Here is a 144,179-nt window from a genome sequence, read left to right as displayed (position 1 = left end):
AACTATAACTGATCTAGGATATTTTTTGTTAGAGTTAGTATTAGCTATAGATCTATGTGCTCTTTCGATACCAAAAGAGAATGCTTCTGGTAAGTCTAAAGTTTTAGGGAGCCATGTTGTTAAAAAAGAAGTAATATTGTTACCTTCAATATTTTCTGGCAGTCCAAAATCCTAATGTTATTGTGCCTAGATCTATTTTCCAGGTCATCCAGCTTTGTTTGTAAATGTGTATTTTGTTTCAGCAGAAACTCAATGTTGATTTCCTCTTCTTGGATTCTATTTTCCATGTCATTCACAGCTTCTTCTATGCCTGTCATCTGGATCTTCTGTTGTTGCAGGTCTATATGTAACAAGTCTATTTGTTTTGTAGTTTTTTCTATGAAGGTGTCTATTTTAGTATCCATTTTATCCATCTTAGCAGTAAGTTGCTGGATTATAATTATCAGAGACTGAAGTTCTTTCTTGATGCTGGAGTCTTGAGAATTTGTCTTACTGGAACTCATTTCAGACTGATAAACTGACAGGAAAATTTCCAAAGTGATTTCTGACAGGAATATTGTTAAGATTTCCTTTCTTTTTTAGATATAGTTCAAGAACTATATAAAACAAACATATTTAGAAAGAAAATTACTTCAAAAATTAATTTTTTAAGTAATTAATTTCTGTCAGTGTAATGAAATTGGTGGAGCTGAAGAAATCTGCTGCTATCCTGTGTTCATCCTTGGCCACGCCCCCTGGCTGGCCTCTTTTGACAACAATTTAGTCGGAGGACTTTTTCATATAAGAAGAACTGTTTAGGTTTCTTCCCCGTACGGTTTCAGCCACCTGGCCGTCTGATCCGAAGTGAAGAGAGGGTTCCAGATCGAGGGACCAATCTGTAAAAGGAAAAACTTCAAAGATCAATACACGTTAGGTTCAAGCAAGGCACCCTTTATTACTTGCAGCAAGGAGATAAAGCATGTAGGTACAAGATTTGTCTAACTTTCTGGTGGTGAGTATATTATTCTTATACAGATCTCTTCATGTCACATAGAAAATGTTACTAATTTACTGCTGATGTAGTTGGACACAGCTTTCTGTATGTTACACAGAAAATGTTACCAGGCTTATTGCTGACATGGTCAAATTATTGCTGTCTTGCAAAAACATTTGAGAAAAACAACCTGGCCTTGGGCTTATTTTAGCCCACCTTGTCTCTTCAATTCTTCCATTGTACAATTCTAATACATGCGATACATTTTGTCTAGATTCAAGGTACATTTCTAGCTTTGGTACAAGTAGTGCTGACTATAGTTTAAGCTTTCAAACATCTATTGTTTTTTTTATCAAGACTTCTAGCAGCTGCACATTTTCTCATGGCATAAGCAGAAATAGAATGTCTCTTATTAGGTTTCTGGTAGCTGCACATATTTTCATTCAATAAGCAGAATAAAGTGTCTTTTATCAAGTTTCTAATAGCTGTGCAGATTCATGCAGTATGATCAGAATAAATGTATTAACCCTTTTAAGCCTTTAATGTACTAAGCATGCGCATTGCTATTATGCATTTTCCTAACAATTTCACAACTCACAAAACGAGTGTGAGTGGTTTACCTGGACTTGCCTCAAATCACACATATGGAGCCATGAATATTACATTATCAATAGGAGTTGCTTACAATGATTCCCTTGTCTGTATAGGTAAATGTGGTAGGCATAGGATGAGTAGGCCATCTCCTCTGTTTAAAGCCATAATGAAGGCAAATGCATGTTGTCAACTACACCTAATAAGCTATCACTTGGCCAGGCACATCAGCATAATGCCTGCCACCAGAAATGTTCTAAGTAATTAGCTCATCACCCAGTAATGCCAACAGTCATGTTTTTTGTAGTGGGCTATCATCTGTGGATCACATCTCTAAGTCCAAGGAAATGCAATCTTTTGCATATATAGTTACACGTTTGTCAGTATGCACTAGCAGGCCAGTATGGTATGGCTGTATTACGCAAATTCATTCAGATTAAACAGCGCTTACTCTGACAGCTTATTTGTCAAATTTACCAATTTCCCCATTAAACAGCATGACTCTGTATATTTGTACAAGAAATAAATTAATGTATATAGGAGATAAGTTCACCTTTCTTTGTTAACATACAGCAACAGTGTCAATCTCCCTACATATTGGCATTTCAGAAAGTTAATCACATGAAGTCAGTACACAGCCACTGTTCCCCTACATCTCATGTGCATTGCTGTTGTTTTTACTATATATTTCCTCCTACTTTCTACAGAAGAGTCAGTACTGCTGCTCCTATCAGTAACTGATGTTCTAGATTGTTCTCTGCTGAGTACATATGCCTATACTAAAGCTTCTCAAGTAGCAAAATTACAGTATAGTTACAACTGCCTCCCAAAAACAGTTAGTCTGTTGTGCTGCCATAGCATGGCCTTGAGTATTGGTGCATGTTATCCTACCTCTTACAGTAGTTCATACAACTGCATAATATTTATTGGACTGTAGCAGTGCCTGCATTCCACTCATATTATGTGCAACATAGATCACATAAGCAACTGTTTGCTTTGATGCATTGTACCTTCTTCCTGTATTAACTATAGAAAGCAGCATTTTGACAACAGATTCAGTCCAGTTGTACTGGGAGATGAGGTGACATGTCTGTGAAGCAAACATACATTGCACTATACACAATGGTGTAAATGTGAAAGCACAGCATCACAGTTTGCACTGTAGCAGCCCATTACACTGTTGTTATGTTACTATGGTGCTCTTCAAGCCACACAAAACTCTATAGAGTTAAGCAGATTAATAAATGATGACAATGTATATACTTAAAAAAATGCAGGTGTGAGCAGCAAAATAAATAATCCATAATTAGCAAGGCACACACTTTTTAATACCACCACCTCCATTCATCCACCCATGGATCCATTCTGCTATAAGTTTTCTGTACCCATGTACCTACAATTTAATAGTGTGGATGTCAGGTCTATCCATATGAGCAATGGGTGCAAGACCTGCTCTTGATGGGATGCCAGTCCATAAGGGGAATCATAAATTCACACATCCAGACAAACACTTACTGCCACCAAATAAATGATCTTCTTATCTAGAAAGTGAAAGTAAATTGTGGAATTCATAATAAACCCACAAGAACATGGATCATATAGCAAATTCCAAACTGAAAGCTCTTCATGAAATAAACCCAGGGTGAAAGAGTTGTAAGTAAGCAACACTGACCACCATGTCACTGATGTACCCACTTCCCCTCCAGACATGCGGCAGCAAATATGTCATCACAATAGAGTATTTACTGCAAAGAATGCTGTTCATGTCATCCATATATAGGGAAACTCATTATATCCAAAGCTCTATGCATCACATAATTATTTTCTTAAGTGTTACTTCATTCAAAGCAATGATTCATTAGTGACAGCATAAATGTCACACTACAGTCAACATTTGTACACTACGAGTACCGCAACTTTGTTGTAAATAAATGAGCAGTATGAACTTTTTACCTGATGAGCCAAAGAGCTGAAAAAATGTACGCTTGAGAGTGCTTGAATGAATAATTAGAAATGAAAATACTAAAGCTAAATGAGTGTCTTATGAGAACCTACACTTATGTAAACTTACTTCTTAACATTTATTAACTAATTTTCCAGATCAGAGAACATAATTATTTTTCTGTGAAACACTGACGGAACTACTATACTTCAAAAAATTGGCATGTGTATATCTTGAAACACAATGTCAGTTGTAGTACTGGGTCAGGATGTTTACTAATTATAAGTCCATGTAGAGGCAGGAAGCTAATAGGAGCATCTCTTCTCTATCACATAGGTTAATGGAATGATTATATGGCACAGACAAAGATGCTGGAATTGATATACACAATGCATTGATTTTACTCTTGTGGCCCAGAGCATGGCTAAAAAATGTCCTCAAACCAGTTCACTTACCTGGTAAACAAATGAAAATAAATATTCAATAATTTGTACATCATATTGATTAACAGAGAGAAAACAAGTGAATGTTACATATCTCCTGTCTAGAATGGAATGGTTTGGAAAGTAATGTTAGTAGCAAATATGGACTAAAGTCTGTTCTGTAACTGAAGACTTACCTTACTGTCTTCAAATTTTCTAAAATTTATGTTTTCAATAAATGACTTTGTGAGTGAGTACACGGGACGATAAACAAGAAACATGACTTTTGTTTGTATCTTAAGAATACAGTTCTCAAACTGATGTTATTTTCTAAATAGTCCCTCATTTTGCTTCATAACAATTCCCAGATCTACAATGAAATGTGTGGCATGTATTCAGGCTGTGATTCACAGTCAGGTTGCATAGTATTCAGTATGTCATTACATTGAAAGTGGCCACAAGTAGACAGGTTGAGATTTATAGTTTCAGGCAACAAAACTGAGCAGCAAAGAAAACAGTGCAAAAATTGTATATGTAAATGAAAATGCAATGACATGTATGAGAAGTTGCACAGACAGCGCATAATGAGACTCAAATGTGCACCTCTGAAAGCAGGCAGAATTCGTAGTCATAAGATGCATTAGGTATAAGTGCCACTATAGGAGCAAACAACATGTGACAGCTTTCAGTGGTGCAGCAAGCAAGGATGCTGTGTGCAGCCGCATCTGTGACCAACAGCTTGTGACTGAAAAAACACTATATTACATCTGGTGGCATGACATGGTAGCAGAAGTTATGACTGAAAATGGTACAGGTAATGGACTACATTCTATCAGGTAAGTGACTAGCAGGTGTCAGATAGAGTTTGTGTTGGCAGACACATCACAAGGGCACTGGTTGGCACCAGCAATAAAAGGAATGCTTGGACTTTGTATACCAGTGGCCAGTAAGATATACTTCTACATGAACATTACAGAGCCAAACATGGCAGACAGTATAGGTATATCACAGATGCTGTCCTGCAGAATTGCACAGCATGCTACTTTTACATGTGGATAAATATATTAGTTTCTCTAGCAGACCAATAGGGAAAGCCACTTTCATACATAGGCACTGTGACATCATCCACCTCCACGGAGTACTGGCTTTTATAGATTGCAAGTATGTGGATATTAATACCCAGCCTAGTGTCTAGAGACAATTGTATGTCAATAGGAAGGGCTACAATTCCACTAACTATCAAGTAGTGTGTAGCACATAGGGATTGATTACCAATGTGACAGCACCCACAATTCCCATATATGGCATACAATTCTTCTGTATAATCACTTCCTGCATAGGGAAATCCCCACAGAGTCACCAATTTACTATGTGAAGGCATTATATGAAGCATTGTTTTCAAAGACTCAAAGACAGTGTACAAACAGGTCTCAACTAACACTCAGTATGTCCCTTATGTGTTTTAGGTGATGCAAGATATCCACAGGAGCCCTGGTAATGACACCTACAGCATTGTCAACCATCAGCATATCATTGCTCAAATGCATCACTAGTCATGTGTTTGGCTTGTTAATGGTGTGGTTCCCTTGGCTTGCTATGTCTGCAGGATGTTTTGCTTTATGCTCCTGCATAAATTTGCAAGATATCTATAGCATGCTGCATGCTGCATAACACGATTACCAGGAAGGAAATGGACCAGCCATCTGTCTATAGAACCTCTACCTCCACTGCAGTCTCAATGTTACAGCCAGCTCACCAACATTATTCAGTGAAGAAATGAAACTGAGACACTGCATCCAGCAGCTACACCACACAGTGACACTGAGGTGTAACACAGTGAAAACATTATTCATGCAGAGTTAGCTGAAAGCTATGCTGAGCAGTGCATTGTCAAGTCATAGTGTACATCTGATATCTTGTATACCACAATGGAAGGATGATACAGTAGGCAGTCATCACCAATAGCAAAGCTGACAAAGGCTACAATGATGCATGTTTGATATGACAAGCTTTTACAAGTGATGCAGAAAAGGGTCTTGTGGCTAAGGGCATGCTATTTTGTATACAATGTCTGGAAGGGGAGACACTAAAGAAACATGACTAAGATGGAGTAGCTTGATATGGCTTTATGTAAAAGGTAACACTGTATGCCTTTGATCTGGGATCGCTGGACTAGCCTGTTGTGGTGGTGCTAAAAGCTCTTGTGACAGAGATATTGAACTGATAAGGGACTAGAACCTATATGAATGCTACTCAGATGGTGATCTTCCACTAGAAACTGGCAGTTGTTATACTCCATGACATGGGGTGGGAGAGTGAGATACCTGTAATCCTATAGGCGCAGACTATGCACCCTGCAATGACATCTTACTATGAACACTTGATTTACATGCCTGCCCCTGACCAGAGACAACATTGTTGGACAGGGCAGTTATGCTGGCAATTGCTATCCTGCACATTGAAGTTAAAATGGTATTAATGTTTACCAAAATGGCCTTCAAGTGACCCATCATGGCAGCTTCCCTGGTAACATTCTGTATATTGCAACCCCAGGCTGAACCTGAAAATACTGTTGAATTGGAAATTGAAAACTCTCTTGTTTGTACACATTAATTCTTGAAATAGTCAAGACAGTTTGCCGATGCCACTGGTGCATCTAGGATGTTTAAGTATGGATGGAGAGTGAGCCATGCAAAACTTTCTGAAATGTTTTAATCAGTCCCCTGCTGACGACCAGGTGTCCCTCCCAGCTATCCAATTGATCTATTCCTTCCCCTTTATGTGAGTTTTATGGCTCATTTATTCCTTTGAGGTAAATATTTGGTGTACTAAGAGTAGGATTATCACATGTGCATCTGAATGGATTTTCTCCTTATGCCAAATCTTTCTCACTCTGTATATCTGGGACACCTATAAGAGGTTGTCATGCACTGGACTTTGTGACTGCTGAACAAACCTTCAGAGATGTTATAATCAAACCCAGACCCCTTGGAAGTAAACCTTCACTGCTAGTCCTGGCCCTCACCAGGACATTAAACACTGAAAGTGTTTACAGACACATATTCCATGCACTCATTCCATGAGGGTTGGGAACAGGTTCTGCCCCTTAATTCCTCTCTGATGTACCTATCTCTTCCAGCATTGCAGCCACTGATTAAACCCTAGTCATTTGGGTCATAGTCTGGGTTCTTTCTCTCCATGTCATACAGCTGGTTTCTGGATGAATGCAAGGTGATATGAATGCAAGAGGATTGCCTAAGTGTCAAGAGGCGTTACCATGGCTTGCAATGTAATAGGCTTCAAGTAGTCCCATTTAAAGAATTAGGTAAATGAATACAATAAATAGTGCATGATTTTATTTGTTGAGGCTCATTTTCAGTGGGATGTTTTTGAATAACTATTCTGGTTGGTTGGTGTTGAGGTCCTGGTGTGACATACTATCTCTATGTTTTGTGTTCTGTGTTTCAGGTATCAATATCTACTTGATTCTTGTTCCTGGTTAATAAAACATTGCTTTTGTGAATAAACAGTTAACATGATGGAGATTTACTTTCCTTCTGACAGCTCACTGGTCCATACTGATGAAACAGCTATGCAGTGTATAAAGAGACAGTCATGTCATTTTAGTAAACTATGTTATTTAGGGAATGGGTGCTACAGTTTTCACAGAATAGATTGAATATGAATTATTTTATTAATATATGTGAAAACATAAAACTACATGTCATCATCTTAAAGGTGTAGGTAAAGTCCTTAATTTATGGCACTAGAAAAGAAATGCAGATGACTGACTGACTTAATATGTACAGAACAAGTTGAAGGGATGGATTTATGCATGTATACATGTGATTTGTTTCTAAATTAAATAAATGTTGTAAACACATCTAAATGAACTATTAATTGTTTCAGTCATGTTGTTGGTTGGAGCCTTTGAATGCATCCTCATTCTCTCATAAAATGCTTGATGAATGGGATATAGGTGCATTCTTATATTATACATACATGTTTTGATATTTTGTACAATTGTCCTATTACAAATATGAAGCTTTTCTCACTGGGCCTCCGCTGAAAAAGAAACTGTACCCAGTCGGACTTTCCAGGTAAACTAATGTAAAATAAAAATAAATAAATAAATATAAATACGCATTTATTTACTATGTACTCTGTGGCTAGACAATATATTATTAGATACAGATTCACAAATGAAAATTATTGGTTAAATATAATTGGAAGGAGAGGAGGGACACCCAATTAGTACCGTATTTCTCCGAAAATAAGACCGGGTCTTATACTCTTTCCCCCGCCAAAATACACATTAGGGCTTATTATCAGGGGATGCCTTATTTACCCCCCCCCCTTTACAACAATCTACACTTATTCATGTATGCAAACAAATGAACATTTATTCATGTACAGAAATCGACATTTATTCATGTACACAAATTGCCATTTATTTGGTTCTTTTCTGTTATTGGGCAACAGTTCTAAGTAACGCGTTAACAGTTGTTCTACATAAACAGTGCAACAAACATTTCACCTTCAGAATATCTACACCTTGGCTTTCACAGTGGAATATTTCATGCTTAACAGAAAGTGCAGAAAAATCTCAATACATGTGTATAGGAGGAGGGGAATAAAACTGAAAGCAGAAGCAATCCATTCTGCTGCCCCGATAATGGAAGTTATTCAGATACAGTCATGTCATCTTCTTCTGGAACATTGTCATAAGTCTCTAACCTCTGAATTCCAGCCTGAATTTCTTGTGACTCCATTTCCTATGGAACCATTGGCCCCAATCTGTCATGCCTAGAAATAGAGCTCTCCTTAAATGAGCACTGCTTGTCCAAGTAGCCTGCTCGTAGTTCATTGGCAACACAGCTGTCAGTGATTTTATCCCATTAATTTTTCACCCAAGTCACAACCCCTTGCAGGCTAGGTTTTATAGAGTTTCCATGTTGATTTCTCTCCATTCTATTTTCAATGTAGTCTTTGAGTTCCATGCGCAAATGGTCCGTGAATGGCTTGTTTATTGCAATATCAAAAGTCTGAAGATAAGCAGTCATTCCTGTGGGAATCATTATTTGATCTATTCTTCTCCGTGCAAGGAATTTCTTCATATCTTTAGCGCGGTGAGTGCTGGCTGAATACCAGACTAGCAGAACTTTTGCGCCACCTTGCAAAACAAGTGGCAGCATTACATCGACCCACTTCCTTATAACTGTTTGTGTGCACTAGGCTTTTTCGGTTGCAAGAATGTAAATGCCTGAAACACATTCAATCTTATCTTTCTTGCCCTTACTAATGATTTGAGGTGGGGTTTTCTTTCCATCTAGATGAATTGCCAAAATACAGGTAACAAGTACACTCTCATATCCAGTGGAGTGAATGTAGATTGATGAGGCACCCCTCTGATCAATTGTTGTTTGAGTTCCTTGACCCATAAACACTGCAGTTCCATCCATAGCAATCATGTTGGAGAGTTGGTATTTAGAAAAGTCGGTGCCATTGCAAGAGCAAATGCTTCAATATCAGCCCTGTGCACAACCAAAGCCTTTGCTCTCCTGTTAGAAATCCATTCACAGATGATGTCTTCCAGCTCAGGAAATAATGATTGCAGACCTGATCCACACTTACACTTCTTAGCATTTCCCTCATTGGCCTGTTAACTGAGGATATTGTATGCTTCACGCCATTTTCAGACCATTCAGAGATCTAACTTCTCTTTGCAGAAAGCAGTCAGATTCTTTACCCTGGAGTCCTCCATGATTCCTTTCTTGTACTTGATGGAATAGCTTTTTTGTTTTGCACTCATCTTGTCCAGTGGGGGGGGGGGGGTTAATTGAAGACTTATAAGACCGGAGTGGCAACACAAAATGGCGACAGTTAAGAAGACACAACCACAGCTGTTTGTTATCAAGTGCGCGTGCTTTATGCGAGTTGTCTGTACTTTGACCGATCAAAGTACACCTGCCAGTGTTTATGGGCCAAGGATCTCAACCATCAAGTGTGAGTAATGATTAGGGGTACAATAAGAATTGTGGAGGACTCCTAGGGAAAGAATCTGATGACTTTCTGCAAGGAGAAGAAGTTGGATGTCCAAATGGTCTGAAAATGGTTCGTAGAGTATGATAACCTCAGTCAACAGGTGTCAGTAATATTATTTTATAATTCAACACGTCCGTCGTGTGTTGTTGATGATCTTAACTGGGGCTTATTTTTGGGGTAGGGCTTATATCATGACCACCCTGGAAAACCATGCTAGGCCTTATTCTCTGGTTAGGTCTTATTTATGAAGAAATATAGTATTTTTTCTCTTATTTAACAGAGTAGCAATCAATACAATTTGAGATGCTAGAATCTCTTTAGAACATGAAAGCTAAAATGTGTGACCCTCCCTTTATCTAAAGTATAAGTATAATATAATACTGTCTGTGTAGTTCTGTGCATGCGATGAAAGTTGTTTTCTTTCTTTCTTGAGGATGTTATATCTGTGAGAATGCAATAAATTAGATGTTGGCGGTAATGGCTGTTATTAGTAAAGTTCTCATTTGAGTGGTCTTCTGGAGGTATACAGAAATTAAACGAGTATCTGTTGCAACAATTAAACATCTTATTTTGGTCCCCTTAATCTGAGACTATATGCTTTTCTATTTAACTTTTGACTCACTTTAAACTGACTAGCACTGGTACATGGTAAATTGAATAATTTTAATTGTATGAAGTCATCTGTGTGGGAGAGGTATATTTACTGTGGTTGTCTTCATCAAAATGTTTTGTACAACAGTTCAGATAAACTAATTGTAACAGTTCACAGAAACTGAGTTTTGAACTGTTTCTGTTGATATAAATGAGTTTTGATTTTAAAAGTTGTTTATATTTGTGGAATTAGGGTTAGTCATGATGGTGAGTGGTGTAATATGCATATAGCAGTATATGTAGACAGCTATGATTAGTGGCATACTTTCCTTCAAATACATTAGACATTTCATTACATATATAATATCCACTGATATTTGTTATAAAGGTTCTTAATACAAAAGATATTTCATAAGTTTATAATTAAATGTTTTGATTTACATTTATTTAATATATATTAATTTGCCTTCGAATGAGACATTAAACTGAGGTCCCATCTTCTTGAGTTGGTGGTTGCTCAGGTGAATGTAAAAGATCTCATGGCACCTACTGAAAAGAGTAGGGGTTCTTTCTTTAAAACATATTATGTGCAATATTATTTGCAAACTTACATATTTACAGATTTATACAGTAAACAAATTTCCATACATTTCTGTTATTGTCATACAATAATAGATAACCTATTTTTCATTATCACTGCATGTTAAACATCTATCACGATTAGTTTATTTAATCCCCACTCCTTTTTCCACAACAGTCATCTAATTTTTCCTAAAATTACTGCATTTACTGTTAAATATAATTTAATTTAGCCTTTCATTCCAAATGGTCCACACAACATAAAATACTCTTTTATTTATTTTACTAACATATTTCTTAACTTTATGGTTATAATATCCATACATAATCATATCCATATTTATTTAATTTACATCCTTTATGCTTTCAAAGAAATGTTCTTAACAAAATTTTCCCATAATTTTGCAAGCCTTATACATAGCAAGAAAACATGTTTGGCAGTTTCTTTTTTACCACAATATATACAGACTCTTTCACTAATTTTTATATGGCATATTATCCTTTTATTGGTAATTTATTAATCATTAGTCTCCATAAAAACTCTTGCCATTCTGCCTGCTTATTGCACCATCCCTGGCATTCAGCAAGCTCTGCACACTGTGCAGGAATAGTGCAAGAGCTGCTGCATGCATTATGGGGGAGGAGCAATCCAAGAATGAGCTCCCGGGACGTGCACGAGCGCTCCAACAATATTCCTGAACAGACACAGGTCCTGTATGCTAATTATCCTATTTGCAGGTGAAAAACATGCAAATAAGGTGAATTAGCAATCCAGGAAGCATGCAGACATCTGTGCAGTTATAATGTAACCTGCAGAAATGTATTTGGTTACTAACCGAATACATTTCTGCAAATTACAAAAAGGAGGCATGACAGCTCCAAAGAAAGCATGTATTCAATGTAGTAGGCATGCTAATGGCCAAATATATGGCCATTGGCATGGGAAATAGTTGCACAATTATAAAAAAATAACTTCAGCTGTTTAAGCATAGGGCAGCGGTGCGCAAACGGGATCGGCCCAAAAAAAAAAAAAAAGCTGGAAATAAGCTTTTAAACCAAAATCAGCATTCTGCCATAACAGTCAATGGCATGCAGAAGACAACAATACCATTGAATAGTGGTTGCTAAGGGGAAAGGCTGAGTGACAGTCTTGTAACCATGCATTAGCAGTCAGTTTTATGCAAATGAGGGGACTGATACTGAATAACAGATTTCCCCTCAGTGTTAGCTAGCACCCAACCGTGTAAGTGCAGTAATACCATGGTGCAAGCCTAAGAGGTAGCTGACTTCATAACGGTGTGTGTCATGCATGCTGTAAGCTTATTGGAGCTATGTGGCCCATGTTTGCCTTACCTAAGCACAGCTAAGGAAGGGGCATGTGTCTGAGGATGCCTAGCAGTATTTACATTGCCTAAACGGGTGTGCGTGCCGCGCACCAGATTTAAAAAAAAAAAACAGGAAATAGCAGCTCTGTTCACATCCGAGCACTGGGTATGTGCGGCACACCTCGAGGATTAAACAGGAAGGCAATGGGAAGGGAAAACAGCAGTAAGAAGGCAATCAAGGAGAACTAGCATAGCTGGCAGGTGAAATGTATCAGAATCAGCCAATTACACAGGCAGCAGCCCAGCCCAGCACACTACTATAAACTATGCAAACACCTTTCACTCTGTTTTTTCCCACAAACTCTACACCACCAGTGTACACAGACGGGGAAATTTTACCAGACAAAACTAACAAAATGATAGGGGCTGCTATTGCTCTCATACATCAAAATGTGGAAGAGGCTGAGGGTGGTGAGGATGAGAATGCTGACGACCAACCCACAGTGAGGAGAAGGAGAAGAGTGTAGAGACCCAGGGTAACCTACCAGGGGCTACATAAACTGGAGACAGTGGAGGGCTATAGGGTGGATAGGGACATCCTACAGCAAATTGTTGAGTGGTGCTGGCCACACCTCACACAGAGAACCAACAGAGGGGAACCCATTTCAGTGGATACCAAGGTCTGTGTAGGCTTATGAATGCTAGCCATAGGTACCTTCCAAAGGGCAACTGGGGATATCATGGGGATCTCACAGGCATCAGCATCCAGGGTACTCCACCATTTCCTGGATGTCATGTCAGCACATGCCAGTGAGCACATTTATTTCCTCAACACCCGTGAGGTGTTGACCAGCAATATGCATCACTTCCACCAAATAGCAGAATACCCTGAGGTAGTGGGTGCTATAGACTGCACACACATACACATCAAAGCACCCCCTGTTGAGCAGGGTAGGGTCTACATAAACTGCAAGGGCTTCCCCTCCATCAACTGCCAGGTTGTGTGCGATGCCCAGGGCATTATAATGAATGTGTGCTGGAGCTCTGAAAGCTATCATGACTCCCACATCTGGCATATGACACAGCTGTACCAGACATTTGCCAGTGGGGACATCCCATATGGCCACCTAGTTGGGGATGCTGGTTATGCACTGGAGCCATGGCTGATGACACCCATCAGAAATGCGCTCACTCCCAAACAAGAACTCCATAATGAGGCACACGCACAAACGAGAATCATAATAGAGCATGTGTTTGGGATGCTCAAGTCATGGTTCCTGTGACTGGACATATACGGTGGAGCCTTGCAGTACTCTCCAGTTACATGTACCCAAATTTTCATTGTATGTGCCATGCTACATAATATGATCCTGCAGAAACAGCTGCAGCAGGAACAGCACGGGGCAGGACCACAAAGCCCCCCACCATTGAAAGGCCAGCACAGGCACAGAGTGACTCGAAGGAGGAACAACCTGAATCTGCCCATGTAGGCAGAAGAGGCGTGCCCAGTATGCCCAGGGTTTGGCAAAGAGGCAACACATAGCACATACACTGACATGGTAGGAACCCAAGGAATGACACCTATCTTTGACTTGCACATACAGTAAAAGGGATGCCAAACATGACACTACCAGTGCTTTCCCATGTATAGGGCGTGTACTATGTGCATCCGACATAGTCAGCCCTCTAGCACCATCCTCAATACTGGCACAGACACAAGTAACTCACTCTTCCTATCAATTGCTGAATGAAGTAGTATGTTCTGCTAGTCATAGCTATAATATGGATGTGAGCATGCAAGGGAATCGGGTGGCAGAATGGGAAGGCAGCAGATAGTGGACACCTATATGGGAAGCATGGAATCCATAACAAATACTGGTGTCAACAAAGTAGGAAGTACTAGACAAGTTAACAAATCCTACTGCAGTACATGTGGCAGCCCAAATGTGTGTCCATAGGACACACACATGCATGTCAGTGAGCTTCACATACCAAATAACAGCCTCAGCCAGCAGGACAGGTGTAGATGACCATAAAGAAAGGCTGTGCTAAGGCCTTCAATTCATGGCAATGGATAACAGCCCCCCTCCAGACATACACAGACATACTACAACAGATCAGGCTGTTGTATGTTAGCTCTGCAGGGTATGAAGTCTGAAACTGAAATGTAGGTCAATAAAACCTAAGATCTGTGCTCTTCTGATATGCCTCTAGTCTGTATGATAGGTCAGAATACAAAATGAAATGGAAGCCAACAGAGTACCTGAAATACCAGTACAGTCCTAGCAAATGTTTACAGTTGTCAGGTGTGCCCCCCCCCCCCAGTCTAATGGAGAAATGCAGTAACATGTACGTGTGGGGTTAATAACAGTGGAGCACAGATTACCTGAGCTGGCCCAATTTACAAGATAGATTGTTGCATGTGTACAATATGCAGGGCTCTGTGTGTTAGGTTGTTGTGTGTTGTACATTGTGTGGAAGTGGTCAGCATGTAGGCATGGAGGGTTGTGTCCCAGTGGCCAATGGCCACTACTGTTGATGACAGGGCCATGTTCTGACAACTGCAGTGCCAACCACAATGCATCCCGGCAAGACCTAATCCAGCAGTCATCCATACTCATTGTTCAGATGTCAATATCTGTCACCATCTGAAAGATGGACATGCCATGAATGTGGGCTCAAGCATACACACAGTGCACAGGTGGAAGTACCCTAGACAGAGTACATAAAATTTAATTGTCAACTGCACACACCTTTGGAATTGTACATACAGGTTAGCAGCACATTAGTTGTCTGTGTAGTGTGGAATATTGATGTAGTCTGGCCAATCACTGGCAGATGACAAAAGGAACAGTTATGAAGTAATGGGAGACTGCCTATGTCCCTGCACAAGGCAGCATAAGGGGAATGTCCCAGGTATATCTGTGAGTCGGCTGCAAGAAGCCTCCATATCACATATGCACTCAGCTCACCCCACCATCATCCACAGGTTTATCACAGGTCATATCTCTGCTGCTGGGAATGAGCACAGCATGACCCCCACATCTGCATGGGAATACCCACAGAATGCAGCATGCTGAAGAAGTGTTCTATGCAGGTGTGCCCCTACCCTAGCTGTAAGCAGCACCCTGCCAGCATCCAGTCCAATGGATTAATATGGACAGGAACTATTGCCATTAACACCTCCCACACTTACCCCTGTCACCCCAGGGGAATCCAGTGGCTTGCAGCCTGGGACTGTAGGCATGACAGAATATGCTGACCTGCTACAGATGGCCTGCATCACTACCAAATGCCTTACAGTCCTCTGTCAAAGGCCTGTGCCTCACCCGTACTGGCAGTGTATGTTCAATGTATGTTATCTCATGGCATGCCATATAACAACATAACACAGTCCACAGAACAGAAATGCAAGGCCATGTTGACAAATCCCAGTAGCATGCCCACCATGTCCTACTGCATGAATGGTGGACCAACCCCTAAATAACACTGGGATGAAGGAACAACTATAGGGACACTTCCAGATATCACTCACATTATGTTAGGAAGAAGATAGAATAACAGAGTGGGGGGGTGTAGAAGCATGGACACCATAGAGTGTGTGAAGTTTGAAACTCTGATGTGTGCCCATACTACCCCTGCCTGCAAAGTAATGGGTGGCTACAAACCCGCTCGTAAACCAAAATGTGAAGGGGAACTGACCAGATATATGAGCCCTGCCTCTGGGTAACCTGGGTGAATCTGTACAGCTGTGAGTTATGGCCACAGCAGGATATGGCCATGTTATGTTGATACATGTACAAGCAGGGGATCCTCAGCCACCACAGTAGCAAGGTGATGGACCATTTACACAGATCCATCAGCAAGTGTCTGCAGCTACCCCCCCCCCCAGAATGGCATGAGTGTGCAAGAATATGTAGGCTGTAGACCACAATACTGGATACAGCTTCATTCATCTTGTATTTCCCTGGAAATAACTGTGAGCAAATAAGTATATCTGTTGGTAGTTGATGACATAATACATCACAGAGTTAAACAGTACATGTCTGACTATCTCTGCTAACACCAACCATGTAACACAAGCAGCACAGACAGCAATAGTTACAGTATCCCACTATCTGTTGCCCATTGTGACTCCATAGTGTCAACCTATCTACAGATATCCTGCAGAAACAGGTTGCTAGCTGTAGGTGTAGAACACAAAATCCTACACTGGAGGATTCACACACTCAATACAGAAGGTTATACTGGGCATGCTCCTACACTTAGAGAAATGAAGCTCATGTCTGGCAACAACAGTGGACTATACATATCTGTCAGTCACAGATGTCTGTGCACACACACCACATTGCACACCATTCATGCTTTGCACACACATTGGAGAGGAATACTCACTCATATCCAATGCCAGCACACTATAATAGGTCAAACATACACACATAGAGATGTGGGGAAGACAGAGGCAGACAGTGACAAAGAGATTGCCATCATGAGGCATGTCCCACCTACCACACATCCAAGTGGCCAATATTACATGATGTGCCAATGTCAGTCACTGTACACATTTGATTTTGGTAGCCCTCAGTCCTATAATGTCTGTGGTGCTTGTGATAGCTGTGTAAAATGATAGTACAAATCAGTATTCATCTAGCATTTGTGTACCCAGTCCTGTCAAATGTAAAGTTGTGTGTGACTGAGTGTTGTGTGTATGTTCCCAGAGGAATGATTTATTGCCCATTCACACATAGTACACTTCCCATAGCTCATGTTAGCAGTCATGCTGATGTCAGTCACCTTGAAATAACCCTCTGGCCAATTATCAGCTCCATAATCTCCATGGTGCGTGTGATAACTGCATAATGCTGTAATGTAACATACTAGTTAGGTAGGAGTTTTAATCCCAGACATGACAACTGTGTGTGTGTAGAGATTAATGATTTTGAGGCCATTCACAGTCACTACACCTCCCATTGCCCTACTTTAGCAAGCCTGCTGATGTCATTCACCTTGAACTACACCTTTGGACAAAGGCTAGCCCTATAAGCTCTGTGGCATGTGCGATAACTGCATAATGTTGCAGTGTAACATACTAGTTAGGTAGGAGCTCTAATCCCAGACATGGCAACTGTGAAACTCTGTGTGTGTGTGTGTGTATGTGTGTGTGTGTATAGAGATTCATGATTTTGAGGCCATTCAAAACCACTACACCTCCCATTGCTCTACTTTAGCAAGCCTACTGTCATTCACCTTGAAACACACCTTTGGAAAAGGGCTAACCCTATAAACTCTGTGGCACATGCAATAACTGCTTAATGCTATAGTGTGACATACTAGTGAGGTAGGAGTTCTAATCCCAGAAATGGAAACTGTGTGGGTGTGTGTGTGTGTGTGCGTGTGTGCGCGTGTTTACGTGTGTGCATGTGAGTGTGTGTGTGTGTGTGTGTGTGTGTGTGTGTATGTGTGTGTGTAGAGATTAATTATTTTGAGGCCATTCACAGTCACTGCACCTCCCATTGCCCTACTTTAGCAAGCCTGCTGATGTCATTCACCTTGGAATACCCCTTTGGAGAAAAGCTAGTCTATAAGCTCCATGGTGCATGCCATAAATGTGGAACAATGTAGTAGCAGTAGCTGCACAACTATGGGTTTAAATCTCATCTGTGGCAAGTGTTTGTGTGCATACCTCTAAGATTTTGGCCCCATTTACAGCCAGTACACATCTCAAAACCTGACTTTAGCAGTTTTAGCAGTCTTGCAGATATCATCCACCTTACAAGTACCTGTTGCAAAGCCTAAACCATGTCAGGTCAGTTGTGCATGTCGTAAATGCTTAACATAATGGTTTGTAAAGATTGCCAGACAGAGGCTTGAACCTCACCCCTGGCAAATGTAAATGTGTGATTAGGGCAAACTTATTTTTGGGATCTCTCACCCACTACATCACCCAATGCCAGTATTCACAAGGGCTGGTGATGTTCCTCACCTTAGAAGTACCTTGAGACAACATCCATGCAATAAGCTCTATGGTGTGTGTGATAAATGTGGTACACTGTAGTAGCAATACATAGTTAGGTAGGGGGTTGAATCTCAGTACTGGCAAGTGTTTCTGTCATCAGTATCCTGTGTGGAGGTTGCTGTGAGTGTGTAATGACAGGATGCATTGTGGGGTGGGTTTTGCTAAATTATTATATTGAGGATCTACTATATGTCACAATGTCTACCTTACAAGGACAACAGATGTCAAACAGCAGAGACACTGGTGTAGACAATCCATAGCCCTACATGTGACATTATGGATGAGTGAACAATATAGGCAACCCTTGTATTACTCAGAGAGCACTCTTGACCCATGTCTCATACACAAACACACATGGCTAGGCAACAACCATTATATTGGTAGTTCCCTGCATATTGCCCACAGATAGTAACCACGGTGTGATGGCAGTGGACTACATGCCTGTTGACCACAACACTGCCACTGACATCAGAAAGTACTGTGATGTGTAACATCTCCTGAGTGTGGGCTATCCAGCAAGTAAAAGGAAATGGCACCCTGTCCCATCCCTACAATAAGCAAATAAATGCTTACAGTGGTCCTTTTGCTATGTTCCCCACTGGATGCCTGCAACAACTGTAGAGTCTGCAAATGTAACCCACAAAGGGAATAACATGCTTTATACACATGTCCTGTATGGACAGACACCACTAACTCCACTGAATACCTGTATCATACTATCAATGTAGGTGCAAGCACAACCTCAGTTCCATAGCCAGGTCTCCCCAATTGAGGTCAGGAATGTTACATCAGAAGATAGCAATCTGTGCACACAACCTGCACCAGAGAACTCAAGTACACATCCACATGTCAAAGAACATGCGTGTGGGACATGTGCACATCCCAGACACTGTCCATGTTATGGAATATAGCTCACATACATGGGAAGCAGTGCACATCACAGGCCACCCACAATAGTAACCCAGATGAGTGGATGGTGAATACAATACCCACCTGTGGGGACCACTCCAGGGACTACACCCCTGAGCCACACTGGAGACCATTGTCATGTGGCCTGATGCCAAGGTATTCCCTTTGCCTAGCCTTGTACAACTGTTAGGCCCATCTATCTACTACACACATGTGAAGCAATGAACCTATGCATCTCAGTACTGGCAAGTGTGTGTGTGTGTGTGTGTGTGTGTGTGTGTGTGTGTGTGTGAAGATTAATGATTTTGAAGCCATTCACAATCACTACACCTCCCATTGGCCTATTTTAGCACACCTGCTGATGTCATTCACCTTGACATAAATCTTTGGCCATGTATCAGCTATATAAGTTCTGTGGCACTTGTGATAATTGCATAATACTGTAGTGTAACAAACTAGTTAGGTAGGAGTTTTAATCTTGATCCTGCCAGCTGTGATGATGTATGTGCTTCCCTGACAAAGTGTGTGTGTGTGTGTGTGTGTGTGTGTGTGTGTGTGTGTGTGTGTGTGTGTGTGTGTGTGTGTGTGTGTGTGTGTGTGTGTGTGTGTGTGTGTGTGTCTCCATTAACACCTGCTTTTGTGGACATTCACATGTACTACACTTTCCTTATCCCTTCTTTAGCACTGTCGCTGATGTCACTCACCTTCAAAGATACCTTTGGACAGCACTCCCACATGTAAGCTCTGTGGCACATGCAATAACTGCTTAACACTATAATAGCAATACATAATCAGGTAGGGGTTTGAAACTCAGTACTGGTAAGTGTGTGTCATCAGTATATTGTGTGGGTGTTGGGGTGAGTGTGTACTGACAGGATCCATTGTAGTGTAAGTTTTACTACATTATATTGAGGTTCTATATGTCCTATTTCTACATTACAAGGCCAACAGGTTTCAAACACTGTAGAGGTTGTTGTACACAATCCTCAGCCATAAATGTGTACAGCCATGTGCAATTACTATGTGACAGTATGGAGTAGTAAACAATATAGGCAACTGTTATAATACCAAGATACAACTCTCCATCCACAGATCATGCACAAACACAATTGGCTCTTGCTGTCTTACACCCTTCCTTTCTTACTTTGTCTCTGTCTCTGTCTCTGTCTCTGTCTCTCTCTCTCTCTCTCTCTCTCCCTCTCTGGTGGATGTGGAAAAGTACATCTGTTTTGCATAGGCAGCAGTTTGAGTTTTGTAAGGAATGCTCATAATCAGCTGATGGCCTGTGCAGGAATTGCAGTCTCCCATTTGCTAATTGCATGTTGAACATCTGTGGTATCATTCCTATAGCCAATTGCATGGAAACACACTCCTATGTCTAAGCACTTCATGTGGATTTTGGCCCTTTTCCTTCACTGTGAGCAGGACTTCATGTGGGTGTTAGACAAACAGCAACACAGAGGGTAGTTAGAAATACCTCTTATAACATACACCTTGGAGACAGGCCAACAAACAGGAGGGGAAGTTCCAGACATGGGGATAGAATGTAAGTATTGCTGTTCTACATTTGAAGTAATGTTGGTTTAATAGGGTTTGTGTGGATATGGCTGTTGTACATGATTTAAAGTCTGGCATGACAGCGTTATATGGTTGAGAAAACTCTCACCTGTAGGGCTATCTGCAGACTGTTCAGAGTTTGGAGTCTTCCATGTGTTGTGTTACTCATACATTTACCATCTTTAGATATGCAGTAGCATACTCTGATGATTGCAGTCAGTACATGGTGACATCCATGAGAGTTACTAACTTCATATCCCTCAGAAGAGATATGTCACAACAAACCCTGTTACACCAGGAAATTCCTCAGATTATCACAGCAATATGTCAATACAGGCGCTGTGTTTGTGCCTCTGTCCCCCAAGTCTGTCACCCTTTGTCCATATGTCATGCAGTAAGAGGTGCATATTACACTACATCATTATTTATTGACATCATACCTGGTAACAAGCCAGTGAGATATCAGAGTGCTAGACATGTTATGTATGGTAGGCCTCATATTTGAGAACAAAACCTGGACATTCTGTTGTGATGTGTACAGTAGTGAGGTCTGTGTTCTTATGGTGATTGTTGACAGAGTGTGTATTGTGAATATGTTACTTGGACTGTGTACAGACTGGTAGATGTCATTGTCCTTTGCCCTGTTCTATCTGATGTTGCACGCTGCTCCACTTTATGGTACCCCATCAGCATACATGTTTGTAGGGCCAGACTGACACATGTCCCATACCACAGTCAGGCATCAGACTACACTGTGTATTGGCCCAGTTTATGCAGGGTTACTGTGTGAGTGGCTCATATGAGGGTGGTGTTGTTCACACAGTACATATACTGTAGTATTACTTAGGCTTACCATAATGTGACTGTGAATGTGTTCAGATTGGTTGTGGGTATGCACTTTCACACTGGTGTCTGTTACTCTGTGTTGTTACATGCCTGTAGTGCCTGGTATATTTGCAAGTACATGTGTTGTGACTTTGGTCAGTGTTGTGGCAGTCTGCCTGTAGTTTGCACAGTGCTTTCTTACATGCCTAGAAGCTCAGTGTATTTAACTAGTGTGATGTTATGTGCAGATATTTGTCAGATGAACTGTTGCCTGGCCACCATTACTCTTGTATATGTCCGAAAAAGCAGTGGGATGGTGTAAAGATGTATGTCACTAAGTAGTGTGAAGTATGTGGGCTTGGGACCTCTGCTCCTCCGATTAATATGTGTTAGGACAGACAGGAGTGTGTGAATGCATCAGCTGTGTGAGCTTATCTGTTCCAGTATTTTTGTGATATCTACATTTACATGGCTGTAAACATCCACTTTGTCAGGCTTGGTCCACACATCTTGCACTAAGGTGTTCAGTGTATACCTCTGCACTGACCAGATTGTGTCAGACTGTCCACATTTATTGGTCATATCTCTGCTGTATTCCACATGATTATTACTGTGATTTGTGTAGTACTTCACTATGCTGATCTTATGATGTCTGTCAGAAACTGATGGCATACATCCCAGTATCAGAAGTGACTTCCCACACAACATGTCTGTTAACACAACTCCTGTTACTGTAGCAACATCCCACATTTATACCTGCAATAATTACATGACATCCCCTTGCACTACCAGGTTGTGACTATTGGTGCTGAGGTATGAGTCCAGTACAATGTTATGGGCATATGTTTTATATATATATATATATATATATATATATATATATATATATATATATATATATATATATATATATATATATATATATATATATATATATATATACACATATAGCATAAAGTAAACATGAAGGAGGAAGGCCTGTGCTAGTTTCTGCCTAGAGTCAGGGGCTAGGTATTTTTTATGTCTGTAGAGTAGGCCAGGTTTTTGATTGGTCTTTTTATTTCAGTGCTGAATATGGGTATCAAATTTTAATTCATTATCAATAATAACACCAAGAACTTTTGTATGTGGGTCAGGTTGTACGATGATATTGTCGAGAGAAGAAATGGTGAAGGCTGTTTTGAGGTTAGAGAGGATTTTTGGAAAAAAGAGTAGTAGCTTTGTTTTTTGGGGATTTAGAATTAGTTGGTTGTTGGTTAGCCACTTTTCTACAGATAGGAAGCTATGTTGAGTAGTAGAGATGAGGATAAATAAACTGTCATAACAGGTAATAAGGGTAGAGTCGTCCGCATATTGTATCAGGGAGGATGCTGTACAGGAAGAATGCAATCGGTTTGTGAAAATATTGAAGATTAAAGAGCCAAGAATCGAGCTTTGAATCAACCCAGTTTGGATTGGTAAGTAAAGGGAGCAGGTAGCCTGCCATCTTACGGATTGTTGTCTATTAGTGATATAGCTAGTGAGATATTTAATAGTAGAGGGAGATAAGTTGAGTAGTGATAGTTTATTGAGAAGTTTGTTGGAGTGTGATACGGTATCAAATGTTTTAGAAATGTCAAAAAAGAAGCAAGAAACCATTAAATTGTTGTCCATGGCTTTGGTAATGGTTTGAGTAAAGGACAGTACGGCAGTAGATGTACTATGATGGGGTATGAAGCCATGTTGCATAGCAGTAAGGAGGTTATTATCTAAAAGTTACTTAATAAGCTGCCTGTGAATGGATTTTTCAAGGAGTTTAGATAGTGGAGAGAGGATAGCAATAGTTCTGTAGCTGGAAGGTTCATTGTTGTTGCCTCCCTTATATAATGGAGTGATAAAGAATGATTTCTGTATATATCTGGGATGGTGGATTTTTAAATAGATCTATTGATCAGGATAGAGATGGGGTAGTTATTGAGTGAGCAGATAGTTTAAAAAAGGGGGAAGACTGTCAGAAGAGGGGGAACATGGCTTCAGCTTATGCAGGAGAGATTTGAAGAAAGTTGTTGGGATGTGGTCGAGTGTGAAAGAGAGAGTATTGGTGAAATGTGGACTAGGTGCATATGTTTATTTTTATGACCATTGTGGGTGAGTTTATGAATAGATTCAATGTAGTATGAATTTAGAAGAGTGGCAGTTTCATCGGGGGGTTGTTGGTGTACAGGTTGGGGGTAGAAGGGTTGCCTGGGTGTAGGATCTTATTCATAGAATGCCAGAAGTTTTTTGGGATGGGTGAGTTGGGCATTGGAGTAGAATTATTTCTTATCTGTATTGATGTGTTTTTTAGACAGATTATGTAGTTGTTTACAGGTTTGGAGAAGAGAAGTTGACACAGTTTTATTCCATTGTTTCCAGGTGCTGTCTCTTTTTTTCATAAGAGTGAGTGTATCTTTTGAGATCCTGGGGGGGGGGTTGTTTTGATTCTTACTTTTCTAAGAGGTGCTAGGGAGTCAAGGATGGAGAGAAAAGTGCAATTGAAATGAAGTACAGCATCATTTAGAGGGATGTGTTTCAGAACTGACCAGTCTATAGAGTTTAGCATGTGATTAATGGTCTCACTGTTAAAAGTGAAGAAATTGTGACAATTGTTATAGAAATGGAGTGGAAATGGTATTTAGGTACATCAACAGTGTGCCTAAGAACTCAGATGAGAAGGTGGTCACTAAGGGAGTCTGGTTGGGTAGTAGGGTTTTCATACACATTGTGGTCAGTTGTTAGGATGCAGTGAAGAGTGGAGATACTATTAATATTATTATTACTATTATTTTTTTTATTGAATCTAGTAGGTGTAATAAGTTGCTGATGAAAGCTGTGTAGGTTGATGGGCTGGTTGTAGATAGTTTTAACCAGTTGATGTTAACATCTCCTAACAGAATGGTTTCATCGCTGATATTAAGTGATAGCTATGGAGAGTTTGGATTTGATTTGGACTGGTACTTGTAGTGGTCGTGACATAAGTATTTTAGCTTTAGCTGAGGTGGTAAGGGAGTGTGTGCTAAGACGTTGTGTTTGTGAGGTTGGGATACGGGAGATATTGAATAGAGATGGTGAGACAGAGCATGTGTAAATGATTCTTTTAGTTGAATGGAGAGTGTAATAGTAGTTGGAGGTTGGAAGTGGTGGGGTTGTGATTGGTAGGAAGTGAGTGAAATGAGGAGGTAAAGTAAAGTGGTTAGGAGGTAGATTAAAGCCATGGTATAAGTTAGAGATTTAAGAAGTAGCAGTAATCTAGTTAGACATAGCATAAAAGGAAAAAGGTGGGCTGTATGAGGTTGGGGAGCAGGGATAGGGTAATTGGATGAGGTGGGTTGGGTTTTGTATTTCAGTAGATATTAAAGGCTAAATGAAAGTGGGGGTGGGTGAGAATGGGGTTATGGTAGGGGAGTGGATGAGCCTGAGTGCAACAAGGGTGAATAGAGCATGATTACATCATGTTTGAGGATTGGAAAGTTCCCTTATTGAAAACAATCAGTAAGAGTACACCACAGGTAGAAGTTTTATGCTGCTTACTAGTTTGCAATGGAAGCTTTTATTCTTTTTTACATTTGTACTGCCCTTTGCTCTGTGCTTGCTGCACACTATGTAGCTAAATATAAAATTAGCTTGAGATGTTGCACTTTCATTTGGGTTTAATTAGTGAGGAATACGTATTGAGGGGTAGGGACTCAAGGATATGTCTGTATTGAAAGTGGCTCAATACCCTAACATAATAGAGCAAATAAGTAAAGCAAAATGTATCAACAGTGAAACAGTTGAAAAGGGTGGGAAGCTAAGAGGAAGATTTACAGCTGTCATCCATCGGGTATGCTATCGAGTTGATTGTAACAGATTTTAACAAGGTATAACAGTATTCACAAAAGCAGGCACCTACACTGCCTTTAAGTGCTATCTTCCATAGTACTTTTCATTTTACTTTCCATTCTCTTCTGAATTATTTTCATAAAAATCTTATAATCTGTACTGTTTGATATTATAAGTCTTCAATTTTCAATTTTATTTTTATCTTCCTTTTTCATGGAAATGTAAGTATTCCACTTAATAAATATTTATACATAAAACCTTCATTTAACCACTCATTCATAACTTTTAAGAAGTATTTTTCTGACAATCTGTAAAACTCTTATAAAATTGGTATCCTATTCCATCTTATTCTGAAACTGAATCTAAGTCATTTATGTAATTCATATAAGGACATTTGTTTTCCAATTCATTGTTTTCTTGTTCTCTCAATTTTTTAACATGCCATTCTTTTTGTATTTTCTATCTTCAAACATTTTCTTTACGTAATTTGTTACCTCTCCTCTATCATTTTCATTTCTCGCATTTTTCTAGTATTTTCTTTAACTATGCTACTCAAATAAGTGGATGCCTCTTCTTTTTTACCTTGAAAATAATACCTTTGCTTAAATAATAATTCCTTAATTTTCTCTTGATTCTTTTCATAAAATGTCAATTCTATCACATAATATTTTCTATTCTTACTTTCCAAACCATTTAAAGCATCGGTATACATTGTTTTATAACTTGTTTCCACTTTTCCTACAACTGACTGCTAGTCTAAAAAAATTGTATTTTTCTTTCAAAATTAACCACAACTCAAACTAATTTTTATAACGCACTCTATTGGAAATGTAATCTTTCCATAAACACATACTTAGTTTTTTCTCTTTTTATTCCTCTTCTCAATCTGATATACTCCTTATTTTCTTCTATTTCTATCAATATGGCTGAGTGATCTGAAAATCCTGTTACAAGAGTCTCTCCCTTAGCTATATTTAAATCTTGTGATATAATAAAATAATCTATTTTTGCTTTATATATATATATATATATATATATATATATATATATATATATATATATATTGACTATATATCTGCAAATTATTATTCCAAATCTTTAAATCGCCAGAGTTTATAACTTCAAAAAATGTATTAACATTGTTTCCTCTCTTTTTATTTTTCCTCTCAAATCAAAATTTAAATCTCCAGTTATTGCTATATTCATATTAATTACTACATAATCTAAATTTTTATGAAATAAATTTTCCCTTTCTTTACTTGTAACATAGGCATACAGTGTGATAGTTCTATATACCTGATTATTCCATCTGAAATCTACAATAGTTAATCTTCCAATAATTGCCAATGTTATTTTCAATATTTCCGTTGACTTGCTGCAAATTACAACTATGCTTCTATATAGTTCCTTTCCTGCATTCCATGTTGTGTTCTCCCTAAAGTTTCTTTGTAATCAACTTCTTGTGTCAAAAATCTCATATCTTCCAATATTATTATGTCAGCATCACATTTACTACAGCAATTCAGGATGTCTATTCTTCTACTTATATTTTTGATACTATTTACATTAACTGAGAGCACTCCAAAAGTTGTCATTATGTCTATCTTGTAGCTTATCAGAAACTGTGTAAATTTGAAGTATGTATCTCATTTGCATTATCCATTTCCTTTATTTTTCTCTTTTGCACTTATCCCTTTAAACTTTCATCATCTGCATCTTATTATTTTGCCAATAGAATTCTTTTTACATTTCATTATTTTCCAGTTTGTATCCTCCTCATCACTCATTTCAGAACTTATTCTATATTATCTTCTGTTTCACTTTTCTCTTTATCCTTATCTTTATTTTTATCTCGCCCTTGCTTCTCTACCTCGTCTTTATCTTTTAATGGGATTGTTTCTTTTCTTTGTATTCTGTCCTCACTTTTATTTTCTTATTATTCATAATTTTTCTCTAGATTACAATCCATACATAAATGACCAGTTTTGTTATATTTATGACATTTTAATTCACATTTTTTTGCATCATGACATGTTTCCCCACAAATATAACATTTCCTCTTATCACAGTTTCTTATCAAATGATCATCTTTTCCACAGAAAAGAAAATATGTATTCAGTTGTCCCTGGTATTTTACAACACCCCTTTTACCCTCTACATTTGTCATACTAGGGATATGAACAATTTTTTTTCTTTCTCCATTTTCAGTATAATACCCCAAGTCCTTAATTGTCTGTTATTATAGACTTTGCTAATGTCCATAACTTCTTTACAAAGTTTGCTTAAGTGTCTTTTTCAAGTCTCTTATTCACCTTCATTTCAAAATTTAACACATATTTTCTTTTATTGTCTTTCTGTGAAATGCTTTAACCACATAAGAATTTCATGGATTACAGTTATTTTTCTTCTCATATTCACCCCAAAAACTTTCCTATACAGAGCAAGTCTTAAAAATAATGCCAGAAAATGTCTGTTTATGAATAAGAATAAAAGCTCTTATTTCCTGAACCATCACTCAAAATTTGACCATTAAATTAACACAAATTTCATACCTGCCCATTTCTTTTTCTTCTTTGTTCTGAATTCTCGCCATACATTTCCTTTGATTGTTAACTTTGCTTTGCTCTGGTCATCCCACTTCACTTTCACTGCAGCTTCTTTAACAGTCTTGGCATATGATTTATTTTATTTTCCTTTGTCTGGCAACCTACTTTCAAAATAGCTTCTAATTCTTTCAATTGAATTTTGTCTATAATTTCACTTCACAAAACATCTTTGCACACTCTATGGCTCACTCTGCAAAACAATTCACATAAAATATCATCCTGCAACCCTTTCAACTGGAGGGTTGTAATAACATGTTCATCATTGTTTTGAGCATTTGCTTCTGATGAAACAAACAAATTCTGCTAAAACAGCTCCTCAGAACCCTGTAAAGCTTCAAACACTGCACTCATGCCTCTGCACTATCCGCATCTTGGATCTCCTTGACTGCTGTTCTACCAGGTGTCACTGCACGAGGAATGGAAGAAGCACCTCCCTAATGATACAAATATATAAATACACACATCTGTTCACACATATTCATAAGTTCCTATACAGTCATGCTAAATTTTCATCCTTATTATACACCCATGCATTTTTGCATATCCACCATCTGATTTTAATTATTTTTGCTATTAAAATCCATTTACTATTAAATATAATTTCATTTATTATTTCATTCCATATAACCCATATAATATAAAATAACATCTATTCTTTAAACATATTATTTACTTCTATTCTTAAATCCATATTTAATCGTATACATGTTTATTTTATCCACCACTTCTTTTATATCTTCAAAAAAATCTTCTTTACATAGCTTCTCCCATAATTATTTTACTCTTATACATCTGTAGTTTCTTCTTCTTGACAATGTAAATATATTCTTTTTATATGGCATATTTCTTTTTACTGGCAATTTATCTATTGCCAGTTTCCACAAAAAAGTCTTTACAGTCTACTTTCTGATTGCACAGTTTGCTTCTCATTTTTATAGCTTTAATTTTTTCACCTGTAAGATTTTCCCATGGTTTTGCATAATAATGATTTATGATTACATTCTCATACCATACTTTTTTCTCTTTTTCTATATTATCAATTTTTATTTTCCGCAAAATTATTTTTTTCTTTGTAACATTTTATTTCTTCATTTATACATTTTTTCTCTTTTACTCTTTTTGCCATACCCCAAAATGTATCATACTTATATTTATACAGTTTTACTAATAATCTCTCATCTTTTTCATTTATCCACTTTAACACTTCATACAAATTTAATGAAGCAGCATATACCACTGGGTGTATTAATCCTAAAGCTGTTTCTTATTTATTTACATCCAAAACTCCTCTTTTGACTGGGTTTAATTTAGAACCACATATAAATAAAAAAATGTAATAATTCCTTTTTAAGTACTGCTGCTATTTTCCCATAAGTACTGAATTTCTCCTGTTTGATTCTCTGCTGGAGTGCCTTCTGTGTGGAGTCTGCATGCCCTCCCCGCGGTCGAGTGGCGTTCGAAAGACACGCATGAATGGGCATGCCTTCTTTGAAGGTTGGGCGTCAGGCTGGCAACTCGGCACCATAAAAATCTACTGCCAATCATTAGCGTACTGGAGTTCTGCTGTGGCGACCCCTAACCAGGAAAAAGCTGAAAAGACAAACAACAACAACAAAACAACAACTGAATTTATCAAATAATCATTTTTTTTCTGAATGATAACTTATATGTTCTCCTGAAAAGACATGCTTGCTTTATTTCTTCCATTGTTTTTCCCATTGAATTCTGCTTACATCTTTATTACCAAATTTTATACCTAACACAGAAAATTTATTTTATTTTAAAATATATATACCCCTGATCTTTACTACATCACCTTAATCTTTACTTTTCCCTTTAATAAAGACATCCTTATCATTTCTCAACACTCATTTGTACAAATTACTACTTCTTTTTCCAAATTGTGTTTTCTGCAATTATTATAATTTCATCTGCATATGTTAACATAGGTGGAATTCTTAACCCTTCAGGTATTATATACCCACCTCCTTCATTTTGTAATTTATTTCACATGCTTTCACATTCATAACTAATGCAAAGAGTATATAACTCATTGGACATCCCTGTCTTACATCACTTTTCATATGTACCTCTTGGCTAAACCAGTCTCTAACAAGTGTTTGTACTTTATTATTACTATATGCTGACATACATAATTTCCTAATTTTTCTCACTTATATTATATTTTTCATTATTACGCATAAGATTTCATGTCCAGTTATGTGAAATGCCTTATTAAGGTCCCCATCTCTATCTCCATCATGATTTTTGCTTCTACCTTTCTGTTCATACACAATTTCTTTAACTATCATTAATAATTCTTGGCAACCCTTCTCCTTTATAGTACATATGCTATCTTCCATAATATTTCCTATTTTAGTTTCAAATATCTTTTGTATTATTTTCATAAAGATCTTATAATCATTATTATTCAATACTATTGGTCTCCAGTTTTTAATCAACTTCTATCTTACTTCTTCCATATGAATTTAAGAATTCCACTACTTAATTATTTATACATAAAACCTTCATTTAACCATTCATTCAAAACCTTTAAAAATATTTTTTGCCACTCCCTTAAATTTGTATACATTTCATACCTTATTCCACCTGGGCCTGCATCCAAATCTATATTTACTTGTCCTAATAGTTTATCTAGCTCATTTAAAGAAATCTCCTTTTCCAACTCTTTATTCTCTTTTTCTGTTAACTTTTTTACTTTGCATATTTTTTTCACTAACTTCTTTTTTCTTTAAACATATCTTGTACATATTGTCCTATACTATTCATAATCTTTTCCTGAGTTCTTTCTATTTCTCCTTTTACATTTTTCTCTCATTACACTACCACCTTCCTTTACTAATTTGCTTAAGTAACTCAATAGTTCTGCTCTTTTTCCTTGTAAAATATCTTGCTTATATAACAATTCTTGTATTTTTCTTGATTTCTTTCATATAATTCTTTTATATTTTTCTTTCTCTAATTTTCTCACATCATACTGCCACTGTAAAAAACATTCTTTGCATTTTTCATTAAATATCACACACCATTTAGAACATTTTTTTTATAAAATGTTCTCATAGTAATATGATCTTTCCATAACTGTATTACTAATCTCTTTCCTTCTTCATTCCATGCTTCCTCATTTATCCTTTTCATTCCTTTGCCTATTTTTATATAATCCTTGTTTACTTTTATCTCTATCCATATTACAAGATAATCAGAAAATTCTGTTTCAACTATCTCCACTTTTTCTATAACTAAACCTTCTGATGCTATAAAATAATCTATTTCAGGTCTATATATACCCCTTTTGTAAGTCCATGAATTTTTGTCTCAAAGTTTTAACTTACCATATTTTATAACCTCTAACATTTTTATATCATTTCCTTTCTTTTTATCCTTGCCTCTTAAATCACAATTAAAGTCTTCTGTTATTATAATATTCATATTCATCAATACATAGTCTACAACCTGATGAAATAAGCTTTCACTTTCTTTACAGTTAGTGTAAACATACAATGTTATACATCTGTAACTTGTTCTTTCCGTTTTAAATCTACAATGATTAATCTTCCCATTTTTGCTAAAGTTACATTTTATATCTTTACTGCATTTGTACAGAATACTGCTATTCCAGAACATCTCTCATTTCCCAAATTCCAGATTATCTTTCCTCCCCATAGTTTCTCTGTTTGTAATCTTTCTTAATTTGTTAAAAATCTTGTGTCTTCCATATAATTACATTTATGTCACATATATTACACCACTCCAAAATTCCCATTCTTCTTACTATATTGTTAATACTATTTACTCCAAAATGTTCATTCTCCCCTTTCCTTAGATTCATGGTTTTATAAATTCATAACTAATTACTGGGATGGCTTTCTTAACATGTCATAAACAGTTTCTTTCCCAAATGTGAGACTCAAACAGTGTACCTTGTGTCTGTGAGTCAAGCACCTTAAGTATTACACCACACCTCAGTCTTAAGCTGTATATATTCTTTTTCATCCATTTTCTTTCTTTTTTCTTTAGCACTTATGTCTTTAAATTTTCTTTTTCTGTCTTTTACCCTGCTGCCAATAGCATTATTTTTTTCATATTTGTTTATATATTCGTCATCAATTATTCCAGAACATTCTTCTATGTCCTCTTTATTATTTTTCTCATCCAATTTTTCTTCTACTTCTACTACTAAAATTTCTTCTCTTTGTTCTTTTTCTTCTCCTTCTTTTTCCTTTTCATTACTGTTATTTTCATTTTTCCAACCCCATCCATAAATGTCCAATTTTGTTACATTTATAACATTTCAATTCACATGTTTTGTATCATGTCCCAGTTCCCCCCAAATATAACATTTTCTTTTGTCACAGTTACTTATCAAATGGCCTTATTATCCAGATGTTTTGGTTTGTCCCCTGTATTCTACAAGACCCCTATTCCCCTCCACATTGATCATGCTTGGCATATGTATACTTTTTTCTCTTTCTATTTTTAACACATTACAATCCCAGCCACCAGCCCATAAACCCCTTTGTCATAAACTTTTGCAATGTCCAGTACTTATTTACATAAAGCTTTCAAATGTCCTTTCAAAGTCTATATTTCTACCTCTGTTTAAACTTGTACATGAATCTTCTTTTTTGTTTCCTGTTAGATGCTTTTAGCACTTAAAGATTCCATGGCAACAGTCTTTCTTTTCCATTGAAAAAAACAGTCTCAGATATAATGTCATAACATTTCTCCTTGTTAATAAGAATACCTCATGTGCTTTTACACCAAAATGAGCTATTAAATTGTCCCACACTTCATGCATGTTGATTTATTTGCCTTCTTTACTTTTAATCCTTGCCACATACTTCAGTTTTTCATTTTCCTCTGCCTTCATTTCTGTTAATCCATGTTTGCCTTCTTTTAGTTTCTCTGAATATGTTTTCTTTTCCATCTCACCACTATTCCTCAGGATTGTCTCTGCAGCCTCCTCTTGTATTTTCTCCATAATGCCCCCCCCCCCCAGGAAACATCTCCTTCATTTCCTGGCTCACTCTACACCAACATTTCTTTAAGTAAATCATCCCACAACCCTCCTGATTGGAGGGTTGTAATTATACATTCATCATTTGCTGAGTCATCTCAACCAAACAGGTTTCTTTGAAACATTTCCTCAGAATTCTGCACACATTCTTTGGTCTCAATATTTGCTTTCTCTGTCAATTCAATCACCACTCCATCATTTCTTTCTCTCTCTACCTGCCTTCCTATTTGTCTGGGACATCTCTGTGCCTGGAATGGAAACAGGAATTGCTCCTCCAAAATTAGTCTCAGTTATAACAATGACAAGTAGGGGGTATTCTCCAATACTCTGGCCACATTTCCCATAGTAGTAAAAATACCACCTCAGTTAACCCCTGAAAAATGGTTACCAGTCTATTGTGACTAGCCCAGTCAGCAAAGGATAAATAAAATACACACATTAAATAAATAAATAGAAGAAAGTTTAACTTAATATTATGTTATGTGAGAATTAATAATACAGTAATAATTATTTCATTTTTGAATCTGAAAGGTAATATTATAATAAACACTTATATTAACAAAGATAGACAAAGGTATGGCAGATACTGGAGAAGATTGGGAAATATAATTCATATTGCTTGAGGGTAAATAAATGTATTTATACATTCATTATTATTTATAAATATACGCATCTCTAACCTATCCTATCTCAATCCTTTTATATAGTATTTTCATATATAATACTGAAGTCATATTTCTACCTTTTTAAATGAGTTCATTTTTCAAACAGGAAATATCAGATGCTGAGGTACACATGTTCCCTAGTAATTTGTAAAATAATCCAAGAAGAGCAAAAAAGTACTCTATTGTGAAAGGATCCCAAGAATAAAAAGAATAATACCAAAAGCAACAAATTCTTATAAGGAACCGGCCATAGCAACAGGAAAGCAATAAAATAGCAATCTTTTATTAAATGGTGAGCACTTTCATGGCCGGATGAGCACTTCTTCAGACCAATAAAATCAAATACAACTAACAACTATTATATACAAAAAAGGAAATGACATCACTTATTTAACTAATACACAGATGAACAGCTACTATTTAAATAATTTACGAGCTTTTAAAATAGGTTTTAAGGGGACATGACCATTTAACCCTGGATGCTTATCAGCCTGAAACCTTATAATCCAATTTATTTCATGTTGTTCTGTAATATTCTTAACATCACCAAGGCGCTTTCCAAAACTTAAGCATTCTAGAGCCTTAAACTTATACATGTGTGCATCATCTCTATCAATTATATGTTTTGCTAGGGCATTTCTAGTGTCTCTATTCCTGATTGCCAGGAGGTGTTCTCTTATCCTGTCCTTCAACATCCTATTAGTTTTTCCTAAGTAGAAACAAGAGCATGCTTGACAGCATGCTAAGTAAACTATGTTGGGAGTCGAACAAGTGGAGCAGGTCTTAAGCTCAAACTCTTGACCAGTTATTGGATGTCTAAAGATTATATTCTTATTTATGTATTTGCAAAAATTACAATTCCCGAATGGTACTGTTCCTGTAAACTTGGTCCTGTTAACCTTCTCCCCATAGTCTTTTTAAATACTTTTTATTCTTAAAAACAAAGTGCGGATGATCCCCTACAACATCTCCAGTCTCACTGATCGATAGTAAAACGGGCCAGTTTTTCTTGATTATATCACAGAAGACATTTGTATCGTTGGTATAGTGCATTAAAAAAATTAACCCTTTTTCTGCTCTCACTGACACTCATCTGATTCACCTCTTCATCCAGAATACCTCTAGAAAAATACAGTTGAGCTGGACCATGCCTAGATGCTTTTACGGTCCTAGCCATGCTGCAAATGTCTGAGTCCCTATAGCCTTGATCCTTAAATTCAGACACAAGCTTGCTCAGGTTAGACTCAAATGTATTCTCCTTTTCTCATGCCTTGCCCTTTTACCACATTCTTTAAAATCCTAGATGGATGCATGCTGTCTCTCCTAAGAGTAGTATTCATGCAGCATGGCTTCTTGTTAAACCTAATGGCAATGGTGTTGTTTTCCATTCTATAAACCTCAACATCTAGAAAATCTATAACAGATCTTGAGCATTTGAAAATGAATTTTAAAAAAGAGGTGGTGCCATTTAGATACTTAATGAATTCTGGGACATCACCTTCACTGCCTTTCCACAAAATAAAAATGTCATCCACAAATCTCTTAAAAAACTTTATGTGCTCACTGAACTGTTTTCCATGCAGAACATACGTATTCTCCCAGTGGGACATGACTAAATTGGAATAACTGTTTGTGCAGGGGGTGACCGTGGCTATCCCCTGCTTCTGCCAATAATAAGTATCATTAAATAAAAACACATTATTCACTAGTATCAGGCTGATAAGAGAGCAAATCAGTGCTATCTTAGTATCACTGAAGTTACTATGTTCCTTCAAATAAATTTGCAAATAATTAAGGCCTTTATCATTCGGTATAGAAGTAAAAAGTGATTGTACATCCAAGGTCAAAAAATACACATCTCCTATATTGTCAAGGCCATTAATACATGTATATAAATCATTTAAGAACTGCTCGATGTCTTTTAAAATAGTGATAGAGAGATCTAGTAATGCCCTTAGCTCTTTTTCAACAAAAGTGTTTCAGTCACCCACCCCATTCCAGACACAATAGGTCACATGAGGGGGTTTATCTAAACTTTTATGTATTTTAGGTAAACCATTTAAGGTGGGTACAACAGGCAAGTTTATTCTAAAATAATTATACAAATCCAAAGTTATCATACAGGCTGCTAAACTATTCCTTAATTCTTGATGTACTTCAGTAATAAGAGCATGCGCTCTCTGAACATCTATTGCTTCATAAACATTGGCATCATTAAGCATTTCATGCATCAATTCAATATAAAAATCTCTATCTAATATAACCAAAGAGCCGCCTTTATCAGCAGGGCATAGCATTATGGTATCATCTAATTGTAATTCAGAAATGGCTCTACTTTCAGTGTAATGCAGGTTGTAAAACCTGTTGTATGAAGATTCATTCAAAAAAGCCTGCCTAACATGGCTTTCACACATTCGGCAAAAAATCTCTACTGTCTGATCAATCATAGATATATAACTGCTAGGTTTTTTATATAAATTACCTTTAATCTGATCTTTAAACATAGTACCTAACATAACATTCCTAGCAAACAATTTAATGTCCATGATAATGTCTGTTAATAGCATACCTGTAGAAGGAATAAAAGTTAACCCTTTTTGTAATAAGGAACACTGTGCTTCCATTAAAACTTTCGAAGACAAATTAAAAATCAGCTGGTCATTCGGTCTTGCTACATCTTCATCGTGTTGTTCATATCCGAACCTGAAAATTGTAGCTGCTGCTTTCAACTCTGACTGCATGTATGGTGTCGAGCTGGAGAGTCTATTTTCCTGATGGGAAGTGGTAAAGTGGGAAAAAACATCTTCTGTTGCTTCTGCATTGCCATCTTACTCCTCACAACTGAATTCTGTTGTTCATGCAACATGGGAGATGTAGTGTGATGAACGTCTGCAACTACAGTCACTACTGATGCTCTAGAGCTATCACTGGGACTTGGAGCTGGTGTACTGACATCTAGGTCAACCAATCGCTGCTCCCGTGTGGAAGCAGTAACTCCGGAGGCAAACTTTGAATCAACTTCATTAACTGCAAAATGATTTTGGGTCTTCAGCCATGAAAAAAACATTGCCATTCCTGAAGTTGTGAATGTCCCTGTCCAGCTTCTTTTTTTTTTGGTCAATCAATCGCCTCTGATAAGCCAAAACACTATCTGTAACTTCTTCCATGGCTTTGCTATAACTATCCATTGGACCTAAATCATGCAGTCATTTTTGTCTCATGTTTATATCGTGAACTAGAGACTGTTCCATAGGTCTGAAAAAGTTAATCAAAAGCTTGATGTAATTAAAGCTGAGCTCAAGAATTAACTGCTGCCAGTCCCTTGGCAAATTACTAAACGTATCACCATAGGTGGCATTTTTAATATCCAGAGTCCCCTAGGGAATACCTTGTAATGTAAGCAAGCTTCAAAATGCAAATGTTGATACTGTAGGCATTTAAGTTTGAATAAATCATTCTCAAGAGTCTTTAGCTCTTTATAAAAAAGCTCTTTATCAAAGTTATCAGCTATACATTCAGTATCTTCACTATCAACATGGAAGTCCAATAATGGATTGCTATTGATTTTAATAAGTTTCTCTAGACAGGCAGAGTCCAATGTCACACTTAATGGTGGTGGTCCAATTCAATATTAATTCTTTCTGCCATGGTCCACAGGTGTACCAACAAATAAAATAATCCAAGAAGAACAAAATACTCCACTGTGAAAGGATCCCAAGAATAACAAAAGTAATACCAAAAACAGCAAATTATTGTAAGGAACCAGCCACGGCAACAGGAAAGCAATAAAATAGCAATCTTTTATTAAATGGTGAGTGCTTTCATGCCCAACGGAGCACTTCTTCAGACCAATAAAACCAAATACAACTAACAACTATTATATACAAAAAAGGAAATTACATCACTTAATTAACTAGTGCACAGATGAATAGTTACTATTTAAATAATTTACGAGCTTTTAAAATAGGTTTTAAGGGGACATGACCATTTAACCCTGGATGCTTATCAGCCTGAAATCTTATAATCCAATTTATTTCATGTTGTTCTGTAATATTCTTAACATCACCAAGACACTTTCCAAAACGTAAGCATCCTAGAGCCCTAAATTTATACATGTGTGTATGATCTCTATCAATTATATGTTTTGCTAGGGCATTTCTAGTGTCTCTATTCCTGATTGCCAGGAGGTGCTCTCTTATCCTCTCCTTCAACATCCTATTAGTTTATCATACATAGAAACAAGAGCATGCTTGACAGCATGCTAAGTAAACCACTTTTTACTTCTATACAGAATAATGAAGGCCTTCATTTTTTTGCAAATTTATTTGAAGGAACATAGCAACTTCAGTGATACAAAGATAGCACTGACTTGCTGATACTGATACTAGCGAATAATGTGTTTTTGTTTAATGATACTTATTATTGGAAGAAGCAGGGGGTAGCCATGGGCACCCCCTGCACAAACAGTTATGCCAATTTAGTTATGTCCCACTGGAGACTACATATGTTCTGCATGGAAACCAGTTCAGTGAGCACATAAAGTTTTTTAAGAGATTTGTGGATGACATTTTTATTTTGTGGGAAGGCTGTGAAGGTGATATCCAAGAATTCTTTAAGTATCTACATGGCACCACCTCTTTTTTTAAATTCATATTCAAATGCTCAAGATCTGTTATAGAGTTTCTAGATGTCGAGGTTTATAGAATGGAAGACAACACCATCCCTACTAGGCTTTACAGGTAGCCATGCCGCATGAATACTACTCTTAGGAAAGACAGCCCCTCCGGATTTATGAAGCCCGTTATAGTGTGCAGGAATAGTTTAAGAGCTATTCTTGGCAATATGGCTGACATGTGATACAGAAACGAGATCCCGGGATGTGCATGTGAGTTCTTAGGCTAATACTGCATGGAGCGAGCTCCTGTATGCAAATTACCCTCATTTGCAGGTGAAAACCATGCAAATGAGGGCAATTTGCGATACGGGAAGGAGGCAGCAGTCAGTGCAGGATGAGTGCAGTGTGCAGAAATGTAATCAGTTAGTAACCGAGTACATTTCTGCAACCTACAAAATGGAGCTATGACAGCACCAAATAATGGCTGCATATCATTGATGAAGCATGCCAATGGCCAAGTAGAGGGCCATTGGCATTACAAAATGTGTAAAAAATAAAAAAAAAAATTTTTTTTTTGTCGCCGATCTTGCCTGTTTAAGCATAGGGCAGCGGCGCACAAACAGGATGGGGGGAAAATAATAAAACAAACCTAAAATAAGCAGTCTAACTAAAAGCAGTATTCAGCCATGCAAGTCAATGGCAGGCATAAGACAACCTCGCCAGTGAGTAATGGTTGCTAAGGGGGGAGGCTCAGTGTGGGACATGTAACTATGCATTAGCAGGCAATCCTATGCAAATGAGGGGAAGGATAGTGAATCCCAGATTTCCCCAGGGTGTGAGGCAGGTCCCAAGAATGTAAGAGTAGAAATAGCTGGGTGCAAGACTAGGAGATAGGTGACATCATGGGGGGGTGTCAGGAATACTGTAAGTGGATTGGAGCCCTGTGGCACAGGACTGCTCCTAGCTTAGCACAGCTAAGCTAGATGTGTGTCCAAGCTGCCTAGCACTCCTGACAAAATGTAAGCGGGTGTGCGCACTGCGCACCAAGTTTCACAGGAAGAAAAAGGAAGTTCAACCAGGAAATAGCAGCTCTGTGCACATTTAAGCACTCTGTGCGGCACGCACCCAGACTTAAACAGGGAGGCAATGGGAAGGGAAAACAGCAGTAGGAAGGTAATCAAGGAGAACTAGCTGAGCTGACAGGTGAAATGTATCAGACATATCCAATCACACAGGCAGCAGCCCAGCCCAGCACACTACTATAAACTATCCAAACACCTTTACTCCTTGTTATTCGCAATAACTCTGCACCACCAGTGTATACAAACGGGGAAATTTTAGACAACGAAAGCAAGAGAAATAATGCTAGGGGCTGTTTTTGCTATCATAAACCAGCATGTGCAAGAGGCTGAGAGTGGTGAGGATGTGAATGCTGCTGAGCAACACACTGTTAGGAGATGGAAAAGAGTATACAGACCCAGGGTAATCTATCAAGGGCTACAGTGGAGGGCTATAGGTTGGACAGAGACCTCCTACAGCAGTTTGTTGAGCTGTGCTGGCCATGCCTCACACACAGAACTAACAGAGGGGAACCCATCACTGTGGATACCAAGGTATGTGTAGGCCTACATATACTAGCTACAGGTACCTTCCAAAGGACAACTGGGGATATGATGGGGATATCACAGGCATCAGCATCCAGGGTACTCCACCAGTTCCTGGATGCCATGTCAGCACATGTCGGTGAGCACGTATACCTCCCCATCACCTGTGAGGCAATGGCCAGCAATATGTGTCTTTTCCATCAAATAGCAGAATACCCCGAGGTAGTGGGTGCAATAGACTGCACGCACATACGCATCAAAGCACAACCCGGTGAGTGGGGTAGGGTCTACATCAACCGCAAGGGCTTCCCCTCCATCAATTGCCAGGTCATGTGCGATGCCCAGGGCATAATAACGAATGTGTGTGCTGTCTGCCCAGGAAGCTACCATGATTTCCACATCTGGCATCTGACGCAGCTGTACCACAGATTTGCCAATGGGGACATCCCACACGGTTATCTAGTGGGGGATGCTGGGTACGGACTGGAGCCATGGCTGATGACACCCATCAGAAATGCACACACACCCGAACAAGAACTCCATAATGAGGCACACGCACAAACATGAATCATAATAGAGTGTATGTTTGGGACGCTGAAGTCACGGTTCCAGTGTCTGGACACATCTGGTGGAGCCTTGCAGTACTCGCCAACTACATGTATCCAAATTGTCCTTGTATGTGCCATGCTAGACAATATGATCCTGCGGAAACAGCTGCAGCAGAAACAGCATGGGGCAGGGCCACAAAGCTCCCCACCATTGCCAAGGTCTGCACAGGCACAGAGTGACTCAGAGGAGGAACAACCTGAGTCTGCCCCAGTAGGCAGAAGGAGGTGTGCCCAGTATGCCCTGGCCCTGACAAAGAAGCAATGTATAGCACATGCACTGACACAGTAGGGACCCAGGGAATGTCACCTCTCTCCGACTCGCACATACAGTAAAAGGGATGCCAAACATGACACTACCTGTGCTCAACCATGCATAGGGAGTGTACTCTGTGCATCTGACATAGGCATCCCTGCAGCACCACCCTCAATACATGGACACATACAAGGTAAGTGACTAACACATGCCAGTTGGGGAGGGTCACATACACAATAACTGTTACAGTCAGCAGGATAGGTGTAGACAAACACAAACAAATGTTGCACTATGGCCAATGAATGAGCCCTATGTGTAACCCCCCCCCCAGGCCTACACAGACAGACTACAGCAGGCCAGGCAGTTGGATGGAAGATGTGAAGGCAAGGAAGTCTGAAACTAATATGTAAGCAGTAAAAGCTAGGATCTGTAGTACACTGGTATGCCTCTAGCCAGCAGGATAGGCAAGACTACTGACTGAAATGGAGTACCTGACATACCAGTACAGTCCTAGCAAATGTGTAGAAGTGTCAGGTATGCCCCCTCATCCTACATACACTAATAGTAACAGTCAGGTGTGCCCCCCCACTCCTGTGTAGGAATGTAGAAACAGTCAGGTGCCCCCTCGCTATGCAGAAATGTAGCAACAGTACATGCCAAATAACCGATGGATACCCTGCAGATACAGCATGCTACCTGTCGGTGTACAACACAAAGGTCAGCACCACAGTACAACCTGGACATGCTCCACACATGCAATACAGATGGCCATACTGGGCATGCTCACAGACTTAGAGGAATGAAGACAATGTCAGTCAACAACATACTGAAAGGTCATACTGGGCATGCCCACACATGTAAACACATGAAGGCCATGTCTGCAAACACCAGTGGACCAGACATATCTGCCAGTTGCAGTCCTTAGTGCAGATACATGTCAGTATGCACCACTCCTGCCTTGTACACACAGTGGATAGGAATACAGACATATATGTAAGGACACCACACTATAATAAGCCAAAGGTAGATGGACACAGATGTGTGGAAGAGGGTCACCATGACAAGGACTCATCCAGGACTGTCCCACCCAGCACACAGCCAAAGGCCCACAGCCACATGAGGTGCAGATGCACTCACTGCAGATACTAGCCATCAGCATCTGTCAGCATGACAGACTATATGGTGCTCGTGCCAGCTGTGCAACATGACTGTACAAGGAAGTAGTCATCTAGTAGCTATATACACGTACCTGTGACATATGACCCCGTGTGTGCCTGCATGTGGCATGTCAACCCCTACATGAATGGGTTATGGCCCATGCAGACATTGCCCACCCCATAGTAGTAGTATGACAAGCCTGCTGAGGTCATCCAATGTGAAATACACCTTTGTGAGAGCTGTAGCTCAGGAATCACCATGGCACATCCCATAACTGCATACTGCTGTAGTGATAAACCAGTTAGGTAGTAGTTCAAACCCCACACTTGGCAACTGTGTGAGTGTGTTTGTGTGTGTGTGTGTCTGTCTGTCTCTGACTGTCTAGAAAGCAATGCTTTTTAGGATACTCAAGGTCCATACAATTCATATACTGAACTTTGGCGAGGCCGCTGATGTTACTCACCTAGGAATACACCTCTGGGAAAGTCATAGCCCAGTCATCTCTAGCGCGTCCTGTAACTGTGTACTGCTGTAGTGTAATAAAGTATTTAGGTAGGTGTTTTAACCCCAGACCTGGCAACTGTGTGTGTGTCTGACTGAGTAGAGAGCAATGCTTTTAGGCTACTCACACTCTGTACAGTTCATATACTCAGCTTTGGCAGGGCTGCTGATGTCACTCACCTAGAAATAAACCTCTGGGAAAGTCAGAGTCCAGTAATTGCCATAGCGCGTCCTGTAACTGCGCACTGCTGTAGTGGGATAAAGTAGTTAGGTAGGTGTTCTAACCCCAGACCTCACAACTGTGTGTGAATCCATGTATGTGTGTCTGATGGAGTAGAGATCAATGCTTTTTAAGCTACTCACACTCTGTACAATACAAATACTCACCTTTGTCAAGCCTGCTGATGTCACTCATCTAGAAATACACCTCTGGGAATATCACACCTAGTGATCTCTGTAGCACATCCTGTAACTGCAAACTGCTGTAGTGTGATAATGTAGGTAGGTAGGTGTTCAAACCCCAAACCTGGTAACTGTGTGTGTGAATCTGAATGAGTAAAGAGCACTGCTTTTTAGGCTACTCACACTCTGTACAATACATATACTCAACTTTGGCAGGGCTGCTGAAGTCACTCACCTAGAAATACACCTTTGGGAAAATTATAACCCGGTAATCTCTGTGGGGTGCCCTGTAACTGCATACCACTGTAGTGTGATAACATAGGTAGGTAGGTGTTCTAACCCCAGACCTGGCAATTGTGTGTGTCTGACTGAGTAGAGAGCAATGCTTTTTAAGGCTACTCACACTCCGTACAATTCATATACCCAACCTTGGCAAGGCTGCTGATGTCACTCACCTAGACATATACCTCTGGAAAGAGTGTAGCCCAGTAATCTCTGTAGCCTGTCCTGTAACCGCGTACTGCTGTAGTGTGATTTAGAACAGTGGTAGGGTTCCATGGCAGTCCTGGATGTTTTGTATGTGTTTCAATGTGTGTGTATGGAGCAATGCATTATAGACTACTCAGTCACAGTATATTTCAAATGCCCTACTGTGGCACTCCTGCTGATGTCATCCATTGTGAAATACAACTTTGGGGATACTGCTCTTCTGTAACCCCTGTGGTGTGTCCTATAACAGCCCCATGCTGTAGTGTGAAATAGACCTCAGTCAGGGGCTCTATACCCACACATGTCAGTTGTGGATGTTTTGTGTGTGTCTCACTGTCTGTGTAGAGAGCAATGCGTTTTAGGCTAGTCACTAACTGTACAGTCGAAATGCCCTACTTTGGTAAACCTGCTAATGTCATACATTGTGAAATACACCTTTGGGGAAGAAATACTCCAGTAATGTCCATAGTGCGTACTATAACTGCATAGTGCTGTAGTGTGATAAACTAGTTAGGTAGGGGTTCTACTCCCAGACATAACAGGTGTGTGTGTAACACATATCCTGTGTAGAGGTGGCTGTGAGTGTGTGACACCTATGGCCAGTGTGAAGGGGGTTTTGCTCAGTTATTTTATGGTGGTCTTAATATATATCACCATGTCAACCATACAGGGATACCAGATGTAAATTAGCTGAGAGTAAGGTATGCAAAACCATACCCAGACATGTGACATCAAGGCCAGCCAATCACAGTAAGCAACCCCACTATTACCCAGAGGACACACACTTGCCTAGGCAACAGCCAATTTGTGGGTAGTATACTGCATATTGGCCACTGATAGTAACTCTGCAGTGATAGCAATGGGCTACAGAGGGCATGTCACTCTGGCCATCTGTCCAATATGCACATACATGCAGACAGTGCACCTCCACCATGTTCCCAAATGGACACCTGCACCACCCGTGATGCCTTCACATGCGACTCCCAATGGACATACCATGCCTGATAAAATGCCCTGTATGGACAGATGACACTGACATCAGGAAATGCTGTTAGCATGCTATCAATGTAGGTGCAGGGTAAACCTGCATCCCATTACCAGTTCCTGCCACAGGTGGGCAAGACTGGCACATCAAATGATAATCTGTGTTCACAACATGGGCCAGACACCCCAGGTACAGTTCCACATGTCACTGTACATCCATGTGGGAGGTGTGCACATCCCAGACACCATCCATGTCATGGAGTAAGGAACATATACATCGCAAGTGATGCACAGCATTGGCCACACATAATAGTCATGCAAGTGACTGGATGGTGGATGCAATACCCACCTGTGTGGGCAGATGCAGAAACCACAGGCCTGAGGCACAATGCAGACCATCATCATGTGGCCTGATGCCAAGGTATACCCATCCCCTACCCTTGTACAGCCTGCTGGCACAGTTGACCACCACACACCCATGCAGACATGCACCCATGCATGTCAGGACTGGCACCCTGTGTGTCCATGTGTGTGTTGTATGGTGCATCTGACCACTTCCACACTCACTACAACCCCCCTGGGCATACTGAAGCATTCTGTTTGATATCTGACACCTCATTATGCTCATTGCCCATACAACCTCCATATGACCCATGTGGAACATGTGATACCTGCACGTCGATGTGTTGTGGCAATCACATCAGTGATGAGTTGACCTCCTGGCCCTGCCAAGTGTGTCAATGTGTGTGCGTCCCTATGTGAGTGTGCCTGTGTTGATGCTGGCAGCTGTTCATGCAGACAGGCACGTGTACGTCACCTACCGCATATCTACCGTATCCCTGTTGCAGATGTCACTCATCATCACAAATATGCTCTGAGTGCTCCACAGCAAGTAACCCACGTGGCACAACCAATAATTGTATCGAACTGTGATAGCACTACATAGTTGTTGGGGGTCTGATACCCTGTTCTGATAGGTGTGTGACACAAACATGCTTCTGTTTTACTCCATCACCCCTCCCTGACATGTATTTGCCTCTGTCTACCTCCCCCACTCCCTCTCCAGTGGATTTGGAGACCCACACCTGCTAGGCTTGGCCAGCAGCATGTGTAATGTAAATGATGCTCATGATCAGATGATGGCCTCTGCATGAATTGTAGCCCTCCCCTAGCTGATTGCATGTGGAACGGCTTTGGTAAATGGCCCATAGCCAATTGCATGGAAACAAACTCCAATACCTAGGAATAACATGGTGGTGCTGGCCCTTTACAGTCACTGTGAGCAGGAACTTGATCTGTTGTTTGGCAAACAGCATCTCAGATAGATTGGGGAGTTACCTCTAACAACATACACTGTGGAAAGAGGGCAACAAACAGGAAGGGGATGTGCCTGACCTGACTACAGACTGTAAGTGTTGCTATACTGCATGTGGAGTCCTGCTGGTTTAACAGTGTTTGTCTGGATATGCCTGTCATACATGTCACAATACCTGCCATGTCGGTCCCATGTATATGAGGGGTCCTCATCCGCAGGGTCATCTGCAGACTGGGCAGTGTTGTGCCTTTGGTTTCATGTGTCAGCTACAGGGCACCTATCTGTGGAATGCAGAAGGTAGTGTGAGGATAGCAGACAGTAGATGGTGACAGCCGGGAGAGTTACCAATGTCACATCCGTCATAGGACATATGGTGCAACAAACCCAGTTACAACAGTATATGTATGAGGGTATTACAGCGACATGTCAATATTGGCCCTGTGTTTGTGCCTCCAGCCACAACTCTGTCAACCTTTGTACATATGTCATGCAGTAGGGGGTGCATATGCCCTGTACTCCATAGTCATTGACAGCATATCTGACAACAAGTCAGTGAGATATCAGACTGCTATACATGTTATGTATAGTAGGGGTTATAATTGAGGACATAGCCTAGCCATTATGTGGTCGTGTGTACAGTACTGAGGTATGGGTAAGTCTGGTAATTGTCGACAGTGTGTGTATAGTGAATATGTACCTTGGCCTGTGTAGAGACTGTTGAATATGTCATTGTTCCAGGTCCTGTCCTATCTGATGTTACATGCTGCTCCACTGTATGTCACCCTAACAGCTTACATGTTTGTAAGGATGAACACACACATGTCCCATACCACAGACAGGCATCGGACCACACTGTCTAGTGGCACAGTATATGTAGGGTTGTTGTGTGAGTGGCTCATATGAGGATGGTGTATGTCAGATAGTCCATGTACTGTAATAGTACGCTAGCTTACCATATGTGGCTGTGTTCACATTGGTTGTGGTTATGCACTTTCACACAGGTGTCTGTTACTCTGTGATGTGACATGCCTGTAGAGCCTGCTATCTATGCAGGTACATGCGTATCCCCACATGGGAGATGTAGCCCAGTGTTGGGTCAGTATGCCTGTAGCTAGCACTGTGCTTTGTTACATGCCTAGCACATTACTGTACTTATCCAGTGAGATGATATATCCAGATACTTGCCAGATGTAATTCGGCTGGGCCACCATGACAGTCATGTATGTCAGACAAAGCAGTGGGATGCCTTTCAGATGTATGTCACTAACTAGTGGGTAGTATGTGGCCATGGCACCTCTGTACCAGCAGTTATTATATGTCAGGACAGACAGGGGTGTATGAATGTATAACCTATGGGGGCAAATGTATACAAGTATTTACATGTGATACCCATCTACATGGCTGTTAACATCCACATTGACAGGCCTGGTCCACATGTCTTGCATGAAGGGGTTCTGTGCATACCCCTGGACTGACCAGCGTGTGTCAGACTATCCACATATATTGTCTATATTGCAGCTGTAGTCCACAGGAGTGTTACTGTGCTAGCAGTGGCACTGTACTATGATGACCTTAGGATGTCACTCAGTAGCCAATGGCACACATGCCCACAGCAGATGTGGCCTCCCACACACACCATATCTGTGAAGACACTCCCTATTACAGTAGCAATAGTCTACAAATATACCTGCAATACATACATGACATCCCCTTGCACTGAGAGGTTGGGACTATTGGGACTGAGGTAGGACTCCACCCTATATGCAGGACATATGGCAAGCATATATGTACATATCATTATACATATATCCATATAGATATTTACACATTTACATAACCTGCTTACTGTATGACAACAGTTGTATGCATATGTGCCTGTGTTCCAGACTCTGCCCTCCACCTACATACCTGGCTTAGCACAGGTGACATGCTGTCAGGGTTTGTTATGTAGTGGGCTGTGTGTATGTTATGCTGTCATTCCTGCCATCCCTCCATTGCTGTTGTGTCCCCCACACATACTGGGAGGTTGGGGCCATATATGTGTGGGCTCCACCTACACAATACATATGTGCCCTAATGCACTGCAGATATCAATACATTGTACCTGTTTAGACATTAATATATTTACTCACACACATACATCTATATGTTGCAATACATTCCCTGTATTGTTGAATGAGTGTGCTGGATGATATGTTTGTGGAAACATCAGGGCTATATACATCTGCCATGGTTTAGTGGGAAATCACTTTATTTATGGTGTGCAGTGTCCTGGGTATGAGCCTTGCAGAGGTGGTTTATTTTGTTGCTGGCCAGAACACTCCCGCTTACCCCCACCCTAACCTCTTTAAAAGTAATGAAAAAACGTGTTGTTAGGAAAGTGGTGAAAAAGGGGCACTAAGAGGGTAATACAGTAGGGGAAATAGCTAGGCATGTGCAGAAAGGGTGTAGGAAAGGTCCTTAGCTGCCCATTTCTGCTACAGCAACAGCTGTGCATAAACACTGCAGTTGGAGGTGGATGTGGACCCTCAAATCCTTGGGAGAGGGGTGAGGACAACAAAAAATGCATTGTGATGTCACTTAGACCAGATTATATGTGTCCAGTGGACACGTGTGAAGAATGGACAGCCATGTATGGGGCGGAATTGTTTTGTGGGAACATATTGCCCTTCCATTATCTTTTCAGGTGGGAGTGGGATGTTGGGGAAGGGCTGTAGGTATATTTGGGGAGGGAGGATGGGAAGATTACCAGACATGACACACAAGACACATACAGGGCCGGTATATGACACATGTGGGGGTGAACACCTTGATGGGGAGGGGTGTTGGTATATCGGAAGCCCATAAGCCCACTAGTGGTGACAGTGGGACTGAGGTTACCACCCGTGGGTGGTCACCATGGTGTCACCACAGTGCCATACTCTTGTGAAATATGACTGCAGACCATCCTCCTGCTGGCACATGTACACCTGCAACACAAATCGATAACATTATGGAGATAACAATCACTGTTACTGACAGCTGAAATGCATCATAGTTGCATGGCTACACTAACTGACATGTATCCCTTACACATTACCCCTGACAACATCTCACACTGCAGTACATTACAGCACTCTATAACAGTCACAGTGTGCATCAGAACCACGGTAGCCTGTCCCTGCATCGATGTTATGGATGACAGGGAAGTGGCACAGGTATCATCATATGCACAGGGTGTGTTGCTGGTTTTTCAGAGGCCAAGGGTGGTCCATACATGTGTCACTATGAGTGTGGGTGAGGGGTTTTGTTCAATGATTGGGGCATGGTGATGTGGTGTATGTAGGTATGGGGTCACCCTAGGTGTGGTTGCATAGTGTGTGGGTATGTATGCACACAGTCCTGCCATGTGGCCGCCCTATACAGGTGTTGTTGGACAGCTGCAGACCATACCTGGCAGGGTGTGCAGTTCAGTGCCTCTGGCCACAGACATGCTGACTGTGCCTGCCAGGGGTTCCACAGGCATGTGCAGGAACAGACCTTGAGGTGCTACTCTCCCTTGATGATGATAGGTGTCCACTGGAACCTTGTCCCGCCTGGGACTGGCTAGGGCCATGTGCACGAGGCCTGCTTTGGTGTGGTGTGGACATCACCTCCAGTGGTGTGCTGGGGCTGGTACTGCCACTACAGAAGTGGCTTGGTGTCATGGCACATCCACATTGACCACCTGCTGCTGGTGTTTCTGGCCTACGTCCACACGGATGTCGCACCGCTCCCACCACTCATTCAATCACGGACATTCCACCATCAAAGAGGCCCACCATCTCACCCCACCATCTATCCATGACCTCGGTATGCTCACGGAGGGCAGCAGCAATGTCATGGAGGTTGCCACTTACATTTGAGAAAGAAGCCCTCTGCAGCCTCAGGCCCTGTCTGGTGTGCATGTCCATATGTGCCTGTGCCTCTATTGCAGCCTGAAACATGCTCCTGGTGGTACCGGTTGCGGTGCCTCTGCCAGGGGCATGATGACCAGTGGCCCTCCCAAGAGCACCACTGTACATCTGCCGATGTGGTGGCCTGCCAGACATCTGGCTATGCCGACTGTGACCTGACACAGTTGGCATGAACACCACACCTTCCTGGTCACTGACACCAATCGCAAACTGTCCCTTTGCTATGGCCACATGTGATGAGGTTTGTAGGGGCATTGTAACTGTGTGTGGGCTTGGGGTGGCTAGGAGGGTGATGACACCTGAAGGCGCAGTGTCGGCCTCTGACAACCTCACCTGTGCCTCACCAGTACCACCATCACCTACCTCAGTTTGCATGCAGGAGGGAACCTGACCCACCTCACCACCTGTGGGGGAAACAAACACACACATTAAGACTTGTACAGCATTGCATAACAGTATGCACACTCATACACACACTCACACACACATACCCACACACACACAGACACACAGTCACACACACACACACACACACACACACACACACACACACACACACACACAGACCACACAAACACAGACACACATGCACAGACACACACACATGTACACCCACAAACACTGACAGTCCACCTTACTACCTCCCTTACCCTGGGTTTACAGACAGTCCCACATTCAGTTACAGATGTTCCCCATCCTGCATGGCACTTGCTAACATACACTCATTAATACTACCCATTAACATATCAGACCTTTCCATGCCTACACGTGTGATCACAACACATGACCTGTTACTCCATCACCTCCCTGACTTTGGTGGCGTAGGTAATGCATGGCTTCACTGCTGTCATCCAGTAATACCCTGTGTATGTCCAGACATGGTGTACATGGCCCCTAAATGGTTGGGGCTGCTGCATTCACTACATATGTCACACACCAGAGCCCCATACTACAGTCTTGATCAGTCCATGCCACATCTGCTACACAATCAACCCATCATGTATACACCAGTAATACCTGGATACACTCACTGATGTGGTCTGGTAATTCCCATTGCATTAGTAGTGCTGCATACGTGGGTAGACGGTTATCCATCTGCTGCTGGCATTATGATGTGTATACCTGGTATGTACTTTCCCTCCCAATGCATGTTTTGTGCTACAGACCTTGTTATGCTATCAGCTGTCCTGTGTTCACATATCAGACAAGCTGTCCAGGTGTCTCATGTGTCACTACATCTACAGCACAATCCCAAGGAGAAGTACTGCCATGTGATCAATCCCACTATCACCTGTGCATACATGGACACCTGCACAAATAGACACACATGTACACACACGTGAGACATGCATCGACCACACTCCACCAGATTGCACTTACACACACTTTCACACACACCCCACGCACACACACCTACATGTGGGGTTGCACAACTTTTGTACACACAGTCCTTCCATTATCCTTTTGTTAGCATGCATTACATCTGGTGCTCAACAGCATGCAGTTCAACCAAAGTGACCTCATCACAGCAGCAGTATACATGTGCATGATGCATGGGCTGTGTTGGTAGGTGATGGCCTTTCCCCTTGTTAGCACTGCACCCATGTATGAAGTGTTACTGTTGACCCTTTCTGCACCCTGCCTTGTGCTGTGCACCATACCACACACGTGTATAAACCATTGCTGCTTATGTAGTACTGTGTCTGTTATGTCAGCTCCAATGCTCACAGCCCCTGTGTGTTACAGCACCTCTTATCTGGGATGATGTGTGAATGGATATATTTTGTGAATGCCTGACATCTGTTTTACAGATCACAGCATCAGCAGTGCATGTATGACCAGTACAAAACTATTACACTGACACCCACCAGACCTTATCATGGCTGTGGGGGGTACCCTACACATGTCCCAGAACTATGCATGGTTTCAAGGTCTACTCATGTGCACATCCCTTGGAGTGCACACACTGCTGTTACTATTGCTGTGGGGTCAGGGTTACATCTGCCACAGTTACATAACCTGATTGTGTGCAACCTGCTGTGTAGTACTTCAGATAACCACTGTCATAGCAACCCAGTACTATAAAATACTGCCTAATGTGAGCGTTATCCTTTAACCTTTCCAGTATGGAGGACAACCTTCCTGTATGTGGGCAGCAGTGTTATAGACAGCAGTTTGCAATACCTCTTACAGCAGGAATTGCAGAGAGCAATTACACATACTTATGGGGTTCCAGACCTACAGACAGAGTGAGTAGTGTTCATATGTGCATTGTATATTGTTGGTCTTGCAGTATTTGTGTGTACATAGTTGTTTAGGATGAAATGCAGTCTGTCTGCATAGCTCTCAAGTGTGGGCCTATCCACATAATGGTCAGTGGATTGTTTGGTTGGTTTGGTCTGTGTACTACACAGGTCTTGCCCTACATATATCACTGGCAGTCTGTCTGTTGTGTACTATCAGTACATAGCTACATCCATTTGTGTTTCTGATGTCATATTCCTGCATAAGGGTATGTTGCCACAAATCCTGTAACATCAGCAATATCCAGGATATGTAACAGCAATATTGCAAGTATGGCCCTGTGTGCCTGCCTCTGGCCTCCACATATATGACCGGCTTTGCCCTGCTGTGATGCAGTTAGGGGTTGTTGGGTAATGGCCTATCATTATTTCCTGCTAGCATTCCTGCTACCATCCCAGTCATATTGTGGACTCCCACAAAATATATTGGTCAGGGTCCATACATGTGACCAATACACTGACATTACCACAACTATTACATTCACCCCTAGGGCTTGACTACAGGGTGTAATTGGAGGCTGCTGAAATACATCAGTAATTGTTGATTGTTACCTATCTTGAAGGCAAATCCTTTGTCTACTGTTGTACTAATTAAAGGCCTTGGCCTGGACAGCATAGTATGTTATATATCCACATTGCTTGCATCTACTGTTTTGTGTGGGCCCTGCATTCATCACTGATTACATATGTCAGACTTCATGTGCTGTAAGTAAGGGCATACATTATTGTATAGTACACAAATAAAGGTTTGCTGTGTATCATACCTGTGTGTCGTGTCATCTCCTTTGAATTGTGAGTGGGTATATGTTTAATGTAAGTATTCTCATTTGTGGGACAGTTTGCCACACTGCACATTTCACAGGTACCAGTTACAGGGCTTGTGGCTGAGCGATATATTTTGCACCCAGTACTTCCACACTACTCCTACATATGTATGGCTACTAATACCCATTGTCTGTGTATCTGTATATGTACCTATATCTATCTATCTATATATATATATATATATATATATATATATATATATATATATATATATATATATATATATATATATATATCATATATCTATATATATCCCGATATATATATATTATATATATATATATATATATTTGTATATACCTGAACATATTTGTCAATATATAGATGTGTGTGCATATCTGAACCATTGTGATGTATACCCCTTCCACAGTGTACATTCCCTATGTTAGTATGACTTTTCTGCATGTTATGTTACAGATATCACCCTGACATTTACAGTTGAATTGGCTTACTGTGAAAGCATTGTGGCTGTGTCGTGGAGGGTTGTGTAGCCAAAATATGCATGAGCTGGGTATTGGATTGCACAGCATATCCGTTAGGGCTGTGGGGGGGTAACATAGCACTAATTACCAGGTATCCCTCATTTGAGCCCCCACCCCCATTAACAGTGCATATGGTCTGTTATGTTGTAGTGAGTGGTTCAGGTGTTTGTTCCCATGTAGTAATGCTGTACACAGTTCTATCTGTATCTATATTTGTATACATCTATAGAATTTTTTATATGTACATACCTATACATATATATATATATATATATATATATATATATATATATATATATATATATATATATATATATATATATATATATATGTATATATATATATATATATATATATATATATATATATATATATATATATATATATATATATACATATATCTATATAGATATATATATATATATATGCATATATATATATATATATATATATATATATATATATATATATACATATCGCTGTCTATCTGTTTACATTTCCAGATATTTATCTGTCCATATGTCCATGCATGTTCGGATCATATTTTTGGCCTGTACCTCCATCTGTTGGCAATTGACATGGATGATCACATTTGGGCCATGATTTTGTTCTGGGAACAGATTGCCCTTGTTTTATTTTTCAGATGAGAGTGGGATGTTGGGGAGGGGTAGTAGGTATATTTGGGGAGGGAGGTTGGGTAGGTTAACAGACAAGACACACAAGACACATACATGGCCGGTATATGACACATGTGGGGGGTAAACACCTTGTACGGGAAGGGGTGTGTGTAAGTCCCAAGCCCATGAGCCCCCAACTGGAAACAGTGGGACTGATGTCCCCACCTATGGCCAGTAACCACTGCACCTTCAGGGCCCTGAAGGTGGCTGTACTGGGGGCTGTGTAGGAGGGGCAGGCTCACCCTCTATTAGCACCACTCGTCCCTCAAGCTGGCCTAGCCGCTCTCAGTACTCCAGATCGAGCTCCCTATTCACCACGGCCCAGACCTGTTGACGGGTGACAGGTTCCCCTCTGCGCCCACTCCGAGGGGGGAAGACCCATCCCCTGCAACAGTTCCTCCCAAAGGTGGCACAGGTATCATTGATGGCAACAGGCCACCATTATGGGTGTATTATAACATGGCATATGCATAGAAACAAATGTGAGTATGTATAACCCATTAGGACATATGTCCCAACAAATGTTTGGAGCGTACACATACCAGTTGAGGAGTGTCATTGGGCTATTTCGCACATATGGTAGGGGTGAGAGAGTGTTCAATTAACAACTGACATATCCTTGTAGTTTTCACAACATTCCTAGTCACTGCAGTGATATTTCCCTCACAAGTATTATTGCACTACCCAATGGCTTTATATTGTACACTGGTATGTTTATAGATTATTATATACGTGACCTGTGTCTTACATACAGCCGTGATAAGATTCAGGTGTCCCCATTCCCTGCAGCAGTTCCTCCAGAAGGTGGCACAGTGCCCACGGAGGAAGAGGTCCCAGGCTGGGCCCCAGATGTGCTGGTGCCCGGTGCCATGGCCAGCTGGGGTGGGACAGTTGGGTCCGCTAGGACCGGCCTTCCCATACGAGCTGTGTTGTCACCGGTTTATGGCAGATATGGTTTAGTAACAGTCAACAGCATTTAGGATTAGTTATAACAGCATGCATAGGTATTCCCATTAACCCGACATGCAGGATTTAACACAGTTGCAGAGCAAGCAGCACACATGCATATATGGAACAACAGTGGCCATTACAAGAGCACGCAGGTATCATTGATGGCAGCAGGCCACCATTATGGGTGTATTATAACATGGCACATGCATAGAAACAAATGTGAGTATGTATAACCCATTAGGACATATGTCCCAACAAATGTTTGGAATGTACACATACCAGCTGAGGAGTGTCATTGGGCTATTTCGCACATATGGTAGGGGTGAGAGATTGTTCAATTAACAACTGACATATCCTTGTAGTTCTCACAACATTCCTAGTCACTGCAGTAATATTTCCCTCACAAGTATTATTGCACTACCCAATGGCCTTATATTGTACACTGGTATGTTTATAGATTATTATATACGTGACCTGTGTCTTACATACAGCCATGATAAGATGCAGGTGTTAATCCAACATATGTTGTGTATTGCTGTCATACACTTTGGGTGAGGTGCTACAATGACAGGTATGTTTTTCCTACACATTGTATGACTATGTACATGTTTGACTTGCTATTATATGTCATTAAAAGCTGCCTACATTTCTGGGTTCCTTACACTGCTTTTTCAGGGGGACCAGGTACCAGGCTGGTGATATGGCCATTTATCTGTACATGCTGGACAGACTGGGACAGTTGTGGGGTATGAATATGCATACAACTGTCTATCTGAACACTCTAGCAAATTCTATACAGTTGTTGGGTGTAATTATACATACAGCTTTCTATTTGAACATTGTAACAAAATCCTAACAGTTGTGGGGTACGATTATGCATACAGCTTACTAGCACTCCCGGGATTCAAACCCCTGCTGTGTGTGACAACAAAATTATAGTTACAATCATAGTACACTGTGCCATCAGGGAACTGATGTGAAGCTTTTTATTGTCTCTATCTATGTCTCCCTCACTTGTACAATATGACTGACCTCTTGGCACTTCCAACATTGTTATACAGACCTTCATACACATTTTATCTGCATACCACAGCATGGGTAACACTGCTTAATACAGCAGTACTATTTATAGTATGCAACAGTTCAACTACATATGACAGAAGAGTACTCAGAAGCACTTCAGGGATTATACCATTATTCATAGAATATTACACATGTATTCCTACTAGTACAACATTTTCTAATGCTCTTATATGTATTTGTTATGACAGTACATGCAGAGGAATACTAACCTGCCTCTCAACACAGCCTTTCCAACCTAGCATCATGGGCTTGCTGTTTTACAGCCCCCTCATCTGCAGATGGCGGAGGTATACAGAGATATGTATCCATACCTATCCATAGTATACACAAGCTAGGCAATTTTAACTACTTAGTGGAATGAGTAGTTATTCAGTACTGGGGTATTAGCCATCTGCCGAGACTGCTGGATCCACTGTTCCAGTACATCCCCCCTCCACTGCTTCAGGTCAGCATGGTGATGCCTGACCTGCTCACCAGCCTGGGGGATACCTGTGGCACTGGTGAGGCCACGGGTGAGACTGACCCAGGCCTCCGTTTTATACTGTGAGCCCTGGTACTAGCCCTGCAGTGGTCTCTCCTCATGGTGTTGTATCAGGAGCCATACCATGAGTTATGACTCCTGGATGCACCAGCGCTGCGCTCTAACATGACTGCCTTCACCCACACCAGCCATTCTGCCTGCAGTAGGAAGCTACGACCACTTATGGAACATATTCCCACCTGTGTGGTTTATATATGGCCATTTACCGGCACTTTCCCGTGATAAGCCAGGTTTGAAGAGGCTAAGCTAGGGGCACACCTGCTTACCTAAGGTTGGTAGTGCTTATAGGGGTATACCGGTAGGTAGATTGGATTGGCTCCCCTATACATTGCTTACTCTTACTAAGTTGAGCTGTGCTGCGGTTAGTATTGCTTAATAGTTAATTTGCACTATATTTGCCTTCTGGCAGTAATATATTCTTCATTACAGGTTTTATGTGTCTGATATCCGTGATTCATGTGTACATATACTGTATAGGGACCTGGGGACTTCTACATTTATTACAATAACACCTCACATCTATAATTACTGCAGTAGTCCAGTTCACATATTTATGTTATGTAGCAAGGTAGACCACCTCACACTGTACATAGATTCAGTTCACATCTTTGTTTTGATTTACCTGTGGTGAGGATTAGTTTGCTGATACCTCATTTTATGCATTGCTATGATGGTTTAGTGGGTGACTTCTATGACTATAGTATACAGGGTCCTAGGTTCGAGCTCTTGCAGAGTCAGTTTGTTTTGTTGCTGGGCAGGACATGCTGGTTTGCACGGGTTTGTGCGATGGTAAGCACTGCTAACCTCCGATTACAGTTTCTTGAACCTGTTTGCTTCTACTTTGCTTAATCTGAGTACCAGCCCCACACAGACATACTCCCGCTTGCTGCCGCATACCCCTGCACTACTTCATGTACATGTAGGTTTTATACATGCTTAAGTCAGGTGTACATGTCAGGTATGACTGTTCATGAAGATCAGTGTAAGGTTAAGTGGAATTCTGGTTTAGCATTTCTGGTTAGGCTACACTCAGGTATTCGGGTTAGGTTTACATATGCCATACCTGTGTTGTAGAGTAGATGTGAATAGTGGATGTGTAGGCAGGTAGGTGGAGGGGGGGTCATTTTAACTGTATAGTAGGCCATTCGACTGATTGGTGGGGGTGCAGTAGTGCAGGTTTGCAGGGTGTTGGGATATGTATGCGAGGCAGGACAGGAGGTGTCAGTGTCAGTAGTTGGTGTAGGGGTCTGGAGTGTTGGGTGGTGGCGGACTTTGCCAGGTGGTGATCCAAGTGTGCTTGGGTTTTCCCTTCATGTATTTTTACATGTGCAGTCTGGGACAGCTGTGGTAATACACCTAGGTTGGGGATTGCAGATTCTGCCAATATAGTTGTGTGGAGGGTGTCACCTACTTGTGACTGTGGACATTACTACGAATGCAACAGGGGTCGATAGGTATGTGGTGTTACTGGGCCACACAGAGGGGCTTATAGAAGGAGACATGTCCAGGGATGTGCAGGATGGCTGATGGAAAGGTCCACAGCTGGGCATTTCTTCTACAGCAACAGCTGTGTATATACCCTGCATTTGGGGGTAGGTCTGGACAATCACACCCCTGGGTGGGGGTGAGGACAGCAACATAGCTCTCAACCGATCAGAGGAAACCTCAACAGAATCAGGGACGACTCCTCACATAATCAGGGACAATCAGGGACATTTTCTATATATTTGTAGTATTAACCTGAAACATTTGCAAAATAAGGGAATGTGGAGTTATATAGGATTTCTGACGTGAAATGTCTATAACTCTGTATTACTATCATTATTTATTAAGGGCAATTCACCATCTTTTCTTCAGCACTCACCAGTTTTCTGGGGGATTGAGAGGGACAGACCTAATATTGGAGTGTATAGCAGGGACAGTTGTGAGGTCTGGACAGCAATACTACCTTGTGATGCCAATTAGTCTGGCTTACATGCCTAAAGTGGGGTTTTGCGACCAAGTGTTCTTTGGTGTAATTTAGTGGGTTTGCAACAACACATCTGGTTATACTGTCCTTTGCCATGTAAACTTGACTTTGCTGCAGTGGGACACATACCAGGCTTGGCTGCTGGTTGGGCAACGGCTCTGCCCAATTCGCACTATTGCTTACATCCTTGGGGCGGTCCACATAGAACCACTCCAGCAAACACCTGCACAGCTAGTCCCATAATTACATACCCATAGCTCCCATACTGCACATCCTCTTCGGCACTCTTCCTTCCTCTGGGTGCAGGTCGAGTCTGGCCAAACCAGTACACACTACCCACTCCCCACTTCTCGAGACCAATCATGTATGTTGTCTCGCCCCATGGATCATCAGGCTTCCCCTACCTTGTAGACTGGGTACATGCATGGTCTGCCATTGGACATCAGTGTAATAGCTGGAAACCCGAAAATCATTGAATTTTTGGGTGTCCCATAAGGGATATTCATGTCTTTGTTTCAAGTTTAGACTTGGCGGATCTCTACCACTGACAGTATCCTGCCTGTAGTCTGGGAAGCAGTGGAGTGTTTACTTGTATCGTGTGTTTGTATGTTTCACCGGTCTAGTTTGGGGGGGGGGGGGTTGATGCTACGCATTACACGTTTGTTGATTGGACCCCTCACCCCCATTGGCATGGCCTGTGAACATATGTAATTCATAACTGCTGTATCATATCCTAGCTATGTATATGTGTATATTTGCACACAAATATATATATATATATATATATATATATATATATATATATATATATATATATATACATAGCTATATACATATATATATCTGTATATGTATGCATATATATGTATATATATATATATATATATATATATATATATATATACATATATAGATATATATTATATATTGCTGTATATATATGTCTAACAACATATGGATGTATGGGTGTCTGTATATGTATATATCTACATGTGGGTATTTATATGTATTCTGTCTCTGTATGTATACTTTGTACTACGGAGAGGAAGAGGTATAGCTCCATGTAGCTATGGGTAGATATACACACACATACATCGACATATATACATCTACATCTGGTTACTCTATTCTTTGCCATGTAAAATAGACTTTGCTGAAGTGGGACTCGTAGCAGGTGTGGCTGCCCGTTTGGGGGGGGGGGGGCGCCTCTGCCCAATGAAGACTTTTGCTTACATCCCTGGGGCTGTCCATATAGACCCACTCCAGCAAACACCTGCACACCTAGACCCATAATTAGCTACCCATAGTTCCCCCACCTGCACCTCCTCTACAGCACTCATCCTTACTTTGGGTGCTGGTCGGGTCTAAACATACCACTGCACACTGCCCACTCTCCGCTTCACGGGACCCATCTCGTACGTTTTCTCGACCCATGGGTCATCAGGCTTTTCCACCCTTGTATTCTGGGTATGTACACACCCCGCCTTGATAGGTCGTTGCACGGGCTTCCTCCCATAATATGACAACTTTTGGGGTGTCCCGCAAGCGATGCTCCTGTCTCTCTTCCAAGATTAGATATCACGGGTCCACTGTCCCCCCCCGGTTGTATCCTGCCTGTGGTCTGAAGAGCAGTGGACTGTTTACATTGTTTGTGGGTTTGTTTGTGTGTTTCTTCTGTCCGGCTGTGGGGGGGGGGGTCATGCTACGTCTTACACATTTCTTGCTTGGGCCCCTCACCTCCATTGGCATAGCCTGTGAACATATGTCATTCTTGGGTGCTGTATCTTATCATAGGTATATATCTGTGTATATCTATGCACACACTCACACACACACACACACACACACACACACACACATATATATATATCTATATATATATATATATATATATATAGATATATACTTATATATATATATATGTATATGTCTGTATGGATCCCCTTCACTTCACCGAAATGCTAGAAGACCGACACTCTACAGAAGGAGATGAGAAGACCGACGACTCAGATGACCGACAAGGTGAGAACCCGACGGACTCGGTAAGTGTGCGATAGAGTGAGGGACTGTAGTTTTAGGGGCAGGTTAAGTGAGTTAGGGTTAGGGTGCAGGTAGGGTGTGTGTGCGATAGTGACGGACTGTAGGTTTAGGGGTGGGTTAAGTGAGTTAGGGTTAGGGTGCGGGTAGGGTAAGTGTGCGGTTGTGTCGGACCTTAGGGTTAGGGTTTGGGTTAAGGTTAGTGCATGTATGGTTGTGTGTATTGTCGGTATTGTGTGTTGTCGGTCTTTTGGTGTCGGTGTTTTGTGTGTCGGCGTTGTGGCGTGTCGGTGTAGTGAAGGGGATCCATCTGTATACATATAAATATATATATATATATATATATATATATATATATATATATATACACACACACACACACACACACACACACACACACACACACACACACACACACACACACACACATATATATGGGTACTTTGTATAACCGAACTTCCGATTCACCGACACACAATTTACCGACCCCAAACAACCGAAAACACACAACACCAACAAACACCAACAACTCAAAAAAATGAACACCATTACACCGACACAAAAAACGTAAACTACACATTGCACACAATAACATATCCACTAACCTTAACCTAAACCCTAACCCTAACGTCCGACACTACTGCACACTTACCCAACCCGCACCCTAACTCTAACTCACTTAACCCACCCCTAAACCTCAACTCCGTCACTATTGTACACTTACCCTACCTGCACCCTAACCCTAACTCACTTAACCCACCCTAAAACATTAAGCCCGTCACTATCGCACACTCACTCCACCCGCGTACTAACCCTAACACACTCAACCCTTCCCTACACTACACTACGTCACTATCACACACTTACCTTACCAGAACCCTAAGTCCGACACTACCACACACTCTCCTTTCCCACACCCTAACCTAAAATCCCTCACTATCGTACACTTACCTGTCCACTCCCCAATCCTAAATCCATCACTATCGCACACTTACCGGAACGCGCTCACACGTTGCCGTTGTCGGTCTTTCGGCTGTCGGAATATCGCCTTTTCGATCATCTACCTGTTCGGTCGTTCCGTCTTGATCTTCTGGGTGTCGGTGAAGTGGCGGTTCGTTATTCAAAGTAGACCCATATATATATATATATATATATATATATATATATATATATATATATAATGTGGATGTATGGGTGTCTGCATACGTATATCGGTATTTGTGTGTATTTATTTATATGTCTAGCTATGTATGTATACATTTGTACTACAGAGAGGGGAGGTATATATCTATATAGTTATGGGTATTCATACGGACACATATACCTCTGATTCTTTAGCTACATATCCAGTAATGTTGACTGGTATTGCTGGGTATTGTGTTTCCTGTGCATACCGGCCAACCTTGTGTGCCACGTATGCTTTGTTATTCCTATGACTGACTCTGTTAATGTACACAGACCCACGCGTGACACCGGCCATTTGATACGGTGTGCTTAAGGCACTTTCAAGCAGTTGTGAGCAGGTTTGCACAGAGGTTAGCACTGCTGACTTCCGGTCACAATGTGTTGCATGTAGTTAGCGTCTCCTTTGCTTGATCTATGTCGGCGGTGCTTCACCCCGCCCATACGTACTTGCAGATGCTTACTATTGCTTACATTTGCTTACTTCTACTTATCTGTGCTTATGCCTGCTTATTGCTGACATTCATTCTGGTACTGACTGCTCACATGCGAATTTCATGCAGTACTCCAGTTCACATTTAATTGTTATTTGGTAGGTTCTACAGCAATAAAATGTACATAATTGTTCGTATACAGATTACACTTGGAAAATGGTATGTGCTGCAGTGGGACTCGAGCCGGGAATGTCACCGCCATAGGTAGATGCTCTGACCACTACGCTACTGCTGTGCTACTTTATTTGCTAAACCTTCCTTGTTATCCTCTTCAGCCTTTCATGCTGCTTTACCCATAGCTACATGATGGGCAGACCCGCGCACCTACGGTTAGCTGTACTTGGTGTTTTAAAAACATAACTACAAGGGTTTCTTCGTGTTTTTTTTTTTCAGTGTACTGTTACTGTTGAACACATGGAGACTGTTGGTGGGAATCTGCAGACACTTATGTGCGGTCTTGCTCTTTTATGTACACATTCTTCTGTTCTACTTTGCAGGGGCATGTTTATTCTGAGAGCTCTGCTCTCAGACACGCACCCGGCAATTGTCCACGCTCCATGTAGCATTAGGTGTTCAGGCAGCACGCCTTCCTTAATATGCATGGAGTGCTGCCATCCTCCTCTTAAACTGGCACTTCCATGCAGGACTAGAGTAGTCCTGCATGGAGGATTAGTGAATCTGGGGGAGCATGCATCCATCTAGGGTTTTTAATAATGTGTTGAAAGGGCAAGGCATGAGAATCTCGAGACTCAATATTAAGGAGAATACACCTGAGTCTAACTTGAGCAAGCTTGTATCTGAATTTAAGGATCAAGGCTATAGGGACTCAGAGATTTACAGCATGACTAGGACCGTAAAAGTGTCTAGGCATGGCCCAACTTGACCATATTTTTCTAGAGGTGTTCTGGATGAAGAGGTGAATCAGATGAGAGTCAGTGAGAACATAAAAAGGATTAATTTTTTAATGCACTATACCAATGATACAAATGTCTTCTGTGATCAAGAAAAACTGGCCCAGTTCACTATCAAACAGTGAGATTGGAGATGTTTGTAGGGGATCATCCACACTTTGACTACTGTGCTATAAAGATGGATAGAAGGTTAATAGACCCAAGTTTACAAGAATAGTACCATGTGAGAATTGTAATTTTTGCAAATAGATAAGAATATAATCTTTAGACATCCAATAACTGGTCAAGAGTTTGAGTTCAAAACCTGCTCCACTTGTTTGACGTGGTTTACTTAGCATGCTGTCAAACATGTTTCTACATGTTTCTACATAGGAAAAACTAATAGGATGTTGAAGGAGAGGATAAGAGAGCACCTCCTGGCAATCAGGAATAGAGACACTAGAAATGCCATAGCAAAACATATAATTGATAGAGATGATACACACATATAAATTTAGGGCTCTAGAATGCTTAAGTTTTGAAAAGTGTCTTGGTGATGTTAAGAATATTACAGAACATCGTGAAATAAATTGGATTATAAGGTTTCAGGCTGATAAGCATCCAGGTTAAATGGTCATGTCCCCTTAAAACCTATTTTAAAAGCTCGTAAATTATTTAAATAGTAGCCATTCATCTGTGCATTAGTTAATTAAGCGATGTCATTTCCTCTTTTGTATATAATAGTTGTTAGTTGTATTTGGTTTTATTGGTCTGAAGAAGTACTCAGTCGGGCATGAAAGTGCTCACCATTTAATAAAAGATTGCTATTTTATTACTTTCCTGTTGCCATGGCTGGTTCCTTAAAATAATTTGCTGGTTTTGGTTTTAATTTCTAAAATAACTTGTCCTCAGCTCATTAGTGGCATCTCTTGAATTTTTTTTTATAAAATATGATTATTTATTTTACATAAATAGGGTCATAGGTAAGTACTAGGCTAGCTGCCCTTGCAGGCCATTTTAAGTCTAACCAGTTTCCCTATTTGTGCTCAGAGTAACCTATTCCATTTGGTTGTAGCTTGGCCTTACCCATTGCATAGTCAGTAATTATATATTACCCCTAATGAGAATAAATGTGATCATACCATAGATAATTTGATGGGACCTATGCATGGGATTGTTCAGGGGCCAGTCCTGGGGTAAATATTATGTTTCCCATCTAGAGATCTAAGCTGCACTTGAAAACAAACAAGAATGAGCTTTGTTTTATAAGGATGGTGAGTCTGTTCCTTAGCAGTGGTATCCACTGCAAAATGTACCTGTCCCTCCAAACCATTCTGTTGATGTTGGAGAAAAGGTTTAGATCACTAGACTGAGTATTTCTGATGACATTTGGCTTGTTATTATGCAGTAAATCCATCAGCAATGGGTTGGAAGATGCTTTGTGTGCCAGACACAGGTCATCTTTTAGCAGTCTGTATGTATCGAGTGTAGTGACAGGGCATGGAATTGGTCCATGTAGGACATGTTGTTTAGACCTTGTATCCTTTTAGTAAGGTGTCTCTGTGGGCATTCCAGTTGTTTTATGTGTCTGGACAGATATGTGCCAAAGGAGGTATTACATTCAATGACTGGTATTTAAACCTGTTTTTTTTGCACTTGTGTACTATATTTCACTGAACTATTGCTGCATTTTATATTGTTTTAGTTGCTGTGACTGATTTATTCTGTACTTGTATAGTTTGCTTCATCTGCCTTAAATAGCATAGGCTAGATTTAGACTTGCTAAATCTAGACTATTGGTATCACGTGAGCACTAAAACCAGCCAACTTGCATTAAAAGGGCCCCCCCCGTACCCTTGTGGAAGAAGTGTATAGCTCAGGACAAATCTGAGATGGAGACTGCTGAAATTAAGGCTCTGTGAGGGGCGTTTCTATTGGTTGATTGTGTTAGAACTGTTTCAATTCATTTGCATTTCAGCACTGCATTTGCATGTAGCTCCGCACTGCACAATGAGGGTTAGTGGTGCCTTGTACAGATGCAAATGCTTAGAATGACATTTTTTCCCTGAACACCACTCAGTGAAACCCTCTCAGGCTTTTCTGCTGCTCTTCAGGCAACTCAGTTGTGCACTGCTGCACTGCAGGTAGCTCAGCCAAGCACTGCCAGGCTTTGCACCACTTTCTTTGCTAATCTTCAATAGTTTTAAGTCCCCTTGCTAATCCCAGTGTAATAGCTGGTCTTTTGCCCTCCCACAAACCAAGAATTACCTCTTGCTATGGACAGTCAGTTTCCTAACATTTCTCCAGCTAGTCTGATTGACATGGGCATCTCGAGGCAATGTAGCAATTGCCTCATGTACACTGACAACCACCTGTTCCTAAAACCAATAAATGCAGAATGTAAGAGATGCCACTAAACCATGAAACTTGAATCAGTCCTCTCATGTAACAATAAACAATACATCAAAAAGATTGTCAGCTCACACACCTCTCATCTTACACAAGATAAAGTCAAGACACATAAACCCACCATGGCAGCTTCTCTATCTCAGGCCAGTAATCCAGGAGCCTCATTCATCACAAATGACAAAGATGAGAGATAGTGTCTAAGAACAGGAATTGATTTACACAGTATTTTCAGATGCAGTTCTCTGTATCATGCAAAGTTTCAGCCAAGCACACAGGAAACACCCTCCAGACCTGGGACTGGAGTCTCTGTCTTTCCAGATCCCAAACAACACTCACTTTGGAGCACTGCATCCCAGCTCCAAGTATCTGACACATCCGTACCTGGATATTTGATATTCACACACACACACACACACACACACACACACACACACACACACACACACACACACACACACACACACACTCCTGGGAAAGTCTGGTACAGATTTACCAACTGTTTCCTTTCTGCCCGGACTATAAGGTGACCATGCTACCACCAGTCAACCACTCTCAGGCTCTTACAAGGGTATCCAATTACACTGAGTAAAATCAATGATAATATAAATGGTATAGTGTAACCAAAGCAGCAAGGCTTTCTGGAGTGGTCTCAGCATCACTAAAATAAACACAAGTACTGTCAAGATGTTAATGGAAATGCTGCATATCTGCAAATCAAATGGGACAAGAGTTACTCACTCCAGAGATCACAACCTGGCCTGCAACATTAATAGAACTTGTACAAGAGACAAATTTGTCTCCTAGCGATTGCTGCTCCTCTGCAATAAGCTCCCACTTCATGAAGCAGAGCTCCTCAATGACCCTATTTGAGTGCAGCCTTGACATATGGATGGGAAACTGCAAATTCATCCCAGGGGTGGTACCTATGATGCTCATGGACAGGGCACTTGGTGCTCATCATAGTATTACTATACAAACAATGGCCATCTAACTATGGTCAACTAGTTTACTTGGGGTGTTTATATTATTAGGCTTGTAAAGATCCTAAGGCCATTAGCCTAGTAATCTCCTATTAACCTTATGAACCTATAAAGAGGTCGGAGTAAAAAAGGACAATGACTTCCCTATATCTAGACACAATCACTTTGTTTATGAGCTGTGCAATATAGGGGGAATTTCTTGCAACAATAGACACATGTTGGTCAAACGTTAGGTCACTGTCCACATAAGTTCCCAAATCCCGAACGACTGGGTCATTACTTAGGGGTGTCTTTTCAATGTAGTAGTTTCCTGGGGTAGAAGACTTCCCAACAGATACAGTAATGCATTTTTTGGCATTTAGTTTCAGACCATGATTTTAACACAAGTTATTTACTTGAGACAAATCTTCCTGCATGATGTCTTAGTCATTTGTGGATTCACTGACTACTTCTAACTTGCAGTGATCTGCAAACTTAGCCAGTGCCCTTTGGTATTTTATTTTACTTCAAAAATATAGGTGCCAAACAGGAGAGGTCCCAGCACAGAACCCTGGAGGACTGAACTGGTGACTGGTCTCTTTGTGAAGGTAACTATCACAATTTTGATTATCTGAATCAAATCTGTGAGCCAGTTGGCAATCCAGCAGATATCATAGGGATCTTTTCCAGTTTATTTAGGTTTTCTACTATGCCCGAGTGGGGAATTGTGTCTAAAGCTGTGGTATGCAATGTGTACCATTTTGTTTTCATCCATTGCTTTCATGACCTTTTCAAAAAATCCACCAGGTCAGATAAGCATGACCTTCCTTTGACAAATCTAAATTGAGATGGCTCCAGTGTTTGGAGGTTCCTGATGTTCTGATTGACTAATTCCATGATAAGTGTTTCCATGGCTTTGCATATGAGGCTGGTCAGATTTATGGGTCTGTAACTACCTGGATTTGTGGAAGGTTCTCCCTTATGCAGAGGAAGGACTGCAGCTGTTCTCCTTTCACTTGGTAGAAAACCTGGAGTCTAAAATTGAGCAGTGTTGTTATGGCTGTGGCTAAGTTGTGCTTCAGGCTATGTAAGATGCATCCAGCAATATTGTCAGGACCCAACAATTCAGTATTTTTAGATTCTGATAGCACTTTCATGACTTAGTATCATGTGATAGCTAGAGGTGTGCCAGTTTCAGGTATATCTTGAGGGACAGACATAGGGGAAAGAGGAATAAAGTTAGAGCGTAATTTATCTGCCAGTAGTTTAGCTATATCTTCACCCTCAGTGTAGGTAACATTGTTCACAAGCAGCTCAGCACTTTGCTATGCTGTGCTTTTGAGATTACAAACATAACTAAAAAATGCCTTGTGAGTGTCTTTGGTTTGGGTAGATATTTTAGCCTCCAACTTGGCTTTGCTGGATTTTATTAAGCTCCTGAGTTGTTTGTTTCTTTCAGTGACAAGGACTCTAACATTCTGGGAATTATTCTTCCTACCTTTTGTCAAAATTATTTTCCTTTTATTGTAGAGCTTATTGTTTCTGGGGTTTGCCCTGCACTTGTTCCAATGGGGTATAGCTGCATCTATATATCTATTAATCAACTTTCTTTGGTTATAGCGTATGAAAATCTGTAATAACCGTGAAAAAAATGATAAGGATGTAGTGACAATATACAATGGTAAGTGAAGAATTGATTGCAATACTCTTGAAACACGTGGAATTACTCCTGATTAATTTTATGAATAAAGAATGATCAGACCAGCAAATATATGTTGTATATTTCATTTAGATTTCATTGTTGATGGTCTAGGATTCATACAGGATTTCCTCCCTCACATTTTTTAATTTATATGTATTGTTCTTATGATATTGATACTTTTTGTTTCAACTTTGGAAAGAAAACAAACTGCCATATGTATTTTAGCATGTTAAAAAGGGATGGGATCTAATATGTTAGCAGAGTAGTATGCAAATGGAAAATATAACAGGTTAGAGCAGGTGAACTGGTATAAGGAGTGAGTTCATCTGAGATTTTCTAATTGGGCTAGCAATGTTTACAAGACATGTGTGAGACAACAAAAGCATTCACTGAAATGTATATAGTAATTATCTTATGCCTTGTTAAAGTGATGTTTATAAGTTTACATTCAGAATGATAATTTGGTCTTAGCCTATCTACTGGAAGTACTTTACTTTTCTCATAACACATATTTGCTGAATGAGTACAGATTAGATATAATTTATATTCTACTTTATATGGTATCTCAGAACGATTGGAATAAATGTGTTGACATCTACAAGAGCAACTTTTATGGTTTTGCATTTAATTATTGGTGCTTTAAATAGTGGCCATGATTGGGGCAGATAAGCTAAACATCTTAAAATGAGCAAACCAGATACTATCTACAAGAAATATATTTCTGAAAAAAAATAATGTATTGATATTTGGTTTTCAGAATTATTCAGTTCATTTCACTTCTTTTAGGGAGAAAAAGGCAAAAGTTATAATTTTATAGAATAATAATTCGATTATCTCAAAAAATATTTGTTTAGTGATCCTGCTGGAATATTTGCTGTAGCAACTATTTAACAGCAAAATGTACTTCTTACTTTAACAACTATTTATTATATTCCAATGCTTGGAGCTAAAATTGCCATATATATATAGGTTCGCTTTATAATCCTGAAATCCTGAAATATCGAATTTCAGAATTTCAAGATCATAAAGCCAAAACTTTACAATCCCAAAACCCCAGAAGCACGAATTTTAAAATTGTGAATCCTACACCACACACATACACATACACACACCTTCCCCCCACACACAAACACACAAATCTACACTATATACAAGCAGGGAGGCAAGCCCCCCTGCACCCACACCCCCCTACTTAAATATACTAACTCCAAGGCCGCACTACACAGACAAACACACGAAAACACCACCACACACCTACATTCCCCTCACGCACACACATCATAGTCATAACACACACTGACACACACTAAAGCCCCTAACCAAAACCCTTACACCTAAACACTTACCTGAATTTCCACCTATCATTTCACACACCGCAACACCAGAAGCGCTACTTCAACATCTCTGAACTTTGGGATTTTGAAATTCTTGCTTCTGGGTTTTGGAGTTTTGAGCTTTTGGCTTTATAATGTTGGGATTCTGAAATTCGATATTTCAGAATTTCGGGATTATAAAGTGTTCCTATATATATATATATATATATATATATATATATATATATATATACACACTCACACACCCACACACACACACACACACACACACACACACATATATATATATATATATATGTATATATATATATGTATATATGTGTATATATATATATATATATATGTATATATATATATATATATATATATATATATATATATATATATATATATATATACACACACACACACAAACATGCACACACACACACATACATATATATATATATATATATATATATATATATATTTTTTTTTTTTTTTTTTTACCCTTTGTGACCACTGTGCAACAGCTGGTTGCTCTCTCTAGCATCTGTACTCACTGTACTCGGAATCCCTTAGTTGCTGCTTTACAGGTACTGCTTGATATAACCCTTTGCCAAGCAGGCTTTCTGAATCCTTACAAAATTGACCCCTTTGGTAGCTGTTTGTAGCCCCAGAGAGTGTGGGATCTGATGAGGAGTTTTTGAAGTGGATCTGGGAACCATGATATAGCTATTGATTCATCAGAATAGTGGGAGAAACTATTTCTGTGATGTCATGATATCATTGCTACCTCTGTAATCTGAGTTGATCTGTAAGGTCTCTGGTCTCCACCAGAGAGTGCACAGGCATTGGGATTCCCCAAGCCCTCCACTGAGAAAGAAGAGCTGGCTGTTGCCAGGTCATCCAATTCCCCATACTCAGCTATAGCAGCAGCTGAACAAGTGAACAGATGGATGCCTGCCTCTTTGCAGTCAGGCTGTCTCTTAGATCAGTTCTTAAAAATGTAAAGGATCGCCTGATTTGATGAGATTTTAACCATATATCAAGTAAATCAGATAACTGTTGTTAAGTAACCCATAATTTCAGCTTCTGCAAAACTGTGAAGAATTGCACGATGTTACTGAATTTAAGAAATTTACATGATTTGCAGACTATTCTTATGTTTTGGGACCCAGACAAGTACTGACAGAAAGATATGTTTCACATGAGCCAGGTTACAGAACGGATTATTTAAGGGCAATTTCTTGTCTTTTATTTGACCATAATGCTTTTACTTTTGATTTAACTTCTAAAATTCAAAACATTGTAGACAGAATTATCTAAACATGATTAAAACTGAAATAATTCAACAAATGTTAAGGTAAAGAACTGCAAACATTTATTATTGATTAATTGATAATGAATCTGCTAAAGATAATCTGGTCTGGTATTCATTAAAGATGCATGTGCTTGGTAGAATTTCCTCTTAGCATAAAAAAAGAAATTGAAGAATGAGGGGAGGAATTAGCATAATTAAAAATTAAAATGCTCCTAAATTAAAGGTTCAGATGGGTAAATCTATATTTTAGACATAGTAAAAGCCTCACATAAAATGTATATTTATTTTAAATTAAATATTGATAGTATTTTTAAAAAAATGAAACTACAGTCTCATTTTATTGCACATAAAGGTGATTGGTGACTAGAACTAAACTGATAGCCAGATCAGATCACAGAGGACATGTCTCAAAAAAGAGAGAGAGTAAACAATGAGTATCTGTTATTGAAAATGACCTACTAGTCCTTAAGGAGTATTATGAATATATTAATAAAAAAGCAAATAGAGGAAAAGGCAAAGGAATATTGTAGCACCTCCTGGCAACACTGAGTCTTTAAGCTTGAAATCTTCTTAGCTAGGAACACCAGTGACTTATCTAGTTTTTTGATATATCAAGTGATGTACATTCTGATGGGGGCATTGTACTTGATAATGGTATAATCAGTGCTGAATTTAAGTGAAGAATGACACCTTTAGATCTGATGATATACCTTGGGTTACTAAATGTGCTATGTAGAAGGGTTTTCTGACAATGGCTATCAGACGATGATGTCAACCCACGGTGCACAGGTTCCTAAGTTAGTAGTGGGTATTATTTATATTATATGTTGAGGTTTGGCTTTCTTTGCCCATTGAAATAATACTGTACCTTGTCATGTTTAAATTGAACCCATTTTCGGTATTCCTGGTATAAATAGAGTAAGTTCTTCCTGAAGGGTACAGGTGTCAGAGGAGGTCTTGTCACATGATCTTTATGGGTTCTGTCAGTTTGATAATTCATCTTATCACAGAAGGATCTATGGAGCATTTCATGTACTGACAATACCCATAGGGGGATATGGTCATATGTGTTGGCTACTGTTTGAATCACTTAACCACTGTCACTAGCCTGTGTTTCTTGCTGTGGTGAATTTTTGCATTTTGAATTATTTCAGTGAGTAATTTCCTGGTTAGAGAAGGGGTACTGCTATTATTCTATGTGAAATTTGCTTTTGGCTAGAGGAGCAGTGCATCTTTTTAACTGGCCTGTAAACTCTACTTTGCTTGTTAAAACTCAGCTTGTTTGCATATGTTGAGGCTCGCTGTGACTGAATGAGCAAGTCTGAGGATATCTACTTGGCTCTGAGCCCAAACCAAGTCTCACTACACCTGGGAAGTGCTGTGTCATTTTTTTACATGGTTGCATATTGTTTAGACCTACTTTTGACAGATCTAAGTGTTTTCATCTTCTATTATTGCAAAAATTTACATGAGGTGATGTCAGTTCTAACACTAATCACTGTGTGCTTCCCCAAGTTTTTTGCAACGTACGTCTGCACAGAGATGTTAGCAACAGAAAGAAAACAAGATAGTTGTCCTTCCATAATTCCCCTTCCTTCATGCATTTGATGGAGATGTACACAAATAATGTAAATGCGACTAGTAATTGTAATGTAATCTAAATTTTGGAGAATTGCATAGGCTAAACTATTTCTAGTGGTGAAGTAGGCTAATTCTAATTTATGCACTGCTGCACAGGCTAAACTATTTGTAGTTACTAAGTAGGTTAATTCTAGTTTATGCACTGCTGCACAGGTATTTTCAGTTACTAAGTAGGCTAATTCTAGTTTGTGAAGTAGTGCACAGGCTAATTTATTGTAGTTGCTTGTGAAGTAGTGTACAGCAGTCACTATAATGGTTAATTCTAGTTTGTGGAGTAGTACACAGGCTAAACTATTTGAAGGAGTAGGTGGTTTTGTGGGCGGGTGGAGTACATTGGAAAGTGTATTTCTATTTATTGAGCTCAATGTGTCAAAAAAGTGCATTTAGCTCAGCTTGAGGGAAGTCCACTCACAGATATAGATGATATACTCAGATTTTTCTAAGAATAGTAAAGATACCATGTGAAAATACAGATCAGATCTCTTATTTAAGTATTATGCGTATTGCAATCCCATCTAGGAATACCACATTTAAAACAAGTGCCAAAGATTAAAACAAAAAAGCTCCAAGAACTCATCAAACATATAGACCATTTAAACAGCAAAAAAAAAAAGAAAGAAAAAATGTTTTTAAATTGTAATTTTGAATCAGTACTTCAGACTGAGTATATACTCACTTCAAATGAAATGAGTACCAAAAGCACTGAGTGTGGACATGAACATTAAATGGGACTCAATGAAAGGGAACAATTTAGCTGTCAAACAGATTAGATTTATATGAAATGCTAAATTCAGTTCACTGGTGCAAATCTATTTATTAGTTATACATTCTGTAGTTTCTCTGACTATAAAATCCTTGTTGGAATACCCTGTTCACAGGTGAGAATTATTATGTAGTCCCATCAAATAAAAACAACCAGCAAAGTTTCACTAACAGTATTACATCACATTCCATGAACAAAAAATGTCCATGGCATATGCATGTGTAAGAATATATGGCTGTCTCTGTTATATAGAAGATTATGATCTGCTGTCTGGTCATAACTAGCTTATTATGTGTTTGAGACATGGATGCAAAGAAGCTCAGGAGGTGAATCTGGGCATCCATGTCAAGAACTGGAACTAACAAACTATGCTTTTCAGTACATTGGCAGGGGGCACAAAGCACCACTTTACTAGGTAGAAGGATGGAGTCCCTGCAAAAGCATCTTAGTTGTAATTCAGTAAGTACTGACATTCCTTGTGTTACTTTCAAAACTGCACTTCATATCCTGAAGTTGTTTGACTCTGGTCTCTCACTTTTATTCAGTTGCCAGCTGCAAAAAGCAGATGTTTAAAAGGGCTTGCATCATTATTATTTTGTGCATACTAGCTTATCTGTTCTCTTTGTAGGTTTTGTCCACTGTCCACCCTTGAAAACTAACACATCTGTTCACTCAGACATTATTCTGTGAACAAACATAAAATTAGTAGATTACTTTGTGATATATGTTTATATTGTTTACATACTCTAGTAAGAGGCTAGAGGAAATCTCAGAGGCACAAGCCTTATCAAGGATAGATCAATTTTTGCCAGCAGGAACAATGATGTTTATTTACTACTAGATTAGAAAGAAACATTTCAATTATTGTACCTTTAAACTAAGGTGAAAGGCGTTTGTGCCATAGACAGAGATGAGGAGACAGGTATTCAAGCAATAGATGGAAGTTAACACAGTTGCAGAACACAGTAAAATAAGGGTGATTCAAAGCACAGCTGGACAGTATTGCTTTGCCATGGAAACAATCCAGATAGAAAGTTTGTGAGCTGTAAGCACTGATGCCAGAGGGAACTGGGGGACATGAATTTTTGTCACAAAAACTTGAGCCAGAGACAAGAAGGTTTCACACATGGACATGAATGAGCATGTTTTTCAGGAATGAGAGGGAAGGGAGTGAGAAAAGAAGGACAGGGAAGGAGGAAGAGGGTAATAGATAATACTCATGGTAAAATGACCTACCTAGAGCAGACTAAGAATCTGTCAGATATTTGACAAATGACAAGTTGGAATAAATTGATGTCTTAGACCACAGATTCTTAAAAAGATGATCATTGACATTAAACATCTTAGCTACCAAAACATGCTGTAATCCGTGTCCTTATACTCAATGTCATATAGGCTCCTGAAGAGGAGCTATACCTTGCCTACTACGTGCTAAGGGTTCTTGCAATTCTTGACCTCCTTTTTTAGAAAAGTCAAATAAGATGGCTAATACTAGAAGAAGAGGTCTCAGCCTACATCATAAAATACATAATACTAGATGAGGGTTAGGTTTATCACCCAGCACCTCCCTCTGCTGCGGAGTAGGTTCTACCAACAGACCAACCTACTGGATGGGTTCCCTTAAATTTATTACAGGGCTTACGGGACTTGCCCTCCTTGAAAGGGTAGTATAGCCTGGCGATAGTAATTGGTAAGGCACAACAGATGGCCTCTGTTCAAATTGCTTTGTATATCCTATGATCCTATGAGGGGTTCACACAAACGATGTAGGACTGTACCATATAGGAGAGAACTATGGATGGGCTTATAACTAAAGTGGAAGGGATTATGGATGCCCAGTTGAAGGCATTTTTTTAGCAACTTTATTGAATTATCACTTAAGACATAAGCAAACATATATTTATATAAAAGAAAGCAAACTATGTTAACATGTTCACAGTTACAAATATTATACATCACATACATGCTTTTATATAATCATCAATCCAAAATTACCTAAATTGAATGATTCCTGCCTTTTTTAAACCTCACTCTTCCTTCTCCAAAACATTATTCTGCATGTGTTTTCCCACAATTTTAATTTTTTCTATTAAGTTTGCTTCTACTCCTTTCTGAAGATCCCACTTCCAGTTCTTTTGTCTCTGTTACAATAGTCACTACTTCAGGTACAGTTGGTTTAGACACTGATTTCCATTTTTTGGTATCAGGTGAAGGCATTCTTAGTTAATAGTTATTATGTCATTTTTCAGCCTCTCTGTAACCAGATATCACAGTCTAAAGCTTCTAAATGAGTTGCTTTTTAACACCTAATATTATTGTCCCTTCAAAAAACAAGTAATCACCGTGTTATCTCCGAAGTCTCAAACAACCCACTAAACAAGTATAGTGGGTCCAAAAAAACAAAACAGTGTAAGAAACTTCTCTGTGTGGAAGATTTTCAATCCATATATATTTAGTTAATCACTGTATATTAATCAGATCAGATAATGATAGTAGAAGTAGCGAACTTAAAGTCATCTTAACTAAAAAAACTAATAATAATAATAAAAATATGTAATTTTAAATATTGTATAGAATTATTAAGTATTCAAAAGTAATCCAAGCAGGGTAGGCAGTCTGTTTCCAGTCCAAAATCCTATATTAAGTACACAGATAAGCGATCCAAGTAAAACAAAAATAACAGAGTAACAGTTTCCTCACAAGCTTTCTAACTATATATATATATATATATATATATATATATATATATATATATATATATATATATATAAGTTCCCTACGTTGGACCAAAAGCTCAGAAGATCGACAATCACATCACTGATGCCAGAAGACCAACAAAGCAGGTAACTGACAACTCGTAATCCCAACAGTGAAAACACTGACATGGAAAACGTGTAAAGCGACTCAGTAAGTGTGCGATAGTGAGGGATTTAGGGTTAGGGTGCGTGTAAGGTCAGTGTGCGATAGTGAGGGATTTAGGGTTAGGGTGCGGGTAAGGTGTGTGTGTGATAGTGAGGGATTTAGGGTTAGGGTGCATGTAAGGTAAGTGTGCGATAGTGAAGGACTTGAGGGTTAGGGGCGGATTAAGTGAGTTAGGGTTAGGGTGCGGGTAAGGTAAGTGTGCGATAGTGATGGGCGTTAGGGTTAGGGTTTGGGTTAAGGTTAATGCATAGATAGTTGTGTGTAAGGTGTAGTGTAGATTTTTGGGTTGTTGGTGTGCTTGTGTTGTGTGTGTGTTGTGTGGAACAGCGAACGTTTTGTTTTGTTAACTGTTGGTATTGTGGTTTGTTGGACATGTGCACTTTCGTGTTTTTGCGGTTTCTTTCTTGTGGTGTCGGTGTTGTGGGTGTCGGTGTTGTGCACTGTTGGTCTAATGTACGGAACCCATATGTATATATATATATATATATATATATATATATATATATATATATATATATACTTTTTATCAAGCAAGAGAGTGGTTTAATGTGCTGTAAAACAAAGTGTTATTGGTATACATGTTAAATTCACATCCCTTCCCCCATCAGTGTGACATTCGAACTGGTCCTGCCCTACTTAGTAGCTGTCATAATAATATAACCTTTATGTACTTTAAATAAAATTAATAATGATGTGGTACCTCTAATTTAACCGGATTATTAAGTAGATTATTAAGTCCATGATTTTATCCAAGACAATATACTACTCGGCTGGAAATATATAAACCTTAGACCATTTGGCAATCAAAATATATATATAAATATATACATATACACGTTGCATGTAAAAAATCCATTGTAAAAAATCATATTCTATTTTCATAACCTGTTGTTAATAAAGATCGCTTTCGCCCTCCTAGACTTCTTCAGGTCTGTGTACAAGAACCCTAAAAACTATCTACAAAAATATTGTATAATTAGACAGTATTGTTATCACACATCATTTTGAATAACTGAATAATGGATTTCTGTTATTGATATGGCTTTTGTTTAGACTGGTGATATAAATTAATAGTGTCATTGTCTCAAACATATGCAGTACCTCAAAACAGTTTCTGTTTTTTTTTTTCATTTTGTTATGGTGTCTTCTTCTTCGTCACCCTTTTAATTAGATAACATGTAAACCCTTTTATACAAACTCTGCTTCATTCAGTTCTGTTGTATTTAACTATCTGAGCCCTACGTGTACAAACCTGTCAAATGAAAAAATTTGTTTTTGTCCTGATGTGAGCAGAGAAGTACCTTTGAGCCCTGTAAAGAGCATACTTGACCACGCTTTCCATGAGCTGTAATTCAATGAATAGGTCACATGCATACCACAAAGTTATTTTTTATCCAAGCATGTTAACATATATAGCTAGCATCTGTGATTTCTATTAAATATATTTTTAAAAAGCATTTATTCTTACCTGTCCTATACCCTTAGCTTTGTTTTCCTTTGCCAGCACTTTCCTGTGACTGTAATATAAATAAAGTGCTTTCAGTTCTACTGGGCAATCTATGAGTTCTCCTTGGTTGAATATATTGCCATTTTCTACTAATGATGCCTTTATTTTAGTGACTTGTATGTAATGGTGCAATTCTCTGGTAATATCCACTGGTACTTATGGATAGTATCAGTGTTTGCATATTGTATTACTATATTATCTAAACAATACTGTGCTATTACTGTATTAAGGAGAAAGGTGTTACCTGTAAGCTGAAGTTTGATAATATTACATTATTAAGTTGAAATATAAAAAGGTGATGCATTTAATGTAAGGAAATCAACTAACTCTACTTCCATTTAGTGATATTTCCATCAACTGATGCATCATACATTCAGAGTCAATGTTTTCCAATTCAACCAAATGGGATTTCTTTCAGTAAGCACATACCCCAAATATATTTCCAAATACTATCAAGATGTTATTATCTCCATTAATTCCATCAGGACTTTTTATGCCTTACCTGCCTGACAGGACAGAGTCGAGCAGCTCTTCCACTGGTATCCAGTCAGTCCATTCATTCCAAAGTAGTCAGAGTCAGGAATCCTCAGGTGAGCCAACTCAATGGTGCACTTTTTCTTGCAAAGGTGAGACCCCCATGGTACACCTTTTAGGAGAATGCCAGTTTGGTGGTCATGTCAGGTGGCCTACCTTCACGAAGTGTATTGCACCTCAGAAACAAAACATGCCTCTACATGCTCAGCTTAATGTGTGACTTGAATATGTCATCAGAAATGGTTTGCTAGAATCATGCTCCACAGTGTAAACCTTAGTATTATGCACAACTGACAAACAAGAGGTGCCTACTGACACCCAGAAAGGCAATAGATGCTCACCACTGTCCTCTTCCTCCAGCTCCTTCATGCTCCCAAGCCGCTGTTCATACTTGGGTCATTCACAGTGCAGTCACAGATGTATCGCTGTGCACCAGAGACTTGTTACAATTCCATCGGGTTTTTGATTCTGCAGCTCATGTGCAACCTCTATATAAATTAAATAAGCTGAGACAACCCACTCTTACTATTTTTGTGTAACAATGTGCATGGTTGTGAGGTCACAAATTAAGGGTTAAATGTGCATGGCTGTGAGGTCACAAATTAAGGGTTAAATGTGCATGGTTGTGAGGTCACAAATTAAGGGTTAAATGTGCATGGTTGTGAGGTCACAAATTAAGGGTTACATTTGGGGAAACGAAGGGGTTCTGAACAGATATAGCTATAGAGATACAACAGGAGTCACTTCTGGAGGTGTAACTTTCTAATGTACATATATATCTATATTTATATAGAGGTCATCATCATCATCATCACCCCTATTTTTCCCATTTTTCTACATGGGGTTGGAGTATCATGTTAATTGTCACCCTCTCTCTAGATTCAATGCCACACTCCTGTGTTCTTCGTCACTCATGCCTGATTGTCACAGATCTTCTATCACTCAATCTATCCACCTCTTTGTTGGATGTCATCATTTCCTCTTACCTTCTTCCTGTCTGTCCCAAATCTTCTTCAACAGATTGTCTTTTGCTTTTCTGCACATGTTCAAACCACAGTAATCTGTTCTCTTTGATCTTTTCTGCAATTGGAGCTGCTTTGGCTTCTGCTCTTATGATCTCATTTTTTTTTTCTGTCCCACAGTGTGCTTTCTACTACCTTTCTCAGGCACTTCATTTTCATCACCTCTAGCTTCCTCGTCTGCTCTGATTTTACTGCCCAGGTTTCTGTACTATACTTTTCAGCTTCTTTGGCATTCTTCTGTCATATACTACACCTGACACTCTATGCCATTTGGCTGCAGCCCCTCTGATTCTATCTTTGACTTCTTTATTCAGACTTCACGTCTCTTCAACCAACTCTCCCAGATACTTGAAAATGTTAACCTATTCCATTATCTTCCCTTCTATCTCAGTTTTCAGCTTCTTCTGATTTCCTCAATTTGCTGTCATTACTACTGTTTTATATGTGCTTACTTTCATCCCATGTGCCTTAAGATTTGTATTCCATTCCCCTATCTTTTGATGAAGTTCTTGCTCATAGTCTGCCTGTAATACAACATCATCTAATTGTTGATCTGTCCCCTCCGACCTGTTTGCTAATGTTGTCCATCACCAGTATGAGCAGCAGTGCGCTCAGATATGATCCCTGGTATACACCCACTCCTACAGGGAACCCCTCTGTGAGACCAAACACTGTTCGTACTTTAGTGATTGGGTCCTTATAGTCTGCACTAATTCTACCAATGTTTCTAGGACTATGAACCATTGCAGTACTTCCCAAATCAGCTTTCTTGGGACCTTGTCATATGCTTTCTCCAAGTCTAGGAGTGCCTAGTTGAACTCTTTCCTCATCTCTAGCTTCTTCTAAGCTGTCATTCTCACTGCAAACATTGTCTCAGTTGTGCTGCATCCTGATCTAAATCCAAACTGCTCATCTCCCATCTTACATTCTATTACTCTAGATATCAGTTTATCAATCACCCTTTCCAGAACTTCCATGCAATGTCACAGGAGTTTGATACCTCTGTGCTGCCCACAGTTGTGGATGCCCCCTTTGTTCTTGTACTCTGGCATAAGTATGCTTATTCTCCATCATCTGTATTATGATTTTCTCTCCACCTTGCTATGAGTACCCTTAGGAGCCATTTCTCCCCTATCTCACCCAGGATCTTTATCATATCTTCTATGACCTCATCTGAGCCTGTTGCTTTCCCCTGACTTCATTTTCCTTAGTGCTATTTTTAATTTTTCAAGGGTGGACTCCATTTTTTCTCTCATTGTAAGCAGGTTCTGGGACAGTACAGCTTCTGTGGGGTTTTCTTCATTCAGAAGCTGCTGGAAATATTCATTCCATCTGCCTTTGATATCCTGTGAACTGGTGAGCAGGTTGGCATCCCTTATGAAGGGTGTCTGAATATTTTCTTTATCTTTATGTCTTTGCCTTGAAGCCTGATATAGTTTCTTTGTGCCACCTACCGAGTCACTTTTCAAAAGCTGGTAGAGTGCCTCTGATGCCCAGTTCTTTGCTATTGCAACTCCTTTCTTAGCTTCTTTGTTAGCAAACCACTATTCCTTCCTAGCCCGGTCGCTCTTTTCTTTCTCACACTTTTTTCCTGAACTCCTTCTTTCTTTTGATGACTTCCTGGACTTCTGCATTCCACCACCAGCTTTTCTTATGTACCTTGTACATATCAGTTCTGTAGCCCTCACATATGCTGTTTTGAGGTGCTGCCATTCTTCTTCAACTCTACCTATTTCCTCCTCTTCTTTGGGTGTTAGAGGCCTTTGTAATTCCTTCAACTGTTGTACATTCTCTCCTGTCAACTTCCAGGTCTTCAGCTTGGTCTTGTTGACCTTAGAGCCTTCTCTGACCACTACTTGCAGCTGATTGTGGCAGCCAGTGATTTATGCTGTGGGCTGACTGTTTCTCTGGGAATGACTTTGCATTCACTGATTCTACCCCAGTGCCGTTTCCTTACTAGGAGGAAGTCTACCTGAGTTTCATGTTGGCCAGTCTTGTATGTGATGTTGTGACTGTCTCTCTTTCGGAACCATGTGTTGGCTACTTTCAAGCCTTTTTCCAGATAGAAGTCTAGAATAGGCTCTCCTTCTTTATTCCTGTTGTCCCACCCCTGTGGACCCAGGCAATCCTCAGATCCTGTTCTGCCTGTCTCGATATGTGCCTTCAAGTCACCCATTATCAACACCAGTTCATGTTTTGTCCAGTAGGTCCTGGAACTGCTGTCTGAATGCACTCTTTTCCTAACTATCACAACCCTGCTGTGGGGCATAGCCTGAGATTATAAATACTGCCCTATCATTACACTGGACTCTAATTGCCATGAGTCTGTCACTAACTCTGATGATATCCCTCAATGCCTTCTGAAGCCTCTCTCTCTCTCTCTCTCACCACAATTCCAACACCATTTCTAACCTGTCCACCTCCTGAGTAGTAGACTCTAGATCCCAAGCCATATGGCTTCACTGCACTGCTCTTCCATCTTGTCTCTTGGATACATAGAATGTGCAGCCTCCTCCATATCATCACTTCTCATTTCTAAGCTGTGCACTGTCAGTGAACCTACATTATGTGTAATAATTCTCAGTTCATATTTGGCAGGTTGATTGGATTTACATCCAGCTTCCACTCAACAGAACTATCCCAGGTAACCCAGCATCTTTATCATATCTTCTGTGATCTCATCTGAGCCTGCTGCTCACAACGTGATTTAAAGTTTATCCTAGGCCATGGTAGGACATACCTATTTTTTTATATCTTCTCTTGAAATAACCTAATGGGACTGTCATTTGGCAGACTTTTAATTGATAGTACAAGTCAGAGAATGACTTTAACTCAAATATTCTTAACACTATTCAGTAAGGACTATCAAAGTTCACCACAGTACCCACTGTTACATACTGTAAACTTTCAAAGGCATTGTGGCACAAATTAAAATAAAAATAGTTTTCTTACTTCAAACAAACACAATACAAAATAAACGTTCTGTAAACTGCAGAACCAACAATGAGTGAAGAACGTTTATTACCTTTGTGTCTTGAGACGCTGAAGTCCCTTTAGCCAGCAGCTCAAATCAGAAAAAATCTATGTATACTATTATTTTAATAATACATGCAGGTACATTTAGTGTGATGTAAGGCATATTAATTGAAGGTATTTACTTTTTCTTTTCTTTTTCTTATTCGTATTTTAATTTAATACATATAGGAACAGTATATATATGTCTTATATATATATTTGAGCAGTTCCTATATAAGGAGTTTTTAATGAGTAGTTCACAACATGTTACTAGTAGAGTGCAAGTTCTTTTATCAGTAACACATATATTTTTATAGTGGTTTTCATAATATAGGATTTATTCAAAGCAGTATTCACATATTGGATTGTCAAGTTTTTAATTTACATTTGCACATGCTTTGTGGCATCATTTTTGGGCTTTGCAGACGTGCTTAGCATTATATTTTAGTATTTTAGCATTTCAGATTCTTGTGTTTTTGTGTTAATGTACTGGTTGTATGTTGTTTCACAACAAATGCTATATGTCTTTAAATGTTATGTTTTTCATATAGCACTTTTGGCGCCAAATTGTTTATTTAAATGCTCAAAGGTCCATTAATCAGAGTTCTGATGAAGCTTGCCATGGAGCAAGTGAAAGCGCTTAACCGTTGGATATTTTACTGTTGATTTTGTTCAATAAAATAATTTCTTTGTCAGCGGACCTTTGCTGAGATTTTTTCTGATTTGAGCTGCTGGCTAAAGGGACTTCAGCATCTCAAGACACAGAGGTAATAAGCGTTCTCCACTTGTTGTTACTTCAAGCAAATGTGGTGATGAAAACTTATCTGACATAGCATCAGGCCCTTGGATAACTACAGAAGAGTATCAGTACTTGTCAGAAATACCATACTCACATGGCAAATAGCCAAAAACCCTAGCTTGGAGCTCCTGTATGGAAGAGCTTCAAATGAGAATCCTTTATATTATGCATTAGCTGTGCTGTCACAGTAAAGACATGGTAAAATGTGGAGTTATTGTAAGTTGTATTTATTTGTGACTTAAAATAATTTTCATTTTTAAATGTTCTATAGTACTACTGAATTAAGATGTTTATTTGAATACTCTATGTTCAATTAGTGAATGGAACGTATTATAGCAGATCTTATTTATGAAAACACAGACAACCAGGCTGTGACAGTTGCTGATACTGTGTCTTAACAATGCAAATCACTATTAGCAAATCTATGTATTCATTGCTAGTTAGATATCCTCATCAATACCACCCCAAAGTCCATAGAGATTGCATCAGTACAACTGAAGGCTATTAATTGGAACACTTGCACCTCTAAAAATAAATATGTTCAGCCATTCCTAGGCATTCTTAATGTTAATGCAGTAGAGCAAGTTGTAAAACTATCTACTAGAGGCTCTAATATCCCTGACCTGGTCCTTAACAACCTAGCTTGTGCCTGTGCCCCACCCTCCATCTCCTCATCCATGGTTAAGTCTGCCCACAAGGCTCTTTCTTTTCTACCCAGTACACCATTACAGACTGAATACCTTTCAACATCATTGGTAGGCCCAGCACAGTAATGCTGTGCCTTCATTCAACATCTTGGGTAGGCCCAGCACAGTGATGTTGTGCCTTCATTCAACATCTTGGGTAGGCCCAGCACAGTGATGCTGTGCCTTCATACATTGTAACATTAAGTGTAAGTTTTTAAAGAGAATTTTAATGAGAACAATGGATCAAGAAACAATGCTTTATCCATCTGCTTCAGGTACACACTACATGAATGTCGTTGTAGTAGTTATACATTTGACTAAAGAAGAAAAATTCATAACAATACTAAAAGGAATATATATACATTTTCATTTATTTATGCAGAGTATACTAACAGCTTTTATTAATACAGGAATACAAGTTCTTATATGATCTCCCACATGGAATTATGAAGTAAAATTATTTTAACTACATACATGATAAAGAAAAACGTATGTTAGTGGGATACTCATTTGTAAAAACTCTACATTGTTTTCTTTGTAGGGTTGTCAGCACAACTTATTTATATAATTTCTTCCAGAAGGCAGGATAGGACAGAAGAATGTGTGTGTGTCAATAATAATAATGTGGATCTATGGGGAATGTCAGAATCCTACTTTTCATTATATCTAAGTCCATACCTATCTATAGTCAAGCATCTTATAGAATGTCCACATTTTTACTGCATGTTTCTTGCCTGTTCCTAAAAAAATTGTGCTTGTTTTCCAAATCAGTGTCTATACAATTCATTATACAATGTGACAAACTTGAATTTCACATTTCATATCCATAAAAAAAACAACTAGTGGCATTTTTCAAAATTCTTTGAGAACCTCTTGCTGTGATGTGACAATGCTAACCGCTGCACCCAAAATAATCACCTCCTGCCGCGTCTCGAACCCTGGCCCCCTGTTAACTACAGCATACTGCATTAACCCACTAGGCCACACAGTGATAAACGCTGGTAGCGCAACTGTATAACATTCTGCCAGATTGATCAAATGACTGGAACCCTATAACACATGGAGGTGAAATAAAAAAAAAATGGAATAGCCTTACTAATCAGAAAGAACAGTCAATATGATATATAAATGTTAGTGGTTTTGTAGACATGCATGGAAACAGCATATAGGAATTTTCACCTGAAACTGCTAACTGCTGTCAAGTCTCATTTGAATGAGACATTGAACTTTAAGATAGCCTATATGAAAGGACAAAAACAACTAAAACTAACTTGTTGATGTTTTTCATAAAATAATTTATGTAGAAAGAAATGCTGAGTATCAAATAAAAAAATAGGATAACTGAGAAAAAAATGTTCTTGGTACAAGTGTAGAAAAGGGCTAAGTGAAAGTTAAGCAAAACAGACTTTGGGAAACTACAACACATCTCTCAGCACAGACCAGAGACACTTTGCGCAAATACTAAAGAAAATGTTTTGACTTTTACAGGAGATATTTGATGTGGGCTACAATAATAGTCACAGAGAAGATTTTGTTTTAGTTCCAGCACTAGGTATGAGGTAATTAAGTTGCCTAGAATACCTAGGAGATCAGCTATAGATGTGCAATGATATACCACAGCTTACCTCTGTGTTGTTTATACGATTATAACTGTGAGATTGAGTTAACTAAGCTTCCTAAGACAGAATTACAAAATAAAAGTGCCTACGCCTTTCAAATACACCATTGTAAGAAGATAAGAAGATAAATCAAAAGAAACAAAAAGAAAGCTACAACTCTAGTCAGTAAAGTCAACTCCTTAGAAACAGCAGTAAATTAATCCCTGCCACTCATTAATCACTACTGCTCGGTTACACTCTGACTAGAAAATCAACTTTAACTGCACCTGAAAATTAAAAGCAAATGCAAAATGCAGCAGTGTAAGTGGAAAGTTACAGGTTAAGCAGTTTTATCAGCAGCATAGATATTCTATCTAACAAATTCTTACTTGAAAAACACTCAGTATAACAAAATGGAGGATCTGTTGTTGCAATATCTATCTGGCTATCTACACATATAGAGAAATAGATATTGGTATAGATATAGATATAGATACAGATATAGATATAGATGTAGAAATAGATATAGATATACATCTCTCTCTTTCTAATGTTCATATGCATGAGTATGTACATACACTATCACCGCAGTTTAACAGAGGAATGAGAAAAAAATAACACAAAAACAAAACTGGGAAAATGGCTTCCATAGGTGTAGACTTGTAGTGCAGCTGTGTAATGTGAAACAATTCTGGGCATTTCATTTTTAATAAGTAGAAGTTATTTCCTCTCTGTTAAATTCAACATCTTTTTAATGGGTAACATTTTATTGATATTTTGAGGAACCATTTGCTCTGTTAAGGAATACAAAGTCAAGAAAGGTAGGATCTTTCTTTGTTCAAAGTCTAGATGCATATCCCTGTGGATGAATCTGTAATATACCAAGTGCAGAGAGAAGTCCTTAAGTCTGTTCTACCAAATGAGGGTCTTGAAGCCATTGTCATTTTTAGTTTGGAATCTCTGAGGTCTCTCCAACTGAGTGATATGTCTAGACAAATACACTCTATGCCAAAAGGGGCTTTATTTTCAATACTGATTCTGATGACAACTGAGTAAAGTAGAATTTAGACTGATTCAAATCTAGAGGAGGCTCCTCTGGAAACTAGACGGGCCATTATATATGGCTTTCTGAACTATTTGCAGTGCCATGATGATCAGCTTATAAGAAATTAAAAAATACCTAGATAATTTAAGTTAATATCTGACTAGAGGGGTTTGCTACCAATATAAAATAATGCTGGAAATGTTTTAATAAAATTAACTATATTAACTTTTGTCACATTTAACTTGAGACCACTGTTCTTCCACCAATTGTTAAGATTGTCTTTGTTAGTCTGTAGAAGACTGAACGTCACCTAATTTATAATCATCTATAAACACAGATAACAATAGACCAGGGCTATTGGCCTAAAAGTCTGAGAAATAAATGTCTAATAGGACAATACTAACTCTCACACCTATAGTACACCACTGGTAACTTCTGGTAACCTTTTCATACTTTTAGAAGTGGTGTTGGCAATTCTAACAATATAGCATACCTCTCAACCTCTTTCAGAAGGAATCAAAGTAAATCCAAAAATAACAGTGGAACAAAGGCCATGAAACAGTGACAGAGTTTAAATATTGCTCTTATAAACTTAGAAAGTTTCTACAATAACAAGGTTTGTGTTAACATGCATAATCTGAAAGACATGAAGTCTGAAACTCAAATGCATGCCATTATTTAGTGACTTCCATCCATAGTGATTTGCCAAAAAATACAAGTTTTATGAGGAACAGATTAAAAATATGAGAAAAAAACTGGACATTCTGCAAAACTCTGAACAATTGGAATGTATGCCATATAGGTCTGTAAGGCAACCAGTAATCTGTCCATCATACATGTGGGTTTACATTCAGATTTACAAGTCTGTCAATGACACCTGAACAGGGAATAGTGTCAAAGTCACTCTAGACTCAAACACTAATTTCCCCTGTCTTAATAACCATAGCAGATCTCAACAAAATTATATTTCACTAGCATTAACACCATACCTATACTTCGTATTCTAGCTATCCTAGAACCAGCTATCACATAACCCAATTTCTCCTCCACATATTGTTTTGCCATCTCATATTATTCACCACCTCAGCCTTAAAAAGATGATATATTTAAATGTCTTCCTCAATCAGCTCCTTATACTAACCACTTACTAACATGCAAGCCTCTCTTTTCCTAACAAATACATTTGTCATGACACACACCAATTCTTACATCACAATCAATTTTCAACAATTTCATTAAGTCTCCTCAGTGTTACATCTAATCACTACCTAAGCAACTGATACATATATAGTAATATTTAATCTATACCGCTGATTCCACTTTTCCCAGCCCTCCTTGTGATACTTAACTCTGCCCACCTTTTCCTTTTTGAATAAAACTAACCCTTGCACAGCTCCTAGGATGTGATGATATTTACCCAAATCCTGGATCAAACTCCCACAATAACTCTGACACTTCTGAACTCTGTTCCACATAAATGATGATATATATATATATATATATATATATATATATATATATATATATATATATATATATATATATATACATAATTTGTCTGTATATCCCTCAGTGTATTTCTGGTAGCACCCCCATTATAGAAAACATACTATACTTGACCTGCATTAACACCCTGTATGAAATCTTTAAACTTGATGATACAGCTAACTCATCCTCCAGTAGTCCTACATATCATTTATCCTCTTCCACTTTCTGTTAATTTTTCACATACACACAACTTACCAATGTTCCAACCAGATACATCAAACTCTTAAGCTCTTACTCCACCACAGATTGGATCTGATCCAGCACCCCTACCAGCATAAAACCTACTGGAGTTCTAAGAGATTCCTTACATGACCATCAGTCTACCTTTGGTATCCATATCCATTTCTGCACTCAAAAAACAATCATCTTTAATCAGGTGAGACACCTATCAAAATGCAACAAAGATGCATCCAAGGAGTCCGTCAGACTCTGCAGTTGGAATATGCTCAAACAACTTCGTCTGGATGTTAACCAGTTTAATCAGACCTTGTTTTTGATACGTAATCATCATGCCCTTGTTAGAAAGAAAAGAGACAAACAAACCCAGTTCCATGGTTGACCCCCCCCCCCAAAAAAAAAACTCATTCGGCAGAGACAAAACTTGGGAAGTATGTAAAAATCAATAAACCGCTAAATCCCTTCAGACTTACTGTACTCTAAGAAACTCAACAAAAGTCCAAGTTCTTTCTGATAAAACAGAACACTTCATTAAACTCCAGACACTTAATGCAACCTCAACAAAGGATGTGTTGTTTGGTATATCTCAACTACTGATATCAGGCAAATCTCTACAGCTTAACTCAAATTTGTTTCTCTCCTGCTCTCAAAAACTCTCAAAATGCTTTTATCATCCAACCTATTACCACCTCAAAAATTAAACTACTTTTCTCCAACTTGAAACCCACTACTCTAGCACTAGACAACCTGCCATTAGAATACCTTAAACAAGCACCAATGCCATGGCCTGTGCAATCTCCATTCTAATAAATTGATCCATTCAGAAATCTCACCTTGTGCTTGGCTGGAAACAAGTGTATAGGCTACTCCTTGGTAAAAGATCTCTAGAAGAACTGACCAGTTTTAAGTTCATTGCTATCTGCTCCTCTTTTGAAAGATCATGGAAAGGTGCATTCACACCCAGTTACTTGAAGACCTACATAACAATAGCCTATTTTCTTCATTTCATTATGGATTCCACCCATTTCATAATATCAGTACTGCACTAATATCATTCCTCAATGCCATCCAACACCATAGAGACAGTAACAGTCAAGTTTTTGGCTGTCTGCCTTGATCTGTCATACGTTTTTGACACCATCTCTCATGCAAGTTTATTACAGAGATTTACTCAGCATGGACTCTCTGACTCCTCTCTAAATTGGTTTTCCTCTTACCTTTTCAAAAGGAGACAGGTGTCAAATGAAGACACTCTACCTCTACGTTTCTAAACAAGCCTGCAGGCATTGTACAGGACTCTTAAAGTCCCTTATTTTTCAACATCTTAAATGATGACCTACTTCAGTATGCCACAACTATACAATATGCAAGGGACCATAATCTGCACTGTTAAAACCTTACAAGACCTCATAGCTCATAACCAAGCATCTTCCTCATCCATTGTAGCTTTGCAGAAAATCTCAACTCTGGTCCTCAATGAAAAAAAAAATCTTATGCTCTTACACTCTTCACTCCCAAAACCAATCCATGCAGGAACACTCCATTCTCCCTAATAGCTGCTAATGGCACCACCATAGCAGTTGTCTCAAACACTAAACTCTTAGAGCTAACAACTGATGAAAACATCAAATGCAATTGTCATATTCACCCCCACAAAAAATAACAATAAACTAGGTCCATTAAATAAACATTTTTTGGCAATTTCTTCCAGAAAAAAATTGCATCTGCGACTCTCCTGGCAACACTCTTGCATTTTGAACTACTTTCACTAAAGTGCAAATCAGCCAGTTTGCAAAATTTGCCCAGTCTTACAATAAAATCACCAAATTTGCAACAAGCATGCCATCGTGGAACTACCACTTTACAGCCTTAAAACAACTAAAATGGCTTGAATTTCCCAACATGCTTAAAGTGAACCTACTAAAACAAGCTCAGAAAATACTACACACTCCAGACAGTGCCCCTCCCTAGCATCAGCCTTGACATGGCATTCATCACTCTGTTCTCTAAAAACAACCAACAAATTCCTGACTGTTATCATCCCAACAAATAATTCAGATGGTGACACTCTGTACTCCTCGTATGTATCAAAAGATTGGAATCTTATACCTTTACCACTTCATAACATCAGCTGCATCTCCTAGTTTAAATCATTGTTTACAGCCCACCTCGCTCTCCACTGGGTATTTGACTGTGGAGTCACTCCTTTATGGCTTAACATCCAAGTTACCCCAACTGTCTGCCATCTCCCACTTATGCTTCTTTCTTGCCTTATTTATTTGCAGCCTTTATATATTCCTTTCATTTTTATTCTTCTTCACAATTCCATCTCACATTTCTCATATTCCTACACTCATACACTTATATTCTTGTTTTATTCACCCAAGCATACCCTTTGCATGCCTCTACTTCCATATATTTCCCATCTCTTGAAAACAACAAAATATCAACTTACTATATATCCTCCTAATTTTCTCCTATCTTTACTCCTCTTGACTCGTTCTACATCTATCCAGCTATCTGCTTGCTGTGTACCCTCCTAATTTTCTCCTATCTTTACTCCTCTTGACTCCTTCTACATCCATCCAGCTATCTGTTACTGTGTACCCTCCTAATTTTCTCCTATCTTTACTCCTCTTGACTCCTTCTACATCCATCCAGCTATCTGTTACTGTGTACCCTCCTAATTTTCTCCTATCTTTACTCCCTCTATCAACATCTTGTACAACATGAGGTGAACAGTCAACAAGCTATCCCAGAGGGCAGGCCATGGAAAGCAAATAGTCAGTAATACTTTATCCTCTCTGCAATATTTGAGTGATACTAATAGTTCTCAAACTTCCATCTCAAGAATGTGGAACACTACCTCTCATAACATAGAACAAGTGAACAAAATGTGGGACACTTATTTAAAACTTTTGAACAACTTCAACTAGGAAGCTCATGAGATGATTAAAATGTGTTACTTTATACTTAGACTCCTTTAGTGAATTAATGTACTTCAGTATTATATACCATGGATGTCAGTCAAAAATATTCTTAACCATGACTGTGTGACTGACCCTTTAAATGTGGAATGATGGGTAATGTAATAAACACAACAAAAAGTGAAATGCAGACAAGGAAACTAGTAACACCATGAATAATAAATTAAATCAAATGTACTATTTAGTGCTTTCATCTAACACAAGTACATGAACTTCTTCAAAAATAAATATTGACTTTTAATTAATTAGTTAAAAAATTGAGAGTTGATATTGTTTGATTTTAGGAATGCAAGCTTTAAAAAAACATGAAGTTCCTTAAAACCTTTAGCACAGAAGAATACACATATAACTTGTGGATCAGGGGCAAGGTAGGAGAGGTCACTCTGTAGATGCACACATTAGGTTGGCAATTGCTTGAGTCAGCCAAGACAGGAAGTGGAATGGGCCTCATATGGTATACTCCACTTCACAGGGCTGAAAATGGATATGACCATAACTTAAGTTATCCACCCTTCGCTGAATTATTTTGCAGTATATGTCCTGGCTGACTGTCTTAATATGATGTTGGGGCAGAACCTTACATACTGTTGAGATGCACATCAAAATACATAGCGTACTGTGAGAGACATTGAAAGAGTGGGACATGACAAGGCATCTGCTACATCTGTCTGAATGTCAGTATAACTTAATTACACTAAGAGACAGTCACCATATTATGTGGGATATGGGGGCACACATACCAGCCCTCTGCACTGATCATTTTGCATTGATCATGGACATAATCCCTCATTATAAAAATCAGGCACAACAGACCAGGAGAATGAAACCCCCTTTTCTCATGTATCAGGAGATACTAGGATATGGTAGAAGCTGCTGAGAGGATTTGTGGTAGTTAGTTCACCAGATATTTTTTCCTTATCAGTGTGGTGGAAGATACATAAATTTGAACTTCAAAACACCTGCAGAGGAGAAAAAACATTCTTACTATGGTACTTGGACCACAAATGGCATAGATTAAAGCCTGATTTGACTAATGTTTCTTAGAATGTAGGACCACCCAATTATGGGATAAGGGGATATTAAATGAGTACAGACAAATTCACACTTTGGTATATTAGAGAAGCTATATGCTCAGCTGCATGTAATTACCTGTCTCTGGTCAATAGAAGCAAAACAGGTAAGCTTTTGTAGCACTTAGAGCTCAAAAAGAGGCAGGTTCATCAAGTTATATGATCATTGATGTCCAATAGGGCTCCTAAGCTTGTAACTAATCCCTTCCACGTCAAAAGTGCGTTCAAGAATTTCTGAGTCAGTGAAAACTGTGTAGAGGATACTGAGGATTTCTTTAGCAGGGCTAAATTCAAGTCACTATCAGAAACCCACCAACAAGTTTTTTGCTAAACCTATTGGGCTGGAGGAAGTCTCTTAGTTAGGCATGTCAAATAAGGAAAGGTTTTAAGGCCTGATGGACTAAATGTAGAGCAGTATAAAATTCTGCTTAGCTCTCTTCTGCATCCATTTTGATCAAGACTTAGTATAGGCCAAGACTATCAACATCCCCTTTTGTATACCTATTATCTAAGTGCTGCCTAAGCTGGGTAAAGATCTTCCAAGTTGTTCACAACTGTCACCCAATCTCTGTTTAATGCAGATATAAAAATGTATGCCCATCTGGTTGCTGAATAGTTAAAAGCTATTTTTCCCAAACTCATTCTCCCTACCAAGGCTGAACTAACAAAAGGCAGACCAAGTGAGGAACATCAAAGAATACTTAAAACTTATTTATAGACCTTGAGAAATATCTTTGAGCCTATAGCAGCTATGCTCACAGATTCTGAAAAAGTTTTTGACAATCTGTTGGCAATATCTATATGGTTCCCAAGGCAGTTTCGACATTCATTTCAAGTACTGTATGCTTCTCCTTTTTCCAGGGTTTTGACCATATCATATCTGTCTCAGTCATTTAGTTTTCAGAGGAGCAAAGGATAATGTTACTCCCTGTGCCTGACCTTATCACTCCTTGTAAGAGAATCCTTGAGTGTTTGCAACTTGTTTTACCCAACCCCTCCCCCCTTTTTTTCTTTTGCTTCTCTATCAGGTCTGCTACTAAATACGGAGGAGTCTCCACTGTATGCAGTCAAGTAGCCAATAATTTTAAAACACTAGTCTCAAAGTTGCTATTTGCCTGGTATATATCTTCTAAATACTTATGTATAAATTTGCACCCTGACTATCGTAAAATGGTAGTCATCAAATTTGTCCCCATATGGCCCAAAGTTTACCTTCTAGTCCACTTCTGGAGCATACTTGGTATCTCAGTGATGGCCAGACTAGCCTTAGTAAAATTGTCTGTGTCACCCTTGTTGTTGCATGCTCTTAGGCATGTCCTGGTGCCCCCACAGCACAACTTATTTCGGAAGATAATAAAAACTACTGACTCTAGTCATCTGGGCATAGTAGAGGAAAGGAGTTGAGGCCTATGTAGGATAATCCTCAGCAACTGAGATGAGACATTTTATTCCTAACTGTGGGAAAGACGCAGCTGCCTTAACCTTAGCTCAACTGCTTGGCTACAATAGAAACCACCATTCTATATGAGTATAGCTTGAGGTGAAGGTACTGGGGACTAATTCACCTTAGGTCAATTTGTAGTTTGAAAGTCTGTCTATAAGTACTTGACAGGTTGGTAACATAGAAAAAATGCAGCTTTAAAGACATTATATATGTCTGTACAGCTGTAAGTGGGCTGGGGAATGGTCAGACCCTTATGGAGCAATTCTAAAATTAGACTGGATGGAATGCCTATGGTGGAAGACTTCTGGTGGTCAAAAAGGCATTATTTGGTTAAATAATGTATTACAAGAAGAACGTGAAGGTAGATAGTTTAACCCCTTCTGCTATTCTGTCATATAAATGGAATTTAAATGCTAAAGACCATTGGAAATACCTTACGATGTGTTATGCAGCTTTGAGGTCTGAATTTAAGGACAAGGTCTCCCTTTTCTTCCTTTCCTTAAGGTATTAGGTATCATCACTGAAGTGCCAATTATAAAGGTGCCCCCTCATATTTTCTGTATTTCAAAAACATGTGATAAAGGTTTTTGTAAAGGAGGGATCTGTAATATGCCACACCAGCCATCTAGTGAAATATGCGATTCTCTTAAAGCATTCATGATAAGACATAAGAGATATATGTCTTTGATAAGATTATTCTGCATTATATGGATGGACACTAGTCATCTGTTGAAGGAATGGTGATAGATGTTTTCTCATTGTGATATGCATACTGCAGACAGGAGGTGCCAACTATCTTTTATAAATTCTGAAGATGTAAGGCAGGCCAACATTTGTAGGTGTCAGTGAGCAAGTGTATAATGCTACAGGGGCATCAATTCCTTGTTCTGAAACAATATATGCAATTTTAGGGCACCCTGTATTAGACAGGGTGTATAGGTTGAGGCACTAGATTTTGGATTAAATAGTTTTATTAGTTTTATATGAAAGTAAATTTGCCCATGTCACAAGCAATAATTCAATAAAGGTGTTTAAAGAAAAACAGCTTCTGTGAAGGCTTTTATATCCTTACAGTGGTAATCTTCAGAAAAGCTGTCAGTGCCAGATTTATGGAGGTGTTTTTGATGGACAGCAAACTTTTCATATGGCTTCATTGAACTACTATGCACTGAGCAGGCAACATACAGGGAACTGCATCTTATAAGGCTGATGGAATATCAGTTAATTACTAGCTTAAATATTACAGCACATTATTTATGTATCTGACTGTTGATGCAGATAATTAAGGAGCTGTTAACAAGCTGTTTCTTGTTATCCACTGGCTAAGAGTTTGATTCCCTCAGCATCCTTTGCTTAACTGTGTGCCTTTGAACAAGTCACTTAACCAGACAGTGCTCACAGAATGAGTCTAAAGAAGGTCTCTGGAGATCCATTTTCTACCTCAGGTAACAAATAAGATAAATAAAATACAATAAATTTTATTAGTGAAAAGAGGTTATCTAATTAGTGACTATTTCAATGGTGATTGCTGTGAGAAAATGGCATAAACAAATGTATAGAAAAATTTTGGCCCATAGGTTTTATGCTTGGCTATACATGTCAAGAATTATTTTTCATTACAGGTTCATAGGTTGATATGTATATACTAGGCTAATGATGACCAGGGCCCTTATAGAGCTAGCCATTCAACCCAACCCAATGTAACCTTTCATGTAACTTGAATGTTTATTTTGGAGGGGTATGTTAGTTAGAAGATTACTGAAGGTTTTGCGGAGGTGGGGTATGTTAGATAGGGAATACTTAATTTCAGCCTGTCCATCAGAAACATGGAGGCCAGACAAGGGGTGAATTTGCAATTTCCTATCCAATGGTCAAGGTTGCATTTAAATAGGGTCAGAGACGGACTCTGCTTAACCTGGATGGGGGTGCTTATTCAAACGTATGGATAACCTCTGAGACACATATCTTCTTGTCAGCATGTTCTATTTATGTCACAAGTAAAATTCAAATCTTTGTATGTAGTGTTTCTGGTGTTCATAGGTGTGTAGGTACCATTGTGTCACCCGACCTTAGTTCCCAGTGCCTCTGTCGAGTAGAGTCACTGGAGTTATCCCAGGGGTGAATTTTCTAATTCCCATCCACTCATCAAGATTTCTCTTGAAGAGGGCCAGCGAGGTGCTCTGCTTGACATGTATGGGAAGTCTATTCTATAGCATGGGCAGTCTTTGGGTTATGAACCTGTCCCTCCAGCACATTCTGTTGATTGTGTTAATGAGGTTGAGGTCTCTGGAGCATGTGGTGTGGAGAGATTGGAATTTCTTTAGATGTAGCATTTCTAACAGAGCTGGGTCAGACATGGCTTTGTAAGTCAAGCAGCGATAACCTCTAATTAGGTGATATGAGTCAGGGAATAGTTGGAGTTTTTCAGTCTGTCCATATTAGGACAAGTGTTTAAGGCCTAGGATACTTTTGCAGCATCTCCAGTTGTTGCAGGTGTCTAGTGAATTACATACCAAATGGGGAATTGTACTCAATGACTGGCCTAATGAGGAAAGAGTAGAGGGAGACAATGACCTCTTTCTTTCTGGATGCAAAACCCTTAGTGATGAGATGTGACACATAGAAGGACTTTTTGACCACAGTGGCAATGTGGTGATCAAAGCAGAGGTTGCTGTCAACCTGTGTTCCCAGATCTCTTATAACACCTTCTGTGTTCAGTGGACTACCATTAATGTGGTAATTCATGGGAACTGGGTTTTTCCCAAAGGGGATGATGACGCATTTTTTGGCATTGAGCTTAATGCCATGGTTCTGACACCAGTCGTTGGTCTCAGTGAGGCCATCTTGTAGGATGTCAACATCACTTGGGGAGTTAATAATAGCTCCCAACTTGCAATCATCTGCGAACTTTATCAGCCAGTGTCCCTTCATGTTAGCACAGACTTCAGAGAAGTAGATGTCAAACAGGGGAGGACCCATGGCCGAACACTGTGGGACTCCACTTGTGACTAGTCAGCAGTCTGACTTCGAGTCAGCTACTTTCACACTGTGAGTTCTGTCTGTGGGCTGGTTTACAACCCACCCTAGTGTTATAGGGTTGATGCCTAGCTTACTGAGGTTTTCTATGATTCCTAAGTGGGGAATGGTATCAAAGGCCTTGGCCAGATCAAGGTAGGATGTATGAACCACCTTGCCTTCATCCACAGTTTCTGGTGAGTGACTCAAAGAAGTCGACCAAGTTGAGCAGGTGTGATCTACCCTTCACAAAACCAAACTGTGTGGGATCCAGAGTTTGGAGATTCTCTATATCTTTGCTTATTAGGCTCATGATGATGCATTCCATAGCTTTGCATATCAGACTCGTCAGGCTAATGGGGTGATAGTTCCCAGGGTTTGTAGTCGCTTCTACTTTATGGAGAGTGTTGACTGTAGCAGTGGCCATTCGGTAAGGACAAAGCCTGAGGTGAGGCTGTGATTCAACAGGGCACACAGGTGAGGTGCCAGTTCACTCTGTAGTTCATGTAGGACACAGCCAGGGATATTGTCAGGTCCCATAGAGGCTATATTCTTGGCCTTGGACAGTGCTGTTTTAACCTGTGCAGCAGTAATACTAAGTGCCTGGTAATCTACTGGTATTGTGATTGGTCCTTTGGGGGGGAGAGAGGGGTAAATTTGGCAGTGAATCTGTCGGCCAGTATATTGGCAATATCTGTTGGCGTGGTATAGGAAGTAGCATTGTGCAGTAACTCAGAGCAAATCTGGGTATTGCCATGGAGATTCTTTACATAACTATAGAAGGCCTTGTGGTTGTCTTTACTATCTGCTGCAATTCTGTTTTCATAGCTAGCTTTAGAGGATTTGATGAGTAATCTCAACTTTTTGTTGAGGCCGATAAAGGAGTTTTTCCAGTCTTGGGACTTCACCTTATTCTGCAGCAGTTTCCTCCTTCTGTTGTAGAGTTTGTTTATGGCAGGCAACCACCAGATTGGCTTCCTTTCTTTTGGAGGAGAGCGTCTTGGTTCTATTGAGTATGGCAAGATCCATGCATTTGTGCACATGTTCATACAGTGCATTTTTGTATGATTCGACAGTCATGCAACTATTCTCCATTTGCATGGGTGCCGTGAAGTTAGCCACCTCTGTTTTTAGGAGCCCAAAGTCAGCTTTGGAGATGTGGAGAAGGTTTTCATGGTGGTTACCTTTGCCGGGGGGGGGGGGGGTGAGAGGGATTTGGATTTCCAAGGTGATTAGTTTGTAGTCGGATCTAACCAGGGAAGAGTTGACTATTGTTGTAGAGCAACTGATGCCCATGTTAGTAAGGACCAGGTCAAGGATGTTGCTACCTCTAGTGGGGGTAAGAATGAGCTGGTCCAGGGCATTTAATTAATGAATTCCAGGAAACACTGGACAAGAGTATTGGTACATGAGTAGTTTTCCCAGTTAATGGAGGGCTAGTTGAAGTTGCCCAGTATGAGGGTGATAGTTTGGACCCTAATATTTTCCAGGGTGCTTAGGAACATGGTGTGTGAGCCTTGGGACATGGTTATGGACCTATAGCAGGCTACGACCTGAATCGCTGTCTTACCCAATATTAGCTGCACCTGAAGTATGTCTGATGCATTATGTTGGGCTGCTAGTTTGTAGGAGTGTGCAGCCTTTATGAATATGGAAACACAACCACCTTTGGAGCTTCGGTCCAAGTTGTGGGGCTGAAAGGTGTGGAATGAGTTATAGCCTGGTGGTGCAGGGATGCTTTCTGCTGCCTTGAACCATGTCTCTGTTACAGCACAAATGCCGATGTTCTCCATTTTAAGGAGTGCTTCGAGCAAGAGCATTTTGAGATTTAGACTTCTATTGTTGAGCAGCATGACCCTCAGATTGCATTTGATTGTAGCTGTTATGGTGGTAATTTGGTCTTTGGAACACCGCCTGAAAAAGGCACTATAGGGGTGGCAAGAGCCTTGGCCAGTATCTGGAAGCCAAGGGGTGACAGATGCAGGTCATCTCTGACAAAGCATCGAGATCTGTCAGTCATGTCATCCCAGGCAGACAGATACTGGATCCCCTAAGAATGACACCAGACACTTAGCCAATTCTTGTAATCAATCATTTTCTGCTTGTACTGTGGTATCATTCTGGGTGATGGTGGGATGCTGCTCAGGGCTAGAGTCATACCAGCCAAGGCTACTTAATTCAAGAGCTCCTCCATGTCTCTTTTCATGTAGTCCAGCGAGGTACGTCTCAGGTCATTCACACCCACATGTACAATGACAGAGTCATATTTGTACTTGTTGTTGAGGGACCTGAGTGCATGTGTTATGTGGTGGATTCTGGCACCTGACAGGCAGCTGAATGTTACTTTCTCCTTATTCAACCTAGTGAGTAGGACATCAGTGTGCCTCACTATCGCGTCACCTATGACTAGTGTGTTGGGCATGCTATTTTGCCTTAGGGGCTTTGGTTGAGTGGCACACTGTTTTGGGGAGAGTTATGTGTCTCGTGATTAGTGTTGTGTTGTGGTGGTCGAGTGCATTTCTGCCTTGGAGGTCTCTGCTGTTTGGGTAGATTTTTATTGAGAGCCTCCACAAAGGTGGGTGTGTGGTTTGTGTTTTTATGTGAAGGCAGTGGTGGTATGTATTCTGGAGGGTTATGTGTTCCATGTGGTGTGATACAAGTGTTGACCTTCTCCTCTTGACCAGCTATTCAGGTCTGGGCTGGGGAGTGCGTGGCTTCCAGTTTGGATATATAAGTGCATCTCTCGCAAGTCTGAGTGTTGGGAGGTAAGAGGAGAGGGTAGTCTGTGTACATGAGGCAGTTACTACATTGCCTCAGGATGCCCAAGTTCACCAGGTTAATAGGAGAAAGCACAAGGAACTGACCTTTAGACATGCCTGGAGGGGTGTGCATTGATAATAAGTACTGGAGCTGTTTCCTTGTAGAACATTTAGTGCTGGTGGCACTTTTGTGTGCTGCAATAATTGCTACAAGAAGTCTGGTAAAGTGCTTGACAAATAAGCTAGTAAAAGTGCAGGAGAGGAGAGAACTAGCAGATCTAAGGGAAAAATTGAAGAGCAGACTTTGGCACTGCTCAGAAGCTTACAAACAGTCCTGGATACAGCAAGTCTGCATCTGGACTAGACTAGTTTCAGGAAAGGTGGGAAACAAGTGCAAATGTAGGCTTTTAAACCAGAAAGTTGAAATAGATGGAAAAACTGCCCAAACGGCCAATAAACTACAATTTCTGGGCCAGAAACCACTCCTCGTGTGGTAGATAGGCTACCTAGTACTTACCACTCCCACTGATAAGCTATAAGGCTTCCCTCCAACACAGAAAGGCTTGGGGGGGCTCAGAAGCTTACATGCAGTCCCGGATACAGCAAATCTGTGTCTGGACTAGACTAGTTACAGGAAAGGTGGGGAAAAGTGCAAACGTGGGCTTTTAAACCAGAAAGTTGAAAGATGGAAAACTGCCCAAACGGCCAATAAACTACAATTTCCTGGCCAGAAACCACTCCTCTTGTGACAGATAGACTACTTAGTGCTTAACACTGCCACTGACAAGCTAGAAGGCTTCCCTCAAACACAAAAAGGCTTGGGGGACTCAGAAGCTTACAAACAGTTCTGGATTCAGCAAATCTGTATCTGGACTAGACTATTTGCAGGAAAGGCGGGAAACAAGCTTAGAATTTTTTTTTACAGAAAAGCAGCTAAAACAGCCTAAAAACAATTGTTCATTTTTTGTATGTGCAAAAGATTAATCAGGGCTGGATCTGAGGATGCATTACATTTCAGGCATAGATCGCCTCTCAGTAACCTGTAGAAGACTGAGTATAGAGATAGGGCCTTAAGGTGATCTGTGCAAAGCAATATGTTAATACCATGAATTCTTTTGATGAGAAACCTCTGTGGGCTTTCCAACCATTGCATGTATCTGGTCAGATGCATGCTAAAGGGGGCATTCTGCTCAATGATGGGTCTGATAAAGGCCAATTAAAATGGTACTATAACTTCCTTGGACCTGGATGTCATACCCTTACTTATGAGTTGGGTGATATAGAATGATTTTCTTACTATCTTTGCTACATGTTGGACAAAGGCCAGATTACTCTCTCTCTCTCTTTATATTATACTTTGATCCTTAACTACCAGCTTCACTGTTAGGGATGTTTTATTGATGTAATAAGTAACCTAGTGGACATTTTCCCTAAAGGCACTATAATGCATTTCTTGGCATTAAGTTTTAATTTGTGGCTTTGGCACCAGTTATATGTCTGTGTTAGACCCTCTTGCAGGATGTTAGTGTTTTGGAGAGAATCATCAGTAGCTCCAGATTTTCAGTCATTTGCCAACTTGGTGAAGCAAAGGACCTTGATGTTAGCCATGACTTCCGAGAAGTAGATGCCAAACAGGAGCGGGCCCAGCATGGAACCCTGAGGTTCTCCATTGGTGACCAGTCTCTTGGTGGAGGTGGTCTCACCAGTCCTGACTTCTTGGGTGCTATCTGTGAGACAGCTAGCAATCCAGTGAGTTATGTAGGGAGTTATGTCTAATTCAGTGAATTTGTCAACAATAACTGAGTGGGGTATTGTATCAAACACCTTAGCCAGGCAAGGTAGGTGGTACACACCATTTCCTCTAATCCATTGCATTGGTGACCCTCTCAAAGAAACCTACCATGTTAATTAGGTAAGACCTTCCTTTAACATAGCAAACCTGAGATGGGTCCAGCAAGTTGCCAATATCTTTGTTAATCACCTTTATGATAACTCCTCCTGGCATATTATACTAGCTAGACTGATGGGTATGTAGTTTATGGGGTCTGTTGAAGATGGATCACCATTGTAGTCCTCATTCACATGGCACATAGCCTGATTTGAGGATGTAGTTGAAAAGTGACTCAAGTGGTCCTGATAAGACATGTTTCAAGCTATTTAGCAGGCATTATGGGATATTGTCAAGACCCACTGAGGCTGTGTTTTTGGCCTTGGCAAGTACAGACATGACCTGCTGCTTGCTGATAGTTGGGGGGGGGGGTGATACGCACTAGTAGAAATTTCACAGGTGGGGCAGGGGAGAGTGGTGAATGAAGTTAGAGTGGAATCTGTCAGCCAGCAGATTTGCTATGTCACTCTGCTCAGTGAAGGTGGTACCATATTGCTATGTGTTACCTTTAAGGTTTTGGATATAGCTGAAGAAGGTCTTGCAGTTATCCTTAGCCTGAGAGGCTATCCTGACCTCATAAGTGGACTTGTTGAACTTAATTAGTCCTCTTTGTTTTCTGTTTATTTTAATCAGTGAGTACTTGTCATTATGATAGTTGCCCATGACTTTTTTCCTTTTGTTATAATTTAAACCCTGTTATGGTTAGGATTTCACTAGTGTGGTTTGTTTTATGGTGTTTATTTAGGGCTTACTTCTGGAAGGTACAGAAGCCTCTATGCATATGTTGCTGTGAACTTGGAGTTCGGGGGACAATGAATTTTGACAATTTGTTACTTAATAGGAAGTAGTGTACTTTATTTTATTTTTATTTTGAAGGAGACTGCTTTAGCATCCAACATTACCAGTGAGGGCATGACAGGTGGAGTGGGGGGGAAGAGGGGTGCAGCATTACTCCATATTAGTGAGTACTCAGTCCATTCTGTTTGACCCTCTGGTTGAAGTGCGCACTATCTGGTAAAGGGTATTTATGTTAATAAAGTGCAGGAAATGTGCCTGCAGTAGGAAGCAGTGTATTTTTTCTGGTCTATAGAGGGGTAGTTAAAGTCTCCCATAAATAAGGTATTTGGCTGAATGTTGAGTGCCACCTAAACATTGAGTTGTATCACCTATAGGTTTCTTTGGGCTTTATTTATTATGTTGACAGGTTTGTCATTTTAGCATTGCCTAAAAAAAGGCTGTAAGTTGTGGTTAGAGTTTTAACCAATATCCAGAAGCCAGAAGGGGGGAACAGGTGCAGACCATCTTTAACAAAGCAGCAAGGTCTGTTAACCATGTTCTCCTATGCTGACAAATATTGGATCCCCTTGGAATGAGACCAGAAACTAAGCCAATTGTTCTAATCAATCAATTTTTGTTCATACTGTGGCATCATTCTTGGTGAAGTTAGAATGCTGTTCTATGCAAAGCATATGCGTGACTGTGAGACATACTCAGAAAGTTCCATAATGTTTCTCTTAATATAGTCCAGTAAGGACACTTACACTTACATGGACTATGATGGAATCATACTGGTACATGTGGTGCAATGAATTGTCTAGTCTAGTGAGTGGGGCATCCTGTTTCAGACACTAGAGACCCTAAGACAAGAGTCCTGGGTAAAGTGTTAGCTTGCCTTATGAGCTTTGTTCTTGTGGGGTTATTGGATGTAGGTGAATGTGTGGTGTCTGGTGTTGCCTTTGGTGTGTGTTTTAGAGACTGCTGAAGATGGGCTCTGCCATTTGTAAGCAGATGAAGTCTCTGAGGTTTGGCAGCATTGTTTTTAGTGCCTCAGCAGAAGATGGTCTATGTGTGGGATGGACTGGTGCCTCAGCAAAAGATGGTCTATATGTGTGATGGACTGGTGCCTCAGCAAAGGATGGTCTATGTGTGTGATGGACTGGTGCCTCAGCAGAGGATGGTCTATATGTGTGATGGACTGGTGCCTCAACAGAGGATGGTCTATGTGTGTAATGGACTGGTGCCTCAGCAAAGGATGGTCTATGTATGTGATGGACTGGTGCCTCAGCAGAGCATGGTCTATGCATGTGATGGACTGGTACCTCAGCAAAGGATGGTCTATGTGTGTGATGGACAGTATATGTGGTGGGTATAGTGTGTGTTCATGACAGCATTGTTTGTAAGCAAGGTTTTTGCCTCCAAATAAATTGTGTATGTACATTTCTTGCACACAGTGTTAGTTTTTTTAAGGATTAAATGGTTGTTTGTATACATGAAGCAATTGCGCCATTGCCTTAGGATACCCATATCTGCAAAACTGGCCAAAGAGACATTTAGAAATTGCATATTAATGTTGTTCGGACTTGTAATAGGGTGGACTAATAGACTATTTTTTTCAGAGGTCTCCTGGTGAGGACACCAAGGTTAGGGGCAAGAGATACTCATTTGATATTGTATTTGTGCTATTATATATCCCCATTGACTTATTGCATGCATTCCACTGTTTTAAAATGACTGGTTCCTGTTTGTTATAGATTGATTTATTGCATTTTGAAATAAATTAAGTGTTTTACAATAACAAACTTCAATTAATACCACAATGAAACTATGCATGCTTTTTTCAATGTAGAAAACAAACTAAATACAAAGAAATAATTAACAATAAACAAGGAAAATAAACACACCTACCCATTTAGTCAATATTTAATGTCTAACTAAATTGTTCCATAGGAATGCAGGATTTTTTTTCAGATGGAAGACAAATCCAGAAACATGCAAAGCATCCATTCATTTCTGCTTAAATATGTCGTTGAACTTCTGCTGTGAGTATAAAATATATATATATATATATATATATATATATATATATATATATATATATATATCTATATATATATATATATATATATATATATATATATATATATATATATATATTTATATATATACATATATATATATAAATATATATATATAGTGTGTATATATTACATCACATGTTTATATGTTTACAGATTTTATATATATATATATATATATACACACACACACACACACACACACACACACACACACACACACACACACATATATATATATATATATATATATATATATATATACCATTTGAAAAAGCAAAAACTCATATAAGAAAATGTTTTTTCTTGGTGTAAAAAAAAAGGGAATGGTCACGACTGAAACATCATTCAAATGGAGGTGTTGTTGAGATCGTGGTACATCAGTTTAATGGAATTTGCCCTCACCCCTCTGTTGCTTGATCTTGGAGTTAGTATATACATTTTATTTTTATTTATTTAGTTAGTTAGTTAGTTGCATTTTTGCTCAGTTTAGATTCACTTTAAAGTGATCCGTATTGAACATTAATGCTTATGAATGTTCAATATTTGCTGAGACACTTATAAATAAATATATATAATATATATACAGTTATGATCTATCTCACATAGATATCTTGTTCTTTATGTTGTAAATACTCTTATGCAACCATTCTCAGGAATTGTAAACCTGAAAAAAGTTCAGTCTACCTCATGTGAATATTTTGTTCTATATTATTGTAAATATTGTTCTGCAATGTACTGTAAAATGTTTTGAATCATCTCCTATGTTAACTTGATTGTAACCTTATATACACTGTTTTGAAATTGTAACCTTATACATATTGGTATAATGAATCTGTCTTGGAGCTTTTCTCCCCGGACCTCTACTGAAAATGGACATATATCCAATTGGACTAGCCCGGATACATGGACTTACACGTTATACATATATATATATATATATATATATATATATATATATATATATATATATATATAAACACTTTTGTGATGCAAATAAATTCTTCTTAACAGCAAATACAATTCAGGGCCATAGATAGTTTCAGAAACAAAATATATAGGGAATTTCATGTTGAAAAAATAAATAAATATGGTATAGCTATTTGCCCTTCCCAATTGCAAAAAGCTACTACAACTTCATTTTCTGCATTTTTACATGCCTGATGACTGAAATTGTTTCAAGAACTATGTGAGTTTATCAGCATTTTGTCAGAATAGAGTCCCAACTCTGTTGGAAGCCAAATTAATTAAGCAGTATTTTAGCATAATCATGCAGCAGAAAGTTCCTACAATGTATTTTATGTTTGACACTGTAGGAAACAATGCTGTTAAGACACCTGCCATATGGCAAAATTGATGCACCCCCCCCCCCCATGTTCCCTTTCATAGTGTCTGTTTTATACAGAAGAAGTTTAGAAGCAGCATGCAGTCATAGATTAGGCTCCTGTAGATTTAGAGTGTCATAAATGTTTTTCATTTATGAAAATTCTCTGGGAAGAAATAATTATTTACTAATTTATCATCTTTTAATAGATGTAGTAAAGTAAATTAAATGCCTGAGCACATATGATTTTTTTTGGGAAATGCTATAGACCAGATAGAGTCAACAGATGTGACATCTCATAATTTAGAAATGACAGACAGAATAATTACATTTGGATACTATAAGTAATACAATAAACAGAAATGCTGAATAACAGATGTGCATAAGATAGGCATAATTACTTAAAAGTAGCAGCAGGGTGTGCAATAATTTGTATTTAGTGCTTGAGGAACAATTGCTGCAGTTGCTGAGTTTGCTGTCAGCAAAGCCACTAGTTGCAGATGTTAGATATCTGGCATTTCAATTTTGTAGTTTTTCAGTATACATCTGAATAATGTTATAGCTAGTTGTCATACTGACAAGCAGAGCAACTGAGTTATGAAAAATGCAGGAGAGAGGTGAAGGGCAGGTATCACGGTTGCACATATTAAACATTTAGCAGTTTACTATGAAGTTTCATTACACAGAATTAATAATCGACTTGTTTTCAAGATACATGCACCATCTAGAGAGACCAATGCTAGTGTTTAGCTGCAGACCACAAATGTTATGTTAATTAATACATAAAACGCACAGTATGTCACACATCATTACAAAATTCACAGTGTTGTTTAGCTCACTACTCATTCATTTCATTCAAGCTTCACTGGAAGAGGCAGATAATTGTAATTAACACACTGAACAACTTTAAAGGGTGAACAAAATACTTTTATTTAAAGTAATACAAAAAGAAATCAGATGTGTTGTTGAAGTTGTTTGTACTGTGGTGCTTAAGCTTCAAAATAAAATAGAATGGACACAGAAAAAATGAGAACAATTAGTAAACATTGATACACCATTCAAGTTTCTATCCCACAGCAAGCACTGTCTCCCTGCCAGAGCTTGAGCAGCATAGCTGACCTCCTGAATTTAAATCCTTGAAACAAAGTTATTCAGAAAGAAAAAATAAAAAGGAAGATGCCTAATTAAGATAAATTGCAATGTATGACATTCTGATAACCTGAACAAAATCTGTTACTTTTCAGCGTGTAGTAGAGTCTGACCCCACCTTGTATATATTTTATGTCTCACACTTTTATTATATGCAAAGTTACCACACATGTGCCATACTGTTTTTCTACACTGTACCAATTGGCTGCTTCACTGATAAACCTTGATGATGAATTGTTCTTTTGTCAAGGGGCATTATCCAAGCAATTCAGCTGAAATTTTTCTTCATTCGGACAGTACATCTTTCAAACCTTCCTTGCTTCCATTGATTTGTTTTCCCCTGTCCCTTTCTCCTTCCTTTGTTTTCTTATCATAGCTTCAGGTTATTACGTGTGCAGTATTGATGGGAGTGGATGGTTTAGGTCGATGGAGAGCTAATGCATCTCTAATCCTGTCTTTGTTACAGAGTTATGCTTTACTCTGGTCCCTGATGGGGAAAAGGTGCAAAGCTGTTGATCCTAGTTTTATTTGTCACAAACCCATCCATCAATCAAACATGAGCATGTCTGAATGCTGAATGACATGTGGGTCTCAGCTGAAAAAATTCGATAACGCTGTATTGTCAATCTGCTTGCTCACTTTTTGATAAGGAATACATTTGACTGAAATAGATAAGCATGCCAGTGCTAAAGACTTTAGAAGAGAGGGTGACATGCATGCTACCAGAGGTTATGAAGCTTTCCAGTAAATGATACTCATAAGTAAAAGAAATAAAAATGTGTTAGACATGCAAATACTCATCCTATGGCAATGTTAAGAAACAATATTAGTGCTGCTCAGAGCAGTGAAGCATAAGTCTTAATGTTTAAACAGTATTGAATTAAATATTGAAGAATCAATTATTTTGCACTTGAGAAATGAAGCCCATTTAAAAAGATAATGTGATAGAGATTCACTTTCAACAAGTGTTTCAGCTGAGTATTAAGCAACAAATGTACTGGACGCTGCTGCTATCAGGTAGCTAAACAATTACTACTTAAAACTACACCTTTGTTATACTTTGTTTTCATGATGCAGAGAATGCTTATATTTGTTGTTGTATGAGTTCAGTGGCAGTATATTTAAAGCTATACTAAAACAATTTCATTTTATGCTTTTCATCTAGTTAATGCCATAACAACTCTATTGCCCTGCTATGTATGCACACTGACAGAGAGAGAGAGAGAAAGATACACTGGCTTTCAGATACATTACATGGATTTTAGTAAAATAACTTTTCAGGCATTAAAATGATTTTTAGTTTTATAACAGAAGCTGAACATTTATTATCTGTTTTATATTTTTTAGTTATCTAATTTCCAAAGAATAAAAAATAAGTCCTCTCTTTATTTAATATATTTGCAAGAAAAGATTTTGTGAATGTGAGTTGTTTATTCATTTTTACTAAAACAGGACAATATTAGATTTGTTTGTATTAGTCAAAGTGTAAAATGGCCTACAATCCATCTTGAGAGTACAAAAAAGACAATCTTTGACTACAGGGCAAAAAACTGCACAATGTGTTGGAGACAATATTAATAGACAATGTTATGCTGGGTTGTCTAATGTCTAGAGGCAAGGCAAAAGAGAAGAAAAAGCAATGCAGAGAGCTTTAGATTTGTTGAACAAATTACATGTGCTTGACTGCTCTATTGTATCTGCCCCATATTCTACATGAGCTTCTTTAAACTCCAACTGCCGCATGGGTTTTATACTTGAAGTATAACTCTTATTGATTTTATTAGAGCGTTAGTAGACCATAATGATAAGAACTTGAGGCAGTGACTAAGAGGGTCACCACTATTATTCAGTACTATAAAATCTTGGGCAAAGTAAAGCCATTTTACTTTTTGTCAGTGACCATGACAGCCATGTAAAATGTCAAACAGCAAATCGTAAATGCATTTTATTAAAATGTTACAGTCACCTGTGTTTGTATCTTGTGGACACATTAGAGTTTTTATACAGGCAGTACTCAGATTCCTAAAGTAGTTTACTTACAGTGATCTTCTGGACTTTAGAATTAGATTTTCTTTATCATGGAAGGTGTTTCAAGACAGTTTTTCATTTCTAAAGTAAGAGACAAGCCTGTCTCTGCTATTGCAAGTACTTCATGAATACGTCTAGAACATGGAATAATTTACATAAAGCAAATTTTATATGAAACAGAAACTTTATTGCATGGAATCAAGAGAAAGAAGGTTGAAGTTGTGATATGATTATGTCACTGAATCTATATGTGTTATGTGTACTATACTATAGAATGTTTTTAATGGACATAACAGATGTTTTCAAACTGTGTGTCATATCAAGGCCAAGGAAGTTAAAACTTGATTCACTATCTGTAAATCTGTTATTCTTGCCTCTAAAATCATGTACATCTGAGTTAAAAAATGTCAGTTAATTTAGTAAGAAATATTTCTACCTAAGATAATGTGAAAGCATTATCCTTTTTAAAACACTCTGCTGAGACTGTGAAGACCATCTCTATATTTTTACATTATGTCTCTCCTATTCATCTAACATGTTGATTGTTGACTAATACAAATGTTCCAAACACCATATTTTGTACCAAAAAAATGATTATTTTATTTTATGCTGACTAATACAAATGTTCTTCCAAACACCATATTTTGTACCAAAAATGATTATTTTATTTTTTCCCTTCATTCTAGGATCTCCCATGCAAACATGCTTTAATATCAGTTAGCCTCAAAACATTTTACCGTAACCTTGACCAATTACATTTGTGTGTGTCCCAAATGCCTTTCATGTCTTGTCTAATCTTTAAGATTTCTTGCAGTTATTTCAGAGATTGGTACAAATGACTATCTTTCTTAGATAAAATCAAGTGCGCTCTTGAAACTGCAGTGAAAGCATTTAACCTGACATGTTAATAGTCTAGTACAATGTATTCTTTGTTGTTTATTCATCTGTTCTGTTTTCTTCTGTGATGCTAGTTGTCATGAAGTCTTAACCTTGTATGGAAATACACTAAACACTGATGATCCCTTAGTGAAACAATGAAAATTATAAGAGAGACTAAAGTAAATGTATTTCACTTTTAAAACAGTTCTAGTTTGTATAATCTGTGAAAATGTATTTCTTTATAGGAGAGAAAGTATTCACACCAAATCATACAATTAAAAAATAGGGTGACATGCTTTAAGTGCATAACAATAACAGTGTTAATACAGTTTATAAACTTAAAAAGAAAACTCATTCTGCAATTACTATTTGTTTCTAACTGTGGTTTACTTTGCAGATATTGTAATTCTCTTTATATAGTTTGGGATCTTTGTTGAACCTACCTTTCAGAAAGATAACTCTAACAATCCGGTAATGTCTGCCTTGCACATGGCATAGCATTAGTTGGTGGCAGTCATTCCTGCAACATAAAGCAGCGTGACAGTCATAGAGCTGATGTTTATCAGCAAACCCCATGAAACTGAAAGTCATTTAGCAGAAATACCTTGCAGGACATATCTGCTGTGGTTATTGCAATCAGTCTCCTAAATCTTCTTTCATGTTCACAACATGTTTATTTTCTATACAGCATTTCTTACATTATTCAGCTTTGTAAAGAGATATGTTTCCAGTTATTTTCCATAATTTTAAAGTTTAGTGTCTCTTTTACAGGTCTCACAGTTCATATGATTAGCTTCACTGTCAAAACATAGCACCCTTTTTATATTTCTTACAATCCTTTGACACGGTATTTTTTGACATAACTTCTGGTTCTCCAGTTCTGTTTTTTTTTAAATCTAGCAGCTTTAATGTTATCATTCTCAAACTCAGACAGTAATGGGCAAAGCCTCATTAAGCTAGGGACATGGTGCCAGAGCCTGGAAAGCTACTGAATTATTCACATTGTCAAAGCCTGCTCAAGTCTTACCATTTTGTGTCATCTTATATGTTTTGACCCATCCCCTTACAGACCCATTCATTCTAATATCTAGGTATTCTGACTTATTACCAATATCGTGTGTGTGTGTGTGTGTGTGTGTGTGTGTGTGTGTGTGTGTGTGTGTGTGTGTGTGTGTGTGTGTGTGTGCATTTGCAGTATAACTATACAACTACAAATAAATACTCCACTGTTCAACAACAGATTTGGTACAACCACAATGCTGAACACACACACAGCTTGATAGCTAAAATTAGTAGAACTGCTAATAAGGGTGAAAAATGAACAAGTGCACACACACACACACACACACACACACACACACACACACACACACACACACACACACACACACACACACACACACACACACACACACACACACACACACACACACACACACACACACACACACACACACACACACACTTAAAAGAGAGGTAAAAAACATCATTATGCAGGACAGGTGATTGGTCCCCACCACTAATTAATGTATAGATTATGTGTCTATATATATATATATATATATATATATATATATATATATATATATATATATATATATTTTTTTTTTTTACTATTCTATATACTACTCCAGTCTCTCACTATACCCTTTTCAAAAATAAGATGCCAAAAAAATGAAAATTCATTATGCCATTGTACGGGGATAGTGGGACAGTTGTATAGTTGGTTGAGTATGCTATATAAGAACTGCACAGAGGTTGTAGTGACCTATATTGGGTATTGGGGTTATAGGACCTTATGAAATAATGTCTTCTGCTCGATTAAATAATTGTTTATAATTTTGTAGGCCATGCCTTGTGAGTGCAATCCCTCATGACACACGTCCTTTGTCCAGGATGGCCAAACCAGTCAATCCTGGAATACATTTGTAGATCTCCATCCATCTGTTGGTGAAGTTTTACTTTTCTGACTTTAGTTTTGCTGGAGATGTTGGACTTTAGCATACAGAAAGTTCACAACAACTGAATCCCTAATGGCACAGCAAATGAGACAGGGATCCACCCCCTCAAAAGTCTGCAAGATAGTGAATAAAATGACAGAGCTTCCATCCGCTCTTGGTAGCTCTGGAAGTTTAGGCCTGTGATTTTTTTTTTCTTATGTGGTAGTTAAGAGGAACCTTTGAAGTTAGGAACCTTTGTTTGACATGCTCAGTGTGAAACATCCTGAAAGGGGCACTGTACTCAATAATTGGTCTGGTGAATACTGAGTGTAAGGAAGTGATTAACTCTTTAGAACTTAATGATATTCCTTTGGGAATAATCTGGGCTAAATAAAAGGATTTCCTGACAACTGCTGTCACATAGTAGTCAAAAGAAAGTAAGTTATCAATCTAAGTTCCTAGGTCTCTGACTTACATTTTGTTTTGCAGCAATGGGCTATCTATGCAATTTGATTAAGATGAGGGATCGTCTACTAAAGTTGATGAAACTACCAAGAGTTTACAAAGGAGAATTCATTGTGGAGAGTTGAGTATCAGAGGGTGTCTTAACAATAATCGACTAGGTTGTCATCTTCAAAATTTGTTAGCCATAGGTCTTGGCTTTTTTGCTTAGACATCTAAGAAGTAAGTGCCAAAAAGGACATTTTCTTGCACAGAGCCCTAAGGAGCACTGATGGCCACTTTCATACTTTCTGATGAGGCACTTATAACTTGCACTTTGTTGGTTCAGCCTGTCAGCTAGTTTATTATCCATGTTACTACATGTGAGTTGATTGTTAAACCATTTATTTTTTGTATGATGCCAGAATAGAATGGTGTCAAAAGTCTTGGTCAGATCAAGATATGCAATGTATACTGCATGACCATGATCTACAGCTTTCCTGACCCTTTCAAAGAAGATTACAGCTTGCAAATACAGGCTCTACCCTTCACAAAACCAGAACATTGGGGTTAAGTCTAATAAGATTTTTGATATCATAGTTTTATGAGGTCAGTTATAAGGGTTTATATTATATAGTCGAAGTTTCAAAACTTTGAACCTCACATGAGCGAACTCATATGAGCGAAGTTCAAAACATCGACTATATAATAAAATTAAAAAAAAATAAAAAACTTACCTTACCGCTCTGAGCAGGGGGGGCAAGCCCCCCCTACACCCCCCTCATCCTCCTACTTAAATATACCAACTCCGAGAATGCACTTCAGTGCAGAAAGGGAAAATTTCCCATTCTGCGCATAAAAAGCCATTGACTTTCACCTTCGACCTTTCCGACATTCAGTCATATGATGTCGACCATCTATGATTCGAACATCGGAACAGTTGCTCATCTAAAATAGACCCAATTATAATACATTACAAGGCTTTGCAGATGAGGCTTGTAAAGCTGATAGATCTGTAATTATTCAAGTCAGTTATAAGGACACCCTTATTGTTTTTATCAAATGTCCATTCAGTGTCTTAGAACCAGAAAATAAGGTTGGAGAGGAAGAGGGAATGAGACTGCAAGAAAGGCTGCTAAAGAGATAAAGAACATATTACAGCATTTACCACAAAGGCAGTATTTTGCATGCACACAGCCATAAATAAACTTCTGTGATGCAAGGTATGCACTAACAGCAGCCTAAGAAAACAAATCCACTGCATACTTCTCCCTAGTGGAACGTGCCACTGGATCTACTTCCTGCTCCCTATAAGCTCACTGGTTCATCTTGGGGTAACAGCAAGCCATCCCTAGACTGAGTGAGAGCTGTATAGCCCATTTGCTCCAATATGGAAAACCTTTGCAACTAACTAACTACCCTGGAAAGTGAAAAGACAGATGTTAGGGAGTGGGCCAGATGCCAGTTTTGTAGCAATCTCCTTCCCTCCTACTGCCCAGTAGGTAGGTTGTGGACTCCACAGTGGAAAAGCGTACATGCCCATGTCTCCCAATCAGTACTTCTCTTACTGCTCCTGCACCAGTTTGGGCCTATCTGACCTGTTCCATGAGTGAATCCCCATACACTGGTAGGTGTGGCTAATGTGGTGGACCTAGTCACCTCCCATATGACTGAGCTGGCATTGACAGCTCAAGCCCATACTCTCCTGCCTGACATCTGCAGTATGTATACTGCTAAATTAACGCAGGTCATTTAAGTTGTAATCAGGGCTTTTTCCATCTAGGGGCTAGGCATAGTACAAGTACTTTTTGTGTGAAATTTATGTTGGACTGTCACACTCAGAATAAAGACTCTATTTCATTGTGTATTACTACTTGTGTTATTACTGTGTTGTTTCCTATCATTCTGTAAAAAATATCTTTTTTGTATTTATTTTCATATAAGGAAAATACTGCCTTTAGTGTTATTAAACACTGGTGCATTGTATATAGATGCCTTTTTGATGGTGATCATTTAGACTGAATGGCTAAAAGAGCAGATTTACCTATACTAAGTCCAAGGTGGCCATATCCCAGAATATTTCCTTTTCCCCAAGGTATGGTATTCTAAGAGCTGGTATATTTAAGTTCATGGGGTGTAAGGGATGTAGGTGGGCTTGCCCCCCTGCAAAAAATAAGTTTAAAGGAAAAAAGTGATGTTCCAGATTCACTTTCTTTCCACAGTTTCAGAATTTTTTTTTTGGCTTGTTGGCACTTAGCATTTTGTGTGCCAACATATTAATAGGGAGCCTTTATTGACTCCAGCGACAATCTTATTAGCTAAAATATGCAAATAGCATTAGTGCAACAAATTAAACATGTATTCATGTATGTGTGTATGTAGATGTATATATTGTATATATATATATATATATATATATATATATATATATATATATATATATATATATACACATATATGTATTCTTTTATTTTTACTGTCCTGTAAACATTCTTGTAGTAAAGTTAAAAAAAAGTGGTGATTACATTATCTAGAAGTGTTATCTGAACAGTTAAACAAATACAGTTTGAAACTTTATTGCATTTGTTTGCATTTTCCTCAGGAATAAGTGAAACCCAATAATTGGTCTTGGCAGCACATGGTTCCGCCAAGTTACACATAATTTGACATGGTCCCTCCTAAAATAAAGAAAATAATCTTTTGTCACTTACAATTTCTCAAATGCTGCTTACAATTGCCTTCTTTACGCAGCATGCATGTTATTAAAAAGCCTTTGGCCAAGAAGAGATCTGAACAGTAAGTCACCCCCCCCCCCCAGTCACTCCTCGGGAAATGCCCACAACCATTTCTCCCCAAACTATCAATAAATAATTGGTTTTCATTGCACTCTCCAAAGCTAAAAACACTGCATCAATGGGCCCTGATAATATCCCAGGATGCCTCCTAAATATCATAAAACACAACTTGTCAGGCCCACTAAAATCTCTGTTTAACCACAGCCTCTTGACTAGTTTCATCCCTAGGGAATGGAGGACTGCAATTGTCATCCCTCTAAACAAAGGCAAACCATCAACACACCCAGGAAACCACTGACCACTAAATTTGACTAGTCTTATAGGCAAGGCCATGGAAACAATTGTCATGGACCTAATAAATAAAGACATAGGAAATCTTCAAACACTGGACTCATCCCAGTTCATTTTTGTCAATGGCAAGTCATGCCTACTAAACCTGGTGGACTTACTCAAGAAGGTCACTAGAGCCATGGATGAGGGTAAAATGGTGCATACTGCCAAACTTGACATGGCAAAGGCATTTGACATATTACCACTGTCAGGTATTATAGAAAAACTCACACATTTAAGAATAAATCCCAGTGTCACCTGATGGACAGCCAAATGGCTCATGGATAGGACACATGAAGTGAGGCTGAGGAAATCCATATCCACTAAGATTCCTGTTACTACTGGTATCCCATAGGGTATAGTACTGGGACCTATCCAGTAGGAATATAGTTCTCTGACATCAAGGCACATGCAGACGTCCTTCAGCTGACCAAAGCTGATGATGACTGCAAGCTGGGTGCAATCATGGAATTCCCAAAAGATATAGATATCCTCTATCAGGTCTGACACAGACAAATAAATGGTACCAGAGCCATGGCCTAGTACTCACTGCAAAAAAATGCATAATTATACCATTTGGGAAGACATCCACCCCTGCAAATTACAACATTAATAACACCCCCTTAAGAGTAGACCCAGTGGCAAGAGACTTGGAAACTCAGGTTGACAGTAACCTGAACTTTGATCATGATGTGTCCATGGTGATGAGAAAATCCTTCTACATGGCACAACTTATATGTTAGGGCATGCCATCCAGATCTAAAGAAATCATACTCCTACCATACTCAGCTGTAATTAGACAAATAATCAAGTACAATGGACTCTTTGGCATGTACCTGACCAGGCATTTGCAACAGCTGGAGTGGCCACTGAGGTTCCTCATTAAAAGAATGCAGGGTGTAAATAACATACTATATGCAGATTGTTCTACAGACTACTGGGGTGCGATCTATGCCTAACCTACAAGGCATTCTCTGATTCAGCACTGATGGATCTGCTACACATTTGCAAAACAAACAGCACTAAAATTACCCGATCTAAGGATCTAAACCTCATCTGTGATATAAACAAAACATGGTGCAGGGACAGGTATGTGTCTCAGTGATTACCCCTTCTTTAGAACAACTTCCCATTCATGCGAACAGAGCTCTTTCCTAAGCCTGTTCAAATGCATTTTTGACCAGTGGATGAGAAATTACACATTTACCCTGGCTTGTCTCCTGTATTCTTTATGGACAGGTTCAGGTTGTAGATGCCTTAAGACACAAACATATACCAAAGCCATTCTAGTCCATGGGCAAAGATAAAAAGGAAAACTGGGGCATGAATGGCTAAGCTTAAAAATGGCTTTAGGGAATATAGCTTTGTAACCTCTATGATTTTATGATCCAGTGTCAACTCCAGAAGTGGCATACCAACATAATAAAAATGATTTGCCATTTAATACCTGGCAGGTAGTACAGAGGCTTAAGGCTATGAGCTGTTAATCAGCTGTTTCCTGTGGTATTGGGTTTAATTCTTTCATTCTTCATTTGACTACTTCATAATCCAGAGCAGGTCAGTTAACCAGGCAGTGCTTTGGGTTATTTGGGAAATTAGTTTAATAATCTTCTAGACTGCATGTCTAGTAACTACCTATATATTACACTTTTTGATGCATAATTAACTGATATATTTTACACTGACATCTCAAATTCAGGTTCATATTAGAAGCTCGAAGGTCCTGTTCAGTGAATATGAAAAGAGCAACATGTATTGTGCAAACAACAAAAACAGTGAACATTCAAAACTGGGAAATTCAAAATGTCAATTCATCATAGTTGGCCCGTCTGCGGTATAGCTGCTTAAGGTAAGTGTGCGATAGTTATGGACTTAGGGTTAGGGTGCAGGTTAAGATAAGTGCATAGATAGGTAATGTATGTAAGGTTTAATGTAGGGGTAGAAGTAAGATTTTGTTAAGTGTATGTGTGTGGATTATTTATTTTGTTTGGGTATATCTCTGTAGGGTAAGTGTGCGATAGTTACGGACCTTAGGGTTAGGGTGTGGGTTAAGGTAAGTGCATAAATATAGTGTATGTATGTGGTTTATTTATTTTGTTTGGGTAGGTAGTATGTCGTGGGCAGTGGGGTTGTCCGAGTATGATGATTCGTGATTTTAAATTTCATGGTTTATGGCGTTTGGTGTATTTGCGGTTCGGTAAACATGTGTCCTTCTTTTCATATTCGATGAACAGGACCTTCGAGCTTATAATACGAACCTTCAAATTCTACTATAAGATTCCTGAACTAAAGAAATAAATCCTTGATATTTATTTATTTTTTCTTGTGACCCCTCCCACTTAAATACTGCATGCCCCCGTGACCATTTCTACCCCTTTAATCCAGCACTAGTATTTATTCTATAGTTAATCATATAATCCATAGCAAAATACAGGAAAGTCTTTTCCCTGAACTGGATAGATAGTTTTGCCTCTCTGGACCCAAATAGAAGGCAGAAAGTAGGTGCTATAATGCATTTCTACAAGGCTGTCCAATTCAGAACTTTTTGACTGAGCTTTCAAATATTTGTATAATTTTGTTGCACATTTTTAACAGAATCTATGAGGCTTAATCTCAAATTGTATGAGCAGTTCTGAGCAGGCAGTTAAGTTTTTTTGTTGCAACATCCCATCATAAAACAGAAGCTATACATATTTTAACTGTAGTCATAAAGTAGGACAAGATCAAGTACATCGAAAAATGAGAGCAAAAATGTTGAAGTTTGCTAAATTTATGGTACTATATTTCAACTTAGGTTTTCATTTGGTTAACAGATAACTTCAATTAAGTTTTAAGAACGTCCTTATAAAGTACTTCTTTTTTATAAGAACTATGATTTTCCAGCAAGGATCAGAGAAAAGTGGCATCCCACAGTGAGATATGCCATTCGTTTAAAAATTTTTAGTATATATTTTACCCAGCTTGTGGTCACTGGAGCTTATCACAGCAAACAGTGGATGCAGGGCAGAGAACCACTTTGAGATTGGTTGAAAGGACACTGAAGGATATGCCTTGGTAGACATGCACTCACACTTCATACATACCATGAGAGAGTTCTAAGACATCCATATAACCTAGGAGCACAATGCAGACCTCATAAAAAAGCAAAATGCAGTGTTCACACAGAATTCACTACACTCAGGAGATGAATTGGAGAACCAAGCACTGCAAGTCATCAATACCAACTGCTGCATTACCATGCACTTCCTTTATGGAATCTCTTTTTTCCTTCTCTGCTTGCTGCATGTATTGCTAATATACTGTTTTAAATGCAGTATAAATAAATTGAACCTTTGCATTGTAGATAAAAGTGGCAGGGTTATGACATGACATCATTTACACATACCAGGCAAATGCACACACACACACACACACACACACACACACACACACACACACACACACACACACACACCACTGCTATATATAACACGCAATTAAGAAAACGACAGACACATTACTCAAGTAACTATACTTCTGAAAACCGTTAACTGCAATCCTTGAAACAGCAATAATTTAAGTGAAGAGGGGAATCATTACCAATTCTTAGATTACAGTATCTTGGAATATTTTCCCTCCTACAAGGTGCACCAGTCTTACGTGTATAAGTAGAAGGCATGTGACGGTCAAGGGAAAGTACCATAAAGGTGTAACAGTGAAGTTTTTGCTTTTTTACTTCTTGTCAGAATTATAGTTTAATTGTCAATATGTCAGAAATTGTAATACTGGGTCTTATACTTTCTAGATGCAGGCATGAATCAGTCATGCTTAATTAACTAAAATGCAAACAAATAGGTATCAAACAATTGAAAGGAAGCTGTTCATATGTCTTAGATTTTTTTAATACTATCCTTAAATGTGTTGTACAAAAAATGCAATCAGTTCTTAATTGCCTTTAGGAAAGAGTATAATTATTCAAGTCTTAAAATCACTCCGTTTTTGTGTAATTATCCAAACCAGTTATTTGTGTTCGGAACCTCCTCTGCATTTCTTAAATATTATTTTGGTATTTCTTGAATAGGGATACTAACATATTTTATTTTCCAGCCTACTTCATTCTGCTGATGCTGTAAATCTGCTTCAATTACCTGACTCAACTCCACGCTCTCATTATATTCTCAAACTCCCACTACTTCTGTGTACCACAAACTGATGTCCAGTTTTGCAACTTTACCTACACGGATATCTTCCTCACTATTATTTGTCCATGACATTGTAACGTATTTATAAGTTCTCAGAAGCTATTTCCCCATTAGTCTATCTATTCAGCATATTCTTTTCCTCTGCAGATTCTACTTTTTATATACTGATTCCATAACGCACTTGTATAATATATATAATATGTACCTTTACATTTTCTCTTTTATTTTATTTTACACCTTGTGATATTTATTCTGCTTCTTTGTTTTTTTTTAGGCTACAGACTAAACTCTTGAATGGTCCAATGGGACATTGTTCTACCCCATTTAATGAAATCAAAAGAATAAACAAACAAATATGAGCTGTTGAGTTAGACTTCCCTTTGTTTAGATGTTTTTTTCTGTTGTAATTATTGCCAATGCTGTCAATGTATATGTGTTCTAAAATGCAATCATTATTTGCTCATTCACTAAGCTCCTTATATAAATGTATTCTCATCTAAATGCATAGCGATTTGTATGTTCTATTACTTTTATATACAGATACTGGTCTTTTCATCTTTGTTGCAGAATAATTCTATGTATTTTTCGAGACTTATGTGATCAGATTCATTTTGTAACACTGCTACTACAATTGACATTGCCTCTTAGCCTTTGTTAATATTGCCTGCACACTTTATGTGAAAAACTGTATCACATTATGCCAAATAACAAATATCCAGGTTTAATAAACTAGATGCTAAAACCCACACTTTTTGGAACAGTTTGGGTTAAGCAAGCTGCCTTTTTCAGAGTCCATTTTCCCTTCCTTAGCCATTAGACAATTGAGCTAATCATTTTTGATGGCAGATTCCTTTATTCAGCAGATTGTCATGACTTAATTGCCAAAGACATTTCTAAGTCTGGATAGATGATGTTAACCTGTAGACTTCCATTCTGCCTAGCTCATAAAAAGCTACCCACAACTCTCTGAAGACCTACTCATACTGTACACATACGGATCATGCTGTACAAAACCTAAATGTCTTGAGACATTATTAATCAATCCTATGACAACTTTTCCAATACCTAATTCAACTTCAGTAACAGACTTAGTGTCACACAGTTGCCCATTTCTGTACTTCTTTGTTTCCCTCTATAAATTGGTATAGCCATATTAGTATTTCATTCATACAGAATTTCAAAATTTTAACACATGAACCATGCATCTTGGGTCTTAATTGGTGGATCCCTTTACAACATGCTCAATTTGAGTATATCTGCATTATATGCCAAAGCTTTCTTTTGCCATTTACTTTTTCAGTCACACATTTTACTGAAGGGGGATGAATGATGTGCAGTTTATTGCCTGTATTTTTTCTGGAATCTGGTTGTGTAGTTGCTGACTAGTTAGCTACCTGTTTTAAATTATTTGTTGCTTTCATTCTTTCTCTCTCTTAATGGACTAGTTATTTTCAACATATTAATTTCTGGCTTATACATGCTAAATGATGTACGGTTATGATTTCTATTACTTAAGCTATATTGTAGTCTTTTATTCTGTCACATATTTAACATTTTAGTTCCACTTACAAAAAATGTATACATTTATATAATGTCTAATTTTCTTTTATTGTACCCTCCTTAGTTAATATTGACTGTTTTGTGACTAAAACTAATAAGTGCAATGACAAAACATCAGAAATGCACAGCCACAAGTATAAGCTGTAGTGACAAAAATTACTTAAAATGTATTTTCAGTGGATCATACCTCATCTGAACCCTACCTTCCCCCTACTTATATTTATTCATTCAGGAATCACTATTTCCTGGAAAAGAAAATGAAAAATGGTTAGGTTACTGCCAACTCAGTCTTTCAATGCAAATCCTAGTATTCACATATTAGTGATTGAACATAAAAGAGCCAATCACATACAATTTCTGGCATTTCTCACAATTCTCTACCTTTGAAAGACATTTATTAAGAGCATTTTTGCAAGAACCTTGAATTTTCCATTTCCAGGGCAAAATGTTTTTGTTAGTACTTTGAAAAGTGTTGCACAATAAAAAAAAATCAAATACTAAAAATATTAAAATATCACAACAAGCTTAATTAAAGATACAATTTGTACCAAACATATTTGAGCAAGACTTTCTACAAAAACATATGATATAATCACTTTGTAACTTGTTTGATGACAGGCTATGTTATTTATTCATTCATTTAATCCCTCAAACCTGCTTTATCCTATTCAGGGCTATGGTGGAGCTGAAGCAAGTTAAATGAACCATGTAAATAGACCCCGGAAGATGGCATTTTGATTTTTGATGAGCCTCAATTGTATTACTAGTGATTGCTTTGCACACATACTTTCAATCATGTGCCCCATTGTGCACCCACAAGCATCATCCTTCATTACTTGACCACATGATGAAAGCTCCTGTCTAAAATAAACATTTTCTGCTACATATCAAAACATGTATGACAAAACACATACACAAGAAGGGCTCTAGCACCAGCTACCCATTTTCCTCTGTGCCCCACAAGCCATCTTTCTGTACCTAGCTTACTAAGCCAACTCAGATGTTTAGTATTAAAGACAAATGCTAGCTACCTATTTAATTTGGGGAAATATAAAATGTACAGCTTGTGATGATATTTTAACTAATACAGATAAAAAAACCCTGATAAATTATCTGATCAGATAAATCTATGAGTGCCAGAAATGTGTTTATTCTGCTGAGATGGGTTTACCTCAGTGAAAAGTACTTATAATATCACTGAAGAAGGCTAACAGATAATGCTATTATTTGAAATATGTATGAATCTCGACATTTTTAGTGAAACTAATAACAGTAAATAAAAGTAGAAAGACCTACAAAATGTAATAGAAAATAAAAGGGGGAATTTAATAAATCCTACATGTATTTTTTCCATGTAGGCATTGCGCCTCGCTGCTAACTCGGGCACAAACATTTTTTGATTCAGTAAGCGCTGCTGAGTGGCGTGCATGAGTGCGCCCACATGGAAACTTCCATGGCATGCAAATTACCTCTTAAGCAGGTGAATCTCATGCAAATGAGGCAGGTAGAGCAATCCAGCAAGTAGACAGGCACCTCTGCAGACCCCATGTCAGTCTACAGTGTACACAGAAAAATTCCATGTACAAGAAAATAGACAGTCAAAAGGGAATGTAAAAATGTAGATAGATAGACAGAAATGGCATAACATGTACAGATATGAGTGAAACTATCCTCTGTGTGTCTGACAAATTAAAGGAAATAAGCTAAATTAAATTAATTTTTTTAATAATCTGGAATATTTGTGCGGTGTGCCACAGTGGACAAATATGCTTTATAAAAAAATAAAAAAAAATTGGAAAAATTAATATGATGTGACAGAAATGTACTGCAGGATCCTACATGGAGTATCTGCAATGGTGCATTGGTGCTGTTGCTAATGTGGTAGAGTACTGAAGCACGTAGTTTCCAGGCTGTGAGCACGGATGCCTATGCAAATGAGGTGGAGTTACTGAACAGCACAAAGAGGTGATCTTGTCCACATATCCCTTTGATTTGGGCAGATAACCATGTTGATTTTTACAGGGGAGGTAGCTGACCTCAGAGGAGGGTGTGTCCAATGACTTCTAAGCTTATTTCAACCTGTTTGTGTGGTGAGCTGCTATGCTGAACGTGGAAGTCTGTAAGGGTGTCTACACTGACTGCTAAGCTTTGTTTACCTACAGGGCACGCATTTGTATGCCACACTGTAGTGCTGATTGTATTTAAAACCCAGTGACATGCTAATTAGTTTTGACCTCTGTTTAACTTAAACTAGTGTCATTAAATGATGATAATGATATACTAGGCAGGTGCAATGCATCATAGGTAGCCAATCACACAGTCAGCACCTACAGAAGAGCACTATAAAGTATGCATACACCCTACAATCTGATTTTTCCCCCATACTCTACACCATTGGATACAGACTTGGGGATTTTAACTGAGAGAATGCTAGGGGCTGCTGCAGGTCTGCTACGTATGTATGTGCCAGAGGCTGAGGTCAGTGCTGCTGCTGCTGCTGCTGACAATAAGCCTAGACAGAGAAGTAGAAAAGTGTTCAGGCCCAGGGTAACCTTCCAGGGGCTGCATGAGCTAGAGATTGTGGAGCACTACAGGGTGGACAGGGACATATTATAAGTACTCACTGAGCTCTGCACTCTCAACTCAGACCCAGAGCCAACAGATGGGAACCCATCCCAGTGGAAACACAGGTATGTGTAGCCCTTAGGATACTAGCTACAGGTACTTTCCAAAGACTAACTGGGGACATGATGGGGGCTCTAACAGGCATCTGCTTCCAGGGTACTCCACTAGTTCCTGGATGTCATGCTACCACATAGCAGTGAGCACATTTATTTTCCCCTCACCCCTGAGGTGAGGGCCAGCAATATGCAACACTTCTACCATATAGCACAATACCCTGAGGTATTGGGTGCCATAGATTGCACTCATGTACACATCAAGTCACCACTCAGTGAGGAGGGTAGAATCTATGTCAATTGCAAGGGGTACCATTCTATCATCTGCTAGGTAGTGAGCAATGCCCAGGGCATTATTATGAATGTGTGTGCTGGCAGCCCTGGCAGTTATCACAGCTCCCATATCTGGCACGCATCACAGCTGTACCAGATGTTTACTAGGGAGGACATTCCACATGACCATTTACTAGAGGATGCTAACTACGCACTGGAACCATGGATGATGACACCCATCAGAAATGCACACACACCAACTAAAGAACACCATAATGAGGCACACGCACAGACTAGGAACATCATGTAGCATGTGCTTGGGCTTCTGAAGTCATGGTGCCAATGCCTCAATATATCTGGTGGATTTGAAGTAAGACACTCAAATGTATGCCACTGTTTAGTGACTTCAGATATACGTTCATCCGAGTGATTTGCCAGAAAACCACAAATTTTATGAGGAACAGACCATAAGCTAAAACTCTGGGCATTCTGTGACACTCTGGACAGTTGAAAGGTGTAGTCTGTAACACACAAAATCCCGGACTGGAGTACAGGTATGTGTGGCCTGGAGCCAATGTATAAGTAATGGCAGTCACACTGGGCATGCCCAAACATTTAGTTAAAATAAGCACACTTCTGTTACCCCATCAACAGTAGTATATCTATCGCTATATAGTGTGTAATAGATATATCCTGATATATATATATATATATATATATATATATATATATATATATATATATATATATAGCAATATATATCACACTGATACATAGACTCTCCCCATATATCTACATAACACATATACATATCATACACACACACACACACGCACACACAGCTACATATATATATATATATATATATATATATATATATATATATATATATATATATATATATATATATATATATATATATATATATATATATATATACCTGTTAATTACAGAAATATGTGTGTGGATATCTGTATTGTCCTACATACCCGAAGGTAAGCAAATCTGCACTATCACACATCCATACTATTGCCCAAAGGACCTAAACTAAGGGTGCAATAGCACATAATCCAATTACCTACAGACCCCTGTGCCTGCTGGATGAAGTTTAGATTGAATTGTGTCTCTGTGTAACTTGCGAGCATACTTTACATGCTGCCAACTGCAATAGCATTGCCTTTCAGGAAGTCTTCATTGCTCCATATGTATATTTTGTGTCTTGGCTAATGTAGTTTTTACAGTTCTGAATGCATTCGCAGTGTGATCAGACCATATGCCTAACTGCTCTAGTGAAGTGCTTTTCTGAAAGCGCTGCACTATAAATGTTACTGCTTTGTATTCACTTAATCCTGAAGGCACTCCAATGCATATTAGGCTGCTAATTGTTAGTTTTTCAGGTGTACCTAGTTTTTTGAAGCTGCTCTACCATAGCATGCTGACAATTGTCTCCGTTTTTGTTTCCTCACCTCTGTTTTATTTGATGAAACATAGGAAATAGCATGCACACCACATTGCTCATTCTTCATTCCACTGCTTGATTGCCTTTGCATTTTGTCTCTCAAGCTGTTCCTATCTGTATAACTGTTACCATTATCTCCTGTACTTTTCACTTACTATAAAGCCTGGTAAACATCTTTCTGACCTCTGTCTCCCCTCCTTACCTCACCTGCATTATATTTTCCTAATTGCTATTACACACTGAAACCCTGCTTACTCCTCTTATTCTCTCTCTTTACCTTATTGAAGCTCCAACAGCACTACACACTTGTCAGCACATCTGTCTACACATTATTGTGGGCACAGCTGACTTCTAGTAATTGTATGTTGTTACGTGGTGCCCTAATACCTACCGCACATCACCATAGTAACCATCCTCCCCTCCGCTTGTCACATCATTTGCCTATCACTGTTCCCTCCATAAATTCTCTTAAGTAATCCCCCCTCACTTTCTTAGCATAACTCCACTGCTTAGTATCTTTACATCAAGTAGAATCCCAGCCCAGCCTTACACTCCCAACTCTTATTTTCCAGGTATCTTCATCTCAATCAGACCACCCTCCTTGTCTTGTCCTTTCATCTATGTTAGTCATTTTGCTGGCTTTAGAAACTTCTCTCTGCTGAACTGTAGTTACCTTTACAAAACTGACCTAGCATAACATTGCAGTAGTGAGATACACTTTTTACTTACTGATAGTCTCTGGCACACATCTGAACAAAGATCCCTCCATCTCCATTCTGCCCTCGCTATTGCTCGGGCTCCACTCCTCTCCCATACCCTATCCTGATTCCCACCGACCCCTGCATCAGTTTCATATATTCTATAGCTCCACCCCCTGCAGAATCTAAAAACAATCAACCACCTCCCTTCCAATCCAGTAGTGTTTTACAACCCATCAATAACTTCTTCTATTAATAAAACTCTCACCCTTTTTGATACTACCTCTACAATAGCTATGGCTCTCACACTAGATTAGCTAGTACATCTTCCACCCACAACCCTCACATTAATTGTATACTACCACTAACAAAAATATCCCAAAATACATCTTATCTAAATTATATTCTACTTTATCCACTATGGTGTCCATTCGCACACCTATCTCTCCACTATGTTTTCTTGCCCTTCTACTGTGCTTCCTATCTATTCTGATAACCCCACATACAGCCTATATACCTCAAACATGTACATCTACAACTGCCACACAATTCTCATCTCTCTCTCTTTCTAGCTATTCAGACATATCTCTTAGCCAGTATTCACTCAACATACTCCTATTCACCAAACTAAAACATCTTCCCTCCCACAAAAGCACCTCCAATCATATAGGTATCCCTAGTGACCCAAAAAGATACCTCCCACCTTTCATTTATCTATACAAGCAATCTATTATATCCCTGTGTGGAGATATCCACCCAAACCCAGGACCCACCCACTAACTACCAACTTCCCTAGTTCACATAAATCACTAAATTTTACAACACACAATCTCCAAAGTATCAGAAACAAAACCGATTTTCATGCCTGGATATCCCTAAATAAACCAGATATTTTAACTGCTACTGAAACCTGCTTAAACACTACATAAAAGATTCAGAATTCCTTCCCCCAGGGTATGCCTGCTTGTGAGCAGACAGACCTCAAAAAAACAGGAGGCATAGCGATACTCTTTCCTAACACCCTTACCATAGTCGCATTTTCCAATCCTTTTCCCTAGTTCTCCACAACTGAAGTGCGTCTATCCCTCCTCAAATTGAACAATGCCAAGTATCTTTGTATTACAGTCCTTTTCCATCCCTCCAGATAACAATATTCCCATCTTAGAAGATATTCTAGCCTGGTTATCAAACAACATAATGTATAAACAATGAGACAATCATCCTAGGTGATGTAAACATAAAGTGGAATGATTTCTCAGGTCAGTCTCCATCATCTAATATCAACCTATTCAATTTTACACAACTAATAACAAATATAACCAGACCCAACAGAAATAAAGACTCTGGTTTAATTATTGACTAGATATTAGTGTCTGACCCAAATAGAATTTCAGCAGCAGGGACACTTCCTTGTACTATTAGTGATCACCTACCAGCCTATATACTTCATAAAACCAACACAGTACCTTCCCAACACCAATATAAACAAAGTAGAAACCTAAGCAACTTTAATCCCACAACATTTAATGATATCCTAAGCAATATCAATTTGAACATACTAATACTCCTGTCCCTTGATGAGGCTGCTGAGTTCTTCAACTCCACATTCCTCAACAACTTAAACAAACTAGCCTCTGTAAGACAAAAGAAGAGTAAAAGCTAAGCATGTCATATGGCTCTCTAAAACAACTAAGCAAATCATGACTGGAAGAGACAAAATATGGAGAAATGGCAAAAGTACAATAATCCTACTGATCTCATAGAATTTAGACAACTTTGTAATCAAGCTAAGCACCTAGTAATATCTCACAGAAAAGAATATTACTTAAACCTCCAAAAAAGATCACAAACAAAATTCAAAGAGATTTTGGAACTCCATCTCATCTATAATCAACCCTGGCACCAAAAAAACAACCCCTACTCTCTTTAACTTACATTTCATCAAAACTATAGCCAAACATAGCACCACCTTTCCCCAAACTACTTCTAATACCAACTTTTTTCCACAAACACATTCTTCTAAGGATATTGCCACCTCTTCCCCACCCTTCTTCTCTTTCTCCCCCCATAACCATCACCACTATAACCAAACTTCTCCTAAAACTGAAACCTGGCTACAATGCCCCCAACAATTTATCCCAGATTACTTCCAAATATCATCTAGCTCCATTTCCTATCTAATCAGCATACTTATCAATAGATCCTTCCAAGAGTCTTATCCTCCCACTATCTGGAAAAAAGCTTATATTCTTCCCCTCCACAAAGGTGGTAATAATACCAACAATTCTAACTTCTGACCCATAGCTACCCCCCCTCTAAACTGCTTGAAAAATGTATCCATTATCAACTTCTACACTATCTACTATCAAACCAGCTCCTCTCCCCAACTCAACATGGGTTCAGGCCCGGTCATAGCATCACTACTGCTCTTATTTCCTTCATGGACCCAGTCAATCAAGACAGAAACACTGGAAAGTTTATATCCTCACTCTTTCTTGACCTCTCAAAGGCTTTTGATATGGTGTCTCACCCAGTACTCCTCATTAAACTCTCCTCCATAGGTATCTCTCCTCCAACTCTAAACTGGCTCACTATCTAACAGGTAGGCAACAATCCATTAGATGGCTCAACTCTTTCTCCTAATTCCTTGACTCTTCAACAGGTGTTCCCCAAGGCGTTATCTTAGGACCTCTTTCTTTCAGTATCTTTATAAATCGCTTCCATTCCACCCTTAATAATGCATCTGTAGTACAATATGCAGATGATTGGACCATTATTTGCTCGGCTAATTCAACATCTGAACTTCTGCAAATAACTCAGGATACATTTACTACCACTGAAAAGTGGATGGCCAATAATCACCCAACACTAAACCTTAACAAACACAAATTGGTCATTTTTACCCCTAAGAAAAACATCTCTGTTTAAAAGTCAGATTTCATCATCCTTTCTCAAAATAATACTACTACAGAGATTGTCATCCACACTAAATTACTCAGTGTTATTCTTGATGAAAACCTGACATTCAACCTCTACATCCACAATAATATTAAAAAAAACAAACCAAAAACTGTTCACCCTCTACAGGCACAAACACTTCCTTAATTGCAATATTATGCATACTCTCACCACAACCTTTCTCCTTCCATCTCTCCTGTATGGAGCTCCTCTCCTTACTAACATCCACTCCTCCTTAAAAAACAAGCTCAGGTCTTTCTACAACAAGGTTGCTAAGTGTGCAACCAACAAAAACCACTCTTCCCACCACTGCATCCCCTTACAAAAGCTTAACTGGCTTGAACTCCCAAATTATCTAATTTATCTACAGATAACCACAGCACATGCAATGATTTACAAACCCTCAGACTGCCTAGCCCTTTCATCCATTTTAAACCACTACCACCCAAATAGGCCACTCCTATCCAAAAATCAACTCCTTCTGTAGGTAGACAAACCAAAACCCCCAGCTGGTGACATGCTTTATTCCTTTTCTGTTACCAAGCTATGGAATTCACTCCCAATAGCTATCAGAACCTCCAGCAATATCTACTCCTTCAAAAAATTACTGCACCAACACATCTCCACCCATTGGCAATGCAGATGTTCCAGTTCCACCTATTTATAATCTGTTCCCCACACCCTAAGTTATAATGACCTTATGATTCCTCTAATACTGATTTTCTATGTATTGTTGCCTAACCATCTGTCAATAAATCAGTTTCACTCTTCCCTGCACCATTTATTCTGGCTGTTACTCCTTAGTTACACTGTAAATATATGTGTATGACTGCTTATCATAAAACTGTATATCAATAAGTTTACTTGTTTTAAAATGTACCCCTAAATTATCTGTACACACTTTATATGTTTATCATTTATACTTTGTTGTTTTGCTTAATATTGTTACATTTTGCTAATACTACTTGTATGTATTATCTATTTTGAATGTTTATACCATTATATTAACTGTCTTGCAGTGCTTATCTCCCCAGGCCTCCAATGAAAATGTGTTCTTTCATCCCAGTGGACTTTCCCGGTAAACAAATGTCAATAAATAAATAAAAATAAATAAATGCCACTACGTAGAGAGATGCAGGTGAGCAGGTTGTGTAATGTATAATGTTGTCATTGGACACATGGACAGGGCACATTGTTCTTGCCCACAGGTTTGCCCATCTAACTGCAAGCAGCCACATATGGCCATACTGGTAAATGTACACACATACCTAGGATAATAACAGTTATCCCCCTGCTAGGATACCAGATGTAGATAACAGTATGAAGCAATATCACTCTGCATACCAATCTATTCAACACAAGCCTAGTTTGTGCAATGCACAAGTACTGTGCCTGCAACCACATATGCAACAGACTCAACCTGTGGCACATATAAGTACTGTGCTCTATAGAGAATAGATAGGTAGGGATTCTAATCTTATTGCAGTCTACTTGATGCATCCATGTGTGTATGTATACCCATGAGGCCATGGCAGTTGAGTGCAATGGTTATGCACTTTGTGACCCTGTAACTTGCTGCTGCCTTCCACACTGCCCTCTTCTACAAGACCTGATAATCTCATCCACCTTAAGACTACCAGCTGACAGTGTAGTACCAGGATTTTAAACTGTGATGCATGCAATAATACTTTGATCTACAGTGTGTAAGACTAGATAAGTATGGGTTCTAATCTCACTGCAGGCTACTTAATGCATGTGTATGTGTTTATACTCCTGCAGAGCAACTGCCATGCCCTCATGGGCTGTCCGCCTGCAATGGTTATGCACTTTTTGTCCCTGTAATTTGCTGCTGCCTCCCACACTGTTCCCTTCTGCAAGGCCTGATGATGTCATCCACCTTAAGACTAACAGCTGACAGTGTAGCATCAGGACTTAAGCCATGGTGTGTGTGTGATAAATGCTGTGATCTACAGTGTGCAAAACTAGATAGGTAGAGGTTCTAATCTCACTTCAGGCTACATGGTGCATGTGTGAGTCCCGATGGCATAAGTAAGATCATCTTGGTAACATAAAAATAGGTATTGTTTTGCAGTATTTTATTTGTAGAGGGTGGTGTGGCCCTCCAATGGACTGACCACAACAAGGCCTGCTGATGTCATCAAGTATAGTATGCCCTGAACTGATAGTATTACCAGACATGAGGTGTGTAGCATGCAACATGTACTGTGATTGTAGTGTGTACTATTACATGGTAAGTGTTCTCATCTACATACAGCTAACTTGCACTATGTGTGTGCCTTGGTGTGTTCTGTATGCAGTGATTGGAATTGGTGCTAGCCTTAATGTAGCCATGGTTGTGTGTGAGCCTGTTAGAGCATTTTACATCGTGTTATGGAACCATAGCATGTTTGAACATCACCTGAAAATGCCCATACAGCCCTCACAATCATAGACATCTTTATACCCATAGGTACAGGGTCAGCACACATTACCCCAGTCCATGAGGGACACAGGTGGATTCCCTGTGTTGAGATAACAGTCACCCAGCCATTCATACAGATTGCATGTGGTGAGGTGCAGTGAGGTACTTTGTGTGCCATTAGGCAGGGTTCTATTTCAAGGGTGTGTTTAAGTCTGCTAGACAAATCTCTCCTACAAGCATGTAGTACCAACATCACATACTAGGTTAATGTCCTTACAGTGGGTTATCCATCTACTATGCCTCCTACAGATAAGCAGCATATGCAATAAAACAGGGTCACAAATTGCCCTGTATGCAAGACACAGATCAACTCTGCGTAGTCTACATGCCACAGGTGACAATGACACTCATTGCATACTATCCCCATTGAACACATACTGGAGATGTGAAGTGACCTTGTGAGGGACCATACTGTTGTGTGCAATTTCCAGTACTGCTTGGAAAGGTACATCACTAAATGGCCATTGCATTCAGATATTGGCATGTTGAGGGAAGAGCACTTAGAGGTTATGAGCATGTCACTTACAGATGACTGTGGCCTCAGCTATGCTATATGATTCCTACCATACCACTGTAGAGACAGGGTTATCTGAGGCACATTAGGTGTAAACATGTGTGGCCAGGTGTGTTTACCCAGTTCATTCACCACTGATTAGGTTCATTACATGTTGCGACTGATGTGCTACTTACCAGGTACATAGGTCTAACCGATGGAACTGATACTACATATATATTTGCATGGAGTTTATGGCCATTACAATGTCAACAGGCATGTGTTCATAATACCATCTTGCAGAATAGTGACATACCACAGAGACTCTATGAGTACTCACAGTTTTCAGGCATCAGCCAACATTGTTAGCCACGGAAAGCCAGTAGTTGCATGTATTGTGGTTGAATGAATTCCAAGGAGTAGAGGACCCAGAACTGCACCCTGTTGAGCACTGCTGCTGACAGATCAGCTATTGGAGGAGGATGCCCCAGTGTTGCGTATGTGTCCCAGCAATGGGCCACTTAGTGACCCCCCTATAATAATAGTATCATGGACGCCTAAGTAGGTGCTTTGTAAATGTTGGCTGAGTGAGGGATATAGTCAGATGGCTTGGCTGAGTCTAGGTAGTTGTATGCCCTGATGTACCCTCACCCAGGTTCATGGTCATTGCCTTGGAAATGTCCACCACATGTAACAGTCATGCTCCCCATCAAACATCCAAACAGTGCACAGTCAACTGTGTGTAGAACACAGATATGTGTGCTGATCAGCTCCATGAAGATCACCCCTGTGGGCATACAGATATGGATACTCAGACAATGAGGTGTACAGTTATGACAGTCAGTGGATGCACCACCTCAGTGCAAGGGTATAACAGTTGCCATTGCCCACTCAGCTAGTGTGCAGCCAGTCGTGTCGGTATGACTGCAATGGTGTCCCAATGGTGTTAGTAATCCTTGTCAGATCCCATGTGGAATGTAGCCTAGAATGCTAGTATATGTGATAGATGCTGTGTATCCTCCAATGAGAGGCCAGTTATAAATGGCTCTGCAAATATGGAAGTTATGGGACAGGTTGTAGGACTGTCAAGTGTCACATGTGGTTGGAACAAAGGACTGTAGTTGATGCAGACATTGTGGGTATACAGGTCAGGTATGAGTCCAGACCCATCATATGTAGCATCATGACATATGAGGTCACAGACAATCTGGCATGTCCTTTGAGGTCAGACATGGAAGTACACTGTGCTTTGCAGTTCTGCTTTGCATGGGTGGCTACTTTTGTCACTTACTGTGTCTACTCAACATCAGAACACTATGTGCTTCTTTTAGCTGCGGAGGTAGTGCATCCATGTAAGGGGGGCACCTTCATCCCAACTGTCAGACAGCACTGTCCACCTGTTAATGTACATCCTGCTAATAACAGTTGTCCACCAGTCAGGTTTGCTGAGCCATGATGAGCGTGTGTCCCTCCTGTCACATACAGTTAAGTTCATGCCATTGTAATGCTGCTGACATAATGCATAGATGTAGAGCTCTGCATACTTGCAGTTGGGTGGTACTACCCAATGCTGCAGGTAGTGCAGGACCAGCAGAGGGAGAACCACCGGTCTGAGTCCCAGACATGCTGGGACCCAGTGGCATGTCCAGTGGTGGCAAGGTAAGGGATCAGCCAGAACCGGCCTACCTTGATGTGCTGTGGTGAATGAGGTATAGCAATAAGTTAAGGTTAGTAGTAACCAAACCATTGTTAGTATTAACAGAATGGAACATCATTTTAATTCATACAGATACATATTAATGTATAGTATGTGTAACACAACAGTAAATAACATAACAGTCAGTGTGGTAACAACATGGAGTAAGAAGTAAACCATAAGGGCGACAAAATAGTTTAACAAAGTATGTTATTAGTGAATCATAATAACACATATTACATCACATTTTGCAAAAATATAGTTAGTTTAACAAAATATATTAATGTTAAATCATAATAATAAATAACAATAATAAATAAATGAAGATAAGGGGTGGAGAGAGAGAGAGAGAGAACCAATCCATTACTGACAATGCAGACTATATCCCCAAAAACACTGCTACTAAATACTCTACAGGCATGTAGTGTCAGTTTTGAGTACAGTGGCTACAGTTCTGCTACAGCTGATGTAGCATGTACATACCTCTCAAGCTGTTAGCCTGGGTTAGTATTGGCCAAGCAATAACAAATGCAGGTACACTACTACACAGAACACTTTCACATAATGTGGACTTCTATAACTACCAAGGTGTTCTGTAAGCAGATTTGATAATATATTGCATTCCAGGTAATCATTTTTCTGGTAATCCTGTGACAGACGGATTAGGTAGTTTTAATTACATTGTGTGAAATTGTGACGCTTGAGAGGCATGTGTGTGTACAGTACATAATCTAGATATCCGTCATGCCTTAGTTGGCAGGCATGGGAATAGAACCCAATAGCTGTGATTGCAAAGGACATCTGCAAAAATACATAACTTTATTGGTATTGCCAATAATTGTCTGTGAAATGTTAGCACAATACAGCAATAAAAATGCAGAAAACTACCTCAAGTCCACAAAAAGTCCACTCAAAGATGCTGGATGGCCCCAGTTCCACTAACGTTTTCATACAATATGAGTCACAGCCCAAGTAATGAAAACAAAGTTTTATTCAAGTCAAAACAATAAAATAAAACAAATCCAAGCCAATACAGATAAGAGCTTTCATCCCGTATCTACAGAACCTCATCAAATGATAGCACAATCATATCTGCTCATAACATGGGCTACCTCAACCATATACCATATACTATTTGTTCCTGGAGTGGGAGAAAAAGAGAGCATTATGTGGCTGAATTCATTTTGCATTCTAGAACTATTACAGTGCTATACTTGACTGCAGTGACTGTAGAACACACATGCATGGCATGCAGCCATACTGCATATATTGAAACAAATCTCTTTTGGAATCAACTATGCTACTTAACACTTTATTAGTATTGCTGATAAGTGTCTGTGAAATGTAACCACAATCATATCTGTTCATAACATGGACTAACTAATCCATATACCTTTTGTTCCTGGAGTGGGAGAAAAAGACAGCATTATGTGACTGAATTCATTTTGTATTCTAGAACTATTACAGTGTTATACCTGACTCCAGTGACAGTAGAGCACACATGCATGGCATATGGCCATAATGCATTTCTTAAATAAGATATCTGTAAGAATTAACAATGCTGCTTAACCCTTTACTGGTATTGTGGATAAATGTCTGTGAAGTCCGCACAATATCCACCCATAGACTGGGCTACCTCAGCCATATACCTTTGTTACCTGAAGTAGGAGGAACAGAGAGCATTATGCAACCGATATTGGCCAGGAGACAGCCTTGGACTGTACTATGAGTTAAACAATACAGTTTGCAGGCCATCACTTTTGCATTCTACAGCTATTGCTGTGTTACACTTCACTGCAGCAACCTTACCATAGACAAGTAATGCATACAGCTCTACTGCAATGGTTATGACAACACAATCTTGCTGTACAACATTTTGCTTACTGTTATTGGTATTGTTTATTGTTATTGCAATGCACATGTTATTGTCCATATATTGCACTGCAGTTCTACTTGCCCATTTATTGCACTACAGTTTTTATGGTGTATACTTTATTGCAGTAAATGCTATACTCTTTCTTGCTTATTGCAATACAGTTAGCATAATGCATCCATACTTGCCATACTCATGGTGCAACCTGGCCTGGTGCCTGGCATGGGAATCAACATTGTGAGCCCTCTCAGCTGCAGCTGTTGGGAGAGAAGGACACCATTATGCATATCAGTTCTGCAAACATTCAGCTTGCATATTGGTAAAACAGGAAAAATGACTCACACATTTATGGGGCATTCCCTGCTCTAGCTTCTTGGGCCCAAGTGTCCAAGGTTCCCCTCTTTCTCCTCCAGGTCATCATGGTGATGACACTGCTCACCTGTGTGGGAGATACCAGTAACACTGGTGAGTTCCCTGACCAGCCGGTCCAAGGCCTCCACCTTATACTTTTGAGCTCTGAAAACTGCCCTGCAGCAGCCTGGGTTTAAGCTAGAGCCCAACAGAGACCCTGGATTCCTGAATACCCCATCAATGCACTCGAAGGCCCCCACCTACACCTGCACTGTCTTCCATCTCCACAGTAGATAAGACTCCAAGGAACGATGCACAATTCCTGCCTATTGTGCCCAATATTGGCTGTTTCCCCCTCCTTATATGTCACTAAGCAACATTCAAAAAAGCAGTGTGCAAACCAGCTAAGCAGAGCTGAGCAGCATGAAAACTCACACAACCGAGGTTTTAGCTAAGCTCAGCACCGTGCAAACAGAAGTAGCCATTAGCATGTTTAAGCAGTGCTCAGCATAGTGCAACACTGCCATATTTCACAAATTTGCTTTTACAATTAAACATATACAATAAATTAAATTATAGCCATCATATCACTGTTATGGGCTTGAACCCAGGATCTACTAAACATTAGGCTGTACCTCCACCCATTTAGCTACTTGGATATTATGAAAACTAGTATACCTTCACATGCACTACTGGGCTACCTGTTAGTGTAGCTAAGCATTGTGATGTGCCACACAAACATGCTTAAATAAACCCAGACATTACTAATTAATTACATCTGGTTTCTCTTTTTGATGTCTGGCAGGTATCAGCTATCAGCTGTCTATATGTGAGCACAGCTTGTCATTGCTGCACTTTGTGCCATGCAAACATGCAAAAAAGGGAAAAAAGATAAATATTACACATTTGATCCAATTCACAGTGTTTCAACAGTATCGGGGAGCAGCAAAGGCCATCCATGACCACTGGTAGCCTCTACACTTATCCCTGCGCCAATTCAATAACCCTGTTTCTATGCTCTCCTTCAGCAGTATGCCATCATTAATATGCATGGAAAACTGCAGAGGATGAACAGTGGCCATGTACATGGATACATTCCATGTAGGCTCTACACAGAGCCTACACAGATTTTAATAAATCCTGGGGCAAGATTATACCAGATGATCATGTGTGAGATTAATTTATATGTGCAATAAAAAGGAAGCAACAGAATTCTGTACACTTCGAGGTCATCCACAGATTTATTTTCAAAATGGGTGTTACACAAAAATCAAAGCTTTCAGTTTTTTTATTTCAAAAGATGGCGGGGCCAGTGCTGGGAGGAAAAAAAGTCTACTAACTTGTAATGTGTTTAATCCCCATAAAGTCAAAATTACAAACAGCATGTTCTACTAATAAATGCAGACTTCCTGAAAGCCAACAATTCAAAAGAACAATAAAATATGGCTGAAAAACATAAGAGTGAAAAACTCCTTTTTGCTCTTATTTTCTACAGGGAGGCAAATCCCCTGTACCCTCTGATGTAGTACCCCTGAACTTTTATATATCAACTCCACAGTCACACCAACTTAAAGAAGGGAGAAATCTCCCTAAAAAGTGCATAATTGTTGGTGCACAATTAGAAATCACACCGGCAATGATTTCCTATGGGATAAAAGCATTCAGCCTTATGCCATCCACCTTTTTTTTCTGTAGAACACTGATGTTGGGGCATTTCTCCTCAAGACTGTGTAGGGAACCTCAAAAATCATTGCATGCTGTCTGTGGCATGCATCCATGAATGGTAGTCTGTGACTGAGTGACAAAAATGTTTCCTGCTTGCAAGTTGATTGCATCAGCTAAGTCTCATCGTAATTCATTCTGCTGTAACAGTCACTTACAAGAAAACTAGATTAGGCACAAAAGCACATGAGTGTGAGATCATTAATATGCAAGGAAGATCTGTGCATAGCTTTGCTTAAGGTGGTAAATTAGATCACTCTGACTTTTTCTGTTTCATTTCTTTCTGAAAGTTATTTTAGGAAAATTAATGTGTAACCTTGTTAAAAAAAAAGAAAAAAAAATTGAGACTTTTTTTTTACTTATTATTAACTTAGCTGCATCCATGTAAATTAGCTCTGCCAGCTCTTGGTCAGGTACTACAAAGATGATCTTACAGGAATTTCATACAAGCAATAAAGCAATTATATACACCAAAGTCCATTGATTTTTATCTTATTAATTATTTTTTTAAAAACTGTAATTTTATGAGTCTACTTTATGCACTCGAAACACGAAAAACCCGAATCTGAATAGCATGACACATAAAGAGAGAACTGCGAATATGTCTAATGTACTAAAGCATGAAATTTAAAACCTCGAACCGTCATAGTTGGCCAACCCACCACCCGCAACACACTACCTACCCAAACACAATAAAAAAACACATACATACACTAACCAAAACCCTACTTCTAACCCTAAATTAAAGCACCAAAACCCTACTGCTAACCCTACACTAACCCCACATACACAACTATCTATGCACTATCCTTAACCCCTTCCTAACCCTAAGGTCCGTAACTATCACACACTTACCTAACGGAGCTATACCGCAGATGGGCCAACTATGCAAATTCGATATTTCCACTTTCGCGGTTTTGTTCGTTCGACGTATTCGTGGTTTGCTCTTTACGTGTCGTGTTATTCGGTTCGGGTTTTTCAGCTTTTGAGCACTTAAAGTAGACCCTAATTTTATGACATTATTATTTTGTCTAACCTCACATATCACATAAATATATTATTTTGAAAGATTTTTTAAATAAAGATAAAGTTTGTATGTAAAACAAATTCTGTTTAATCCTCTAAATCACTGCTTCATCTGCATACCTATTTAAACCAATTATTTCTGAAAATTAAGTAATTGACTTTTTATTCTTCTTGTTTATTAATTAAAATGCTGAATTTTAGTTATACTGTACTGAGTAATTTGTACTGATATCTGAATTACAAAATGATGTTAACTCAATCTGTTTTAATTTTCAGTGATAGCTAGTAGTTTCATCATATGACACATTACCAATGGCTAGATGTATAATTTCATACTTCAATACCAGTTTCATGTAAATATCACAACAAGCTTAGTAACCTGCAACTACATAATATTGCCTCTCTTTGGCTGCAACTCTGATAATGAATGTCAGGTGTCAAGGGAGATCTAGTACATTTTTTACCTAAAAGCTCATATGAGGATTTTCAGATCTGTCTTGGGGTATCAAAATATGAAAACTGTGAAGAAAATGATTATTAAAAAATATTTGCACAATTTGTATGATAGCTCTGTTTTTATTGTTAAATATAGAAACAAGTTGGCATTAAGATGTGTCATACAGTTATCTGTAAATGCAAACAGTTTTGCAGCAGGGGTGCTTCAACCCCTAGAAAAATAAGAATATAATAGATGAACACTTAAATCCTGACTATTAGTGTGAATTTATCTCCCTTTAAATATGACTATATAATAACACTGCAAACCTTGAATCAATTTTCTTCATAGCTAAGCAACAGCTTACTCTACCTATTCAGGCATGTCCAAAGGGCAGTTTCCAAGTGTACTCTGCAGTCCAACTGGTGAATCTGGGCATTTTGAGGCAATGTTACAACTGCCTCATGTACACAGACAACCCTCTCCTCCTACCACCAAACACTACTATATGCGAGAGATGCAATTATACTGCCAAACTGGAGGCAAAGCTCTCTCAACCCAAGACTGGAACTGACAGTCAAGAGGAGAAGGGTAGTACTTGCAACACACCATCAGTCTCACATAGACCTAATAAACCAACACCGGCAAATAACACACATGAATACATGAAAACATACTCAGAGGTTCTAAATAAAAATCTGCAAAAACAACAGAGACCTCCAAAGCAGACATCCATGCAACCTCCACACCCCATCACCAACCAAGAAACACATACTTCACATAATCAGTGTGCCACGCAATCACAGCCCTTAACGCAAAATAACATACCCAACACACTAGTAATAGGCGAATCTATAGTCAGGCACACTGATGTCCCACTAACTAGGCTGGACAAGGAGAAGGTTACAGTTAGCTGCTTGTTGGGTGCCAGGATCCGCCACATAACACAAGCACTCAGGTCACTCCAGAACAAGTACAAATACAACTCTGTCATTGTCCATGTTGGTGTGAATGACCTGAGACGTACCTCCCTGGACCACATGAAAAGAGACAGGGAAGAGCTCTCTGATCATGTAGCCCAGGCTGGTATGACCCTGACCCTGAGTAGCATCCTGCCCTCACCAAGAATGATGCCACAGTATAAAGAAAAAAATGATCAATTTCAACAATTGGCTAAGTTTCTGGTGTCATTCAAAGGGGATCCAGTATCTGTCTGCCTGGGATAACATGCTCGACAAGCCACATTGCTTCACAAGAGATGGCTTGCACCTGTCACCCTTAGGCTTTCGAATACTGGCCAAGGCTCTTCCACCCCCATAGTACCTTTTTTAGGCAAGGCTCAAAAGACAAACCCACCACCATAAATAGCACAAGTAACCAAAAACTGAGGGTAATGCTACTCAACACCAGAAGTCTAAACCTCAAAATGCATGCACTCGAGGCACTCCTCAGTATGGAGAACATCGACATCTGTGCAGTAACAGAAACCTGGTTTAAGGCTTCTGAGAGCACCCCTGCACTACTAGGCTATAACTCATACCATACCTTTCGGCCACAGAACCAGGACCGAAACACAAAAGGCGGGAGTGTATCCATATTCATCAAGGATACTCACATCTCCAGGTTAGTGGCACAGCACAATGCATCACAGATCATCCATGTGCAACTAACAACGGGCAAAACTGCAATCCAAATTGTAGCTTGCTACAGATCACCCAGCATGGCCCAGGACCCCCATTCTGCATTTCTGGAGACAATGGGAAATATGAAGGTCCTACCAAACACCCTAATACTGGGTGATTTCAATTACCCAAACATAAACTGGGAGAACTACTCAAGTACTAACTCCCTTGCCCAATGCTTCCTAGAATTTATATACTTGAATGCCCTGGATCAACTGGTCAGCACCCCCACCAGAGGGAACAACATATTGGACCTGGTCATCAACAACATGGGCGAATGGTGTTCCACACCGATGTCAACCCCTCACTGGTTAGATCAGACCATAGACTAACCACTCTGGATATCCACATTCTGCCCCACCCCCAATCAAGGAAACCACCATGAAAAACTTTTCAAAAGCAAACTTCACGTTACTTAAGACAGAAGTGGAAAGGTTCACAGCCCCCATGCTAAAGGACAATGCTGTCCAAGCTGCTGAAACCTTTACAAAGGCAATCTATGAGCATCTGCAGGAATGCATGGATCGTGCTATCCCAAGTAAAACCAAGACTCACTCCTCCAAGAAGAGGAAACCAGTCTGGTGGACCCCTGCCATAAACAAGCTATACAACAGAAGGAGGAAACTAGTACAGAAAAGAGTAAAATCCCAAGAAGGAAAGACATCCCTGATCAGTATCAGCAAGAAGCTATGATCCCTCATTAAATCATCCAAGGCTAGTTTCGAAATAAAAATTGCCAATGACTCCAAAGATAACAACAAAGCATTCTTTAGCTATGTCAAGAACCTAAGTGGAAACTCTCAGATCTGCTCTGAGTTAGTGCAGAATGGCACAAATTACACTGAACTGACTGATATTGCCAACATTCTGGCAGACAGATTTAGTGCAAACTTCACCCCCCTCTCACCCCCTAAAGGGCCCATAACCATACCAGAAGAATGTAGGGCCCCATCAATCACTGACACACAGGTTAAAATAGCCCTATCCAAAGCCAAAAACACAGCTTCAATGGGACCAGACGGTGTCCCAGTCTATGTCTTACAAGAGCTCCAAAATAAACTAACCCCTCATCTAAACACACTGTTCAAACTCAGCCTCTCTACAGGCTATGTACCCACAGAGTGGCACACAGCAGCAGTTATCCCACTCCACAAAGGTGGAGCTACAACAGATCCCAGGAACTATCACCCTATAAGCCTGACTAGCCTGGTCTGCAAGGATATGGAATGCATCATTATGGAACTCATTAACAGAGACATTGGGAACCTCCATATCGTGGACCCTACCCAGTTTGGCTTTGTTAAGGGCAGATCATGCCTCCTAAACCTGGTGGACTTTTTTGAGATGGTTACCAAGGCATTAGATGAGGGAAAGGAGGTCCAAACAGCCTACCTAGACCTTGCAAAGGCTTTTGACACCATTCCCCATTCTAGTGTTATAGACAAGCTCACCAGCTTGAACATAAACCCCTACGTCATGAGATGGGTTGCCAAATGGCTCATGGATAGAACCCACATGGTGAGAGTTGCAGGCTCTATGTCTGACTCTAAACTGGTTACAAGTGGAGTCCCCCAGGGCTCAGTCCTAGGACCCCTCCTGTTCGGTATATACTTCTCAGAGATACAGGCAAGCATAGGAGGACAATGGCTGACCAAGTTCGCAGATGACTGCAAACTAGGGGCCATAACTGATTCTCCGGCTGATACAGACACCCTCCAGATGGGTCTCACTGAGATGGATACCTGGTGTCAAAATCATGGCCTCAAGCTAAATGCCAAAAAGTGCATAGTCACCCCCTTTGGAAAAAACAAAGTACCCATGAACTACCACATACACACACACACACACACACACACACACACACACACACACACACACACACACACACACACACACACACACACACACAGACACACACAAGCACACACACACACACACACACACACACACACACACACACACACACACACACATATATGGGTTTACTAAATAAGATCAACAGACCTAAACACATTGAGAATAAAACATCAACACATTAATATGCATGTATCATTTAAACAGAAACAGTGGACATGTTCTGCTGCTACTCAACTGTAGCTATGGGAATAATCCGAGTCACCACTCTGAAAAGAATTCACATTGATTATTTTATTTGTTTATTTCTCATTTGTTTATTGGGATTGTCAGTTAGCTCATGCAAAAATGAATAGAAAAACAAAGAAAATATAATATAATTATCTCCTTACACACTGAGCTAATTATATAAATACATTAACTCCAAAATTGAACACTACAGGAGAAAGGGCATATTTTAACATACCTACTGACCATCTGTTTAGTCAACCAAATTGTATCGACTAAACACTTCTCAACTAAAATCAAATTTGACCATATTTGTTCCTATTTTTATATATATATATATATATATATATATATATATATATATATATATATATATGTGTGTGTGTGTGTGTGTGTGTGTGTGTGTGTTTATGAATGTATATAGACACTTATCATGTGCTATCTTAACCTATGATTTATAGCTTGGCAAGTCCATCTAGAAGTGAAAATGCTTTCCTAGTCCCTAAGGAATCTTTTATGTATTTTTCTACTAGAATGTTTCCAAGCTTTAACATCTTAGTCATATGTAATACAAAAAAAATAGAGTATTTCTCTTTCCCACATACATAGTTTGTTTCAAGCTCTACATAAATCAATCATCAATATTCTTAGTTTATAAGCCAGGTACCATTTAGCAAGATGAAAACCTGAACAATTCATTTGATGGGGGGATTATAAAATACTACAGGTTTTCAGTATAAATGTCAATGATGTTAACTCCCTTTTATGAGTTGCAACATAAAAATATGAAGTAACACAAGTGGAAAGCTCATTATGGATCTGTTGAATGTTCTATAACGGCTTTTGTCTTCTGATCTACTTATACATAATGTAAAAAGAAAAAATATTCTTTCATGAGATGCACTCACATGGGGGGATTGGTGGAGTACTTATTCATTTAAAGTGGCAGACAGATGAAACAAACTTATTGTTATTATGGCTAGAATCCTGACACCTTCATAAATAAATATGAACTACTTGCAGTTAGACAATTTTCTGGCAGTACTTTTGGAGTTAAGAATGTTTCACCATTTTATATTATGGCCACCAGCTTACCATTCAGAGAGATACAAAAAAAAAATATTTTGCTTAATCAGAAACAACAAAGTTTCTCTGCAAGAATTCTTAAAAGGGTAGTACTTTCATAAACTTATGAATGCAATGAAGGTTACAATCAAGACTCAAAACTATGACAATGAAGGGAGCATGGGAAGGATGAGACTAGGGTAGCAACACTTTTCTGCTGCTCAGCTTCTACATATATTTCTGACATGAAATTATATTTCTAAACAATTCTAAGCAACTTAATTGAATGCATTTCAATAAATCTTGTAGTGCTTGTGGATTGTATCAAATATTTTTTTAAACATTCCATTATTTTCCTGTCAAATTCTTTGTGG

Source organism: Protopterus annectens, chromosome 4.part1, assembly GCF_019279795.1.
Source record: "Protopterus annectens isolate FY-2018-M chromosome 4.part1, PAN1.0, whole genome shotgun sequence".
Classification (NCBI taxonomy): Eukaryota; Metazoa; Chordata; order Ceratodontiformes; family Protopteridae; genus Protopterus; species Protopterus annectens.
Note: the sequence above shows the minus strand (reverse complement) of the source record.